Here is a 121,896-nt window from a genome sequence, read left to right as displayed (position 1 = left end):
ATAAATTTCCACTATATATAAAAATAGATTTTAGATGCCCACTATCACCACTCCTATTCAACACAGTCTTGGAAGTCCTAGCCACAGCCATCAGGCAAGAGAGGGAAATAAAAGGGATCCAAATTGGAAAAGAAGAGGTAAAAGTGTCACTATATGCTGACAACATTTTACTATATATAGAAAACCCTAAAAGGTCCACACAAAAACTACTAGAGCTGATTGAAGAATTCAGCAAGATAGCAGGTTACAAGACTAACGTTCAAAAATCAGTTGCATTTCTTTACACTAACAATGAATCAACAGAAAAAGAAAATAAAGAAACAATCCCCTTCAAAATATCACCCAAAGTAATAAAATACCTAGGAATAAATCTAACCAAGGTGGTGAAAGAATTATACACAGAAAATTATAAACCACTGATGAAGGAAATTAAAGAAGACTTTAAAAAATGGAAAGATATCCCATGCTCTTGGATTGGAAGAATCAATATTGTTAAAATGGTCACACTGCCCAAGGCAATCTACAGATTTAATGCAATCCCTATCAAATTACCCAGGACATATTTCAGAGAACTAAAACAAATCATAATGAAATTTATATGGAACCATCAAAGACCTAGAATTGCCAAAGCATTACTGAAGAAAAAGAAAGAGGCTGGAGGACTAACTCTCCCAGACTTCAGACAATACTATAGAGCTACAGTCATCAAGACAGCATGGTATTGATACAAAAACAGACGTATAGACCAATGGAACAGAATACAGAACCCAGAAATGAACCCACAAACTTTTGGTCAACTCATTTTCGACAAAGGAGGCAAGAATATACAATGGAATAAAGACAGTCTCTTCAGCAAACGGTGTTGGGAAAACTGGACAGCAGCATGTAAAATAATGAAGCTAGAACACTCCCTTACACCATACACAAAAATCAACTCAAAATGGATCAAAGACTTAAACATAAGACAAGATACAATAAACCTCCTAGAAGAAAATATAGGCAAAACATTATCTGACATACATCTCAAAAATGTTCTCTTAGAACAGTCTACTCAAGCAATAGAAATAAAAGCAAGAATAAACAAATTGGACCTATTGAAACTTACAAGTTTCTGCACAGCAAAGGAAACCATAAGTAAAACAAAAAGACAACCTATGGAATGGGAGAAAATTTTTGCAAATAAAACTGACAAAGGCTTGATCTCCACAATATATAAGCAACTCATACGACTTAATAAGAAAAAAACAAACAACCCAATCCAAAAATGGGCAGAAGACCTAAACAAGCAATTCTCCAAGGAAAACATACAAATGATCAATAGGCATATGAAAAAATGCTCAGTATCACTAATTATCAGAGGAATGCAAATCAAAACTACAATGAGGTATCACCTCACACCAGTCAGAATGGCCATCATTCAAAAATCCACAAATGACAAATGCTGGAAAGGCTGTGGAGAAAAGGGAACCCTCCCACACTGCTGGTGGGAATGCAGTTTGGTGCAGCCACTGTGGAAAACAGTACGGAGATTCCTCAAAAGACTATGAATAGACTTACCATATGACCTAGGAATCCCACTCCTGGGCATATATCCAGAAGGAACCCTACTCCAAAATGACATCTGCATCCCAATGTTTATAGCAGCACTATTTAGAATAGCCAAGACATGGAAGCAGCCTAAATGTCCATCAACAGATGACTGGATAAAGAAGAAGTGGTATATTTATACAATGGAATACTATTCAGCCATAAAAACTGACAGTGCCATTTGCAGCAACATGGATGCTCCTGGAGAATGTCATTCTAAGTGAAGTAAGCCAGAAAGAGAAAGAAAAATACCATATGAGATCGCTCATATGAGGAATCTAAAAACAAAACATAACATAAATACAAAACAGAAACAGACTCATAGACATAGAATACAAACTTGTGGTGCCAAGGGAGCAGGGGTGGGAAGGGACAGATTGGGATTTTAAAATGCAGAATAGATAAACATGATTATACTGTATAGCACAGGGAAATATGTCCAATATCTTGTAATAACCTTTAATGAAAAAAAAAAGAAAACAAATATATGTATGTATATGCATGACTGGGACATTGTGCTGTACACCAGAAACTGACACATTGCAATTGACTGTACTTCAAAAAAATACAAAAAAAATTTCCTATTATTCAACATTTACATTTTTTCCAAAATATCTCCTTTTATTGACATCTTATGGGTCATTGCATTACATGCAATTGTATATGTATACTTTTACAGATTTTGGTACAAATTGTCCTCCATAAAATGTGTTCATTTTTGAATTTCCCAAAATGCCTAAAGAGAGCCTTGCACATGGTGGACATAATCCATGTGGGATGAATGAATGAAGAGAATCCAGAAAAATCTTTGCCCCTCCCTCTAGTCTTTCTTCTTTTCTTTTGAGCCCTCAGTGGAAGACCTGCTGATTCTTCAGTCCCCACGGGAAGGGCCTGTGCAAACTAACCACCTCGAATCTCTCACCACTTTGGAGGCTGGGGAAACAGGTCCTGAGAGAGAGCATCTGATTCTGAACCTGCCTGTGGGTGATGGTAAGGCTGGGGCCAGAGGGGCCTCCCTGAGGCTTCGACTCCCCTCCCAGCCCAAGCCTCCCCCACGTCACACCCACAGGACAGCCCTTCCTCACCTCTTTCCAAACCTTCACGTTCTTCATAAATCACATTGATATTCAAGTGGCTTGTGCTACATCAGATGGAAAAAATAAAGAGAAACCCTGTACATACAAGTTCCTAAAATACATCCAGCATGGAGGAGATCTTGAACATTTTTTTCTCTGAAACCCATTTGGGTAATTTTGTTTGTTTTTCAGTTGTATTTCTTAATTTTTTATTAATACCTGACATGAAGTGGAGAAGAAGGATGATGAAATTTGGAATCCAAAGGTTTAGATTTGAGTCTGGCATTGACTCAGACACACAATCTCTCTGGGCCTCCATTCTCTCCCCTCTAACGTGGCAGTTGTCCTAAAATCTGCTTCCTGGGAGCCAGGTAAGGATCAGGGGAGACGGTGGCTATAAAAGCGAGCCCTGTGATAATTGTATAACTGTTTAACTACATTGATAATATTTGCTGCTGTTGATAAGACTGAAAAACATTTCCCTAACCTGGCATGCCCGGCCCCTGAGGCCTTTCAAAGATGGGTTTCTCAATGGGGAGAAAAGAAGAAACTAAACCGTCAGGGCGGAAAGAGCATGTGTGGAGGGCAGGGAAGCCTGCGGTCCAGTTCCAGGTGCTTGGGGCCTCGGTGCCCTCATCGGCAGAAGGAAGAAGTTGGACAACTGACCCTTCCGCTCTCTTCTGGCTCTGAGACCAGGGCACTTACTCAGTGACCCGGAGGAAATCATTTCTCCGAAGGCCTTAGTTCTCCCATCTGGAAAAGGAAGGGATTGGGCTGGATGACCTCCCTGGTCCATTTACGTTCTGAGAATTTGCACAACCCCCGGGACCCAACCACTTCTGTTCTCCAAGGCGGCCTTGGTGCCGGGGCTCTTATGCAAACCGCAAGCCTTCCGGGCCGTGGCCTCAAAGCCCACAGGTGGTGGGCTGTGGTTTCCTCTCTCCTGGGCTTGGTTTTCCGGTCGCATGCTCACAGGTGGCTGAGTGACAACTTGGTGGCGTGAACCAACCTTCCATCCCTAGGCCATCACACGTGCTGAGCGGGCTGCCCGCAGATGTCCCTTCCTCCCACATCCTCCTTCTGTTTCAGGGTGGAACCGGCCTCTCCGGCCCGCCCCACTCCCCACCCCCGACCCCGGCCTGGCACTGTGTGCTCCCCATAAACTCATTTGCAGTCTCCTCCTGGGACGGGGCTGCCTGCTCTCTGCGCATCTTCTTCCTGCCGGCTCTGCCTCCAAGTGATCTTTTCCCTCCTCCTTAGTAACTCACTCTTCCTTACCTCCGTAATCGGTGTCCACCACTCCTTCCACACCTCTTTTTTGGCTCTTAACACTTTCTGTCTTTTAAGAAAATTTCAAGTTGCTCCCTGTCTTCTGGGGGCTGGGTGTCTCTAGTCCTGACCGCCCACCTCCCACAGGCACTCCATGAAATGAGCGCTGTTGGGTGTTGTAAGGGACTTTTACACGTCTACTCTTTCTTCAAGGTTTTGCTTGATTGAGTGGTTTGGGTGAGAGTGGAAAATTTGGGCATAGACACAGTCAAGTGAAGGCTTTGTTATTAGTCCCAGGGGGTCCTGTCTTCCTGTTCAGCCCTGAGTTTAATAACACCATCACCACCAGTATCATTAACAACAGTCCCCTGAATGAACGACCCAGAGAGGCCCAGGTGTCACTGAGCTGGAGGACCTGTCAGCAACAGGGCGGCATAGACAGGTCTCCACTGTCCGCCGGACCCGTGTTCAGAGCCTGCTTCACTCCTTGTTAGCTGTACCCTTGCCAAGTACTTAGCTTCTCTATTTCTTATTTAGACAATGGAATTCTGGTTTCTTATTTAGACAATGGAATCGTAATACCTCCCTCATAGGGTTGTCGTGAAGCTTAAAAACCAACTGATGTGGAATTCTTAGCATGGAGCCTGGTGTTGGGAAATAGTGGCCAAGCATGCAGACTCACACACTCCCCTCCTGAAGTCACTAACAGATTGAGACTGTGTATTGTTAGATGCCAGATGAGTGACCCACGGCAGGTTCCAGAGGCTCAGACAAAGGGAGGCAGTGCCCTGTGTCATTTACAAAGGGCTTTTATGGACGTCACCGCACGATTCCTCAGCGTGCTCAGGAGGGTGAGCCGTGCTGGTATCATCATATCCAGTTTTCAGAGGAGAAACTTTAGGCTCAGAGGGGTGATGTGATTTGCCCAAGGTCCACCTGATTATAGAAATATGTGCTTATGGTAAGTTAGAATATGTGTCTGACACCTAAACCTAGGTTTGCTTGTTTCACCCCAAACTCTCTTTCCTCAACACACTGGCATGATCAGGAGGAGGGGAGATACTTTCTTGGGGTCTTGGTACAGAAGGAATACGGAAGGTGTTCCAGGCAGGGGCATTTTATAAACAGGTCTAGAGGCAGGGACAAGTATGTTGGGGTCCAGGAAAAATGACTAGGTATGTTTTGCCAAAGAGGAGAGTTCATGTAAAAGCAGTAGGGAAAAACAAAATTAAGTTGAACATACACTGGAGGGCCTTGAACGTCAGACTAAGGAACTTGAGCTGTGGTAGGCCATGGGGAGTCACTGAAGGTTTCAGAGGAGGGGAGTAACATGATCTCATCAAGATGATGAGAGGCCTCCAAACATGACTCATCAGGAAAGCCGGAGAAACGGATGTTTAACCTAGAGGAGAAGGGACATGTTGGAAGAGAAGGGGGTGTTTGCCAGCCAGGGGGAGAACATGATGATTGTCGGGTGAAGAGAGGGGTACAGGGGCTCGTGTGGGATCAGTGAGGGATAATGGGGGATAGGGGAGAAGCAGTGAGGACCAATGGGTAGAAGTTCTGAAATTCTCAGTTCAAATGGGGAAGAACTTTCTGGTCCTTTCAGTGCACTTGAACGCCAGATACTGAGAGCCCACCGGGTGCTCTAGGCACAGTGATGCAGTGGGGATGGAGTGGTGATGGAAACAGACAAAGATCCCACCCTCATGGAGCAGGAAAGATGTGTCTTAAACAGAATCGGCCCAGAAATAGATGTTACAGCCAGAGCTGTCTGGTGCCCGCTTGGGCTGCTTGAAGAGTGTGAGTTTCCTGTCTCCGGAGTTTTCATGAGAAAAGTGTCAGGAAAGGGACACTTGCACTGGGAGAAAGGCTGGGTCCATGGTTTCTCATAAAATTCTGTGCCTTTACATGTGTTGCAAAATCTTCAGCAACCGTAAATCCCTTCATGAGAGGGAGAGAAAAGGCAAATGATCAATTAGCATCTCTTTTTTTTCCTTTTTTTTTTAAAGCCCTTGTTCGCATGTTCCATCCGAACTGGAATCTGAGGGGCAGAGAGGGCAGCCAAGCAGGAATTTCATCTGCGTGTAGTCGGGTGACTCCACCTGTGAATTGAAAATCATTTAGCTGAAATTGTGACACGGCTTGCCACGACAGCCCGCCTGCAGGCTGGGGCTGGGGCTGGGGCTGGGGCTGGGGCTGTGGCCGTGGTGCAATCTTCCCGCAGTGAATACCAAGTCGACTCAGAGCAAGGAGATGAGGTCCTGCTGCTGGGCAGTTAGCAGACCACAAAGAGCCCAGCCAGCGCATAGGCGGGGGAGGAGGGAAGCCGGCACCTCCCTGTCTACAGGAAGTGTCGTATCTACGATTTCAGGGTTTTGAACTTCCCTACCATGCTGGCACCTCTGAGGGAAGGCTAATGAGGAAACTGAGGCTCAGAGGAGTAACAGATTCTACCAAAGTCACACAGCAGGCCAACCCCAGAGCCCCACGTTCAGTCAGGGTCTTCTGAATCCACCTTGGGCATCATTCTACCACACCCCCGGGGGTCAAGATGGATCAACTACAGATCCTTCCAAGGAGAGACCAAGGGGCCAGTGAGCAGGCACCACCGTCCACAACTGTGGATCCCACTGCAAAATCTACAATACTCGGAGTACAGAGTGCTTTAAGGATGACAAGAGAACTAAGAACATCGACACTAAGCTGTGACCCTGGGCCAGGCAGCGGCAGCGCTGAGTACTTACTCTCGTGCTCTCCCTCAATTCTCACAGCAAGTCCACCTCAGTTTTACAGATGAGGACACAGGGGCCTTGAAAGGCGAGGTGACAGCAGAGCCCGAGTTTGGACCCAGGTCTGAGTGAGCTCAGCGTTCTTCTTCAAGGGCAGCATGGCCTCGCCGTCACCCCTGCAGGTTGTCCTGCTGGGAAGGAGCGCTCAGGGTCCGAGTCGTGGCTCCCAGGCCAGAGCAGTAACAATAATAAGAAACCTCGCTCCATCCATTTCCTTGTCCCCCACCTGAGGGTACACACAGCACCTCGCCCCACTCATCCCTCCCATTTGCACGGTTCTCGTGGTTTCTGGCAGGACTGACTCAGCATAACGAGGACTCTGCCCAGAGTCGCAGCCGTTGCGCTGGCAGAAACAGGACCCACGCTGCACACCACTTGACCTGCATATGCCTCTCTGTGCTCTGCTCTCCTCTGAGTCACCTGCCAGAGAACCAGGGGCCACATTCTGCAGGGCATGGGTGCAGAGCCACCAGAGCCTTGGGAAAGGCCAAGGTCCCACCTCACTTAGGCAGCCCACCTCCAGGTTAAGCTAACAGACTCTGCAGTCACTCACCCATGGGCGTGAATCTCCTGGTTGCACAGACTCGAGCTAATTCGTTCCCTCTCCTGTAAGGCAGCAAAAATAACGGTGCCCGTGTCGTAGGATTGACCTGAAGACAGGAAAAGGTAATAACTGTGATGTGTTTGACTAGTGCCTGCCCGAGGTGAGCGCCAAATTGACGGTAATTATTATTTCCAACTTTACATTGATTGATTGATTCATTTATTCAAAAATAAGTGTTCTCCTGCAGTGTGACAAACCCATGCTCGGTTCAGAGAAGATGTGAATAATGCTCAGCCTGGACTGTCAGAGAGCTAGGTCTAGGGATGGGGACAGATGTAAACAGATCATCTCAGTGCAGGGAGATGCGTATGGTGAGAGAGGTCCTGAAGTGTGCAAAGTGCTCTTTTCCAATCTGCCTTTCTATTCAGACTCACTTTTCTCAAGATCCAGTGTTACCAACTTTTCCCGGAAGACGTAATCTTGTCATCGTGGTTCCAGGTCTTCCTTCCCACTCTAACTCTGGGGGAGGCCTCGGAAATTTCTGCTCTGTCATGAACACTTGAAGCATTACCATTTTTTGAAACTCACCTTGTCTATCACAGGAACCCTTGTAAATGTCCACCATACTATCCACAGGTCTTGTAAATATCCATAGTAGGACCTTTTGAAAAATAGATCCCCTTAAAGCAACAAATAAGCAAACAAAACATGTAGAATGTCAGAGTCTCCCCCTACCCAGCTTTTTTCAATAGACTTGGAAGCTGGATTCAGAGAGGGTCTAAGACTTTCCCTCCAGTGTTACTGAGAGCATGGCAGAACCGGAACGAAACCATGTCACAGGGACAGCTTCAGTGGCTATTACCATTGCCTCATTTAAAAGAACAGTTTCCCCCCCATCTGAAGTCAAATTGACGTTTGATTCCAGATGACACCTCAATTTAATCCATTATGGTATACATCCATGCACTTCCCACTTTCTTCATCCCACCTGGTTATTCCCCCATTTAAGTGGGTCCAGAAATGGGGGCATGCCTCCCCCCAATCACAGGCGAGGCTTCCGAGGCTTCCAAGGCTTCAAGGTTTAGTGATGGCCCATGGCCCAGCCCGCATTGGAGCTCAGTGCTTCTAACACCAAATCAAGTGCCCTTTCTGCCACACTGTAACCTGAACAAGTGGGCCGTGATGAGCATCTCTTACTCACAAAGTGGAGACCGCCGAGGAGTGCGGATGCTGAGAAAGGACCAGGCAATCTTCTGTTTTGTCTTCTGCGGAGACATTTCTTTGACCCCCAGGGGACTTCTTGGCATCAGCTCCAGACGATATACTTCAAGAAAAGCATGACATCATTTCCTGAACCCTACGATCCAGGAAGTTCATCTCTGGGGGAAAAAAATCATAAAAACAAACTCCTTGTGTGTCTTTCTTACCTCCCCTTTTCTCCCCAAGCTGGTCTTGCACAAGCAGGATGACCTTCCATTGGGTGACAAATATGTCGTAAGTGAAACGTTTACAGGCACTACAGGAATGACCTGGTGCCTCACCCACCTCATTAGAATTCTAATTGGGGTGTGTAGGAGAGGCTTCTATAAATGGTAAGGCGATCCCAGCAGCCTGTCTCCCCACATCGTCCGTGCCATTCCCAGACGAGCCCAGAGAGGAGGCAGAGGAAGGAGAAACATGTCTGGTGAGTGCACATGGTGTTTTCTCTGCCGGTCCCCACTGGACGTCCATGCTTCTCCTGGGCTGTCTGAGAGGACAGAGTGTTCAGCTCGGGACAGCTGCCTTGGGGCCTTAGAGATTAGATCTCAGTATTTCGGTGTTCTATTCAGAGGCACCTCGTTCTCAGTGGCTGCCTAGTCTCTCTAGTGTGGTCCCGGGGTAGAGCATGTTCGGGGCGGATTTCTGCTTAATGGGCAAGGTATTCAATGCAGCTGGAGGTCACATCCCCTTAGACAGATGGACCAGCTCTGCCCTTTGAAGTCAGCCGGTACCTGCTTCTCAAGTTTCTCAATGCAGTTCTACCAGCTGCCAGTAATGTAGTCAAGGAAAAGCACGTCTCAGAGCTACAAGGGAGAGTGGGTGAGTGACAGCATGTCAGTTGCTTTCAAAGAAACCACCAGTGGCACTGGAATGCTCCTAAGTAAACGACACATCCGGAAGCACCGGCAGGCTCTTTGGAAGTGACTTGATGAGCTGAAATAGCCAGGAGCAGAAGGAGCAGGTTTGCCGAAGACAGTTCCTAGGAGTGCACCAAGGGCAGGGGTGAGAAAGCACAGCTGGGAAGAACACAGGTTCTCTGGCTCTGTGGTCACGTGGAGGACTGGGTTCTGGTCAGATGGCACCCCTGTTAAGCTGCGTGCTAATTATTGCCTGTTGTGGGTGCTCAGCCTAGTGGGTTGGCAGCGACGCCAAACCCAAACAAGGCATGAGTCAAACCAGTAAAATATTGTCAATGGTGGTTAGGGTCGCGGGAAGCTTTGCCCAAGAAATCGCTTAGCACAATGCAAAAGGCAAATGCTGGTTGCTTCAGCGATCACAAAGACCAAGACAGGGAGGCTGCAAAAATGGACCCTTCCCCTGTCCCCCACTTCCTCCTTTGAGGCTGCAGCCGCGCTAGCTGCTGAAAACAGGAGTTGTGGATCCTGTTTACTTTAACAAGAAGGGATGTCAGCTGTCACACCCAGGCCACTTCACTGCCTCTGGAGGAGGTGGCCCAGGAAGGGGCAGAGACTTACGGGGTCCCACAGAAACTGGATAGCAGAGCCCAGACTAGGTTCCAGAAGGGCCCTTCCCACTGAGTCCTGTTTCCAGAGCTGAGCTCCCACATCAGTGCGTGTGACATCTGCAACACAGAAAAGTAATTCTGAACCTGGTTTCTCATTTGAACTCTTACCAACAGCCACCACTGAGCCTCAGGCTCCCAGGTTAAGACCAAGGTCCAGGCCGGTCCTGGTCACTCACCACACAGTGCTGTGTACGTGGTTCCTGGATGAATGAGTTAGCTTACTGGACAGCACAAGGGTGGCGGGAGCACCCAGATCAGTGCAATGGGGTGTCTGCCCTCCGTGGGCTTGCAGCCTGCCTGTGTTGTTGACACCAGTCACAGCCAAGTGACATGCGAGGTGGATTGTGGTCAGGCAGCTTTATAAATCCAGGCTGGTGCTGTGGGGCCAGAAGGAGGAGGAGAATCCTGGCCACAGTTTCAGATGGAAGGACCCTGGGAACCAGGGGCACTTGGTCATGGACAATGAGCTGGACTTGGTCTGAGGTAGTTTTGTGGGGTGAGGAGTGTTCTGGGCAGAGGGAATGGAAAAGAAATGTGAGGGAAGGTGGGCGAGAGTGACCTGGGGAACCCACGTGTGCTGGTCTGAGAGCACTGTGTCCAGCTCTCCGTCTAAGGTTCTTGTTGGGATCAGCGGGGTTCTCCCAGTGGAGAGGGTCACCTGGGCAGTGGAGAGGGTGGAGGGGATGACGGGGGTGGAGGGAGGCCTGGCGGTGTTCTGCACAAAGTAGTCCGGCACCCTCTGCCTGCTGCCCACTGAGGCCAGAGCCTCACTGCGAACAGGAACGAGGTTGTGGACACAGACGCTGGGCCCAATGTGGCAGGGAAGCATTGCTCCCCATCCTCAAAGCCACTCAGAGGCCCTGGGTCAGAGGCAGAGTCCTCAGGGTTCAAACCTGGACACAGAGCTCTGCCTGCAGGAGGCCAGAACCCCTGTGCTGGGGACTAGGGCTCTGTCCCACAGGGCCGGTGAGCTTTGCTGGCTGACTAATTATGGTCCCCAGCCTCAGTCCCCAGTCTCCAGGTACCTGTGCCTCTCTGGGCTTGGGGTCAGCACAGAACATCTTTCCTTGGAGCTGCGACGCTGGTGGCTCTTTCTCCACTTCGCAGCCCCCGTGCTGGGGTCTGGCTGCTCTGTTCACCTCGTGTAACTTTTCTTGCTCGGCCTCTACCTGCTGGGCTGCGCTCCACGGGTGGGGCAGCCCTCCTCCTCCCCGGGGCCCAGATGCCGGCCCAGGGCGTGAACAGGAGTTAGGAAATGCTTTCCGCGGGAACCAAGGGCCAGGTCTTCCACTGAGAGGGGTTCAGAGGGAGCCTGCCTTCCTCTCTCTCAGCCTGTATTCCTCCTTTTAAAATAAGAGACAGTGGTTTCTGCCCTGCCTCCCTTCCAGAGCGGCTGGATGGCTCCAGTAAAAGAGCTCTGATGAGTGTAAACGCTGTGCAGACCTAAAGTACTGATTCTCAGTCCTGGCTCCATGTTAGAATCATCAGGAGAGTTCAAGGGGGGAAAATGCAATGCTGTGCCTAGCACAGAGATTCTAACTTCACGGATCAGTGGTGGTGTTCAGGCTAACATGACCCTTTCCAGGTGATTCTCCCGTGCAGGGCAGTGAGGGTCTGAGAGATCCTAAACTCTCTCTGGAAGTGAAGAAGGCCAGGAGTCCTTCTTTTCTCTCCTCTTGCTATGACCGTGTGATGTCAAGGCAGGGATGAGGCCGCGGGAGGACCTTTCTGAACTGTGGCATCTTCCTGGAACCGTGCCTGTCACTGCTGCCACCACCTTGGCTGGCTGCAGGGTGGCTGCTTGGAGTCGCATGTGGTCAGGCCACACAGGGCTTGGGACCAGGCCCTGCTTGAGTGGGTGATATCTGGCAAGTGACGTCACCTGACTGGACTTCCAAATCCCTCATCTGTGAAATGGGAATAATCACATCACGTTGGAGGGGGAGTAACCATGAAAAGACATATGCTGGCAAAATGCTTAGCATTGTGTCTGCACATCTGAGGTTCTCCATGGCAGCCCACAGAAAAGCTCAAACCCCCCTCTATCCTGGGTTGCTGATGCCATTACGTGTGGGATCCCAAGGCATTGGTACCTGTCCCACCTCTGAAGGCCCCAGTGCTAGTGATGGGCACCTGTGGGATCCCAACAATAACCCTACGAAGGGGGATGTTCAGTTTCACCATCCCCGTCTGCAGAGATGCTGAGACCATGGCCAAGGCCGCTCAGCCACCCGTTCAGGGGTCATTCCCCTTCACCCTGGAGAACCTCGCCAGCCCCTCGCTCGGCCACCCAGGGAGCCCCAGTCTTCCCCACTGTCTGGGCGCCGAGAAATCACATCACCTATGCTGCACAGGGACTGACAATGTCCAAATGTGGGGGAAAGATGAAGGGAGGCGGCACAGGCTAAAGAGAGAGAGAAGAGACTGGTGAAGGCTAAGAGGAAACCACTGGTGCTCCTGGGGTGAGTGGGGCCCCGGCCAGGAGCTGGAGACGTCCTGGGCCTGGAGAGGAGGGGCAGGGGGCTGCTGGGAATGACTCATCCCCCCCCCACTGACCAGGACCTAAGACCTGGTTTCTGGGCCAAGCTCTGCTTCTGAACTACCCTGTGACCTCAGCAGATGGCTTCCTCTTCCAGGGCCTCAGTTTTCTTACCTGTAACATGGGAATATTGGACTACATCCCTATTTTTCAAGCTGCCGGTTGTCATCCATTAGCAAGTTGGGAAACCAGTTTAGTGGATTGTGACCTGCAAATTTTTTTAAATGAATTAAAAAACAGCAGTGCATTGTACGTAGTGAGGGTTAGCATTGTTCTGTGAAACTTTACCTCAATTATGGACCCATGAGTGTAAACAATGTATAAAATGAATTTCTCAATGTGGTCTCTTCTAAGAAGTTGAAGGCCAGATGATATTGAACACATCTATCAGCCCTAAATAACTGTAGAAATTGTAAGATTTCAAAAAACCCCAAAACTTTTGTCTAGAAGAGAGACCTAGGGAATAGGGTCTGAGCAGGCGGGGGAGATGCAGCCCCCAGAGTATCGGCATGTCGTGACAGGCACCTGCCAGCAGCTCTCTGGTCCTCTCAGGAGGAGTAGGTGAAAATCCCGGCCCCACACTTGCAACCAAGTCCCCCTCCCTGTCTGCTGAGGGGACCTGCTTACAGCATCAGCCGATAAGGATGGAGACGAGTGAGCCCCTCTCGCAGTCTGGAGCCTGTTCCGAGCTCCTTGTGTGACCCCTGCCAAAGGTGGACCACAGACCAAGTGGAGGGTTACGTTATCATGTATATATGTAATTAGGCTTGGCTGTGAATGACAGTGAGCCCCAACTAACATGGCTTAGAGAGCTAAACAAGACAAAGTCTACTTGTTCCTCACACAATAGGTCTGGATGTGGGCAGTTCCGGGGGGTAAGGCAGCTGCAAAATCCCTGGGGCCCAGGCTCTGTGCAGGCGCACACCCTGACATCCTGAGGTCATGCTTGGTCTAAGATGACCTCTAGAGTCGTATCCACATCACACTCACACTCAGGGCAGTGGATGAAAGAAGACAGAGGTGAGCAGGCTAAGAGCATTTGCCAACCTGTTTTGAAAAAGACATTTCCTCAAAGGGATTGAAAACAGATATTCAGATAAATACTTGCAAGTGAGCATTCATAGCAGCACGAGTCACAAGAGCCAAAAGTTAGACACTACCTAAATGTCCCTCAAGGGATGAATGGAGGAACAAAATACAGTATATCAATATGGTGGAATATTATTCAGCCATAAAAAAGGAATGAACCAGTACTGATAAATGCTACCACATGGGTGAATTTTGAAAACATTATGCTAAGTGAAAGAAACCAGACCCAAAGACTACATCTATGTGTGATTCCATTGACATGAAATGACCAGAAGAGGCAAATCCATGGGAACAGAAAGTAGATCAGTGGTCGCCAGGGGGATAGAGTTATTTTGGGGGGTGGGGAGTGACTGCTAATGAGCAGGGGGTTTCTTTTGGGGGAAAAGTTCTGAAACTGGATAGTGGTGATGGTTGCACAACACTGTGAATGTACTAAATGTCACTGAATTGTATGCTTTAAAATGGTTAAAATTGTGAATTTTACCTCAATTAAAAAAAAGAAGGTTTTCTGGAAATTAATCCATATAGCTGATACCTAAGAGTCATTGGCCAGAACTCATTCACGTGGCCCCCCAGCTACAAGGGAACCTGGGAAAATGTGCCCATTAACATGGGAGATTTCATTACCAGGAAAGAAGGAGCAAGTAAACATTGGGATAGAGCCTCAGCAGTCACTACCAGGTTAGGACTGCCTGTGGCACTGACGTTCTCAGGAAAAAACAATTAGGGAAATGGCCCCACGCCTGACACTGGAGTTCACCCATGACTCAAGGAGGTGGGCCGGAATTTTGAGAAGAGCCCTGGGACGAGAGTTCAGAAATGCCCCATTGTGGGCAAACCACCTCCCGGGCCTCCAAGGCCTCACCTCCAGAAGCAGCGTGGGGAGGGTGTGCGCTGTCTCCAAGGTTGCCTTTCCTCTAATGTTTTTGAAGAGCATATGCTGATGAGTCAATTGTGAGAGCTGATGCCCTTTCATCCCTGCCCTTCACCCAGGCAGGGGCAGAAAACAGCCCTGAGGCTCATAAACTTGAGAAGAAACTTGGATGGTTGTGTATCTCCCCCCCAACCCTGCCCCGCCCCTGCCCTTTTCTTTCTAGAACACACTCTGGCTATGATTTGTGCTACATCAAGGGATGGTGGGAGGGGTCAGCAGAGGCCCCTGCATAATCCACAGACAGGATCATCAGATCCTTGGTTTGGGGCTGGCCAAGCCGATCCTAGAGTTCAGAAGTGGGGCAATGACTGAGGGAGGCAGCTAGTTGAAGGAAAGGGTTTCAGGAACCTCCCTGGGGGCTTTGTGAGCATACACTCAACCTGCCCGTCCCCCTGGGGATGTGGGGACCCTCCCCTTCTGCTTACCTCCCACGTAGAATGCCCTTTGGAACACAGTGTCCCCTTCTGGGTGCTCACTCTCCTGTGTCAGGATGCACATGCCAGCAAGGGGAGACCTGCCTAGCGAGGGCCCCTCCTCACCTGGGGAACTTCCGGACTGAAGGTCCTGCCTGGTCCCCTCCCAGGCAGGGAACAGGGGACCATGGCAGCAGGGGAAGGTCATCAGACCTGGGCTCAGAATCCTGGCTCTACCAATTCACTAGGTATATGACCTCGAAGATATTTCTCTCTCTGAGCATCAGATTCCAGTTTCCGTAAAGATTTCATGGATGACACGTGTAAGGTGCTCTGTATACTCTTAATAGCAGTTGACATACAGCAGACTGGTGACATGCTGAGTGAGCCCTGCTTTTCCTCATCTTCCAGCTCAGAGAAGACTTGTGTATCCCACAAGCACCCCAGTGGGGAGCAAGACTCCTTCTCACTAGGGTTCACCCTTGGAGAGGCTGAGATGGCCATCACAGTCGCCCCACAAGGGCTCTTGTCTCCTTTCGGTGTCCCTGCAGCCAAAGCACCCCAGAGCTCAGTCTTTTCTTCATCGTTTTCCCTACAGACAAGTCATTGGGTTCCAGGATGAAAGGGAGACACCTCTACTTTTTTTTTTTTTGGTAGTTAGAATTGTTTCATTTTTCAGTACTTAAAAAGCAAACCTATATACTCTTTCAAAAACCCAGCTCTTGGTTTGATTGCTTTTTTTCTGTTTTTTTTTAATTTCTTATTTTATTTATTTCCTCCCTGATCTTTATTATTTAAGCAAACCTATATAAACTAGCTGTGTATACTTTTGTGTGTTGATTCTTTTTTCGTGCATATCCCCTTTTTAACTGAAGTATAGTTGATTTACAATATTGTATTAATTTCAGGTGTATAACATCGTGATTCAATATTTCATAGATTATACTCCATTTAAAGTTATTACAAAATATCAGCTATATTCCCTGTACTGTATAATCTTTCCTTCTAACATTCATTTATACATAGTTTGTACCTCTTAATCCTCTACCTCTATCTAGCCCCTCCCTTTTCCCCTCCCCACTGGTAACCACTTACTTTGTTCTCTGTATCTGTAAGTCTATTTCTGTTCTGTTATATTCATTCATTTGTTTCTTTTTTTTTCCAGATTCCACATATGTGATAACACACAGTATTTGTCTTCTGTCTGACTTATTTCACTAAACATAATTCTCTCCAGATTCATCCATGTTGTTGCAAGTGGCAAAACTTCATTCTTTGTTATGGCTGAGTAGTATTCCAGTGTATGTATATGCACCACATCTTGTTTATCCATTCATCTGTTGGTGGACTTGTTGCTATCTTGGCTATTGTAAATAATGCTGCTGTGAACATTGGGTTGCATGTACCTGTTTGAATCAGTATTTTTGTGTCCCTTGGAATAGATACCCAGGAGTGGAATTGCTGCATCATATGGTAATTCTGTTTTTAGTTTTTGAGGAACCTCCATACTGTTTTCTATAGTGGTTGTACCAATTTACATTCCCTCCAGCAGTGTAGGAGGGTTCCCTTTTCTCCACATCCTTACCAACATTTGTTGTTTGTGGAGACACCCCTGGTATTGACACCGCCACCACAAACAGTGCGTAAACCTTGGCAGAGCAAAGAAGGATGTGGGCCTGTTGGAGGGAAGGCAGAAGTGGCTCTAGATGGGAATCTCTGCCACCCCTCTTTCCTTACCCTTGTGCTTCACAGAGTGCTGTCTGGGGACATGCTTTCTGCTCTCAAAGAGCTCATGGTCAAGAAGAGTGAGCTTCTCCTGGGGAGAAGGCACACATCCTTTTGGGTTGGAGAGGGAAAGAATCTCGGGGGAGACTCATGTGACCTGAAGTCACATGTTCCTTAGAGCTCTTCTTTTTACTAAAACAAAACTGAGAGCAAAGCTCCACCAAATCCCAGAGATGGGGATGCCCAGAAGGCAGGGAGCACAGTTGGTAGGAGGCGGGGGTTTAAAATGTGGGGGCATTGCCCTAGAGAGACCTAGCGGTGAGCAAGTTAGCTCTCTGCAAGCCAAATAGAGCTCAGTGTTTGCCAGAGAGTGCCTTAGAGCTAAGCTGTCTCTGCTCGATACTGACGTACAGGAATGTTCATCTTCTTTCCTCCCTTTTTGTGTCCCGCCTTCCCTCCCTTTGCCCTGCATTTCATTCAATAGATTGATTACATGAATATTTGTTGATTGCATTAATGTTTTAGCTTCCCTGAGTTTGTGGAAAAACTTATTAATCTATTCTCTCAATAACTATTTGTTGAATGAATGAATGAGTTGGATATGTGAATGAACAGATCTTTGGTACCTTGAGCTGGTGGCAAGATCACCTCCCGAGCCCTGCCTCCAGCTGCAGCCTTTGTCTCCTGACCCACAGAATCTGCATCCCACTCAAGAGGGTGTCTAGGACGAGCCTCTCTTTTCTCCGGAGCTGCTTGGGTGGGAGCTCCAGTGGGAGCCACATTCTCTCCTCCTCCTCTTTCTCTTCTGTGCAAAATCTGCTGGGCCTTGGGTCCCTCTGCCTCTGATCTGGAATGCAGGCTGCTCCATGGACACCTGACAAAACTCTCTCTTCCTTCCAGGTCCGGCATTTCCAGTGGAGCTTTTTTTTGATCCCTATACCTGAAAATAATTCTTTCCTGTCTGCATCTCCTAGACATCTTTTGGGCAGGGGTTGGATTTCCCTCATCCCATCATTCATTCTCATTTATTTGTGCTTGTCTTAAGCGCTGCTGACGCTACTTGAGGGTTAAAACTTCTTTTCATACATTTTCACACCCCCAACATAGCGCCTTACATAGTGTCCTACAATTAATAGGTACTCTCTGTGTGTATATTGAATGACTACGCCATACTCACCTTTCTGGATGGACTAAATTTTGAGCTGTAGTCATCATAATCATTACATGACAGGAGTTTTACGCTTGTCTGTTCACTCATTCCCCATTTGTTTATCTAATTGTCCTAATAGAGTCAGGCAATGTGTTAGGCATCAGGCTATAAAGGTCAAGACGGTCCATTCTGATGAAGAGAGACAGACACCTATGAAAAAAAAAAGTCGTGCCTGGTGCTGGGATGGGCCGCCCCGCTCCCATCTCAGGCGTGGCCACATCATAAAGACAGAGACCAGTTTCATTTGCAGAGGACTGAGCCGTGGAATGTTTCAAACAGAACTCAAAGGAATGAAAGATCTCAAAAGGTTTAAATAGGCTAAACTCCTCCTATTTCATAAACCCTTCTCAGCTTGGCTCCCTCACCTCCACAACCATGTGAGAAGTTGGGGTGTAGATGTTAAGGTGTCTGTCCTCAGAGTTTTATCTAGGGATCTCATGGCCTTAGACCATTCTCACCCAGGAGCATTTGAAAGACCCTCCAGGCCCATGATTGCCTGATCTCCAGGCCTAGAAATGCTGCTCAAAGTCACGCTGCCTTCCCCAGCGTCAGAGGCCAACACATATAAAGAATTGGTTACATGGAGAAACATTCGCCAGGTGTTGGAGTGAATAGACGGCACCTGGTATCTGGGAAAACACAAAGAGAAAAGCAAGAAAGCCAAACCAGGGAGGTGGATTCAAGAGACGTCGCCTCCTCCTAGTTCTATGTGAGCCCCCAGCCACGGAGGGAGGAGAACAACATGCACCGAACATGGGTGATCTGGATACTCTGTTCTCCGGCCTGGCTGGGTGAAGCTAGCTCCCGGAAGGCTGAGTGACAGTTGGCCAGATGGAGGGGCAAGTGGGATGCGTGTGTGCAGAGGTTTGTTGCCTGAAAAGGCGGACTGGGAAGAGGCTGTGAAGGGCTTGCTGGGCTTGGTCAAGGTCTTTGCATTTTAATGTGGTTCTTCCTGGACCATCCTTCCTGGGCAAGCCTGGCCCGAAAGCTATCTCTTTGGTAATTTACACCTTTTCCCCCACACCACCGTTCCCGGCCTCCCAAGACCTCAAGTCTTCTGTTCTGTCTCATGGCTTTAGAACTCCAGAATATCAACTGGCAGACAGCCTCCAACCGGCAGGCACATCACACAAACAAGTTCTACAGCCGGGATCTTATCGTGCGGAGAGGCCAACCCTTCTATATCTCATTGAAATTCAACCAAAATCTCGGCTCTGGAGCAAGTCTGACGTTCATAGCCTCCACAGGTACCTTCTCACTGCTCCCCACACGTGCACATTTGAGCAGACCTTGGGGCTGGGCAGCCAAGGTGGGGGGGTGGAGGGTGGCCTTGGGTTTACTGGGCTCTAGCCCAGCTCTACCATTGACTTGGTGTGATCTCGGGTAAGTTCTTGCCATTCTCTGAGACTAAGAGTCATAATCTTCACATCAAGAGGGATTTGGCCTACATGGTCTTTCCAGTTGCTTCCAGCACCGTAACAAAATGCTTCATTGTGTGATGTCTCCCAGGGGGCCCTTGCAGTTATACTGAGCTCCCCACAGTCTGACCAACACTATTTGGTTTCCACTGTCCTCTGTCTTCTTTGACAGGGCCTTACCCCTCAGAGTCGGCCAAGACAAAGGCTGTGTTTCCACTCTCCAGTGGGACAAGAAGCAGTGGCTGGGGTGCACAACTTGTATCCAACGAGAACAAGGTTCTGAACATCTCCATCCTCAGTCCTGCCAATGCACCCATTGGAAGGTACACGCTGGGCATTCAGATCTCCGCCCAGGGCAGTGCCTCTACTCAGAACCTTGGGACATTCATACTGCTCTTCAATCCTTGGTTGCAAGGTAAGCACCCAATCACCCCACTCCCAGCCGTCAGCTAAGTGACTCTTATGGACAGGAGATGGGGGGAATGAGTTCCATGGGCTCAGGTTTGATTGGGGCAAGCTTGTGGGCTATGGAAAGAGCACAGAAGCTGGAAGTCAGAAGCCAGGAGTTTGAGTCCCAGCTCTGCCACTTAACCAGCTATGTGAGCCTGGGCAGTCACTCTACCCTTCTGAGCCTCAAATTCCTCACCATCAAATCAACATCCTGCTATTTCTGGGGCTGCTGCAGGGATCTCATGAGCTTTTGCAAGCTGTATAGTATAGTGTAATGAACACAGTACAGTCTTGCAGCGTGGAGATAGCTTCTACCTGAAGAAGCGAGTGTTTCATTTCTGGTAGGGGGCCTCATTTTTCAGATTCTCAAGTCATCCCAACTTCTCTTTCAAGCCCAGAGTTCACACAATATGAATTAGAAGCATTACCGCCCAAGGCTTCCCTCCTCGGTGGAGGTTGGGGGAAGGGTTGCAGGTGTGGCTTGCTCTAGCCCCCAGGCCGGTACTCAGGAGTGAGAGGAGGTCTTTAGACTCTTCCAAAGGATTCTAATCCCTGATATCTGCTTTTTGTGTCAAACAGCCGATGCTGTCTTTATGAATAACCAGGCTGAGAGAGAGGAGTATGTCCAGGAAGACTCCGGGATCATCTTTGTGGGAAGCGCAAACCGAATTGGCATGATTGGCTGGAACTTTGGACAGGTAAAAGGATCATAAAGGCTGGAGGTCATGTCCCTGTGACCCAAGAAGTTCAGCAATAGGCCCCACAGAGAGGGGGAAGTTCCCAGACCTGTCCATTTATCTGCGTGTCTATTCATTCATCCATTCAGAAGACATTTATTGACAGCCTACTATGTGCCAGTTCCCAAGCTGCACACTGTGGATACAGGAGATGGATGCAATGGAATTCCTGTCTTTGAGGCGGTCACTACCTAGTGGGCAAAACAGACACATAAGTAAATTGATTCAATGCAGCGTTATTGGTGCCATGATACCCAAATGAGGACTAGGCCCAGGAGAGACACGTGGAAGAGTAATGTAGTTTCTGTTATTCATTCCCTGAAAGAATGTGATGAAACTTCCTTGGTGTGTGCATTCAGCCTTTCAAAGGTCCTTCACTCCTCTGACCTGCCATCTGAGTCCACAGAGTTCCCAGGTTTACACAGCCTAAAAAACATTCAGGGATCCCCTCTACCTTTTCCTTTTTCCAGCAGACAAATGAAGACATTACAAGGAGGCACTTTCGCGGGGGCTGCCTTGGGTATTCAGGAGCAGGTGGACACGTGCACACTCTGCCCATCTCCAGACCCCATTCCATAGTCAACCAGAACACATCTGCCATAAATTTTATATGTTGGGTTTTTTACATTGGGGTCTGTGTCAAATTTCTTTGGAAGGAAGAAAAAGGAAAAGGGGGGATGGGGCAGGTAAGAGCAAAGGGTACACCCAGGGGTGGAAGGGAGGCTACTTTTGATGGCACGATCTGGGCAAGCCTCTCTTAGGAAGGAACTTTTGATCAGAAACTTTAAGGAGGCAAGGGAGCCAGAGAGTTATTTATCTTGGGGAAAAGCATCAGAGGCAGGAGGAACAGTGCATGCAAAGACCCTACGGCAAGAAAGAGCTTGACTTTCTCCACTGGAGAAGCAATGACTAAAAATAAGTCTAATGTTGTGAAAATGGCTTCAAATTCCAATTTTAGTGAGTTATTTTATCTTTATACTTAGTTCCCCTAAAGTCTAAATAATATGCTCGCGGTCAATGTCAGAGCTAGATGGAGACTTTGAGATGCACTCAGCCTGATCCCTGGTTATAAAGATGAACAAACTGAGGCCCAGACGGGCTCAGGGATTTGCTCTCGAGTTCATAACAGTGAGGGAGTCCCATTAACTTCTGAGGCCTCAGCACAGAGCCCTGGGTATAGTGAGAGCCTTGGAGGAGTTTTCGGGGTTGAAGGCCAGGTAGGTGGCTGTTCCCCAGAATTTCCTGGTTCTGGAAGGACCTGGGCAGTTCTTACCAGCGTAGCTCCCGTGCTCTTAATTAGCCGACACTGCTTGCCATTTCTTTCTTCGTAACATATGGTCTTATTCTGAACAGTTTGAAGAAGGCATCCTGAACATTTGCCTCGCAGTCCTGGATAATAGTCTGAATTTCCGCCGTGACCCTGCTACTGACGTGGCCCACAGAAGCGACCCCAAATATGTCGGCCGGGTGCTGAGTGCAATGGTAAGTGATGAGAAAACCATCACAACTGGTTGTCACCATATATCAAACCCAGCTACAGGTTAGGCACAACCACTCGGCCCATTGGTTGACAGTCGGTGGGTATCACCACCCTGATTGTGCACACGTGAAGCATGACACTCCTCTAAGTTGAAGAACTTGCCTGAGACACACGGTGAGTGAATGACAGAGGCAGAACCGGTCCCAGGGCAGACTTTCGACTGTACGGCCCTTCCTCAGATGGCAAAGGACTTGATCTCGGGTGTCCTCCAGGGCAGAGAGGAAGCAAAGCTGACTTGGCTCCAGTCCTGGGGCTCCTAGGAAAAGGGGTAAGATCCCAAAGGAGCCTGATGTGTTGACCTCCTTGGCTTCGATTTATCCTGCACAGCACAGAATGTTTTAGTGTCAGCGGGGAGGGCAGCAGCCACCCTGCTCGTGGTCTAGACAGGAAAACTTCACTCATCCACTCCCACACATGAGAAACTTGTCCGCATCTCCCCAAACACACACGCATACGTGGACACACGCACACACACAGATGCGCATGTAAGCCAAATGCTGGAGGAAGCTACTACCCTGTACTCAGTGTATAAAGAATGCCTCCAAGTATCCAAGCAAGGGATACTCTGCTCAAAAGTTATGAATTAAAAAACAGAAAGTCAAAAAGTTATGAATTAAAAAGCAGAAAGTCAAAGAGTTCTTGAACTTTAACCCTCTGAAACGAAATAACTACCCAAAAGCATCTTTAACTTTTTGGGGGGGAGTGGGGGGAGGTTAATGGATTAGGTATTTCCAGTCTCTTCACTTTTGAGCTGGAGAATATCCAAGCTAACAAGCCAGTTACGTGGTTAGACATTTGAGCCACCTTCTGACTGCATGATGGATATCGGGGGGTAATCAGGGAGGGCTTCTTGCTTGACAGAGAGGAGTCTTAGAGCAAACCTAGCAGGACAGGGGTGGGGAGGCCCCGGGAATGCGAAGTCCCTGAAAAGTTGGTGGGATCGGGGGCAGCTGGGAAGAGTGCAGAGAGGGAGCGGCCTGGGTTGGGTGGGATTAAAGCCAAGGCCAAGGTGAAGGGAAGCTGGCGTTCGGGCGACTCATGGAGGTGAGCCTCCTCGGCTCAGGAGAGGGCGGGTGAGGCCAGCCGGCTCCAGCAGCCGCTGACTCATTCTCACCCTCCGGACAAACCACTTGATCTCAGAGCCGGGTTCCAGGCTGCACCTCCCTGCTGCTCTCTCCAGCCCTCCTGGTTGGGCTGGGCCATGAGCTAATTATGGCCTGTGTTGGGCTTTGAAACGCTCAGCTTTCGGTCGGAGATGACCGTGCTGATTACCACTTTGGTGGCTCAGGAGATGGAGAATCTTCCATCTCGATGGAGCCCCATCTTGCCTGATTCTGCAGTTACAGCCTGGGCCCTCCTGGAGGGGGTGCAGAGCTCAGCCCGCACGCCGAGGGGCCATGGAAGGCTGGTCAGCCTGTCCTGGGCACGGAGCCTTCCGTTTCCAGACTGTTCATTCACAGAGAGAGGGAGTGGTATCTCACACTATGGTTGGGAGGCACACTGGTCGAAGTTTCATAAACAGAAAGTTTGGCTGCTGGAAGACAGCTGAGGGCTCCCTGGTTTCCAGCTTTCCCTGTATTGGAAGGTTAAGGACCGAGGCCCACGGAGGTGAATCAACCTGCCTGCAATCACCCAGCTGCCAAGAGGCGAGGCTGGGCTTGTGACTCGAATTTCTCCTTCTTTCTTTCGCTTTGAATGCTTTATTACGGAAAAGTTCAGACCCAAAACTAGAGGGAAAGGCAAAACGAACTTCTCTGTACCGATCGCCAGCTTCAGCAAGGCCAGGTCTGTTTCGTCTCTGTCCCCGCTTCCACGAAGCATTTGATAAACCCCAGAGAGGACATCATTCCATCCACAAATATGTCAAGATGAATCTCTAAAAGACAAGGGAGCTCAGGTCTCTTGGTTCCTAGTCCAGTGCTCTTTTCACACTGCATCGTGGTTGCGTTACTTACACAAGACTCCTGCCTTAGGTTGAGTGAATGAATCAGTGAATGAACCAGAAGCAGTAGTTCATCTTTGTTCTTTTCAAGAAGTAAGTTGCTACAGTTCTAAAGTGATCTTTTTAGAAAACCAGCACACCCAAAGAGAGCTTCAAACCATGGACCTCCAAGTCAGGCAGCAGCAGCAGCGCATGAGTTCTGGCCAGAAAAAGTTGTCTGCCACTGACAAGCCACGGAGCCTCAGTTTTCCCAGTGAGCCCGCTGTGCGGGAGTGACACGTGACTTAGCACAGCCAAACTTGGCCTGTTAGGGAAAGCTATTTTAAATTCCTAAACTGCTTGATACCTCTAGGACATCATTATAATTATCATCGAAATCTCCCAGAAAGACCCAGAAAATCCCTTGACTTTGACTCCCTAGCTTGCTTCCTTATGTCCCTACCTTGTCCCCTGAACTCTGCCTGTCACCCTCTGTGCTGATTCCTTTGGGGGTTTTTCCTGCCCAGATCAATGGCAATGATGACAATGGTGTGATTTCTGGGAACTGGAGCGGTAGCTACCCGGGCGGCCGGGACCCGAGGAACTGGAACGGCAGCGTGGAGATCCTCAAGGAGTGGCAAAGGTCTGGCTTCAGGCCAGTCCGCTATGGCCAGTGCTGGGTCTTTGCTGGGACCCTCAACACAGGTGCTCTGGGTGTGACATGACTTTGCTGGGTGGTGGTAGGGCAATGGTGGGGCACCCTAAGATCCTGTCTCCTCCCCACCCCAAGTCCTCAGACTGCCCTTGACTTGCAGTGCTGCGGTCTTTCGGAATTCCCTCCCGAGTGATCACCAATTTCAACTCAGCTCACGACACAGACCGGAACCTCAGTGTGGATGTGTACTACGACCCCATGGGAAGGCCCATGGACAAAGGCAGTGACAGCGTATGGTGAGTATCCAGCCCTTTCTGAGCATCAGAACCAAGCAGCTTCTCCCCACCTCTCCCCAGACCCTGGGATCCAGATCAGGAGTTGGCAGGCAAGTGACATATCAATAGCATGGTTTGGAATGGAGAAGCTATCACTTCTCAGCCTTTTGGCTAAGATCAAGTTTAGAACGGAAAGGCTGAATCTAGCAGGAATCCGGCAAGACCTGGAACAACTCTTTTCTCAGAGTTATGCAGACCGTGATGGGCTATTGTATCTTGCTGCGGAATGACGGGTCTGATACCAGGGAAAGACATGGCCCCTGGGCTCTGCGAAATGGCCCTGAACTTAGCCAGCCCATCAGACCCTATGCTACTTTAAAAGACAAAGATTGAAACTGTTGATTTTCTAGTAAAAAATATAAATTTACATCATTTCAGGCAAGCATGTGACCTATGGGCTTTCTTAAAGAAAAGTGAAATTTTTCTCTTGATACATACGTACTTTCTTGGTTGAAACAATGTTAGCTTATTCTGGATTCCACGTGAAATAAGAAGCTTTATATGTAATCGGGCATATGTACTTCTGACCATAAATATGCCACGTGCACATGTATCTATCCACATGTATGTGTATATAATGTGTAATAAATGCCAACTGGAAGTAGGTTGTATAAAACTTAAAGGCATGTATCTATAACTTCATATAGCTGGATATATACATAAAACTGATATTGTTACACCTATTTAAGGTTAAACATATGCCGAGTTATTACCAGATGGCAACTGAAAATAATTATGCCTCTATCTGTATGTACACAGGTATCTAGGTGTCTATATATATATATAAAAGACTGCACGCATTTGTCAATAAATCCATTATTTTAATCCATTTCAGAGGATGTACACACACATAATCACCCAATGCATATGGCATCTTATTTCTAGATGTTCAACTTTTTGAGACAATCTGTATAAAAAATTGTTTATTACTTATTATTCCCAGAATAAGTCAGCTTTACTGAAATGTGCTTAGGGTAGCTAATAAAGTCAAAGGAAATTTTAAATTAACAGAAAAAGCTGTTAAAACAAATAAACAGCAACCCTGTGCTGTCAACAGCCTTAATGTAATTATCCCCCTCCCCCTTTGAAGGGAGGGAGGTATATGTACTTCGCTTAAGATCTCACGGATTCTAGGGTTTAACGGGGGGCAAGAAATTTTATCTTAGGATGTTCTTTCTTACTTTGCATACACACAACGTTCTCTCTAGTGATGCTGCAACTCAAAGCGAGGTTTTGTTTTCCAGCTTCTCATAAAGGAGTGTCTTTTCTTCTCCCTGTTCTTTTCTTTTGTTGTTGCATCCACAGCCTGTTCTGATCACTGGGGCAAGACCCTTCCTGACCTTGCTTTCCTTCACAAAAGGAGATGCTTGATCCAGCAAGATGACTGACTTGGGGAAGGGGTGGTCCATTTTGGTGTCACCCTTCTGTGATTCTTCTGCACACTCGGGACAGCAGAGACCAGAAAGCTTAAGACTCAGCCCCTCCACTAAGAGCATTTCTGGTGCTGTTAGGGCACAGGGAGTGGGGAGGCCATTAATAGAGGCTATTTAGTGACAAGAGATGGTGAGCAGTGTGCCAGGTGCTTAATTCAGACAGTAAGCCCTATGGGAACCCAGGGAAGGGGAAGTCGAGGAAGATTTCCTAGGAGCAGGAAGGTGGGGCCTTTAAGCTGAACTTGGAATTAGAACCGAGAGCTCTTGGATGCTGATTCATGCTACCACCCTGCATTAGCTTCATAATCCAATCCAATATAATCATGTTGGGGCAAGTATGGGCCCATAGTGACATTCCAGGGTGTCTCTGCTGTCATTTCTCTTGGCCTCATTGGAAGGTGCCAGGCCCTAAAGCTCTGATTTTTGCTGGGAGTCTCATTACCCCTCAATCTCCCACCCACCCCCACCCCACTAGCCTTTTCTGAACCATCCTCAGAAAGCAGTGGGAGTCGGGAGCCCCTCCACTCCCCACTCCCTGCTAGCTCTGGGTAGAGAACTAGCACTGGATGGTGTGAGGACAGAGGGTCCTGAGCCCTAGTTCCAGCCCCACGACCATCTGCCTCTAAAACTTTTGTAAGCCACCTTACCTTTCTGGTCCCCAGTTTCTCCATCAGTGACAAATAAAGGTTGACCTGGAACTAAATGATCACATTAAGCCTCACCCCACTTTTTGCATGAGAACTGCACCTGCCCAGGGAGCTATCCCATCCCTTCCATGCAGTTCCCACCTGGCAGGGAGCTAAACCACGAGCCACTTTCTGTCTGGAGTGAAATCATTAACTCATTATTAAAAGGACAGTTTGGGTTTGGACAGAAATCCTTTGCTCTGTGTCTTTGTGTGTTGCCAATATTAAAAGCTTTTGGAGCCTGGTCCAGATTTGCCTAAAGTAACACAATGTAAACATCAACTGAGGTTAAGCAACTTCAAGTGCTTAGTGATAACAATGGTAGCAACTGATGGTTTGCTGCACAGTTGTTTGTGCCAGGTGCGATTCTGAGTGCTCGCGTCTACTCTTCAGAAACGATGCAGTAGGTGCTGTTATGATCACCCCATTTGACAGTTGAGGAAACTGAGGCACAGAGTCATTCACCAGAAGGCAGATGACTAGAAATGATGGAGCTGGGATTTGAACCCAGGTGGCTTTGTAACCTATGAAGCACCAGACAGATGCCAGAGTATTGTCATTATCTCTGACTGATGTTTGAGAAATCTAACAACTTACCGTGAGATTTTCTGGGGAAGGGAGCGTGGGGTGGCAGAATGGCTGGACGCCAACGGGGGAAAGAAGCTGGGTTCTTAGGCTCACACTTAAGCAGCAGGTGACACTTCTCTAGAAGGCTAGACCCTGGCACAGGGACTCAGGGAAGAGAAATGACTTGCCCAAAGTCACATTGAATTAGCATCCAAGCTGGGGGTGGACACAGGTCTCTGTCCACAGGTCTCTCCCGAATCAAAGAACATTGGGACTGGAAGTGATCTTAGAGGGGACCTGCTCTTTTCGTAACTGAGAAAACAGAAGCCCAGAGAGAAGTAAGGGTAAGCAGTTGGAGGCATTTGGGCACTCTAAATAGTATGTAACTTTACATCAGTTCCTTAACTTTTCGTTACCTCAGTTTTCCGTCTGTAAAATGAAGGGCTAGGTCAGGGGACCTCAGCAATTTCTTCCAGATCTTTCTTTTAATGACATTACAGCATCCATTGGTGTACATTTTCTTCCAAGCCATTCTGGTCATGCTTATGGTTTGACTTAAAAGGCACAAGTCTCCTGAATTTTCACTTCAGAGTCGGACACTCTGGGGAAAGCCTCTTTAATATGATTCTCTTCACCAGAAAGGAGGTCTCTGAGACCTGCAACCAAATGATTTGGAACAGTTTGGCCAAGGTTATCTTTATCTTGACATTTCTGGCTTGTTTTCTTGTTTCATTTAACTTGATTCCCCAATTCATAGAGTCACATACCTGACTCTACCTGTAGCTTTTAGAGAGCTCCAAGGTGGAAGGCAGACGGTGATTGCTCAGCCCTGGCGTCAGAGAGGTGGAGTCAGTCAGTTCTGAAGAACTGTCGGCACCCACACCTGCTCCTACTGTGATGTCTCTGAGGCCACCAGCCTCCGCTATTACTTAGCCAGTCCCCAGCATACCTAGAGCACCTCTCTCAGACCCACAGCAAGGAAACCAAGGCTGCCAGGGTGGCTCAGGCCCCAGAACAATTCAATTCAGTGAGCATGATGTTATGTACTGTGTGCCAGACCCTGTGCTGGGCACTGGGGACCCAGAGCAGTGAGCTGCAGGGGTTCCCAGCCACACGAGAAGCTGGGTGACTATGGGGCAGAAGAAGTCAAACAACTGAGTCACGTGCAAGATTTAGGGATCACACAGAGGTAAGGTTGGCACTCTCTAAGCATGTTAGAAAAATATTTTTTTTTAATTGAAGTATAGTCAGTTACAATGTGTTGATTTCTGGTGTAGAGCATAATGTCCCAGTCATGAATATATATACATATATTCGTTTTCATATTCTTTTTCATTAAAGGTTATTACAAGAGATTGAATATAGTTCCCTGTGCTTTACAAAAGAAATTTGGTTTTTTTTATTTTTATATACAGTGGTTAACCTTTGCAAATCTCAAAATTTCAAGATTTTTTGAAGGAGGTACTATCTGAACTGCATTTGGTGGGACAAATAGGCTTTTACCAGTAGAGAGGGTAAAGATTTAGGGTCTTTTTTAAGAAAGGGTGTCCTGACCCTGTGAATTCAAAGGTAAGCGTAACTCATTTGCTATCTCTAGGGGCAGTGGTCTGGTGCAGAAAGGTTGCATTAGAATTGATTTGGCTAGAGGGACATAGGAGGGTCAGGAATCTGCATCTTTTAATAAATGTCTCAGTCTGTCCTTTTCCTGAGCTCCTGCTCCTGAAACCCTCAAGACAGGAGAAGAGCCCAAGGTTGGGAAGTGGGAGAGTCTGGCACCCAACCAGAAACAAACCAGAATGCCCACAATAGTGCCCTGGGGCAACTGAAAGGCACACACACGCCAAGTAAGTGTGAGTAAAGTGCTGGCTCCCTAAAGAGGGAGGAACTAGGACATCCTTGTTACCTGCTTTGTCATAAATTTCTGCCTTGAAAATAAGTATTATAAGTATTACCAATTTTTTTTTAACTAACCCAACCTTCTCCTAGGGGCCTCTGCCAGGAACAGAATAAACATGAAACTCGGTGTTCCCTCTGCTTTCTTATCCTCTCTTGCCCCTTTCACCCTTCTAAGACCATCTTCCCACCCTCCTCCTGCTTTCTTCTGGGTGAATTCTAACCGATCTGAAGGGCCCATTCAAAACAACATTTTGTGGGGCGGCCTGGAGATCATTTTTATGTTGACTTTTTTTTCACAATTATAGGAAATCTTAGAAATATATAAAGAAGTAAAGATCATCTGTACTCCTATTGTTCACATACTTTAAATACTTTTTAATAGTTGTATATGGTTCTTTTTTATTTATTTAACATTTTTATTGAGTTATAGTCAGTTTACAATGTTGTGTCAATTTCCAGTGTAGAGCACAATTTTTCAGTTATGCATAAACATACGTATATTCATTGTCGCATTCTTTCTCGCTGTGAGCTACGACAAGGTCTTGTATACATTGGGAGTTCGAAATTTGTAGATACTGACAGGCATATGCAGAATAGATAAGCAAGATTATACTGTGTAGCACAGGGAAATACGTACGCATACTTTAAATCCTTGACAGCTTTCTAACCAGTCTTTTCTCTGTTAGTTGTTGTTTTTATAGAATGGGGGTCACACATTTTATAAGGCATCTGTACAAGACAGCATGACAGACACATTCAGCTTTTTCCCACACCTGGAAACCAACCACTTCATAGTATTAAATCATGTGTTTTTGACTAAACATGATGCTATGAACATTTTCTCTATGTCATTAAATGATTTTCAAAAATAAGATTTTAAATGTATCGTTCCATTGACCGGTTAAGCCATGATCCCTTTCCCAGCTGTAAATGATTCCCTATTTCCTACTTCACTATCTACTCCCTTTTATTCCCTACCATAAATAACACAGTAATGCGCATTCATACGTAGATCTTGAGCACGTCTGAGATTAGCCCCATAAGAAAGATTCCTAGAAACTGTATATCCTGGTTTAAAAGGAATGAACATTTTAAAAGCTTATGACATCTATCGCTGTTGCCTTCCAGAAATATTGTCATGACCTGTGTTTCATTACAGCAGTGAATAAGAGAATTCTTTCTTCCCACTCATATCATTGGCTGGTATTATTTTTAATTATCTGTTTGTTCACCTCTTATGAACTTATCCCTTTCTCTCTTGTTTTGGAGCTGACTTTTTTGATCTTTCCTTGTTCCCTGAAGGATGTAGCGGGGCCACAGTGCACCTGATAACTACTTAAGGAGCACCTCTAACTTCTTCTGACGTAGAACTCCCAATCTGGTCCCGACAGGAAGACTTGCAAGTTTCATTTTACAATATGCAAAATGAAAACAACTCTTTCCTGATTTTAAAACAAAGAAAAATAAACTAGGAAGAAGAATCATAGTAACATAACTACCCAAAGAAAAACACTAATAACATTTTGAGATAGATCCTTCCAGACATTTCATTCTGTTTATACTCACACACATTAGATGTATGCACATTCAGTGTTAATTACCCAAATGGGACCAATTTAAACAGTCTATTTTATAATTTTTTTTATATTTTGCTGGGTCAATAAATTAAAATTTAGAGAGACAGCATAGTTTGGTAGTTCAAAGCTACTGCAGCTCTTCTGCCTGGGTTAAAATCCCACTCTATTTACTCTCTTTGAGACCTTGGACAAGTCGCTTAACATCTCTGTGCTTCAGTTTCCAAAATTGTCAAATGGGGCTAATAATGATTCCTATCTTATAAGAGCATTGTGAAGATTAAATGAGTTAATATAGAAGATAGAGCACAGTAATTTTCTGTGTTGACACAACTGTCATCTGTTTATGATTATATAAGACATATTTTGCAACATTCACTCATTTTATGATAGAAATAGTAAGTAATTTTCATTATAGAAAATAAAAACATTATAGATATAAACAATGTAAAACTTCATTCGTGTACACCAAAATCTGTCCGTTTGCACAGTATAGACACCAGACCATTATTTAAACTGTGGTCATCCGAAATAGTAGAATTATGGGGGACTAACTTTCATTGTTTTTTTTAATGTATAATTTTCTAAACCCAAATGGGTACATCACATTAGTATATATATTTTGTAAGCTTATACACATACACACACACTATTTTGTAATTTGTTTTGCTTCCTTGGTGGTAATAATTTAGAGATCTTTCCACGTATGCGCTAGATTGATTTTGTTCATTCTTTTGGACAGCTGCGTGATGTTCTGTTGCATGGCTGTGCCACAATTTATCCAACCAATTCCTTATCAATGAACTTTTCCTCCATTATTTTCGCTATTACAAACAATGCTTCAGTGAGCATCTTTGCCATGTACCTTTATGTGCCCTCAAGTGAGGTTTTTTTATAGGCAAAATTCCTAGATGTGGAACTACTGACTCAGCAGGGATTTTTAAAGCTTCTTTTGGGTCTTATTGATTTGTAAGTACTTTAGAATATTCTTTATAGTAAATCTCTGTCTAGTATATGTGGCATATATTTTCCCTAATTTACTGATTTTTGCAGTCTTTTTTTCTCTCTCTTTTTCAGATTGGATAATTCTGACTGATCTGTCTTCAAGTTTACTCTTTGCTCTGTTATCTCTGTTCTGTTAGTAAGCCATCTGTTGGATTGTTTAATGTCACATATTGGTCTTTTTTTCTAGTTAAAATTTTTCATTTAGTTCTTTTTTCCTCTTTTCTATTTTGCTGCTAAGAGTTTCCCTCTTTTCATTTGTTACGAGCACAGTTTTCTTTATCTCATTGCGCATAGTTATAAAAGCTGCTTTAAAGTCCTTATCCAGTCATTCCAACATCTGGATTATCTAAGGGTTAGTCCCTGTTGGCTGTCTTTTACCTTGAGGGTAAGCCACATTTTTCTGGTTTTTGGGGTTTTTTTTGTTTTTTGTTGTTGTTGTTGTTGCTTTTTTTTTTTTTTTTTTTTGTATGTTGAGTGCTTTGAAATTGTATCCTGGACGTTGCTAAGACAAAAGGCAGAATCAAGATGTAGCCAGTCTACCTGGGGTGGACTCAGACTGCAAACTCTGTCTCACCTGTGGTGAGCAACAGCTCAAGTTTCAGTTTATTTTTCTTGTTTTTAGCTGACTTGCAGTCTGCCTCATAGGTGTCTAGTTCAGAGGTCACCCAGAAGCTTGAGCAGAGTTTAGATACAAATCCAGGTTCTCCTTCCTGATTCTTTCATTTCCAGAATTTCCCCCTCACTCTCTAGCAACCCTGTCTGACCCAGGCTCTGCTTCTTAACTCTTCAGGTCAGAAAGATGTGGGGCTGTTGGAGATTTTACTGCCCTGCACTTTGTCCCAGCTGCAGACTGTCCTTAGGGGCAAAGTCATCGAAAGGGCAGCTCACCCCATGATGGCCCCTCCCTCAAAGTTTTGACTCCCTTCCAAAATCCTCCTCTTTGTTCACTCTCAGATAGTTGGCTTTGGTAATTTTTTCTTTTTTTTTTTTTTTTAACAGTTTCTTGTTACCTGCAGAAGGGACTCTCTGTTATGAGCTTATTCCTTCATATTGGAAACAGAGCTACTTTGTTTGTTTGATATATGCAAGTTTAATGTTTTTAACCTAGTCAAGTTTATCATTCTGAAGTTGGTTCTCTGCTTAAAACTGTCTTCTCCATCTCATGAGTATAAAAAAATTTTTTTCAAGTCAGATAGAATGTGAATTTATGTCAGACTTATATTTTCTCCTAAGTTGGGCCCAGAACTTCTAAAGCCACTGTTAATGTAGTTGCTGTGGGAGTGGAGATGAGGAGAGGAGAGGGTAGAATCAAGAACAAATAAAGGTTTGGTTAATTGGCTCTACCTGGTCTGGTGAGGGAGGGGACCAGGGACTGAGACATACAGATTGAGAGACGAGAGGATGCCACTGATGGAGAGCATTTTGGGACTGGTGTATGTCATTCCTCAATCTGAATCTCAGCCCAAGGGCTTGGAGGCTCTTAGCCAGTCCTGTCACTCTTACTGCAGCCCCATTCATTTTCATCCCACACGAAGTACAGTACCCCAAAAGGATGCATGAGAGAAAGCTGAGTGGCTTTGCTTGCTGGATCACTGACCCTAACCTATATCCATTCTGCTCCTCAGAAATGCAGTAGAACATGGTGGCCAAGGACTTGAGTTTTGGAGTGAGGTAAACCTGGATCCAAACTTTGACCCTGCCATTGTTAGCTGCTTAACTTCTCAGAGCCTGTTTCCCCTTTTATGAGACGAGTATAAAAATAGTAGCCACTTAACAGTGCTGAGGATTTAAATGAGACGATACTCACAAGGTCCAGCACAATAGCTAAAGTGCTATTGGCGCAGAGTAAACTCTCTTGATGAGTATCAGAGTGCTACGTTGTCAGATCAGAGATGCGGTGTCTTGCCACTCCTCTGCTGTGTGGCCTTGGGCAAGCTCTGCAGTCTCTGGTTCTGTCTGCAGGAATTTCCACGTCTGGAATGAAGCTTGGTTTGTGCGGACTGACCTGGGACCTTCATACAATGGATGGCAGGTTCTGGACGCCACCCCCCAGGAGAGGAGCCAAGGTAATCCTCTGTCAGCCCGCTGATAGCCCCCTTCTCTGGGATTGGCTCTAAGTTATGACCTCTCAGTTCTTTACAGTGCTGGATGGTGACACAGCAAAGTCACCACATCCTCTCTGTCTCTGAAGGGCACAGTGGGATTAAAACAAAAATATTTTCAAAGTGGATTTCCCCTCCTAATTTTGGTTGGTTGTTTCAGGTTGCTATTTAAATGAATGCCATCCCTGCACCCACATGGCTGCTACAGAAGCCGTGGCACGTGCCCAGCTAACCGCTGGCTCTGCTCCCCAGCCGCCTCCAGTAGCCTATCCCTCCCAGCACTGAAACCTTCCGGTTCCCCATCGCCTTGGGACTTAGTCCAAACTTCCTAGCTCAGCTCAAGGCTTCAGTGATCATGGCCCCAGTGTCTCTCTCACCCTCACGTGTGTCCCCTGCCTGGCCGAGCTCTCCTTCACACAGGCTGGCCCAACCCCATCCCTGTTCCTCTGGTCGTGGTTTCTGCTCCCATCTCTGGCTTCAGGCTCCAGGAACCTCCCCTCTTCCCTCCCCTGACCTCCAGAGCATTCTCGTACCTTCATTTTCAGTTGTCTTTCAAACTTTAAAAAAAAAACAAAACTGTAAAAGTAATACATGCACATGGTTAAAATTCTTTTTCAAACTGTTCTAAAAGGACTTACAACGAAAATGAAGTCTTACCCTCTCCCCCAACTGCAGCCTCTGTACCAGAAATAATGTGCATGATTAGATCTGGGGGACCTGAGTGTGAGGAGGGTAACCTTCCGGATAGCTTCTAGGCCACTGTTCTTCAGACTTTCCACCGCAACCCACTCGTGGCTATAAAATCAAGTTAATGGGTTGTGATCATTTTCAGAAGTGAAATAGAGTAGCATGGAGAGAGGTAAGGAAAAGGAGAGGAAAAGCAGAAGTATCATCACACGTGGTGAGAACAAGGATGGTCCCGCGAAACTTTTGTTTCAGGATCACATATGTTACCTTCATGTACGATCTACTTATTTCTAGAGGTCATGGTGCAAAAAAAAAAAAAAGGTTGAAAGTCACCATTTCAGGTATATAAAAGTGTGTGTGTTGTTTATTTGTTCTATAAACATGAATGGAATATTCTTCTTTCTATTCTGCTGCACCCCGCTTTTTTCACGTGGGCCCTCCATGAATGAAACAGTATCCATATATCTGCATGTACATCTATACTCACCTTTGTATCTATCTGTCCATCCATCTATCTACCTACCTACCTATCCGTCAGAGCTGCCTATCTGAGTGCTAGAGAAGGAAGGAGATGGTCGGGGCTGGGGAGCCCTAGGAAGCAGGAGGTCCCTGTGGGCCGGGTATTCAGAGAAGTCTTCCAGGAGTAGGGGAGGAATGATTTGCAGAGTAGAAGAAAGGCAGCCCTGAGCACAAGGCAGCAAGACTTTCCTGTTTAAGAAACAGACCGAGGGCAGGGGTCAGCACAACTTATGCGCCCACAGAATGCAGGACTGGGCCGTTTTCTGTAGAGATGGAGTCTGATCAGGATGCTACTGCGAAAAATAGCAACAGCCCGGGGTGGTCTGTGCTGAGTGCCAAGTGAGGGGGCAGACCGTCGGAGTTGAAGGAGTTTGGTGGGAGAGAGGCAGGGGAGCTGGGTGGCTGTGAAAGGCCCCCAGGGGAGCAGGCCCTGGGGTGGGCTGTTTTTGGCCTGCATCCAATCTCTGCACCCTGGCCCCCAGGGGTGTTCCAGTGTGGTCCAGCTTCGGTTATTGCTCTCCGAGAGGGTAACGTGGACTGGGACTTCGACATGCCCTTCATCTTTGCGGAGGTCAACGCCGACCGCATCACTTGGATCTACAATGCCTCGAACGGCACCATGAAGAAGAATTCCTCGGACTCTCACACCGTTGGCAGGTACATCAGCACCAAGGCAGTGGGCAGCAACTCTCGCATGGATGTCACCGAAAAGTACAAGTATCCAGAAGGTAGGCAGGTCGCTGATGGGCTTGGTGGCGGGAAGACAGGGTGGAGAAGGGGAAATTGCTCATACTCCTCTCGCGTTCTCAGCCAGTTCTGCCTGAATGGTAGGACTGCTCCCTGGCATCTGATGCCCAGCTCCCCAGACTGCCTCCAGTGGGGACAGAGCCGTCATGGGCAGACGTGATGCCAGCAGAAGTTTGCCACAGGGCACAGGCAACTGCCTGTTCAGCTAATCTCCACCTGTGACCCTTTGCCAATTGCACAGCTGGGGTGACAGCACAGAGAGAAACATGGTCCCCACAGGAGACTCCCAAGGACTTAAGGAGAAATTTCTCAGTCAGCCCACTCCCCCAGCCTCCAAGAAACACAGGCAGAATGATGAAAGAAATGGACAAAGACCCCAAAGACAAGGGCCTGTGCCTTGTATGCTTCAGAGGGCTCCCCAAAACCAGATGAAGTGAAGATGCTTGAGTCTCCAAAATCTTAAGCATCCACATCAGTGCTAGTCCCCCTAACATCACCTGGAAAGCTGGTTGCTACAAGGCCACTTTTAACACACGTGGCATTTGTTGCTCTATTTCGGATATGGCTTTCAGAGTCAGCGACTTAACTCTTTGTGGATTTTCAATAGTGACAAAAGTTCTACATTTGAAGGCCACATTCATTTTTAGAAATAGCCAAAAGCAAGTTAACGCTTGCTCTAGCAGACCCATCCCTCCTTAATAGGGTCAACATGTCACCGTTTCCAAAAATGTTTTAGAAAAAAAAATTTTTTTAATTGGACAATTTTTAAAAAATAAAAGGAAATTCTTTGCAATAGTTACTTTAGTTGATGGTCACCACTGGTTCTGAGGGGGGGGGGTCAAGAAAAGTGCTGTGGTGAAGGTGTCCACATGCACACCCTACAGTCAGCCCCTCCGCTCGCACCGCTGCTAGCTAATGCTGTTGGCTGCCGTTTACCAAAGAGGAAAGCTGAGCCCAGGAGATGGGGTCTGGCTCCAAGTCCAGATGGGTGACCTGCCAGCTGGTGGTATTTGTGGGCACTTTGAGGTAATCCCTCGATTTGGCCCCAGTCTACCTCTGCAGTCCATTCCCTGGTTGGGCTCAGATAGCCCTTCTCTCATTCACTAAACACGTACCGAGACCTCCCCTAGTGCCCGCCTGCATTCAGCTCCCGGGGGGCCGGGAAGCATCCTGCAGATGGGCCCCTGGCCTCACAGAGCTCACAGGTCAGGGGGAAAAGCTGGTGTCTGACCCAGTATTCTCAACAATGTCAAGTGGTAGAAGCAAGTGTAGGGGACAAGGAATGAAGAACCCCCAGCAGGAAGCCATCTCCAGCCCTCTTACTTTAGCTGTGTGACCTCAAGCAAGATTCTTAGGGTCTCTGGTCCCTCATTTCCTCACCTGTACAATGAGAAGAGTCAGGCCTGTCTTCAGTGGGATTTAAATGAGCTAGTGTACAAAAGTGCCAAGGTCAGGGCCAGGCACGTAGTAAGGACTTAATAAACAGTGGTGATTTTTATCAACTTGAACATCTGCAGACTCTCTGGAATGACCTTCCAAGGGGACTTCTGCAGTGTGCTGCTTAAACGGATGTGTGAGTCTGTGGGGTTCCTCACCTGGTCTTCGCACCTTGATTCTGTCCCAGCCAAGCCTCCTAAGTGATGGATAGGGACCACGGCCAGGTTGGGGGGGGTCCCTGCAGGACCCCGGCCAGGCCCCAGTCCTTGCGTGCCAGCAGGGCTGTTCACCCAGCCTGTTGTTGCCCAGTTCTCTTTACCTAATGATGCCAGCTTGCGTCTGAGGGCCCCAGCGGGGAAAAGCTCATAAAATGGGTTGCTAAGCATTTGCGCAACTGCAACACCAGGGGAGAAGACAGTACCAGGAAGCTTAGTCTTGAGTAAGCAGGGCAGGTGATCTATATAGGTATCTAGGTTCTGAGCCTCATTGTGCAAACACACCTGCTTTGCGGTGCTGGGCACAGAGGCTCAGCTCCCTGCACAGACATCAGTCCTGGGTGTGGACTTACAGCTCGGCTGGAGAATGGGAAGGCACCAAAAGGAACCCAGCCCCCCAGCAGCTACCAGCTTGGGTAATTTGGCTGCCTGCCTCCTTTTCAGTGGGGTGTGTGGGAGGAACCTTAAAAGACAGGTCTGGGCTCCTGGCGAAGGGCCCCCTTTTTGCCCCTAATCCCCAGACCAGACCAGCCGCTTAGACCAGCTGCTTCTCTTGGAGCCTTAACTCAGACGTGATGGGCTCGGATAAGTTGGCCTCTGGGGTCCCTGCCAATTGTTCCATGTTAGGCCCCACTAAACTGTAAAGTGCTTCTCATAAGTCATCTTGTGCCTTCAGATTTCACAAGTTGGGTGGGGAAGGTGTGGGGGCAGAAGTACAGTCTGCGGATAGAAGTTGATCATTCTTCTTGGTGGATCTCTGTCTGTGTTCCTAGAAGGTCAACGCCTTCTCTTTGATGGTGGATTTATCCTCAGGTCAAAGCAGGGAGCCTTATGTGAACCATGGGCTCTACCCCGGCTCAGACACTTGGACTTGGTTACTCAGCTCTCAGTTCCCCAAGAGCCATGATTTTGAAGCCATGATCATGGCCATTCTCCCGGAGCTGTTTATACCATCACGTTTAGCAGCACCTGAGTCAGAATCCAAAAACCCATCTTGCGGTTCAGGCTTTGTGTCTTTGAAACCTAAACTCTCTTGATAATTTCAACTAGTCATAACCTGGAACCATATCAACCATGGGAAGTTCTTGTCAGCTGACACGAACAAAAGTTCCCCTCGTCAACTCTCAGAGCACCTTTAGAAGTAAAGCAAAATAACATGGTAAAGTGGCTTGAAAAAATATAATGAAGTCAATTTTAAATCGCAACCTGTTTTTCACTTATGAACTCATTCTAACCTTGTTGTTGTTGTTTTCAAGTGATCAGTTCTTTAAATCTTACAAAGGACCTTTTATCAGAAAGAAAGAAAAAGAAAGAAGGAAGGAAAGAAGGAAGGAAGGAAGGAAGGAAGGAAGGAAGGAAGGGAGGGAGGGAGGGAGGGAGGGAGGGAGGGGGAAGGGAAGGAAGAAAAAAGAGAACTAAGCTAATTAACCTAAGCAAAATATCGAGCCATACGGTAGTTTTATGCAGGTGGTGACACAGAGTTCCCTGCAGCTCTGTGGAGATGTGGCGCTGATAGGAATTGCTGGGCTGTAAGCCTCATGTTAAGGAGGACAAAACAGAGACCAAGAGAGATCAGACATGTGCTTGGATCAGAATCATGCAAGCAGCAGAACCAGTGCTAGTCCCAGGTCACCTTTCCAGGCAGGGTGCTGTCCTCTGTCCAGGTTGCCACCACATCCCTGAGATGCTTCTGTCTTTTCCTGCCACATAGGTTCCAGCCAGGAAAGACAAGTATTTGAAAAGGCTCTGGGGAAAATGAAACCTAGTGCATCATTTGGTCCAACATCTGCTCCAATGTCTGCACGAAGCGAGAGAAGAGAGGACCGGGAGCCCAGCATCTCTGGGAAGTTCAAGGTCACTGGCATACTGGAGGTGGGCAACGAAGTCAACCTGGCCCTGATACTCAAAAACCTAACAAGTGAGATGAAGACGGTGATGGTGAACATGACAGCCTGGACCATCGTCTACAATGGCACACTGGTGCACGAGGTGTGGAAGGATTCCATCACTATATCCCTGGATCCCGAGGAAGGTAACTTCCCCTGAAGGATGCTGGGGTGCTACCCAACTGATATTCTCTTGGGGTTGGAGAGTTCCTGTTGGAATCGACTCAGCTGATTAAGGAAAGGATAGCACGTGGCCTATGTGGGTAAGCCTTGGGTTTTGAAATTTTGAACGCTGCAAGACAAGGTGGTGCCAAGAAAGATCCTTTTAAGCCCTGGGGGAGGAAGGAGGGAGGCTTTAGCAGTTAACAGACACTCCGCAATATCCCTTACAGATACATACCCGGAGTGCAGACTGCTTCCTTATACACTCTTCTGTATATTGCATGTGACTTTCTAAAAGGACAGATTTCAGGATTCCCTTTAACAGGCGGAAACTGAGGCTTGGAGAGATTGTGACTCACTTTGTAGACTGTGTCATAGCTAGTAAGTGACAATGCCAGGGTCTTGGTCCTAGGTTTCCTGATGCTAAATCCAGTGCCCCCCACCATTTGCTAGATTAGACTGCTGCCACCCCTTCCCGATTCCAGCTCCCACCCTACCTCACCCCGACCCTGCAATGAATCACTTCCCAGATTTGACTCTGGGAGGGTTGCAGTATACCACAGGGTCTTGAACCCTCATCCAATGTTCCCCGATGGCTGCCAGTGGGTGTGTGGAGTTTCTTGATTCCCAGCCACTGTGTTGAATTTTCTCGGAGATCTGAGCCTCTGGGAGGAACAGTGACTCGGTGCTCCTGGGAGGGAACGAGGTGGAGCTGAGAGAGGCTGGGGCTGTGGAAGGATTAGAATGCAGGTGTGCCCACATTGGCAAAATCCTTCAAGCTGTTATGAAAAGGTTGGCCTCACAAAGCAGATTAACAAGGGTGGGGTGACTATTTGCTTCCCATTAGACACTAATAAAAACTGATGAATGATACAGCCCCTCTTGAAAGAATTCTGGCTGCAGAGAAACCGAGAGGTGTTACACCTGTCAGTGTTCCCCAGCAGCCTGTCTTCTGGCAGAATTTAGCAGAAATTTCCCCAACACCAAAAGGAACTGCTTGGCTGTTACTGACCTTCAAAGCTCAAGGGCAGCGCTATTTTTGAAGGCCAAAAATAATTCACGGGAGAGAAATGGTTAAAAAAAAAAGTCATACTTCTGCAGGAGGCAGCAGAGTAAAATGAGAAGGGGTGGGGATGGGTGAAGTGGTCCTAGAGGCCTGACATTGTCACCTACTTTCTGGATGACCCTGTTAAGTCCCCCTCCCTTTCTGAGCCTCAGGGTTCACTGTCTGAGAGGGCTGGACCAGCTGATGCAAGGGCCTGTCATCTCCATGTTTAGGGGCAGGCTGGGTAAATCCCTCCAGTGCTAAAATCAGAGCACCCACCACCTTGAAGCCTTAACCTCAAAGAGCGTATGACCCCTGTGGATGGCAGGACGCCTCCCAGACCACCCAGCCCTACGGCATGAGGGAGTGGGGAGTGCCCTGCCCCAGAGGAGGGAGAGGTCCCTGCCCCCTGCTCTGTGAGTCAGAGGGGGCCTTGAGGCTTGGGGAGGACCTAGATAGAGGGAGAAAAGCTGAGGAAGGCATTTCCATCCAAAGGAACCATGAGTCAAAGCGTGAAGGGCTAAGGTACCTGTTTTGTCAAAAGGACAACGAGAGGGTCCTTTGAAGGTAGAGGTGATTCCAGCCCAGTGATGCAGGGCCAGATGGAGGGGTCTGAACTTTATTCCTGAGGCAGTGGGGCCTGGGGAAATTTTTGAAGTGCCATGGAAGAAAAGTGACATGATTTAGGGGGGAATAGGTGCTTCTAAAGCCAATGCGACTGGTGGAAGGGGTTGTCTTGGAAGCAAGAGAGACGAGAGGTGGGGAGGTGGTTCGGATGCTGTTGCAATAGAATCCCAGGCTATTAGCTGACCTGGGAGGATCATCTAAGCACTTATTTAGCCAACCCTGGCTTCCCTAGCTAGTTATTACTATGTTGTCATCGATACAGTTTTCATCATTGGGCAATGAGTTAACACTTGTATTCTTCCCCTGCCCCTTAGAAGGCAACTTGCCCTCTGATATTTTCCGGGATGGGAAGGAAGCTTCAGCCTCCTGGAATGTGCCCAGCCAGCCAGGGTTCTGGTCCCTCCCCAGCCCCTGCTCTGCAGTCTGCGCAGGACAAGCCAGGCCTGGCCAGGGAGGGCACAGGCAAGCCCGAGTCCCCAGATATTCCTGGTCAGCTCACACTGACTTGGCTGGGCATCGGCTCTTAAGGTTTCAGAAGCCAAGCCACTCGCTCTCACTCTGCTCCCTGACTTCTCCTTCCAGAAATACAACATCCCGTGAAGATCTCCTATGCTCAGTACGAGAAGTACCTAAAAGCTGACAACATGATCCGGACCACAGCCGTGTGCCAGGTCACCAACGAGGCCGAGGTGGTAGTGGAGAGAGTTGTCATTCTGGACAACCCCACTTTGACCCTGGAGGTAAAGGGGCAGTGAAGGGGTGCCTCCCCAGCCAGCCCAGCCCTCCCAGACCACAAGGAAGGCCCTCCCCCCTAGACGGTGGCAGAGGACCAGGCCCAGCTTGGGTCCATCCTCGGCCTGATGGATCAGCCAAGAGTTCCACTCAGACCAGCTCCCTGGCTCCCTGTCTGGCAAGATACACAGGCATGTCGCCCTGTGGCTTCTTTGGTTGCAGTACCAGGCCCCTGGGGATGCCACAGAGAAGTGGCTAGAAGAGTTCTTCGGCTCACTCCCTCTGAGCGTCTGCTGGGTCCCGGGCTGGGCCAGGCTCGGGGCAGGGTCCCGCCTGCAGGGAGCCCACTGCCCACCCCCAGACACATTTGTTGAGCAGATCAGAAATGGACACAACTCACACGCATCTCTCGATTCTCTAGACCCCAGAGTTAGAGAATTGTGGGCCCTCAGGAGCCTCGTCTCCAGCTCCTATACCTTGCCATTTCCCACGTGAGTAAACTGAGGCCTAGAGAGAAGAGACTCGCCCGTGACTGGGGCTAGAGCTCGGGCCCTTTCCAGGACCTCCTGGGACATCCAGGGCCAGCAAAAGTAGCTCCACAGTGCTTGAGAGTGAAAATGCCTCGTCTCTGCTTTTGGCTGCAGGCTCTGCTGCCGGGCTCCTTCCCCTGAGCCCAGGCGTGTGGAGACTCGCAGGTCTGCAGGAGGCATCTGGGGCCACTTTGTTCCTTCCTCGGCACGGGAGCTGGACGTATTTGTGCTACTCCCAAGCCTATCCCTACTCCAACATCAGCCCAGCCCAGGGTGGTGGCTGTCAGAGCCAGAGAGCACAGATCTGAGGGATGAGAGGCTGGCAGGCAAGGACAGGCAGATGAACGAGTGAGGAAGATGGGGTCCTCCCGTGGGGGCCCAAGGAGAGCATCACGGGTCAGGCTTCTCCCACATCTGCTGTGTCTACCACCTGCCCCAGCTGTCTAGACAGTGATTGCCTTTTTATTCTTCTATCGCAACACCAGCAGCCTCCCTAGCCCCAGATTTCTAGAGGACCTCGTGGCTGCCCTGGTCCTACCCTCTCTAAGCTGCGCCGTGTCTGCAGGGGTTCCTGACCTCGGACAGAGGGCGCCCACTTCCACGCAGCAAGCCTGCAATAGAGCCCTGTCCTGGTTAGTCTGGACTGTGTGCAGAATGGGGGTGGTTTGCCACCTCCGGGGCACGGGAGCCAGTGACCTGCTAACCAGTCTGGAGGACAGTAGAGCAAGGGACAGTGCTTCAGACCTTGTATGCAGGCCCTGCCATTTATCAGCAGTGACAAATTCCTTAATTTCTGTGTCTCAGTTGCTCCACCTCTATTACGGGGATAATGAAATGCTTCCCCTGCAGATGTCCTTCCCTCAGAGAAGCTCTTGCTGACGCCCCCCCCCATTAAGTCCCCAGGGGTACACCCTCGGGGCCTCGGTCCTTCCCCAGCCTGTGTCCTCATTGGAGGGACACCTGCACGGTCAGTAGTTGGGCTGCAGTCTCCTACCAGACTGTAAACTCCACGAGGGGAGGCGCTGCCCTGTTCCGGGCCTGTCTCAGGGTTGGTCTAACAGAAACAGCCCCTCCCTGGGGCAGGACTGGAACAGAGCATCGGGGCTCCAGGCTCACCTTCTTTCCCGCCCACTGGAGTTTTCATTGTCAATCCATGCTTGGCCCTGAGTGGAGAAGCCTCGCCTGCTTCCCAGGGCGTTTCCAGGAAATGCACCGCATCCCCGGAGAATGATGGGTAGCGAGTGCCATTTCCGTCCTGAGGCTGCAAAACAAAACGTTCTGCATTAAAATGATCAGTGTTCAAGTGAAGTTATTTTTTCCCTCGTAGTAGTCCCTTCTCCAATATCCTCAGACCTTCTTTGAGCTTTATCTTTTGTGCAACATTTTTGCTCTATGTCTTAGATTTCTGTATCAAGTCAGCTTTGTCTTTCAAGAGAGTGTAACATCTTGAGAAAAGAAATCAGAATACACACAGGCTGGAGATGTTCCATCAAAACCTTTCCTATTTCATCTTTTTAAAGGGCATCTGCTCTTTCTTCTTCGGGGCATCTTTGTGTGAGTTTCCTCCTAATCTCTCCTTTACTTCAGCCTTTAGAGAATCAAGACTTTCTCGTCTTGATTGATTGAATCAAGGATCACCCAGAGCAGGGCACAGATTTTTAAACTCCTGTGGCTGATCTGTATGAAAAGACAGTAATTTGGATAAAATCCCATTCTCTTATTTGGTGCTGACTTGGAGTAAGCACTGAGAACTTTAGAACCAGACCTACGATCTGAACTTTGTTCCAAAGGGTGGTGTCTTCACGTTGGTCCATGACCTACTGACAATCAGACACAGGTTTCTGGTGGCTCTTATCTCTCCTTTGGGTCACGCCTGGATCTAAGTCAATAGGACAAGCTGGTAAGCAGCAACGAAGAAAGGAAAACAAGTACATGAAACTCTCAGACTGAATGTCAACGTGAAAAAATACGGCACCATTTATGTACCCTGGTGTCCTGATGGCATCAAATGATGCTTCAGCCTTCAAATTATGTCATTCACTTCAGTGACTCTCATGGGAGAGACTTTGGCATAGATCATGGTCTCAACTGAAAAAAAAATGTTTCAATTATGCACATATTATTGGCAGGCATCGCGCGGTCGAGAGAGAAGAGAAAAAAAGTCTCTGGAACCGGAAAAGCCTCGGTTGTTGAATCAGTCTGAACCGTAACTTTATTCCTGTAAAATGGTTTCAGCGCGAATTGGAGGCAAGAAAAAGAAACACCAAACGAACAAAAAGCAGCCGCCTCTAGCGATCCTCCAAAGAAGAGAAGAATTCCGCCGGCTACCCGGTTTTAGTTTTCTTCCACATCCATGATCTCATTCGGTTCCTTCTAGCCCAGGGAGGCGAGCAGGGAGGGACTACCCTCTTTATCAGGTGAGGGAGTTGAGGCCCAGAAAGCTGATGCATCTGCCCAGTCACAGCTGCTTCTCTGCAGAAACACGAGTTTCATCTTTGGGAACAAATCTTCCAGGTTGCTTCTCTGACCAGAAACCTAGGCCTCTCCAGCCTCTGATCAAGGACCCTGTCCAGACACCGTGAGGCACGCAGGGAACTGTTGGGCTCCAGAAGTTCAGAAGGACATTGATAGACCAGGTGTCATCAGAGGAGAGTGGCCGGAGTTGAGGCGGGGGCCCAACGCAGAGCCCCGTGGGGAGGAGCAGGAGGCTGGTGAGCCTCTGAGCCAGGGTCTGAGCAGGGAGGGGGCTTCCAGGCTTGAAGGGAAGACAGAGGATCAGTGAGTGGGGCATTCAAGGAACGTACTGTGATTAAGGTCAGAATGAAACATTTCCCGACCTTCACAGTAGCCCCCAGTGGAACTGGGCCATCCTGGGAAGTGGCGGCTACTAACCCCAAGATGAACTGAGAACGAGCCCGTGCACCTGTCAGGGCCAGGGAGGTGACATGCTTGCTCTCAGCCACTGTGATGTGCAGCCTCTCGCTCTGCGCCTGGGGGTCCTGTCTGCAGCATAGGGATGACAGCCATTTCCTAGGAGCCCCCTGTGTGGATGTCACTAGCACTTAGGAGGACGAAACCAAAGGTCCTCCCTTCCTGTGTCCTCAGCAACATCTTCCCCGTCACCAAGTTGCCTGCTCAGCCCCGTCGGCTCTCACCGAGGGCGGGTGAAACAGGCCGCCCAGCCCTGACTCCATCAACTCCTCCCCCCGCAGGTGCTGGACCAGGCCCAGGTGCAGAAGCCCGTGAACGTGCAGATGCTCTTCTCCAACCCTCTGGACGAGCCAGTGAAGGACTGCGTGCTGATGGTGGAGGGGAGCGGCCTGCTGCTGGGCAGCCTCAAGATCGAGTGAGTCCCAGGCTGAGGGCCCCGTGTGGGAAGGCGGGATAGAGGGCAGACGGGCCTCCCAGGAACCCCGAGCAAGGCAGGCAGAACTCTAGCCTCGGACCTCGAGACCCGCACATAGGGATACACATTTGCTTTTGGTTTGGGAATTCATCAAACTTGAACTCGGGAAAACCAAGTCACCAGGGTTTGGAGCTGGTCTTCATATTTGGGAGATCATTGGACCCCCTGCCTTTCCCTTCAGCGGGGTCCCGGGGCTAGAGGGGACTGGTGACCCAAGGTGTCAGCAAGAGAGAGCTGAAGGAACAGTAAGCTTGTCCAGCCCCAACCAGATCAGGACTCGAGACCTCACGAGGCCCATCCAGCCTGAGGTCCATGAATCTTACTCTTGACACTGACTCCCACCCCTCCCCATCAGCGTGCCAGCCCTGCGCCCCAAGGAGCGGTCCCGCGTGCGTTTTGAGATCCTGCCCACCCGGAGTGGCACCAAGCAGCTCCTCGCGGACTTCTCCTGCAACAAGTTCCCTGCGATCAAGGCCATGCTGTCCATCGATGTGGCCGAGTGAAGGGCCCAGGTGGCCCCCATACAAACTTGGGAACACGGAGCGGGCAGGGCTTGCCTGTGGAGTGAGCCCCTGCTCATGCTGTCCAGCCTAGAAACCCACTCCATCCCCCAAGGCAACCTGGACTCCGACCTCCAGCCTCCAGCACACCCCCTCCCTCGCTCCCAGGCTGGGCTGGCTCCACCCTGGCCCCTGACTTGATCACTTTTGCACATTCCCCAAGCTTCTCCCCAAGGCTGCCTGCTCTGTGAGCCTCACATTCCCGCGCAGCCCTCACAGCCTCAGTGCTGCGGCATGGCGTGACACCTGCCCCAGCAACTCCCCAAATGGATACGGCGTGGGGGATGGGGGGAGAGAAGATGGTCTGGACTAATTGCTGATTCCCCAGCCTGCTCTGCCCCCGGGGCCGGTTAACCATCCGTGACACTCACATCCACACCCTCAAAATAAATGTTAAAAAGAGCACGATCACATAGCACCAACTGTACGAGACTGCTGCTTCACCGAAGGTGGTGGAGAAGGAGAGAGGGGGGTGGGGCCGTGTCCTTCTGAAGGAAGGATGGCCTGGGGGAGGCTTGCCTTCCCCGTTCCAATGTCCAAAAGGAGTGGACTTGTTCTGTGTGGCTCCAGGTGCCAAAGTAGGAAGATGTTTCAAGTCAGTTTAGCAAAACACACAAGTTATCAGTTTGGAATGTGCCCTGCCCAATTTCTGGGCCCTTCAGGGAGGAGAGTTGGGTGCCTCCTACTGTTCCATGGTGAGAATTACAGGCTTTTATAAAATCATCTGATGGTCAGTTCTTCAGACTGAATGAAGGTCCAGCCTTCTGTTTAAAATTGATATACCTGTGGAGACTGGGGGTATAACTCTGCAGAAACATTTTGGTATTTTCGTACATGACACTGGCAATCCACCTCAACTGATCCTGAAAGATGTGCCTTCCCAGGGTCACCCAGCCATTAAATTCCATGATGAAGATTTCATTGATTCACAGATGATCAATAAGCCCCTGCTGTGACTAGGTGAGGGATTCAGCACAGGTGATCTGCGCTTTCTGGAAGTTTGTTGTCATGGGGAGACAGGGGTATGGGCGTGGATGTGGGAAGATAGATAATAAAATGAGTAATCAAATAAATGCAAAATATATCTTCAAGTAATGATTAGTATATTGATGAATAAAAGTCAGGATGTGGATACGTGTTGGGGAGGCACTGGGCAGGGCAGCCCTCTGACAGTTGATATTTGAGTGGAAACCTGAAATGAACCATGAGAGAGAGCCATGTGAAGGTCTAAAGGAGCGATTTCCAGGAACACCAAGGCACATCCCTAAGGTGGGAGTATCCCTGGTGTGTAATCAGAATATAAAGGAAGCAGTGCTCTTGTGGAGAAGGGAGGGTGAGAGTAATCAGAATGAAGGCAGAGAGGCAGGAGTTGGGGAAACACAGATCCCATAGGGTCTTGTAGACCCCTGTAAGGACTTTGGTTTCTATCCTGAATGAGACTGGAAGTCCAGGAGAGTTTTGAACACAGAAGTGACAGCATGTGTCTTGTGTTTTAAAAGAAATCATTTGGCTGTTGCAGGGAGTCCCATGAGAAGGCTACTGTAACCATCCAGGTAAGAGGTGATGCTAGCTCAGACCAGGGTGGCAGCAATGAGTGGGCTGAGAAGTGATGGAGAAGGCAGAACCCACTAGACATCCCAAGGGACTAGATGAGGGACTTGAAGAAAGGAGGCACGTGAGTCACACTAACATCTATTAGCCTGAGCAGTTCGGTGATTCCAGGTCTCCAGGGGCACAGCTCTTACTCTTCCTCTACCAGGTGAGCCCCAGGGGACTCTAGGATACGAAGCTCTTCCCCCTCCAGGCTCACTCTGGCCCCTCACTGGCCACCTCTCTGTGTCTAGCCCCCTAACCATGCACTGGGACCCTGGAAGCATCTTCTTTGGTTGATGTCCCAGGCATTCAGAGTTCCACACCAGTCCTGGAAGAAGGAGCAAGTTTCAGAGCAAAGAGAAGACTTGAGGTCCAGCTGAGAGGCTGGGGCAATTAAGGGGGTCTTCTCAGATGAGCTGGCCTTGAACGATGTTAGGACTTCCTAATGATGTTCAGGCAGGAGGCCTTGGACCCTGGTGGGGAGAGACATGAAAAGGGACGATGTGTTGCTAAACATGAGGAACATGACGCTGGAGAGGCAAGTGGATGAGGACTAGGAAAAGGCTGACCTCCAACTGGCCAGAGTTCATTTCAATTTGTCAGGGGCTGTGTAGCAGACTACATCTTCCAGACATGGCCACCATACTAGTTCTAATTCCATGTGCTGTTTCAGACTCAACCAAAAAGTGGGATCTAATTTCCCCTCTTCTCAAAGGGTTGTTCTTGGAGACTGCCTTGATGAACAGAAAGCAGCAGAAGTGAGGCTATGTGACTTCTGATAAATCATAAAAGACAACATGGCTTCTGCCTGGATCTCTCTCTCTCTCTCAACACTTACCTTTGGAATCCAGCCTCTATGTTGTAAGTCAGTCCAAGCCACCTGGAGAGACCTCGTGCAGGTGTGCCAACTGAAAACCCAGCTAAGGTTCCCACCACCAGCCAGAATCAACTGCCAACCACGTGAGTAAGGGAGCCTCCAGTAACTTCAGCTTTAGACACTGAGTTACCCTCAGCCCTTGAGTCTTCAAGCCATCCCTGGACATCATGGAACACAGGCAAGCCATCCCTGACCATGCCCTGTCTGAAATCCTCACTCATGGGAGCAACATATAGATGGTTTACACCACAAAGTTTGGGGTTAGTCTGTTATGCGTGTAACCGGAACAAGTTTCAATACATGTCAGCCTGGTGAATAACCTCCCAGTGTCATTAATCTGTCCCTATTATTTCCAGGGTTATCAATGTCTACATAGGCATTGTACACAGGCATTAAGGCCAGTTATAGCCTATTCTCTGAATATTACCTTCTTATTGCTCCCCATTGTGCTTGGCAAGTGCCTGTTTGTTGGGAAGGCAGGCACATCCCTCACTTAGGGCAGGAGGAACCCCTGTGATCCTGTTTAAGAATAGGGTTTTCTCTTCACAATGCTGTCTTGTAGTCAGTGATGTCCCGCTCGTCACAGAGGAAGAGTACTGGGAAACTCAAGGTGGCGCTGGAGGAAAGAATGTGACCTGAGACAAAGGGCTTGTTAGTCCCATCCCAGAACAAGCCTCTTGAATCATTCATGCATCCATCAGTCATCTATGTATGAATTCAGTCAATCACAATCATCTCCATCTTAAATACCTGCCACGTGTCAGGCACTGTGCTGCATATGTGAGAACCCATGGCCCATGGCTTTGTGAAGTTTACATCCTAACAGGGAGCCAGACAGAAGCAGGTAAACAAACAAATAAAATACTGACAGTTTGTGATAAGTATAATGAAATAAAAACACATGTATTGTCCTGGCTACTTGCCCTGTAGCTGGAGGAGGTCCCTCTGAGGAGTTATTTCAGCTGAGACTTGAAGAAACCAAGCATGTTAAATCGTCTGCAAGCAATGGAGACTGACTTTGGCTGGGTCAAGGAGAGGAGAAAATATTGAAAGAGCACAGGGAACTCAGACTAAGTGGAGAAGATGGAGGACCAGGCTTAGAAAATGAGCAGGAGAAAAGGGTGGCCACACAGTCAAAACTGCATCACAAGGACAGGGTTCAAGATGGTGGCGTTAGGAAGATCCTGAGCCCAATCCTCCCATGGACACCACAAAGCTGCAACTACACGTAAAAGACCTGGAGACTAGCAAGAAAGCTCTTCCACAGCAAAAGCCAAAAAACGGGGCAGGGGGGGCCACATCAAGATGGGTAAGAGAGGCAGAGATAGTCTTTCCAGGACCCCACCCCCAACCCCGGTGTGGTGACCCACAAGCGGGTCGCAAACACAGAGCTCCTCCCTGAGCAGCGAGGCATTCAGCCCCACATTGGTTCCCCCTGCCGTGGGACCTGCATCAGAAGGGTGAGCCCCCGAAATGACTGGCTTTGAAGTCCAGTGGGGCTTACATCTGGGAGAGCCAGAGGGCTGTAGAAAACTGAGACTCTACTCTTGACACAGAGTCACTTGCTCTGAGTCCCAACACAGAGGTAGCAGCTTGAGAAGCCCCTGGGTCATGCATGAGGGAGAATCACTGACTAGTCTTAGGATGTACACCGGAGGCCAAGGGTCTGCTGGAGATCTCGCCAGGGGCAGGTGAGCTGGCAGGTGCCATCTTTCTTACTCCTTCTGCCTCGTTGGCCTCCTGCTAGCAGACCTTATTTTTGGCACTCTCAGTCTACCCCACCAGCACTGCTCACCCAGCCTGGTGCTCACCCACGGCAGTCCACACCCATCAGACCCAGAGTGGGGCCTCACTCTGGTCCAGCACTCACCCACCACAGACCCTGCCCCACCAGATCCAGCAGATGGGCTTTTCCATCCTGGTGCTCATCCACAAGTGCCCCATCCCACCGAATCTAGAAGGTGCGTGCACCCCACACAGAGGGTGCCACCTGACCAACTGGTAATAGTGGCCAGGGGGGCTTGTGTTTCTGGGCCCTAGGGACTGAAACAAGCAGAGAAACAGATCTTGGCAGGCTAAACCCCCAGGGCACTACACAGGCAACAGAACAAAACATACCCTCTGTCTTCCAGTGACCACTGCTTCAAGACTGGGAGAGACAGCTGTTTTGCTGAAACAAACACAGAGAGTCAGGCAAAATGAGGAGATAAAGGAATGCATTCCAAACAAAGAATAAGACAAAATCTCAGGAAAAAAAAGATTAATGAAGCAGAGATAAGCAATCTACCTAAAAAAGAGTTCAAAGTAATGGTGATAAAGTTGCTCACTAAACTCAGGAGAATAGTTGAATGCAGTGAGATATTCAACCAAGAGTCAGAAAATATAAAAAAGTTCCAAACAGAAGTTACAGAGCTGAAGAATTCAATAATGAAACTGAAAAATATACTAGTTAACTGAACTAAAAAATATAAAGCATACTGGATGAAGCAGAAGAATGAATCAGTGAGCTGGAAGACAAACCAATGGAACTCACCCAGACAGAGCAGCAAAAAGAAATTAAGAAAAATTTTAAGTGAAGATTTTTTAAGGAACCTCCGGGACAACACCAAGCAGAATAACATTCACATTATAGAGGTCTCAGAAGGAGAAGAGAGAAGGAAACAGAAAATGTATTTAAAGAAATAATAGCTGAAAACTTCCCTAATCTGGGGAAGGAAAGAGAATTCAAAATAAAATGAACCTAGAGACCCACACCAAGACACACTATATTAAAATGGTAAAAAATTAACAATAAAGAGAGGATCTTAAAAGCAGCAAAAGGAAAACAACTTCTTATATAAAAGGGAAGCCCCATAAGGCTATCAATAGATAGCCTTATATATAAACCACATTAACGTGATATAACACATTAACAAAATTAAGAGGAAAATTATGTGATCATCTCAACAGATACAGAAAAAGCATTTGGCGAAATTCAACATCCATTTATAATAAAAACTCTCAACAAAGTGGTTATTGATGGAATATACTTCAACATAACAAAGGCCATATATGACAAACCCACAGCTAACATGATACTTAATAGTGAAAAGCTGAAACATTTTCCTCCAAGATCAGTAACAAGACAGGAATGCCCATTCTCACCACTTTTATTTGACATTGTATTGGAAGTTCTTACCACAACAATTAGGCAAGAAAAAGAAATAAAAGACAACCAAATTGGAAAGGAAGGAGTAAAATTGTCACTATTTGCAGATGGCATAACACTTTATATAGAAAACCCTAAAGATTCCACCAAAAAGAAAAACTATTAGAAGCAATAAATGAGGGGGGGAGGGTATAGCTCAAGAGGTAGAGCGCATGCTTAGCATACAAGGTCCTGGATTCAATACCTAGTACTTCCTCTAAAAATAAATAAGTAAGCTTAATTACCTCCCCTCAAAATAAAAAACAATAAAATAAAATAAAACAAATCTTTAAGAAAAGAATGAAGACTTAGAAAAAGGAGTAATAAATGAATTTTGTAAAGTTATAGGCTAGAATATCAATCTACAGAGATTAGTGGTGTTTCTATACACTAATAATGAACTATCAGAAAAAGAAGCTAAGGAAACAATTCCATTCACAAACTGCATCAAAAATAAATAAATAAATGCCTAGGAATAAATTTAACCAAGGAGTTTAAAGACCTACACATTGAAAACTATAGGACACTGATGAAGGAAACTGAAAAAGTCACAAATAAATGGAAAGATTTATGATGATGAAATGAAAGATGCTCATAAGCGGGAAGAATTAATATTGTTAAAATGTCCATACTACTTGAAGCAACCTACTACCAAATTCATTTCAGTGCAATCCCTATCAAAATTCCAAAGGCACTTTTCACAAAACTAGAAAAAATAATTCTGAACTTTGTATGAATCCACAAAAGATCCCCAATAGCCAAAGCAGCCTTGAGAAGGAAGAACAAAGTTGGGGGTACCATGTTCCCTGATTTCAAACTATGCTACAAAACTATATTAAATCGAAACAATATGGTATTTACATTATAACAGACACACATATCAACAGGACAGAGTTGAGAACCCAGAAATAAAACCACACATACACAGACAACTAATTTACAACAAAAAAAGTCAAAAATACACAATCAAAAAAGGACAGTCTCTTCAATAAACAGTGTTGAAAAAACTGAACTGCCACATGCAAAAGAATGAAACTTACACCATAGACAAAAATTAACTCAAAATAGATTAAAGACTTGAACACAAGTCCTGAAAACATGAAATTCCTAGAAGGAAAAACATAGGTAACTTCCTCAATCTTAGCTATATTTTTGTAGATCTGACCCCAAAGGCAAAAGAAACAAAAGCAAAAATAAACATAAGGGACTACATCAAGCTAAAAAGCTTTTGCACACTGAAGAAAACCATCGTCAAAACAAAAAGCCAACCTACTGGATGAGAGTGGATATTTACAAATCACGTATCTGACAAGCAGTTAATATCCAAAACATGTAAAGAATTCACGCAATTTAACAACGGCAGCAAAACCCCACCAGATTTTTAAATGGGCAGAGGATCTAAATAGACATTTTTCCAAAGAAGACATACAGATGGCCAGCTGGTATACCAAAATTACTAATTATTAAGGAAATTCAAATCACAACCACAATGAGATATCACTTCACACCTGTCAGAAAGGCTATCATCAAAAAGACAAGAAATGACAAGTGTTGGAGAGGACGCGGAGAAAGGGGAACTTTCGTACACTGTTGATGGAAATGTAAATTGGTGCAACCACTATGGAAAACAGTGTGAAGATTCCTCAAAAAGTAAAGACTAGAACTCATGCAATTCAGCCATTCCAAAGTATTTATCCAAAGAACAAAAACAATAATTTGAAGATATATGCACCTTTATGTTTATAGCAGCATTATTTACAATAGCCAAGATATGGAAGCAACCTAAGTGTCCACTGAGGGATTAATGAATTAAGAATTAAGATGTGGTGTATGTATACACAGTGGAATACTAATCAGCCATAAAAAAGAATGAAATCTTGCCATTTGCAACAACACTGGAATTATATTCAGTGAAGTAGGTCAGAACGTGAAAGACGAAAACCATATGATTTCACTCCTATGTGGAATCTAAAAAAAATGAACAAACAAAACAAAAACAAACTCATAGACACAGAGAACAGGTTGGTGGTTACAGAGGGGAAAGGGGTTGGGGTGGGCAAAGTGGGTGAAGGGGGTCAAGTGTATGGCGATGAATGGCAGCTGGATTTTTGGTGACGATCAGTTTGCAGTGATGTTGTACACCTGCAAGTTATATAATGTTATACACCAATTTTACCTGAATAAAAAAAATTGCACCGCAAACCCACTGAGTGAGGACATTATTGGTTGTCCTAAAATAACGTGGCACTAGAATCCATTCTGGTCACCAGAACCATCACTATTGCCCACAGAATGGAGTCCCCATTGTCCCTGCTTCTTCTTGCCACCAGCTCCCAGTTTAAAATTCCAGGCGAGAACATGCGCTTAGCTAAGCCTAAGTCATGTGACTTTGCCCTTGGTACAACACAGTCTAGGAATTTTGGACAAGATGTCTGGTCTGCAGCAGCCATCTTGCAGCTATGAAGCAACAAGCATGAAGAAGAAAAGCCAACATTCAAGGGTAGCCTAACAGAAAGCTTAAAAGGACTAGGTCCTGAAGGCACTGCTGAGCTGCTATACCAGTCTTGAGACTGTTGACTCCAGACATTTTATTAAATAAACAATAACTTTCCTTAGATTTAAAGCCACTGTTGTCAGAGATTTTATTACTTGCAGTAAAAGCGTTTTCAACCTTTACAGAAGGGGATACATGCTCAAGTAATTTTTATCTAAGGTGACAGGTAGGATGTGCTCTAGCAGGTGGAGGGGGCAGAAGAGTAAGGTTTTTCAAACTTTTGTGTAAATTAGGATCAACTGGAATGATCACTAAAATGCAGATTCTCACAGCCCATCCTTCAAAATTGCTGGCTCAGAATCATGAGGCATATGCATTTTTATGGCATCCAGGTGCATATGATGGAGGCAGATAATCCTGCCAACAGAGGCACCTTGGTTTAGAGGAGCATCGGGAAAGGCAAACCTACGTCCGTCTTCTTACTCCTCCTCTCTGAGTCCCAACTTTTCATCTGTAAAACTAAATGCGACAATGAATTTCAAGTAGCTAACAGTACCTGGACTATAGAAACAATATAAATAAAATTATTTATTGTGCCAGACTGCCTGGGGATCCCGGCTCTGTCTCTCAACTGACTGTATGACTTTGGGCAAATTACTTAACCCCTCTGTGCCTCGGTGTCTTCATTTGTACAATGCAGATAGTTATGGTACCCACCTCATAGAGTTCTGATGATCAGCGACTCAAATATGTTGAGCACTTAGAACAGTGGTTGGTGGGGAGTTAAGTGTTCAGTACAGGTCAGCTTCAATTATTACTGCCAGGGTGAGGCATTTGTCTCAGTCAAAGAGGTTACTCACCCTTACTCCTGCCCCACAGCACCAGAGTTTGGGAGCTCCAGGGAGGACACAGTCATTCTGCCTGGAGGTCACTGGAAGAACTTTTGAAGGAAGCAAGATCTGATTTCCCGTTTGGTCAGAAGTGGGTCTAATTAGGGCAAAGTCAGTGGCACCAAGGAAGGACCTAGCCTGAGGCTCAATTCAGAGCTCTGAGGGTTTGCCAGAGTAGAGCAGAGACCCCCTTCTCTCGGGAATCACAGGGATGGACCCTGAGAGCTGCAGCCTGGATATTAAAGAAATGGATGCTGAGAGCTAAGAACTGATGGCAATCTTAAAAATAACCAACAGAGGGAGACCTAGACCGGAATCAGCTTCCAGAATTCAGCAGTGAGCCGACTCCAGACTCCAGGTGATCTCAATGTGCGGTCAAGACGGAGAACCAACACCCTCAAGAGAGGGGAGCTTGATGTGACTGTATGTATTAACCCAGTATGAGAGGGGCAGGGAGAGGGGTAGAACATAGACGTGTATCAGACACTCCAAATTCTCTTGGCCTCACCTGTCACTTGTCCCAGTCGCTACTGCAGGAACTGACTCTGACATCTGACAAGACTTCCCCCTGTACCTCCACTTAAGATGTTCCCCTGCCCATGACTTTCCTTCTGATGCTAAGGACTCAGCTCAGCATCCACTGAACTGTACACTTAAAAATAGTTTAAATGGTAAATTTTGTGTATATTTTACCACAATTATTAAAAACAGATCATTATTAAAAACAGTATCATAAAACAATAATTTTAAAACTGTTGATCTGTTTATAACGTATAAAGATGTAATTTGTAAAATAATAATTACACAAAAGATTATGGAGAAAATGGAACAATACTGGAGTAAAGTTTCTATATGCAATGCACACAGAGTTAAAATTAATTCAAATTAGATTGTTTTAAGTTAAGATGCTAATTGTAACCCCAGGGCAATCACTAAGAAAATAACTTTAAAATTATAGTGAAATAAACAAGAAGGAAATTAAAATGGTAGACTAGAAAATGTCTACTTAACACAAAAGAAGTCAGCAACAGAGGAACAAAGACATAAGACAGAAACCAAATAGCAAAATGGCAGATGTAAATCCTGTCTTAATGGTAATTACATCCAATGTAAATGGGTTAAACTCTCCAATTATAAGGCAGAAGTTGACAGAATGGATTTTTTTTTTAATGACCAATCAATATGCTGTCTATTTGAAGACACAAATATGTTGAAAGTAAAAAGATGAGAAAACACACACCATGCAGACAGGAACCAAAAGAGAATGGAGACAAAACAGACTTTTAAGAAAAAATTTAGGGACAAATAATGCATATTCCTGGTATAAGATCTTTGTAGACAAAGCCAAGAAATACACATACTTACCTTCACTCCAGAAAGTTCTCCTGAGCGTATAAGAATCATTGGTGAATATACCCGTGGAGGATTTAATTTGGCCTATACTTTGTTTTAAAAGTGTTTAAATTTATTGCTGACATTTAACCATCAGGAGACTGACATTTCATTCAAACTTGCTGCTTCTCTTGGAAAGCCTGGCTGTACTGGTCTGCATTTCGGCTTAATAAACATTGGCTTCCACTGACATAAGTTTCCTTTTTCAAAAGGTCTGTTGTCCAGTTCCCCATGGTTCCCACCTGGAAGAGACGGGGAGCTTGGTCAGGCCAACATTCCCCTCCGCCCTCACTGTCCACTCTGATTTCATAGATGAGGAAACAGCCCTAGCGAGGCGAGAGACTGGCCAAGGGTCACACAGGGAGGCTCAGGCAGCAACAGCTCTACTCCTGCCTAGCACCACCCCGCATAGAACTAGCCACACCACAGAGAGGCAGAAGCCCTGCCTTTGGACTCTTACCCTCCAGGGTGAGCTGATGTGGGCGCCTCCTTCACCCTTCCCTGCTACCCAGGGTCTGCAGGTTCTTTCTTCCCTGTAAAAACCATTTTAGGAGACCCCAGCAATGACAGGAACAGAGTGAGTTGTATGGCCAACAGCAAGTCAAGAAGGGTACTGTCAGGGGTATTTGCATCTTAACAGAGACCCAGTGTGAGTCAAATGAGTGACTGCGATTTTAATGCTGGAGATTCAGGCGCCTGATAGGGAATTGGAGCTGTACATTCATACATATGTTCATGTGTTGAGGAGGGGGACACCCAGCGAATCTTCCCACTAATGCTGAAATTGAGATCAAACCATAAAGAGAAGTGTCTTTTAAGTGATTTCAACTGCAAAACCCTTTCTTCAAATCAAAGAACTAATGGGACGTAAGTCAGGGAAGTTCCATGATTTGGTGGGAGTTGGGGCCCGGGCTGGGTTCAGTCCACTCCCTCTTGGAGTAGACACTCGTGGTGGTGATGGAGCGGGCCTTCATCTCAGCAGAGCCGGGGCAGAATCCCGTCACCATTGCCAGAGTCTCACAGCCTGGCCTCGGCATGTCTCTGCTCTGCTTTGAGATAGACCTCAGAAGGCTGCTCAGCCGTGTGCAGGCACGTTCCAGAAGTGTGGCAGCTAACACCTCTGGAGGTGACCCACTACCAGTGGAGACTGGACTCAGCCCTGTCATCTTTTTGGAGGGACGGGCCTAAGGTGTATTCCATACAGTTCTTCAGAGAGCGCCCTGCAGGACTGAGCCCCAGTTTCTCATAGTAATTGCCTTGATCATAGACTGGATCGCTCATAAACAACAGAAATTTATTTCTCCCAGTTCTGAAAGGAGGCTGGAAGTCTGAGAACAGGACGAGGTTCTAGCAAGGGCCCTCTTCCGGTTGCAGATTACTGGACTTCTCACTGTGTCCTCATCGCTGTATCCTCACACGGCAGAGTGAGGGAGCTCTCTTGGGCCTCTTTTATAATCCCATCCATGAGGGCAGAGCCCTCCCAGAGGCCAGAAACCCCACCTGCTAATAGCATCACATCAGGGACTTGGATTTCAACATACGAATTTGGGGTGGGACACAAACTGTCAGTTCATAACAGTAACCCACTTATTAACACACTCTTCATTGGCATTCCTCCCTTCTGTGTCACTCTTAATGCTCCTCCACTTCTGCCTCCTTGGATCACCACGTAAGTCAACTATAGGCACCCAAGCCCTTGCCTTAGGTTCTGCTTTTGGGGGAATCCAAACTAAGACACCCCTCACCACTGCTCCCACATGCCTCCCCAGATATTTGCCAGCCCCTCCAAGTGGGTGACGACCACTGCCCTCAGCATGTCTAGGCCCCGAGCTTCTTGACCCCTGGGCCTTGCCCCCTTCACCTTGCCCCCTTCACCTCTAAGAAGTCATCTGGACGCAGGAAAAAGTAGCCAAAAGGCAAAGATTGATGTTATTGACTTTATATGTTTAAAATTCTTTGTGTAACATGACAACACCATTAAAAGGCCTTGGTGAGTTGAAGTGGGAGTTGAGGGACCGAAGTCAAGGAGGGAGAGCTTCTGGACGGGGTTAGAGGACAGAAAATGAGGCCATTGGAGCAGACGGGGGGGAGATAAAAATGATGGGTTTGGACATGTGGTTTTGGTGCTTGGGGGATACCCTGGTGGAGTTTCCAGGAGACACTGATGAATTCTCAGTGGAACTGAATTCATCAATGTTTCTGGAACTCAAGAGATAGAGATTTGAAAGACATCAAAATGAATAAGTGATATTCAAAGTCATGGGCATGGATGAGATCACTCAAGGTGAATGTTTAGGACAGAAAAGAAGCTAAATAAACACAGTGATTTCTGAAGGGTGGGGTTTTAGTGGCATTGGAAAAAAGGAACTACCATTTTAACTCTATACATATGTCAGCTTTATTATTGCAAACATTACTTGTATTTATTTTTTGTGTTTGTATTTATTTGTACTACATTATTATAAATAATTCAGTGTATTATTACAGATAATATTGTAAGATATTACAAAAGTGTAAGATATTGTGTTATCAACTATAGCCACCGTGTTTTCATGTTGTTCTTTTTTAAATGGAGGTACTGGGAATCAAACGAAGTACCTCATGCATGATCAGCACGCACTCTAGCCACTGAGCCATACCCCAGCCATGTTTTATGTTACAGCCTCCAACCTTATTCATCTTACAGCTGAAAATTTGTATCCTTTTACCAGTCTCTACCTGTTTCCCCCACCCCCCAGCCCCTGGCAACCACTTTTCTACTTCCTATGAGAGTGATTTTTTTAAAATATACTTTTATTTGTTGTTTTATACATATCTATCTGCAGGAGTTGAGAGTGAAAGAAGAGAACCAACGACAGGGTCGTGGAGACGCCCACGTTGTACCTGCTGGATGCTCCGGACATCCCCGCGGCCCCAGCTCAACAAGCAGGTGTGTTCCATCCTCCTGACATTAACTGTGCCAGGACTGCCCAGCACCCAGACATTGCCTGCCTGCCACAGGGTTTACTCAAGGGAGGCAAAGAGGGCTTATTTGTTCTATGTAGTCACATCCTGAGAGCTGCAGGAGAGGTTGGTGTGGTTATAAACGAGCCACTCTTTTGTAATAGGATCTTTACAGTGATGGAATTGTTCTGTGTCTTGGCTTTGGTGGTGGACACACAAACCTACATGTGATAAAAATTTGCATAAAAATAGATATGCACACAGACTCAGTATATGATTATATTCAACAGGGGTTTTTTAATTGACATGAAATTCACATAGCATAAAATGAATCACTTTAAAGTGAACAATTCAGTGGCATTTAGCACGTTCACAATATTGTGCAACCACCACCTTCGCATTGTGCTAAGACATTTTCATCACCCAAAATGAGAACCCCATACCCATTAAGCAGTCACTCCCCAATTCCCCTCCCCTCCACCCTTGGCAATCCTCAACCAGCTGTCTGTCTGGCTTTACCTATTCTGGACATCTCACATAAAAGGAGTCATACATTATATGACCTTTTGTGTCTGGCTTCTCTCCCTTGGCATAATGTTTTCAAAGTTCACCCATACTGTATAGCATGTATTGGTGCTCCATTCCTTTTTATGACTGAATAATATTCCATTGTGTGCACAGCCCACCATTTGATTATCCCTTCATCCACTGATGAACATTTAGGTTATTTCTTCTTTTGTCATTGTGAATCATGCTGCCATTAATGCAGCGTGCAATGTACCTGTCTGAGCACCTGTTCTCAATTCTTTTGAATATATACCTAAGGGTAAAATTGTGGGGTCAGATGGTAATTTGATGAACTTTTTCAGGAGCTGCCAAACTGTTTTCTGTGGGTGTTGTTTTAAGCCACTAAATTTGTGGCAATTTACCATGAAAATCACAAAACAAATACACCTCTCTTTCACTTGCAGTTTTAAAAAATGGCATTCGTGTCTCCAAATAACGTCCCTTGAATAATTTAATTGCTGCTTCTTTGCTTCTCAGAAATATAGTGACAATTGTTCAGTGACTTCCCACCATGGAAAATGAGGGTTAAGTCCTTTTAATTCCCACCACCGTCACCTGAGGGCTGCCTTCCGTCCTCATCCTCCCAATAGACAATGTTATAATTTTGGTTAGATTACCATGTGGTGCTTACACTATTATAACGTCCATGTTTACTTTTCTTCTCCTGCACAAGATTTTGTTTCCCCTAGAGTTAATGATTTAAAGTCTAAGCTTTATCTTTGCTTCATTTTTTTATGGACATATTACTATTTCAAAAACCAAACACTCTGCCAATTGTTGAAATAGCTGCTCAGGATTTCTAGACACGGCAGCTGTTCCATCCACTTGAACACACTGAGGAAGTTTCTTTCCCAGCCTACTGACCTCTGTATCCTGGTTTCATGTCCGACATTAATTGAGGGAAATTCTCATTAATTATTACTTCAAATATTTCTTCTGCTCCTTTTCCTCTGTCTTGTACCCTGATGTTTCCATTATGCATATGTTACACATTTTGTAGGTGTTCCATAATTCTTGGATATTTTGGGGCATTTTCACTCTTTTTTCTCTTTGCTTTTGCATTTTTGAAGTGTCTTTTGACATAACCTCAACCTCACAGATTCTTTCCTGAGCCATGTCTGATCTATTAATGAGCCCTCAAAGACGTTCTTCATTTCTGTCATAGTGTTTCTAACATTTCTTTTTTAATTCTTTCTTAGGATTTCCACCTCTCTGCTTACATTACCCATCTGTTCTTGATATTGTCTACACTTTCCATTATGGACCTTAGCATATTAATCATAGTTATTTTAAATTCCCAGTCTGATAACTCCAACATCTTTGTCATAGCTGAGTCTGGTTATGATGTTTGCTCTCTCTTCAAACTGCGTTTTTGCCTTTTAGTATGCCTTGTAATTTTTTGTTGAAAGCTGGACTGGGTAGAAGAAACTCTGGTTAGACCTTTAGTGATATGGTGGTAAGGTGTAGGGGAGGGGAAACATTCAATAGTCCTTTGATTAGATCTCAGTCTTTTAGTGAGCCTGCATCTCTAGGCTGTGACCTTCAAAAGCATGTTTCAGTCTGTCCCCCGCCCCTTTGTGGGGTCAGAATGGCTAGGGTGGGCTAGAGGTGGGTATTTCCCTTGCCCTAGAGCAGTTAGGTTCTTTTTAAACCTTGGTAGTTTATGATTTGGTAAAAGAGTTTCTCTTAAGGGCAAATCTTGTTAAGAACAAAATGCTGAGGTGTGTTTCCAAATGGTCCCTTGTCCTCTCCCCCTGTCTGAAGTGTGAGGGGAATTTCCTCCAATATTCACCGTGAGAACCTGGCGGGGCTTCTGGGTGGAACTCACAGAATTGCATGGTCCCCTCTATGACAGAGCCCCAGGAGCTGTTATCTCTCTGTCTCATCCACACTGAGCCTCCGGCAATTCATCAATCACGGTTTAGGTTTGCCCATCCCCAGTAAGTTGTGATTCTCTGTGTCTGTTTGTTCTGTCTCTCAAACTTTGTTGGGGGTGGCAGAGGGTGATGGTAGCGGTTTGCCCTGTAACCTCACTTCTCTAATTGATCTAAGAAGAGTTGTTAATTTTCAGTTGTTTACTTTTTGTGAGGACATCATGAGTGCTTTCAAACTCCTTACATGCTGGACCGGGAACCAGAAGTCATCCTCCACTGGCCCTTTCAGCATCTCCACTTCCCCGGGACATGTGGGAACATCTGGATCCCTGCCTGATACATAAAATAGGGCTGCTTCAGGCCCACCTCTCAGGCCTCCTCTTTCCGCAGCTGCTGTTTTTCAGCAGAAAAGGAGTTTACTAAAAGGATAAGGAGGACCCACAGAAACATCTGAAGCACTCAGCTTCCAGGAATAATATCTGGAACCTCATAACCAGCCTCACAAGAAGAAACAGTAACTGCAAGTGATGATCCTGCCCCTGCCCTGCCAATAGCACCTCTGGGGCAGGAACTCATCCTTGTAGTGTCTGGAAAAGCATAATCACCATAGAAGCTGGTCCCTGCCACCACCTACACCAGCAAACCATAGAAGCTGGTCCCTGCCACCACCTACGCCAGCAAACACAGGTTGTGCAAGGAGTTAGTGTCATCAGATTGCACACTTCTGAGCTAGAGTCTGGGTGTGATTTAATGAGTGTAGGTCTCAAGCCTGTATCCTAGCTGCAAAGGAGTCTGGGCTTTGAATTTTCTGTGCTCTACCTTTGGATATTGGGACTCTTAGGGCTGACAATTCACAAAATTAGCAAGGGCATCTGGCAGCTAGACCAGATGCCACTACATGAAGCAAAAACCCTTTTTCATTTTTTATGGAAATTTTCAAACATACAGTAAAGTTAAAAGAATTATATATATAGTGAGTGCCATATACCCACCCACTAGATTCTACCATTAACATTTTACTATACTTGTTTTAGCACACATCCATCCATCTCATTTTTTTGACTCATTTCAAAGTAAATTGTACACTTCTCTCCAAATACTTCAGTACATCTGTCATTAACTAGAGTTTGAAATTTGCTTATAGCTTTTATTTCTTGGTTATTAAACTCACATACAACAAAATATACAAATCTTAAGTGCGTATCTATTGAAGTTTACCAAATGCCTATGCAACCAACACCCCAATCAACTGTCCCAATCAGACTATCATTCCAGAAAGTTCCTTCATGACCTTCCAAGTCAATCCCTATGCCCAACTCACCCCTAAAGGCAACCACTGCTCTCATCTTTTCCCACCATATGTTAATTGGCAAAATCTTTTTAATTTTGGCCCCTCAAAGTAGGACTTGCCAACCAAAACTTCCCCACCTACCCTCCTGCCTCTCTGGGAATTTGGTCCAGAGAAGTATGGTCAGGTGGAGAAATTTGCTTGCTTCTCCTCCTTTGATCTTCCTTCTCTCTCCAGCAGAGACGGCTTCCTTCACTTCCCAGATGGAAAGGACTGTTCTTAAATGGTATATCTAGAGATCTCTGGCCTTGGCTTATAGTAGTCTCGAGAGTCAAATCCAACAGGGCCAGCTCCTGACTGTTAATGGAACTTTAGGGTTTACTAAGCCCTTTTTTGGCAAAGCCTTGCTTTGAAGATCATTGCCTTGTGAAGGACAAAACAAGTAGTAACCAAGACAAGCAATCAGGCAGCCAAGGCTGGATGATAGCCCTTTGTTCTTGTCCCCCTCCATCCTTGGCTTTGGAGGGAGGAGAGTCCCAGGACAACCTAATTTACAAGAAATACAGTTGACAATACTTCAAAACGCCATCTCCATTACCGAATGAGTGAACCAATGTGACCCAAGAGGAAGCTCTAGCATCAGTTGCTATCTGGACACTGATGTCTCTGCAGATTCCACAGGGATTTGCCCTTTGGTGGGAACAAAGAAGTATTTATTGAATGAATTTGGAAGGAAGGAAAAAATGAATGTAGAAGTGGATGAGTAGATCGTGAGCACACAAAGCAAGAACACAGTAAGCTCTGAACGCTTCATACCGTCATAGCAGCCTCTAGGTCCCAATGATGTTAGACAGATGGGCTGATGGATGAAGAGGGCAACACCTGGACACTGAGGGCCAGATGTGTCCACCTCTAACCTCCTGGCTTGCCCTGCAGCTCTGGCCCACATGCAGTGGGCAAAAACCAGGTCAGCTGATGATGGTCAAAGAGCAACTTGCCTCTTGGCTGGGCAAGCACCTCCCTCCCAGAGTTTGAACTCTGGCTGTCTATGTCACCATGGTTATTACTCTCAGGACGAGGTGATGCAGCGATGAGTTAGAGCTTCACCATCTTTTATTAGGTGCTTGATGACTTCGCCCAGTGATGGGAGGGGAACAGAATCAGCTTCCATTTTACAGCCCGAGTCAGCAGAGCCCCAGAAAGGGGAAGGGATGAACTGCCACCAGACCAGTCCAGGGCAAGCTCTGATGGGTCCCTCCGATTCATTGTCCTATGAGGATAAATTCCCAAGACAGTGTAGGCAATTCCTGTCCTAAGTACCCAGGGGATCATAGGTCCAGCTGGCGGCTCAGACCTTGGGATTTACTCCTGGGCAGCACCAGGTCTGCATTTGCTGGAGCTGCCAGACTCTGGAAATGAGGGTTCCAAGCACCCGAGGACCCTGTGGGCCCCACTCTGCGGAGCACAGCTGCCCCTGGATTCTTCTGGCCTACGGTGTCAACTTTACTTGAGGCCCCTCTTCTGTGATTTAGGTCAGCTTGTGGTTTTCTCTTGAGGGGCAGAACTGAAATCCTAGAGCGGAAGCATATTCTAGATCAACAGCTCTCAAACATTATGGTCTCCAGACCTTTTTACACTCTTAAAAATTATTGAGAATCCCAGAGAAGTCTTGTTTTGTGTGGGTTATATTTCTTGATAGTTACCAATTTAGAAATCAACACTGAGAAACTTACAAAATGTTGATTCATTAACTCATGTAAAAACAAATAAACCCATTGCATCTTAACACAAATAACAAAACAAACAAACAAAATCCCATATTTTCCAAAACAAAAAATAATATTAGTAGGAGTAGCATTATTTTACTCTTTTTTTTTTCTGGCAAATCTCTTTAACTAAATAGAAGGCTGTATTCTCATACTGTATTTACATTCATTTTTTTCCAACTTTTTGCAATATCATGTAGCCTCTGGAAAATTCCACTATACACTCATGACGGAGAGTGAAATAAGCCAAAAAAAAAACCTGTAATAATATTATGAAAATAGCTTTAACTTCACAGAGCCCCCAGAAGCGTCTTGGGGACCCTGGACTTCCCTTTAAGAACAGCTGCTCTGAATAGAGCATCTTCGATTTTAATGTGCATGCAAATCACCCCAGGAACTGGTACAGTGCAGATTCTGGTTCAGGGAGTCTGGGGTATGGCCCAGGAGTCTGCATTTCTAACCAGCTACCAGGTGATACCAGTGCTGCTGGACCCCAGACCACACTCATGGACTCACAGCTCTGCCTCTGACACTATCCGAGGCAGGACCAGATAGACTCCTGAAAAAGTCATGGTGCTCTCCCAATCCCTACACTTACAACACAAGAAAACTTGAATTCAACAAACCCAACAAAACCCTTATTTTTCTTAAAGTGATTACTTTGACTTTTTGTTTAAATTTTTAAAAATTTTTTAAATTGTGTTTGATGCCCACACTTTGCTGGTCTTAAGCATGTGAATAATCCATTACTGCTCCAAGGGGAGGAGACTTGCCCAGGCCTCTGCAGCTTTGCCTCCTGGAGAAAGCCCCTCCCCATCATCCACCGCCCACTGAGATGCCCCTGTTTTCTGTATCCCCCCACCAAAAGAACGGGGCACTTAAGCAGATCTAGGGCTTGGTGCTGGGGAGCAGATGGGAGGTCTGTAGCCCTCAAGATGTCCTCAGTAAAGAGACTGAAATGAGAGGCACACAAAAATACCAGCCAAAATAGCATTACATTCCTCTATGAGAACAAAAAAAAAAAAAAATCAGGAAACAACCTTAATTCCCATCAATTTGGGAAGGGTTAGCTAGATCACGTAAACTCATGCAAGAAATGCCACTGCTGATGACGGTACATGTCCACAGTCTGTGATCAGAAAAAAACACAGAGGTAAGTATGGTATGTGGTTAAGCAGAAACGGCAGGTTACAAATCAGCTTCTCTGTACAATGGGATTTACAGAAATGTATTTACATATGTTTGCAGCTATACGTATGCTTTCTTCTTTCTGTGTTGCTTCGATTTTCTACATGGGTATAGTTTACAGCCAGAAAAACAATTAAACTATTTTTAAAGCATCTGTTTATTCCACAGGCACAGATTTTTAACTTGTGAAGCCCCCACTGTAGGCTGGGCATAGGTCCAGGTGACACTGGGGTATCCTGACTTGCCTGAGTCTTTGGCTCCTGTCTGCCGTCTGTAGTCTGATCATTTAGAATCAGAGAATGTTGGAATCAGTAAGACTCAGTCCACGCCCTTATTTCATGGATGAGGGTGCAGAGGCTCAGAGAAGGTGAGTGACTTGCCAAGAGTCACACAGCCAGCTTGGCCCAGAGATAACAGAGCCCAGTCTCCTGGCTCTCATCCCAGGGCTCTACTGCCAGGCTTAGGTGCTCTCCCCTAAATCTGAGTAGGAATTGTTTGGGGTTGTTGAGGCGGGGGTGGTTTTGAATGGCCCATCTTCTAGGAGCCCCAGTCCAGGCAAATCCAAGATGAAAGATAAAAAGGCCCTGGATGAGACTGTCATTAGTGGGGAGGAGTCTGACCCTGCACAGGCAGAAAAGCAGCTTTGGTAGAATAGGGCCCGGGTCTGCCTGGCCACTGGGGCAGAAGGCTGCAGGGCACCAGGGAAGGAGCCAGGTGCCAGGTGTCAGTAATTAAAGGCAATGCAGGCCTGCAAATAGCCCATTAAAGATGTTTGCCCTACATCAAACCAGCAAGCAGAACTCAACTCCTTTGCCACTTTCTGTAAAAAAACCAACCACATCAAACAATTCAGGGTTTTTATACACTTTCCCAAATGCTTGGGTGAACACAGGGAGTGAGGGCACACAGCGTACAGACCACCGCCTCCCCTCCGTGCCTGTCTCAGGGAGTCTATCCCCTCCCACTCCCCACTCCCTCCCACTCCCCACTCTCTCCCTGGCCGGTCCTACCCAACCTCTGATGACCCCAAGTCATCCTCTCGAGGCACTCCCCAACAAAGAGAATCTTCCTCCCAACTCCCAGGGGAACAAAATTCCCTCCGTTTCATCCCACACAAGGCTTTAGAAGCTCTGGAGTCCCGAGCCCTGGACTTTGAGCTAGAATCTTTGAGCCCAGGAATCTTAGACTTTTGAGCTAGAATGGCCCCCGAGAGTAACGTAGCCCAGTCTTTCTTAGTTCACAGTGGGTGAAGCCAGGGTTCTGAGATGGAGAGGTCTTGCCCAAGGTCATGGGGCACTGGTAGCTGCCAGGTCTCTAAGCTCCAGGCTGTAGTCAGCTCACAACGTTGCATTGGATTAGCCTTGACTTTGAACCAGAGAGCCTCCCCTCTCTATTCCCCACCTCCTCCTGAGAGACTAGGTTGACACCACTCTGGGCGGTTGGATTGTCCCAGGGAGGTCCTGCAAGGAGTTCAAAGGACAGAAGACCCTGCAAGAAGTCAGGTTGGGGATCTCTTTTCAATTTCTGGGGTAGATTGAACCCAGGCAGAGGCAAGACAGTATGCCATCCTCATCTCTTTAGCTCGGAAGCCCCAAACATTGAGGGGGCGGACAAGCTCAGAGGTGGTCCAACTCTCAAAAGTGCGGGTGATTGAGGAGGGGGTACAGGGGAGCCAGGATCCCCCAGCACCCAGGCCCTGGCCAGAGTTTTCCTTATCACCCTCTTAGTCACCAAAGAAAGAGAAGTCAGTCTTCATTTTACTAAAATTCAGGGAGGATCACAGACCTTGCTGGGGCAGCGTGACCAGGGCAGGAGCCAGGCTGCAAACCCAAGCCTGCGTGGGTCAAAAGTTTATTCCCCAGAAACTAAGGGCTCCTCCATCAAAGCTGAGCCTGTGGGTGGGTGTGTGCAGGTGTGCGGGAGGGTGTGGCATGGTGGGGCCTTGTCCCTAGAAGAGGATGGTGGGTCACTTCCCCTGCCGATGCCTCTGGAGCCCACACAGAAGAGAGAAAAACTTTCTCTTCTCACCCAGGAGAGGAGATGACAGCCCCAGACCAGATGCCATGAGGCCTGGTCCCACCCGCCTCTGCCACTTGTCACCACGTATCCTTAGAGTCCCCTCTCCTAACCTCCATCTTCTCATCTGAGTTGTTACGAAGGGTGAGGACGGCTGACCATAAAACCAGTTCCCTGGCTCCTTGCCAGGCTCGTGGCCCTCCTGGACCTCAGTTTCTCCCACAATCCAGCTCGAAGCATTGGAAGGCCTCTTGGCTGGAGCCCCTCCCACACTGGACAGCTTCGAGGTGAAAAGCAAGGCAATTACTGGGTGTTTAGTGTCTTGGAGGTGTCACTGCTAGAGTGAGGAGGGCCACGCCTCCCCTTGAATTCTGACTGTCCTGCCTAGGAGTGTCCCAAGGCTCGCCTTATTAAGTGGGTCTGGCTGGCTGCTCAGAAACAGAGTCCTGACAGTCCACACTCCACCGTGCAGAGGAAGCAAGGCGTCGGGCAGCCCTGGCATGGCAGGTGAGTGGGCTGGGCCTGGGGGCCTTGGGGCACCAGGGCCCCTGCGAGAAGCTTCGGGAAGCGGTTGTCTGTGGAATGAAACTTTGGTCACTGATTCTCAGGATCATGAAGCTGCACGGTCCATGAGCTGTTCCTGCCTGTTCAAGAGAACCCGGGGGCCCAGAGATGGAAAGAGCCTTCTCTTGACCACCCAGCAAGCAAGTCCGAGACAGAGTCCTTCCCAGACTGGGGCCAGGCCTTCCCCGCATGCCTTGCTGGGCTGGAGGAGGGGGGATCAGAAAGGGAAGTGGAAAGATCTGAAGTCCTCTCACACCCCATGTAGATTACATGGATCCAGAAACATGTCTGGGCAGAGCTGGGGATGTGGGCTCAGGGAGGAGAAAGGAGACGCCCCACGGGCTGCATCCTCTTCAAATTCCCACCTCAAAGATTCAAATGCAAGAGCAGCTCTGTCCAAGGAGAAAAGAGCTATGTGACCTTGAACAAGAGAATTTGCCCTTGGTGCCTCCATTTTCCCATCTGTACGATGGGAATTATAATTCAAATCACCTCACAGGCCTGCAGTGAGGAACTGTTGAGACCGAGTCTGCCTTTCCCCCCACGATATCTCACATGGGGCCTTGTGAGATACTCTCAGAAAATGTGCCTCCCCCTCCAGTCTCAATACAGTGAGGGACAAATTCCCCTCCCACCCTGGGAACTTGTCTGCTAGTCAACAGTTACATATTTTATACCTATTCTGTGCTGGGAATGGGGTCCAGTGGTGAGCAAGCCAAGTCAACAGAAGCAGGGGTCCTATTCTCATAAGTCTTTAAAGGATATTTCTAATTCTATGTTCCTATTTTCAGTTGTTCAGTATCATGTGACAATTTTAGGAGTCTTGTTTATTTTTTGACTTTCAAAGGCAGGTATTTTAATTCCCTTATCGTATTTGAACTTTCTCTTCTTACTTTCCCCTGGCAATTGGGAACATTACTGGCATCCTGGGCCCTTCCTCTCTTGGGAGGGTCAGCTCCCCATGGACTAGGCCTTGCCACCCCAGCTCACCCCCTTGGCTTTTGTTTCCAGAGCTGGAGTGGCTTCTCCCTTTAGTCCTGGGTTAGAGGGCGCTGGCTTTGCTTCCTTCAGGATCTGCTTTTCAGGACTCACCTAGAGGTCCCTCTTCCCTAAGTATTTACTATACCATCAGCCTTAAACTTGACCAAGTTTAATTGCTGAAAAAGGATCCTTCTAGGATCAAAGTCAGCAACGGGGGTTCCAATGTCAGGTCTAACTTACTGGGTGATCATTCGTCTCTTTGAACCTCAATTTCTCCATCTGTAAAATATCAGGGTTGGATTCATCATGCCTAGTATATAAACTGACTATTAAGTTGAATTCAATCCCCAGTCTTCTGGGTTTTCCTGGCTTCTTGGAGACCTGCTCCTCAGAGCAGTCGACCAAGCCTACTACACAATCTGTGCATGAATGACAAGACATCAGATCCTGGGTGGAAAGTATGTGGCCTGCCTGTGGCCCCTTCTCACCCCCTCCCTCACACTGTTTGTGGCAGACATCACTAGTTGATGCCACAGAGCCTGAATGTGGCCCCAGGAGTCTCCTCAATGTAGTTCTTCAGGTCGTCCCTACCGGTTGATCAGCGTTAGAAAATGAAAGAAGATCCTTTTCCCATTGTTGAATTATAATAATCTTTTGGCTCAGAAATTCTAAGAATCAAGAATACTCTGTGTGGGGTTGGCTCCAGCTGGGACATTGGGTTGGAGCTGATGGGCCACTGCTTACTGGTGAGAGAGGCCAGCAGCTTCCGACAGGACCAGGAAGGAAAGGGAGACTGGGAAGTGGCCCCAGGCAACTCCTCAATGAATCATTTAGTTGGGGAGATCAGGTGCCCATGATGCACACTAAGGATAAGGTCATAATGGGTCCCATTAAAAACCAATTACATTGAGTCCAGAATCTGGGAGATGATACTGGTTTCATCAGAGCCTCCTGGGTTCAGCCCCATGGGGTGCCATCCCCAAGCTGGGACAGAGATCTAGGGAGCAGAGCATCATCAGCTGTTTGGTATCACCCAAGGGCAGGAGGAGAAACAGCTGGGTTGAGCTAGGGCTGTGGGTGGGAGGCGATCCTCTGCACATGGACCCTTCTTTCCAAGTAGGACTCTTTCTTAGGCTGATCTCAGGCCAGCTGGTGAGCAAGTGAGCTGGAGAGGAGACGGTGAGGTTGGCAGGGGAGGGAGAGGCAGGTGATAGGCAGGCCAGATGGTGGGGATGGGGGAGCTTGAATGCCAGCATAATGGTCAGGGATTTGATGGCTCTTCAGCGGGGGAAATGACATGTTGACCCTTGTGCAGTCAGGAAATCCCTTCTCCTCACTGACTCTCAGTTTCTCCATGATAACAGGATGGGTTGAAGAGGATGAACTGAAAATGTTCTGAGGCTCTTGGGGCCTTCAATGATTTAAACAAGAGGTGAAGATGGGGAGTAAAAAGAAAATCAATGCATGTAGGAATTGGGAGGGGAAGACCAAAGTGGTGGGGGAGAAAGGAGGCGGTGATGATATAAAACCCCCACTATTTTTTTAAATTTTAATTGAAGTATAGTTGATTCACAATGTTGTGTTAGCTTTTGGTGTACAGCAAAATGATATGGAAATATATATTCTTTTTCATAATCTTTACCATCATGCTTTATTACAGGATAGTAAATACAGTTCCCTGTGTTATACAGTAGGACTTTATTGTTTATCTATTTTCTACATAGTCGTTTGTATCTGCTAATGCCAAACTCCTAGTTTATCCCTCCTCTCCTTTCTCCTTTGGTACCCATAAGTTTATTTTCTGTGTCTGTGAGTCTGTTTCCATTTTGTAAACAGGTTCATTTGTATCATATGTGAGATTCCACATGTAAGTGATGTCATATGGTATTTGTCTTTCTCTGTCTGATTGCTTCACTTAGAATGATAATCTCTAGGTCCATCCATGTTGTTGCAAATGGCATTATTTCATTCTTTTTTATGGCTGAGTAGTATTCCTTTGTATATATATACCATATCTTCTTTATCCATTCACCTGTCAATGGACACTTAAAAATCCCAGTCTAGTAGTCTCATAACCATGGTACTCTGCTAAGTACCTTATAAGTAAGAAGACCACTCATATCAGCTGAAATTTGTTGTCCTAGAGTTTATTAATGGCTTCTCCTTTCACTCTCAGAATTTACAGATTTAGGTGACAAATTTACTCATTACCCTATTTAATCATTACCTCATCCACCCCAAAACTCTATGAGGAAAGTATTATTATGCCACTTCAGAGAGGTCCACTAATTTATCCAGGGCCACACAGCCAATAAATGAAAGATCAGGATTGCATTAATTGTCAGAACACTGGAATGGCAGCCGGGAGTTCTTGTGCAAATACTGAAGATAATTATCTGAGTAATAACACTCACCTTTATTGAGTGCCTAATATGTGCCAGTACTGTTCTAATTACTCTATGTGAATTATTGTATTTAATTCTCACAACTCAAGGAGGGGGCTACTATCATCACCTCCATTTTCACCAGGAGACTGAGGATCAGAAAGGTTCAGTCACTTGCCTCGGGACACACAGCCAACAAGCGGCAAAGTCTGCACTTGAATTCAAGTGTGTGCCTCTGAAATCAGCCTTCTAATTGCTGTGTGAGGTGGAAAGAAAGTCCACCTTTCCTAAGACAGGAAGATGGGGTGGAGAAGGGAAGGAGACCTGCAGAGGAAGGAAGTCAGGAAGGAAGGGCAGGTTTTGGAAAGTGACTGCTTCAGAGAGAGGGATTATGGATGGGTGGGGAGCAGATGTTGGAGCATAGGTGCTGATCCTCTAAGGTGTGCCAGGAAGCTGTAAGCATTGGCTGTCCTTTTCACAGCCTCGTCCCTGTCAAGGGACGGGGAGTGACATCCATTCATTCATTCAGCCATGAACACTGTGCCCTGGGCCCTAAGCCAGGCTCTCCCAGCCCAGAGAGCATGAAACCCAGGCCTTTCCTTCATGGGGCTTAGTCCAGTGGAGGAGAGAGAGAGAGATGTGAGCAAACAGCTAAAACCCAGCTCCCTTGATGATTCACCAGGGATGGAAACCTTAGTCTCAGACAGAAAAACTCGAGCTGAGCACATGGAGGAAATGATACTGGGTTTATTTTGATGGGGCGTCTGGAAACCAGAGCAGTGACTTCAGGGGTTAGGGCAGGTGTACACTGGTAGCAATGGCAGGTCAGGATTTCTCGGTAACAGCTCTGAAAAACCATCAAGGGGCAACAGGTAGGGGTAAAAGGGTAAGGGTAGGGACAAGTGGGGAGACGTTGCAAGAAAAAAGACCTCAGTTCAGCAGAAGGAAGGACTCCTTAACGTCTGGGCGGCCAATGAGCCGCCTCTCAGAGATATGACGCGAGAGCTATGATCAAGTATCCACTGGGAGCTGGGCTGAGCGAACTTGACCTGGAAAGGAAGTTGTGAGACAGATGGACTCTGAGATTTGGGGATAATGATAATGGCTGCTCTGACTCATCCCACCCCTCCTGCCCTCCTTTGAGGAGCCTATGGAGGCCCCGAGGCTGGTGGGAGCTGGTTTGGTCTGCGACTGGGAAAAGGGAAGCCGAGCTGGCATCCTCGGGGCTGGAACCCCTGACCCAGGTCCTGGAACCCTCATCACACCCCCAACCCCCCTTGTCAGCAGCCCTAGGGCAGGCCCGAGCTGAGGTCATTACCACCTAATAACCTCACCCCCTGCTCCTGACTCATCCTTTAAAAAAAAAAAAAAAGTTGGGGCCTGGCCTGGCCTGGCCTGTCCCCACAGAGGTTGTGGCTTGGCTTTGATCCAGCATGCCCTCAGGCAGGAGTCCCTTTCTTCCATCTCCAGGTCTCAGTTTCTGTCAGTCAGATGGAGACCTGGGCTTCTCATGGCCTTTCCAGCTCTGCTGATATTAAATTAGACAATTCTGTGTGCAAGGGAAATGGGGTGCCTTTCTGTGTTTGGGGGCTAAACAGAGACCACCTGAGCTCAGTTTTCTGGGTGGCCAACGAGCCGCCTCTCAGAGATATAATGCGGGAACTATGATCAAGTATCCACTGGGAGCTGGGCTGAGGGAACTTAATCCGGACAGGAAGTTGTGAGAGAGATGGTCTTGAGACTTGAGACTTGAACTACTGGGCTCACTCTGTGTGAAGGCTTCAGTCCTACTTTTAGATGGGAGAACAGGCCAGCCACGGGCACTAACGTTGGGCTCCTGCCTCACCAGGTCGCTGTTGGACCTGGATCCTGCACAGACCTCACTCACCCACCACAGTGGTGCCTGCAGGAGTTGCAGGAGTGCCTGGGACGCATGCGTCAGCCAAGTCAAGTTCCTTCCCACGTTCAGTCTTTATCCCCATTATCTAGGCCAAGCTAGAACTAGCCTTTCCCCTGAGTCTCAGGCCTGGGTTTGAGACAGTAGCACCATCTCAGCACAAGTGGAGACCAGTTAGAAGACTGTGGCCATCTAAATGAGAGAGGCATCGGCTGCTTGGCGCAGCATAGCGGTGGAGACAGAGACGTGGGGTGAACTTGGGGCGGGTTTTGGAGGTGGTGCTGTCTGGACTTGATGATGGATTGTATGAGAGATGTGAGAGCAAAAGGGAGTCAAAGCAGATTCCTCGGTTTGGGCCTGAGCTCCAGGGCAGATGGGATGCCACCTACCAAGATGGGCGAGAGCAGGGATTTGGGGATGGGATGGGCATGCTAGGTTGCATTTGCCTAGAAGACCACCAAATGGAGATTGCAAGTAGATGGTTGAATATATTGTTTGGATTTCAAAGAAGTTAGAGTGGAAATATAAACTTGGGTGATAGCAGCAACAGACCTCAATCCAGACAACTTCATTTCATCAAAAAACTTCCAGTAATGGTGAACCTCAAAAGGCAAGAGTTTGAGGGCCCCATTTGTTTCCTCCTGAGGTGCTCCTTGTATAAATGTTCCCACCTCTCCCTCAGTTTCATATCCCAAGCAGGACTTAGAGGAGCCGTCTTTGCTAGGCCACGAAGGTCCTGTGATGCCTCACCCCAGAGAGTGGGCACCTGGTCCCCACAGACGTGTGGAAGTCAAGGAGGCCACTCCAGGGATATTTTTCCAAATAAAATCTGCTCTAAACTGAGTTGCTCGCTCCACCTCTTGATATAGAAAAAAACTAGTAGAATTTCTGAAATTCTTCCTCACTGTGGCTGCATAAAAAATCACCCCATGACACTGGCTTTAAACAGTAACAGTCACTGATTACTGTTCTTACTCACAGAACTGGGGTCAGGGTCCAGGTTTGTCTGGCTCCAAAGCCTGTGTTTTCTCCATCCCACACCCTGGCTATTCAAGATTTGACCATTTCTGATCTCAGCCCATGGTTGTCAGAGAGGCAGGATAGCATAGAATTCTGATACCACCATGATGAAGCTGTGTGAATTTCATCAAGTTACTTAACCTTCTGTGCCTCAGTTTCCTCATCTGTAAAATGAGGGGTGATAATAGTACTTACCTCACAAGGTTGTTGCCAAGCTTAAATGAGTTTATAAATGTAAAGCACAGAGGACAATGTCTAATTATATATAAATTTTATATATTAACTATTCATCTTAGTCTTATTATTCTTACCATCATAGTTAGGGGCAGGGTGGCTTTCTCATCCTGGGACAGCTTTACCCAGCATCTGAGTTAGGGTTCACATGTTGGAAAGAAGAGCTGAATGTTATTATTGAAGAAGGGTCCTAAAAATCTGTCCAGACACCAGAGTTTCATGTTGAGTTTAGCAGATATGAATCAACAACCCAAACTGAAATGGGAAAGATGTGTCGTATTTGCTGACACTACTTAAATCAAATTAAATCTAAGTCCTGGTCCCACTAGGCTTGTCAGAAAATTCCATCCCAGTTGTTGCTGGGGCCCCCTCCGTGTTTCAGTTATCTGTCACTGCGTAAGAAATCACCCCAACACTTAGAGGCTTAAAGCAACAGCAGTCATTCTCTCACTCATGAACCTGCGATTTGGACAGAGCGCAGCGGGGACAGCTTGTCTCCACTCCATCTGATACGGGTTGGCGCAGCATGACTGGGGGCGGGAAGATTTGCTTGCAAGATGGCTCACTCCTGTGGCTGCCAAGATGGTGCTGGCTGCCAGCTGGGAGCTCGTGGGTTGGGTTGGTTCCTTTCCACATGGGCTTCTCCAAGGGCCATTTGACCTTCTTCATGGGACTTTTGGGTCCCAAGGTCAAGAACTCAAAGGAACCAGGCAGGCGCTGGCTGTCGGCTAGGAGCTCATTGGGCTGTGGTTGGGGAGTCTTGGTTCCTCTCCATCTGGGCTTCTCCAAGAGCCATTTGGCCTTCTTTATGGTGTGGCCATTGGATTTCAAGACCAAGAGCTCTAGGGAATCAGATGGAAGCTGTATTAATTTTTATGATCTAGTGTTGGAAGTCACAGAGTGTTACTCTGCTTTAACCACAAGTCCTCCCAGATTCAGGGGGAGGAGATATATATCCCACTTCTTGATGAGAGAAGTATCAACGTCACATTTATAAAAAGAGTATTTGGGATGGGAGATATTATTGCAACCACCTTTGGAAAGCACAGTCTACTGCTCCCGTAACCAAAAGGTTAAACAGAAGTTCTAGAGTCTAAAATACCAGGCATTTTGGTCGCCTCTCTCCAGACCTTGGCCCAGACGAACCACTGCTCTGATACGCATGGTCCAAGCCCATGTTGTATTTTAGGGTCTGGGACTTCTGGGTTTGTGCACTCCTGTGAGGTCAAAGGTAAGGGCAGCCTAGCCCAGGGGTTCCTCGCACACACAGACTCAGGAGCCAGATTCCCAGCTCCTTCACTAATAGGCTGTGTGCCTCTGAGCCTCAGCTTCTTCAGCCATGAAGTTGGGATAATAACGCTAATGCCTCCCTCATATGTTTTATGAAGATTAAATGAGCTAATGTTTATAAAATATTTAGAAAAGTGCTTGGTTCATAGAAAGTTTTATTAAATAAAACCTATCCCCTATACTTCAATAATATATATACATATATTTTTTTTAAAAAAAAAAAGAAAAAACCTATCCAATAGTCCAGTCAGCAATTCCTGGGCACTTACTGTGTGCTGGGCACCAAATAAAGTAGAGCCAAGAGCCGCATGGCAGGTGCCCTTGGGCAGAGAGTACTTGATGATATTACTTCAATGGTCCTCAACCATGGCAGACTATATTTCACAGGATGGCCAGATCAGTATACATCTCATCTCGTGTGTTCTTATGATGTGACATTGACCCATTTTCATCAAGGAGTGGGGTGTGCTCCATCCCCTTGAACCTGGGTGGACCTCACAAGATTGTTAGGAAGCATAAATATTTGCAAAGCTTTTATTATGCTTATTTTTAATTATTCCAAACCTAACATTTGATTAAACTCAGGTGGGATGAACTCTGGCGGAAGGACAACGATGCCTTCTCAGAGGTGGAGCCAGGCATCCAGTCCGAAGGGACCTAGGGGAGACAGGGAAGTGATGATCAGGCAGGACTGTGGGCAGATGGCTGGAGAGGCAGCTCCAGCAAAGGGGAAAGGAGCCATGAGAGGGGAGATGAGCTGGAGGGGAGGGAAGCAGAGGGATCCTGCAGGATCCTTTGTCTGAGATGAAGTTTGGATGGGTTGGAAGGGGCAACGGGGCATCCAGGAGACAGTGGGGAGCAGGTATGCGATGAGATGAAAACGTGTGTGAGGAAGAGCATCCCACAGCATCCCATCAGGCATCATGATTAATCTTCCACTCTGTGCCACAGGAATCTTACCAAGGTGTAAATCTGACCATCATGCCCCTGCTGAAAACACTTGCGGACTACCCCCGCCCTCAGGAAAAATGTTACACTCATCCCCATCCGAGCTTGGCGATCTGGCCCTGCAGACTCCTCTCACCTCACTGCCTTCCCCACACATCGATGGGCTTTCCCTTAACAGTGTAGAAGTCACCGGGCTCCCTCCTGCCTCCATGCTTAGGGGCCAGGACTGCACAAGCCCTGTATTCTGTGCCCCTGGGGCTCCCTACACCTCTCCTTGGGGGAACTTTCCAAAGCTTGCTCTCCCATGTTTGAGATATATCTGCTCAGTGCTGACCGCTGGACTGTCAGCTGCTGGTGTCAGGGCAGGTGTATATTTCATGAACTATTGGGTCTGCAGCACCCAGCACACCTGACACCTGGATGAATGAACCTTGAGTAGGTGGAGGCAGACGGAGCCTGGGTTGAGGCTGGGCATGCCACCTACCTGTCCTCTGACAGAGCCCCATCCAGTTCAAGACTCAGCCTCAGCACCGCCTTCTCAAGCAAGCCTCGCACATTACCCATCTGTTACATGTTCTTTCAGCTCCATGTACTTTTCCTTGACAGTGTGTATCCAAATAATAATTAGCTATTTGTGGACTCACCGATACTTGTCTGGAACAGAGGAACCCACATTTATTGGGTGAGATGTTCTATGGGCTGTGAATGGCAGGCAGGTATCCTCACAATCACTCCACAAGGTACTGTTATTCCCACTCTACAGAAGGGGAAACTGAGGCACAGAGAGGTGAAGCAGAAGGTAGTTTAGCAAGTTGATGACCAAGTCAGGATTTGAACCCACACCAGCTGACCCCAGAGGCTGTGCTCATAACCACAGAGCCACACGGCCTCACTGCGTCTCCCTCCATCTGTCTTGTTCACCAGTATGTCCCAGTACCAGACACCAGCCTGACACAGAGAATACAGCCTATCCCAATATTCACAGAACCGCGTTTGCAAACTGGCCTGCTCACTAAAATGTATTTTTAACTCCACATCGGTCTTCTCGGAGCTTTCATGGTCATTGGCAGACACGCCCAGGGTGGTGACAAACAGGATCACCTAACATGCCCGTTCCCAGCAGAGGTCAAACAAGGTGACACTCTGCCTTCTCGCTTCAGTACTCAGACTTAGATTCATGTCCTTTCACGCGTATTTAATGCCATCTTTTTTTGCTTTTTTGTCCTTTTTTTGGTGATCTTGCCATGTCAAATGGCTCCGAGCATAGCTCTGCAGTGCTGTCCTGTGTTCTTGAGCACAGGAAGGCTATGACTCACGTGCCTTATGGAGAAAACATGTGTGCTGGACAAGCTTCATTCAGGCGTTAATCACAGTGCTATTATCCATGAGTTCCGTGAATCTGCAATGTATTGAATGAGGTGTCTTTAAACAGAAACACATAAAACGGGTTATGTTTTGTTCAGCTGATGAAAAAGTTGTGACCAGAGGCTCCCAGGAACCAAGCCCTGTGTTTTCCCCCAGGAGCAATGGTTCAGCACTGCTCATTCAGTGTTCACGGAGACTCCAGCATAGGGACCGAGAATAACCAGAAACTACTATACATGCTAAATAGCGCTTCCGTGAGCAAGTGGCAGGCAGGTTGAAGCAGATGGGAGGGCAAGCCAAGCATGGATGAGAAATGTCCAAGGACCCGGCCCATCTCCCTGTCCTCCCCCCACCCAGGGATCAGAGTCACCGAGGTGGACTGGCAGCAGCCGAGGAATGGCACTGCCCATCACACCGAGGAGTACCCGGGCCCTGTGCTGGTCGTCCGCAGGGGCCAGAGGTTCACCTTCACGCTGAAGATGAACAAACCCCTGGAGAGCAAGGAGACCCTCGTCTTCACCGTGGAGACAGGTACCTGGCTGGCCAGCACCCCCTGATAGTCTGCCATCGGAAGGATGGGTCTTGTGACTTGAGACCTGAGACGCTGGGGTCATCAGCCCGGATTTCAGGGGGAGCAAATCCCTGTAGGCAAGCTGAGCCCCAAACCCTGGAGGCTTTGGGTAACAGCCTTCTGGGGATGGCTGGAAGGGACAGGTGGGGTGACAACCTTGGAATCCTGTGCCCACCAAGGAGGCCAGGGCTCCGAGAGGGGCTGGAAGTTTATCAGGCATTTTGGAGCTCAAGCTTTACTTTCCTGACCAGACGTAAGGCAGACTAGGGTTTCAGGGAGTCCTGTTACTTTCTTTCTGATCCGGGAAGTGGGCACGAGTCAGGACAGCTGAGGCGGACGCTGCTCTGCCACGGGCCCTCTGGCGTCTCGGTCAGGTTCTTCTCCACATCAGTGTCCCAACAGCTCAGGGGGCAAGAGTTGGCTCCACAGGTCTGTAGCGTTTCTGCTTCTCCAGAGCTTTTCTTCCTGGTGGCCACTGGGTCTCCTGATTCCCTCTCCTCTCTGCCAGGACCCCAGGCCTCTGAGGCCCTTCACACCAAGGCTGTGTTCCAGACAACAGAGCTGGAGGTGCACGATGCCTGGACGGCTGTGAAGGAGACTCAGGCGGAGAACACCATGACCGTCAGTCTCATCAGCCCTCCCAACGCCGTCATTGGCCGCTACCAGCTGAGCACCAGGGTGTCCTCTAGCCGCAGAAACAGTGACCGGAAGCTGGGCGAGTTTATTCTCCTTTTCAACCCATGGTGCCCAGGTAGGAGCTCCCAAATCCAAGGATAAGGTTCTCCTGGAAGCTGTCCTTCAGGAGGGACTAGGAGGCAGGTTAAGGGACAGGGAGGCAAATGCCAAGGGCTTGGCAAGAGCCAGGCCTAGGTGGAGGCCAGCACTGGGCAGAGGAAGCTGATAGCCGGTAGCAGGTGCTGCAAAGCAGTCTGTGCCAGAGGCGCAGGAATTGCTGGGTGTATGGAGGCCAGTGGGCCAGGATGGGGCCTAATGGCAGGAGAGGCCAAGGAGTGGGTAAGAGCCAGGTTTTAGCCATCAGACAGCTTTGGTTTAGTCCCAGCTCTGCTACGTTGCTTCCCTCTATGAGTCTCAGTTTCCTCATCTGTCATATGGGAATAATAACAGTGCCTACCTGTTAGTGTTGAGGTGAGAATTCATAGAGCTAATGCTTGTAAAATATGACACACACCACAAGGAGTACTGGGGTCGGTGTTCATATTAAGGGGTGAGTCAGTAAGCAGTAGCCTAGATCAGTATTCTTACAAATATCTAAGAACTATGATGCTTCGGGTAACATCCAGGTGGGTCCTAAAATCCCTCCATCTTGGGCTGGGTTGGGGACCCCCGGCCTGGGGAAAGGCCGGCCAGGTGGAATGGGGCTTGGCCAGGAGGCAGCCTGGGAGCCTACAAGCCCTTCTTGCCCTCTCCTGCCTGGGTCAGCCTCTAGGCGCAGCCCCTTCCTCAGGCCAGCAAGGCCAGAGCCCTTGCTCACACCGAGCCTGACACTGCCTTTCAGAGGATGCCGTGTTTCTGGCCTCAGAGGAGGAGAGACAGGAGTACGTGCTCAGTGACAGCGGGGTCATCTTCCGAGGCGTGGAGAAGCACATCCGAGCCCAAGGCTGGAACTTCGGGCAGGTCTCCTGGGGCACAGGCCAGAACGGGGGCAGAGGCACGAGAGGCAGAAGAGGGGCTGGGGACACGAGAAAAGCCAGCTGCGAGCTCTGCTGTCTGCTCACTTCTTCCCAGCAGGGACAAGCTGGGCTGACTCTTAGAGCAAATCCATTCATCTGCTGTTAGCGGTGCTGGGGCCTTGGGAAGAGGGGTGGGTGTCAGATATAGTTTGGAAACAGAACAGGTCAGTTCTGTCCTGATAAAACAAACAGCTTAGATTAGGGGCTTGCCATCTTGAGTGTGCCCTGAAATCCCACTGAGGGCTCGTTAAAACACACAGGTGGCTGGGCCCCACCTCTAGAGCTGCTGATTCAGTAGGTCTAAAATGGGGCCTAAGAGTTTATCATGTTTTAAACAAGCCCCCAGGTGATGCTGGCCTGGGCCCACACTTAGTTACAATATAAGGTGTGGTGTCAAGGGTCAGAGGGGAGGGGTCAGACTAAGTGCAGAAGCAGAGGGAGTTCAGAAGAGGCTAAAAGAAAACCCTACCTCTGGGATTGCAGAAGGCTTCGTGACATTGGGGTTGAGTCCCCAAAGTTGGGCAGGATCTGGACTGGCAGAGGGCAGTGCAGAGAGCACAGTGGAGGCGGGCCGTTGGGGGTTAGTGGAGGTTCTGCTAGAGGGGTTCCGTCTGCCTGGGCTCTGGGTGCCTGACCGGAAGAAGGTTGGCCAGGCAAGTCAAGAACCTTGACTGTCAGGCTGAGGAGCCAAGGGTTGAAAGCATCCGGGGCTCAGTGGCCACGCAGGGATGAGATGCTGGAGAGTTTAGGGTCCATCTAAGGGGTAACCCCATCTCAGCACCCACTTCTTACTGCCACACAGGGAAGTGAGCCCAGGGGTCCCAGGCCTTCCACATTTTCAGAGATCAGACACCTTAATTTGTATCTGAAAATACCCCAGTTTTGAAATGTTGTCAATTAATTCAAATGCATTTGAAAAAAAATCACAGAAACCAGTCGAGCATACCAGTGGCCCCACAGTCACCAGTTTACCCCGAACTTCACTGTGGTTCGTGGGGAGACATGGAGGCTACTGAACAGGAGAGGGAGGTGATTAAGGCTGAGCTTCTGGCTCCCGGTGACTCTCTGAGGGAGGGTTTTGGAGACTTGGGGGTGCTCTGTGGTGGGGGCTTGGGAGGTAGACAAACTCCCCTGCGTGACACAAGTGACTGACTGGGGGAGGGTCGCGGTGAAAGGGTCAAGAATGTGGGTGAGGCTCTGGCTTCTAAGAGCAGCGTCTCTGGGGACAGTTTGAGGAGGACATCCTGAACATCTGCCTCTCCATCCTGGACCGAAGCCTGAGTCACCAGGCTGACCCAGCCACCGACGTGTCCCGCCGCCATGACCCCATCTACGTCACCAGAGCCATCAGCGCCATGGTGAGGAGCCCTGCCGTCCCTGCATGCACACCCCGTCGTGGACCCCTGGGCCAACCCCAGGGCCACACCCTGTAGTTTTTCCCTGGTCACTTTTTGTTTTAATTCTCTATTGCTGTATAAAAAGCTACCACAAAACTCAGTGGTGTAAAACAGCCATTGATTATGCTGACAGTTCTGCAATTGGGCAGGACCCTGTGGGAAGGGCTCATCTCTGCTCTAAGATGCTTCAGCTGGGGGTGTCTGAATGGCTGCTGATGTCTGCAATGGTTTGACGGGACCATATTTCTAAGGCATTGGTTCCGACAGTCAGTGTTTCCTTGGTTCCCTTCCATGCCATGCCTGCTGGAGCTGGAACATCCAGGTGGCTTGCTCACTCTCATGTCTGGCCCCTGGAATGGGACGGTTGGAAGAGCTAGGGTTGGCCAGTCATCATTCTGTCTTCCCTGCAGCCTTCCCACATGGCTAGGTTGGGCTTCCTCACAGAATGACAGCCTCAGGGTAATAGACAAGGCAGCTGGCTTCTCCCCAAGAGATTATTCTGGTAAGAAGAAGGAGAAGCTGCCAGTCTCATAAAGCCTGGGCCTGGAAACAGGCCCAGCATCACTTCCACCATGGTCACTGGTCAAAGCAGTCACAGGCCAGCCCAGACTCAGGGAGAGGATACACAGAACCACCTCTCTGTGAGAGAAGTGCCATCTTCAATCTGTTACATGCCAGTGCTTCCTCCTCAGAAGGTAGCCAGAGGGCCTACTAGCTCTCTCTATTGCAAGTAGGTGTTCAGATCAGTGGGTGGGAATCTGTGATTCCCAAAATGGACAAAGATGGGGTTCTTTTCATATTTGATACTCTAAATTCCTCAAGACCTCAGAAAGACGTTACAGCACAACGAATCAAAAGCAGTGACCAGTCCCAGACAGTAGGGAGTTACAGGCTGCCAAGGCAAGGTTCTAAACTTGTGGGTCACCCCTTTTGCTAACTTGCTGTGTGGTTTGGGCAAGTTCCTTAACCTCTCTGAATCTGTTTCCTCATCTATAAATAAATAAATAAATAAATAAATAAATAAATAAATAAATACCAACATCATAGACTTAAAAGATTAATATAGTGTTTACTAAGCCCCTAGAATAGTGCCAGGCACACAGTAAACATTTAATGAATGTTAACTATCTCTGTGATTATTATTACTACCAACAGTCCCAAAAAAACAGACCACTTAAAACAGGAAATGTTCTAAAACCATAGATGATTTTCAACAATACAGCAGCCGAATGGAAGGTAATTGAAAATGCTAATTGGTACCAAAAAGAAGATATTTTAAGATAGCAGATGGCCCCAATTTTCAGACAATTTAAAAGCAAGGGATAGCCCTGGATGATTGGGTGGCCCAAAGCTGGAGATGATTTTACGATGGTGAGGTTCCTGAAGAGGAGACCCCTGCCTGGTGGTGAACCCGTGGCCTCCTCTGCCCAGGTGAACAGCAACAATGACCGGGGTGTGGTCCAAGGCCAGTGGCAGGGCAAGTATGGCGGCGGCACCAGCCCACTGCACTGGAGCGGCAGCGTGGCCATTCTGCACAAGTGGTTCAAGGGCAGGTTCAAGCCAGTCAAATACGGCCAGTGCTGGGTCTTCGCTGGAGTCATGTGCACAGGTACCTGGGGAAAGAAGGTCCCCACTCTCGGGCCCACTCAGTGTGCATTCATTTGCATATATTTGCATAGACATCCCACCCCTTCAAAAAATCTTTCTTTATTAGTGATGGGGAAATAGAAATCTAGTTATGAAGAGAGAAACCAGATCGCTCATTTACATGGCTTTTGATCTTTTATTCTGCAGGAATCCTACCACCTCCAGCTCATTCTTGGGAGAGTCATTCTTGGGCCCCCAGTCCCCTAGGGCTATTATGGCTACTGTAGGGCCATTCTGTGGCTTCTAAGGCCCTGCTAGTCCCAGAGCTGGTCTATCTGAATGACGGTGGAGGTGGTGTCTCCAGAAGTCAGTCCCCTGAGAGAACGTACAGGAGATGGAGGTGTTTCTGAAAGTGGAGACAGGAGTCTTGGTGCTGGCAAAGTGAACAGACCCAGACAGGGAGGGGGCTGTGGCCAGAAAAGAGGCAGGAAGCCTGTGGGGGAGTGGCCAGACCCACCGTTCCTGAGTCAGGGGTCCCGACCTGTCCCAGAGCCTCATGAGCCTCCTGCTCTTCAGTCCTTAGGTGCTTGGGGATCGCGACACGAGTTGTGTCCAACTTTAACTCGGCCCATGACACGGACAGGAACCTGACTGTGGACAAGTACGTGGACTCCTTCGGGCGGACGCTGGAGGACCTGACGGAAGACAGCATGTGGTGGGTCCTTGGCCACTGGGTCCCAGGGGCTCCCTGAGGCTGACCCACATGTGGAGTCCAGCTCTACTGAGTCTGAGCCTGTTCTGGAAGGAGGGAGAGGCACCCCGTGGAGGGGGTGGTCCCGGGTAGGGTGACTCCTCTTCTGAGATACAAGGGGTCTTTGGACACATGACACTCAGAGGCCAAGAAGAGGGCTCAAGATTTGACAGCCTTGTACCCTCAGTTCTCCCCTGAGGGCCTCTGAGCCCTCCCCAAGACTCCTGCGACTTGGATGTGGGGGTGGGGTTCCCTCCACAGAGCTGCCTCTGTATCTGGCTCCTGCTCTCTGCCAGCTGCCTGTGCAATGTGCTGCGTCTCAGGTGGGAAACAAGCTCTTTTCTCAGCTCAAACAAAACTCTTCACACAAAGCTTTACAAGATTAATTCTATTTTTTATTTTTGATTGATTGATTGATTGATGGAAGTGTAGTCAATTTACAACGTTGTGTCAATTTCTGGTGTATAGCACATTGCTTCCGTCATACATGAATATGTATTCATTTTCATATTATTTTTCACTGTAAGCTACTACAAGATATCGAATATAGTTCTCTGTGCTATACAGTATAAACTTGTCTATCTAGCAAAATTAATTTTAATTTAATTTTTTAAGTAGGAGACACAGTCATATGCTTTAATATTCAAAAGGTATGAAATGGGTTACCGCGGTAAGTCTCCCTCCCGCCCATTTCCAGCTTCCCCGTCCTCCTCCCAGACGCAACACTATGACTAGTTTCTGACACCTCTTTTCAGAGAGAGGCCCTGCGGATACAGAAGCATACATACTTACATCCGATTTTGCCCCACTTAATACTGGCTGCATAATGTAATACTGTTCATCTTGCTCTACATGTAACAATTCCCTATCAGTACATACAAGGTTTCCACATTTTTATAGTGTTTAAAATAGTAATAACATCACACTAGATGAGCACCTAGTCTACACCAGGTCCAGTTCTGGGTGCTGTGCAAGCAGGCTTCCCTCATTTTATTTCTCTTTGTTTTATTGTGCTTCACAGATGCTGACTTTTTTCACAAATTACACGTTTGTGGCAGCCCTATGTTGAGCAAGTCTCTCAGCACCATTTTTCCAACAGCTTCATTTTTTAGTTAAGGATGTACATTCTTCTTTAAAGACATAATGCTATTGTGTGCTTAACAGACTACAGTATAGCACAAATACATCTTCTGCAAGTACTTGGAAACTAGAAAATCCATATGACTCACTTTATAGCGCTATTTGCTTTATTGTGGTGGTCTGGAACCAAGCCTGCAAGATCTCCAAGGTCTGCCTGTATACTAACTCATGGATCCTCCAAACAACCTTGTGAGTTAGCTAGGATTATTGTCTCCATTTTGCAGATGAGAAAACTGAGGCACAGAGAGGTTAAGTAACTTTTCAAAGGCCAGACACCGAGTGAGCAGAAGAGCAGTTATGAACCAGACCTGCTTTTCAATCATATAGCAAAACCACCTTTTATCTAGCCACCTCACATGGAGGGACCAAATATCTGCCTTTACAAACAAGGCTTCAGTGAATAACCTTGTCCGAATGTCTGTTCATGCATGTGCAAGCTGTCATGAAAAGCCACCTTCTAAAGAGCAGGGGGAAAGGTTGCATGCAACACAGAAACACAGCTGGCCTGGCATCCCTGTTTCCAGACTGCCCTTTGGCACCCCACCCAGGGAAGCATGCTCAGGAGTCCTTCCCAACAGTTGATCTCCAGCCTTGGACCAACTCTCTGCCCCTCTTCTTCCCTTTCTTTCTCCTCTTTTTGATTCTCTTCACTCCCTCTCCCTGCAAGAGCACCAAAAAAAAAAAAAAATCACATTCTTCTCCTTTCTTCATGCAGAATGAACAGACACTTCTTTTTGCTACAGGGACCTCTGTCACCATGCAGGTTATCCATGATCTCCCTTTTACCCATAAATGCTTTTCACAATATTTTCCCAAATAAAAAGCACTATTATCTCCAAAAGAGGAGTTCGGAGGCCAGCTATAGAGATGCCAACCCAGGCAAACAAGGGTTTCTCTCTGCTGCTTCCTTACTGTGTGACCTTGTGCAAATGAAGTCACTTTTCCTAGTCCCATATTTTCATCTTTAGCATAGGAAACTTAAAATAAAGCCTAAACTCCCTACCAAGGCCTCCAGAACTCTGCATGATCTGAACCCTACCTACCTCCATGTTTGCTGTAGCCCAGAGATACATACTTTCTGTTCCTCAAACACACTTTTTCTTTTCTCAAGAGCCTTTGCACATGCTGTTCCTTCTGCCTGGAACACTGTTCCCTTCACTATTCCTAAGGCTAATTTCTTCCCTTTAAAATCTCATCTTAGACGTCATTTACCTAGAGTAGGTCTCCAGCAGTTATTCTCTATCCCCAGCCCCTGTCTTCACTTCATTTATTGTTACTTGCATTTTAAAAATGTATCTGGTTACTTAATTTTTTCCTGTTTCCCTATCTGTCTCCTTGGTTAGAACGTAAGCTGCATGAGGACAAAGATCTTCTGTCTTATTTGCAGTTTATTTCTGGACCATGAACATGGTCCATATACATTTATGCACACACAGACACACACATACATATACATACAGGGAGACCTCGGAGATATCACAGATTCAGTTCCAGACCACATCAATAAAGTAAATATTGCAATAAAGTGAGTCCCACGAAATTTTTGGATTCCAAGTGCATATAAAAGTAATGTTTACACTATACTGTAGTTCTAGTGAGTGTGAAATAGCATTATGTCTAAAAAACAATGCATAAAATTACAGCACAATACAGTTGCTTAAAAAAATAAAAAATTAAATTAAATTTAAAACAATGTATATACCTTAATTTAAAAATCCTTTATTGCTAAAAAATGCTAACCATCATCTGAGTCTTCAGTGTCATAGTAGTAACACCAAAGATCACTGATCGTGGATCACCATAACAAATATAATAATAATGCAAAAGTTTGAAATATTGCAAGAATTATCAAAAGGTGACACAGACATGAAATGAGCAAATGCTGTTGGAAAAATGGCACTGATAGCCTTGCTCAAGAAGGGGTTGTCACAAACAAAAACACAGTATCTACAAAGGACAATAAAACAAGATATGCCTGTACATATATGAATGATATGTGCCCAACAATACAGTTGAATGAATGGTTCACAAGATTCAGCCACAGTGCTCTTGCAGAGCCAGGGGAACGTCCCCTCTCCCGCGAGCCTCTCTGCTCACCGTAGGCCACCCTGGCCCATCCTCTCTCTGCGGCAGGAATTTCCATGTCTGGAATGAGAGCTGGTTTGCCCGGCAGGACCTGGGCCCCTCTTACAATGGCTGGCAGGTCCTGGATGCCACCCCGCAGGAGGAGAGCGAAGGTACGGGCTCAGCTGGGCGGGTCCCAGACCCCCGCCATCCCTGCCCGGAGCTGCTGACGCCCACCCCTCCTGCGCAGGCGTGTTCCGGTGCGGCCCCGCATCAGTCACCGCCATTCGCGAGGGCGACGTGCACCTGGCCCACGATGGTCCCTTCGTGTTTGCGGAGGTCAACGCGGACTACGTCACCTGGCTCTGGAATGAGGATGAGAGCCGCGAGCGTGTGTACTCAGACACTAAGAAGATCGGGAGGTGCATCAGCACCAAGGCGGTGGGCAGCGACTCCCGCGTGGACATCACCAGCCTCTACAAGTATCCGGAAGGTAAGGGCCATGAGGCGGCCTCGGTCAGCCTCCCCAGCGACCCGGCTGCCGCAGAGGGACAACAGCCGGCCGCTGGGGCCAGACCTTTCCCAGATGATACGGTGATGATAGCCTTACGCAGCACTGCCTCTGTGCTTTGAGCCCAATGCCTTTATTTTATATGCATAGTTTCCTCCGTTTGCTAAGTAGATTTCCCACGTCTAATAAGAATAATAGCTACATTTCCTTTAACACATGTGTTCCAGGTGCTGTATCATGTATGCACACATATGATAACAATGACTGATCATAGTGATGATAGAAGCAGGTTATTATTTATTGAACACCATGGATACTTAGCACTAGGCCTCCTTCAAAATAATAATGATGGTAGCAGCTCCTGTATGTCATCTGCCAAGGCCTATGCCCTGCTCACTCATTTATGGCCACTGGTTTACTGAAAAGCCTCCACTTGTCAGTATGCAAAAACAAAACTCATGTTCTTCTTCTAGGAGCTGCTTCTGGCTCTAGACTTACAAAAGCAGGTCCCTTAGCGGTGCTGTGATCTGGTCCATACAGGGTCTTTGGGGTCTTTTGTCCTAAGCTTTAAGAGAAATCACCATCCCGTGACGTGATGACGATGCTAGCCGTTGCCTTTGCTGAGCCCCGACTGTGGGCTGGCCATGCTCACGTGTTATTTAATTATATTGTGTAACAAATGCTTACCAAGCACCTCCCACGAGCTTGTCAGGTAGATGCCCGTATAACATTTATTTTACGGAGGAGAAAGCAGAGGTGTGGCGAGGGAAGTGGGCTCAGCCGAGGAACGCGGCCAGTGAGTGGCAAGTCCGCCCCCAGAGCCCATATGCTCTTCTGCTGCTATTTAATTATAATATTTTGCTGCCACTATTCAATTATAATATCATCTACTGTTGATTGACAGCCTACTCTGGGGCAAGTGATTTTACATCTAGGTTAATCATAATACTAGCATCTAAATTTTGTTAAGCGTGGCAGTAAGCCATGTCCATGCATTATTTCATTTAGTATTCATCAAAATTCCATCTTACAGATAATCAAGCGGAGACATAGGGAGGTAAAGTAACTTCCCCAAGTTTCCAAAGCCTAGGAGAGCTGGGATTCTAACCAGACGTCTCCTTTCAGACATCACCTCTGCCCCTCCCCTCTGCTAGACCACCCCTCTCTTCCCTGAGGGCTCACAATGTGCCTGGTACCATGCCAGGCTCTTCTGTGTGCTCCGGAAATAAAGTGCCTCCTACATGTCAGGCAGGATTCAGAGGCAGGGGAGAAAGAGAACTCACCATCTCGAGAGCTGACTGTGTAAGGATAGGACAGGTGATCAGCACGGTGTTGGGGAGGCCAGAAGGCTGGAGAAGCACAGATGAGGGGTCCGTAGCCCAGCCAGAGAGAGGTCAACAAGAGCATCCCATGGAAGGGAATCCTGACGGGAGTAAGATTTAGCCAGGAGATGAAGGGTTGGGAAGGCATTCCAGAAGACAGACCCCTATGCATCCTGATTCCAGATTCAGTCTAAGCTGTGCTGTTCATCCAAGCCATGGGCATCCCATTCTGTGGATGAGATGACAGGACCTGTCTGCTTGCTCTGTCCACTGAAGCAGGAGACATGACAGAGCACAAATATTCAGAGCCCCTGGGCACGATATGCTTTGCTCTCACCCCTGAGTCAGCCTGGATGCTGAGCAACGAGGGAACCAGCCTTCCGAGCAAAAGAAACTGTACATGCAAAAAGCACACCAGCCGTCCTCAGATTCTGGTGGCCTTTCTGCAACAAGCTTCAGGGTAGAGGGGAGGAAGGCAGCCTCCCTGCTGATCTTCAGGCAGAGGAACTAAACACGGAGGCAGGATCTTAGTCAGAAGCTGATGCCAGGGGCTCGCAGGGGAGCCAGGCTGGCGGTTCAGCCATCTGCCTCTGGGCCTGCATGGTACTGCCTTGGAGCTGCCATAACAAGTGACCATAAATGCAGCAGCTTAAAACATCAGAAATTGATTCTCTCACAGTTCTGGAGACCAGAAGTCCAAAATAAAGGTGTTAGCAGGTCTGCACACCCTCCAAAGGCTCTAGGGGAGGATCCTTCCTGATTCTTCCAGCCCCTGGAGGTCCCTGGCATTCTTCTGCTTGCAGCTGCCTCACTCTAACCTCTGCCTCCATCTCAATGCCACATTTTCCCTCCATCACCATCTCCTTTCTCTTACAATGACACCAAGCACTGGCTTTAGGGCCCACCCTAAATCCAGGATGATCATATCCCCAGATTCTTAACTGCATCTACAAAGACCCTATTTCCACAGAATGTTGTGTTCACAGGTACCAGCGGTTAGGACTTAGACACATCATTTAGGGGGACACTATTCTGCCCACTGCAGCCTGTGAGGGGAGAAGACTGAGCACCTGCTGATCAGGGCCTTGCCATCTAGGCAGGCAGAGGCCAGCATGTACAATGGCTGTTGGGTGGGAGCTGAGAGGCTGATCCACAGAGACCTGGTGACCAGCCCCCAGGGATCTCCCCTTCCACCTTCTCTGTCTCCTCCCCTCCCCCCGTTACTCTGCTGTCTATCTCTTCCTCCACCTCTCTGCTGTCCCTTCTCCCTCCCTTCCGTCTTGCATTTAGTGGGTACCTCCAAGTGCCAGGTAGGAGAGTGGACAAGATGAACAGGAAAGCAGACAGTCCCAGTACAGCGTGATGACGTCAGCCTGCCAAGGTGCAGAATGGCCGAGGGGACAGCATGGGGGAAGGCACTGCGTGTTCAGGGTACAGCAAGAGTGAAAGGGTCATTAGAGGCTCTTTTGTACCTAAAGGACTTCGCACAGATGCTTTCTCTGCCTGGGAGGTCCTGCTGACTTCACCCCAAGCCTTTGTCTGACCCAGGGTCTCAGGACTCTATTGATTTTCTTCTAAGAACATATCGCAATTTGATATTTGCTTGAATCTTTGTCTCCCCAGCAACTAGACTGTGAGTTCTAGGATGGCTAGAAACCTGACTGTTTTGTCTCCAGCTCCTATTGCAGCATCTACTGCACAGTAGGTGCTCAATACAGATTCGTGGAATGAATGAATGCAGGCTGAGAGCATATAAAGGGCTTTGAACGCATAAGGACTTGAATTTGTACATTGGAGAGCCTTACTTTATTGATTGTAGGATTGCCTTATGTTACAAATACATGAGGCACATTTTCACGTTTCTCTGTGTTTATATGTATTTAATGAACATCTACTGTGTGCTAGGCACCCAGAGAGCAAAATATATATGACCCTTGTCTTAAAGGGGCTAACATTCTAGTGGAGCAGATAAAAATAAAGAAAAAATAAAATCAATAGCATTTCAGATGGTGATAAGTATTCTGGGGGAAAATAAAGCAGAGAAGGAGTTGAGTAACAGATTGGGAGGAGGTGAGCATTTGGCATTTAAAATCAGGTGATCACTAACAGATATGTATAGAAGACCCACCGAAGAGCAGCAGAATAACTATCTTGGCAAGTACAAATAGAACATAATCCAGGATCTGACCATATGCCCATCCATAAAACAGGCTTCAGTAAATTTTTAAAGGATTGAAATCATACAAAGCGTATTCTCTGATCACAGTGGAATAAAATTAGAAATCAAAATCAAAAGAGAATTTGGGGAATTCACAAAAATATGGAAATTAAGCAATACATACACCTAAATAATCAATGGGCCAAATAAAAAATCACAAATGAAATTAGAAAATACTTTGAGAGGAAAGAAAATGAGAACGCAACATGCCAAAATGTGTAGGATGAGATAAAGCAGTACTTAAAGGGAATTTTATAGCTATAAACACCTCTATTAAGGAAGAGGGATCCCAAGTGCAGTAATCTATCCTTCCATTTTAAGACACTAGAAAAAGAAGAGCAAATGAAACCCAAAGAAAGCAGAAAGAGGAAACACAAAAGATTAGAGTGGAAATAAATGAACAACAATGGAGAAAATCAACAAAACCAAAAGTTAATTTTTTAAGAAGATCAACAACATTGACAAATCTTTAGCTAGACTGAGAGAAGACTCAAATTACTAAGATCAGAGAGGACATCACTACTAACCTTACCAAAAAAATTATAAAGGGTGTGAAAAATAATAAATATTAGGTGTTTGTCCCCAGTTGTTGGACACAGCTCCTAAAACCCTTGGAATCTCCAAGGGTGATAAGAATGTCTTTTGCATGGCAATGGGATGACTAGTGCCTGGGGGACCCCAGATAACGCAGGATGGGGGCTGGTTACCAGAAAGACCAAAACATGATTAGAACATTAGAACTTTCCACCTCACCTCCAATCTCTGGGGATGGGAGAGGGACAGGAGATTGAGTTAAATACCAATGGCCAATAATCAGCCTGATTAAAGTCATCTATATAAAAATGAAGTTAACATCATATTTAATACTAAAAGATTGAATGCTTTCCCCGCTAAGAACGGGAAAAGACAAGGATGTCCACCCTTGCTGTTTTGATTCAGCATAGTGATAGAAGTATTAGCCTAGGAAATAAGGCAAGAAAAGAAAAATAGAGATCTTTCCACAAATGGTGTTGGGAAAACGGGATATCCACATCTAAAAGAATGAAGTTGGACCCTTACTGTACACCACTCATAAAAAATTAACTCAAAATGGATCAAAGGCCTAAATGTAAGACCTAAAACAATGAAACTCTTAAAAATAAGCAAGAGAAAAGCTCCATGACATTGGATATAGCAGTGATTTCTTGGATATGATGCCAAAGGCAGAGGTAACAAAAGAAAAACAAGTTAGACTTCATAAAAATTTTAAACTTTTGTGACATTATCAACAGAGTTAAAAAGCAACCCATAGAATAGGAGGAAATATTTTCAAATTACATATCTGAAAAGACGTTAATATCCAGAATATATAGAGAGCTCCAAACACTCAACAGCAAAATACAAACAAAAAAAGGGCAAAGGACTTGAACAGACATTTCTCCAAAGAAGGTGTACAACTGGCCAAAAAGCACATGAAAAAAATGCTCACATCACTGAGCATTATGGAAACAAAAATGAAAATCACAATGAGATAACACTTCACACCCATTAGGATGGCTACTATCAAAAAAAGAAAGGAAGGAAGGAAGGGAAGGCAGAGAGGGAGGGAGAGAGGGAGGAAGAAAGTACAAAAAGAAAAGAACAAGTGTTGGTGAGAATGTGGAGAAATTAGAACACTTGTGCACTGTTGCTGGGAATTTTTAATGGTGCAGCTGCTGTGGAAAACAGTATGGAAGTTCTTCACAATATTAAAAATATAATTATCAGATGATTCAACAATTTCACTTGTGGATATTTACCCAAAAGAACCGAAAGGAGGGACTTGAAGAGATATTATACCCATTTCCTTAGCAGCATTATTCACAGTAGCTAAAAAACATGAAAGCAACAGATGAACAGATAAACAAAATGTTGTCTATACATACAACGGAGTATTGTTTAGCTTTAAAAAGGAAGGAAATTCTGACACATGCTACAACATGGATGAAACTTGAAGACACGCTAAACAAAATAAGCCAGTCCCACATGGACAAATACCATATAACTCCACTTATATGAGGTACCTAAATAGTCAAGTTCACAAAGACAAGAAGTAGAAATGGTGTATGCCCGTGGTGGGGGAAGACGGAATGGGGAATGTACTGTTCAATGGATACAGAATTTCAGTTTTGCAAGGTGAAGAGTTCTGGAAATGGATGGTGGTGAAGATAACACAATAGAAGGAATGCACCTAATACCAGTGAAGTGTACACTTAAAAAGGTTAAGATGGTAAATTTTATGTGATGTGTATGTTACCATGATTTTTAAAAATAAAAATAAAGAAGGAAGAAAAGAAATTTAAAAAGGAAGGGAGGGAGGGAAAAAAGAAAAATAAATAGAAGAATTTCCAGATTGGAAAGGAAGAAGTCTAACTATCTCTAGGTGCACATGACATGGACATGATCTTGTATATATAAAATCCTAAGGAATTCACTAAAAGCTATTAGTGCCAATAAATGAGTTAGGCCAAATTTGAGAACACAAGACCAATTTTTAAAAATTAATTGTATTTCAGGACACTAGCAATGTATAATCTGAAAATGAAATTCAGAAAACAAATCCATTTACAATAACATCAAAAGAATAAAATACTCAGGAATAAATTTAAGGAAAGAAGAGCAAGACTAATACACTGAAAACTACAAAACAGGTTGAAAGAAATTAAAGATCTAAATAAATGGAAAGACATCCCATTTTCATGGATTGGAAACGTTATATTTTTAAGAAGGCAATGAGTCAAAACTGATTTATAGATGCCACGGAATCCCTATCAAAGTTCCAACTGAGTTTTTTCCCCAAAATTGACAAGCTTTTCTGGAAATTGACTTGGAAATGCGAGACACCTCAAATAACCAAAACAATCTTGGAAAAGAAGAACCAAGTCAGAGGGCTCATACTTCCCAAATTTAGAACCTTCTATAAATATACCTTAACCTAGATAGTGTGGTTCTGGCATAAGAATAGACATGTAGATCAATGGAATAGAATCAGGAGTCCAGAAATATACCCTTAAAATTATGCACGATTGATTTTAACAAGAGTGCCCAGACAATTCAAGGGGGAAAGAATAAGAATAGTCTTTTCAACAGATGGTGCTGGGATCACTGATGAGCCACATACACAAGAATAAAACTGGCCTCCGACATCACACCATACACAAAAATTAACTCAGATGGATCATTGACCTATATCAAAGAGCTAAAATTACAAGATTTTTAGAAGAAAACAGGAGTTAATCTTCAGAGCTTGGGTTAAGCAGAGCCTTTTTAGATATGACACCAAGAGCACAAGTGACAGAAGAAAAAAATGATAAATTCAGTTTCTTTAAAATGAAAAACTTGTGCTTTAAATAATGCACAACTGTGAATATACAAAAAAATTGGCTTGTATTCTTTAAACAGGTGAATTGTATGTTATAGAATTAACATATATCTGAATAAAGGTGTTTTAAAAAATCAGGTTTTCAGAGAGGGCCTCCCTGAGAAAAGGACATTAGATTTTTTTGGCAGGGAAATGGAACATTTTCTTAGTAAAATTATATTATGACTACATTATGGAGTAGAGCGAAAAATTCACATACATTTTAATATACATAAATATAACATAATAAATAATAAAACATGACATGTTAAAGAACCTTTAGGTCCACATGGATCCCTTGAAGCCCAGGTCACCCAGCAGTGAGTACTTGGGGAAGGAGCAGTGGGGAGACGGCACAGCACAGGCTTCAAGAAGGAAAGTGGAACCATCAGAGTTGGATTTTGGAATGATCGTGGTGGAAAATGGACTGAGGGTGGAGGGTAGGGTGGAGCCCACATTTCCAGGAAGGGAGGGGACATTCTCAAGCATTGTGCTCAGTGCCTTGCCTGTGTGCCTCTTGTCCCCACTTCACAGATGGGAAACTGAGACTTGGAGGGATGAGGTAATGATAATAGTAATAAAAGTTCACAGTCATCCGGGGGCAAACTGGCCTGATGGTGAGACAATTTAGATGGTGGTCTGAGGGGAAAAGAATGATGGGAGAAGGGGGCAGATTCCAGAGATCAATAAGGATGCTTGGCAGAACTTGCTGACTGATCAGCTGTGGGCGGTAAGGGTGCGGGAAGAGTCAAAGTCACTTCCAGTGTCCGGCTGGTGCACTGGGTGAGTGGTGGAGCTGTGTGCTGAGACGGGGTTGCTGTTGGGCAGAAGCAGCATGTTCAGTTGGATTCGAGACACCTGTGGGACATCCTGGGGGTGGGGGCTGTCCAGCTGTGAATTAGTCTGGAGATCGAAAGAGAGAGAGAGGGGTGTGTGTGCTGGCAACAGGGAAAGTGGGAGATCAGGGGTCCTAAACTCAACATGTCTCCAGGAGCCTTGCAGATGGTACCCATCAGTGCAGCAAGCTGGTGGGAATTACAGGGTGGAGACCATGGAGAGCCAGCAAGTACATGCCCGTCCAGAAAGAGCACCCCTTACTCAATATTGTAAATGAGTGGGAGGGGAAGATGATTAAGAACATGGCAACTGGAGCCAAACTGCCTGGGTTCAAACTCCAGCTCCCTTACAAGTTGCTTTACTTCTCTGTGGTTCCTTATCTGTAAAATGGGGGTAATAATTGTACCATCGTCCTGGGGGGAAATATATATATACATACAACCTAAAACTCTAGCGCCTGGTGCATAATAAGTCTGCAGAAGTGTCAGCTATCATTATCATGTGAGGCTTCAGACCCAGCTGTCAGAGAAGCTGCAAATCTATATTGTCATGTGAAATTTTCTGTTTGGAAATTGTTCACAACTGATTTCAAAAATATTTAAATTGTCCCAGAACCAAACACAATGCATATGGCTGGGGTCTGCGTGTGGTTCTTGGGCTGCCGATTTGAGACCTCCAACGTGGAAAATTGAAGTGCGGGTGGAGTGGTAGCTTTGCCTAGAGAAGAGGGGAAAGGAGAAAAGATGGCCCTGGGACGAGCGGTGGAGGAAGAGGGTGCCTGCCTCAGGATGCCTGATGCCCTGCAGGGTCCAGAAAGGAGAGGCAGGTGTACAGCAAGGCGGTGAAGAAGCTGTTCAGCATGGAAGTGTCTGGAAGGAGGACCCGGGTCCACAGAGCCGGCGGCCGCGGTCTCTGGCGTGATGACCTCCTGGAGCCTGCCACCAAGCCCTGCATCACCGGCAAGTTCAAGGTGCTGGAGCCGCTCGTGCTGGGCCATGACCTGAAGCTGGCCCTGTGCTTGGGCAACCTCACCTACCAGGCCCAGCAGGTCCAAGTCAACCTGAGCGGTGCCACCATACTTTACACCCGCAGGCCGGTGGCAGAGATCCTGCACGAATCCCACGCTGTGAAGCTGGAGCCTCAAGAAGGTAAGAACGCCACCACTGGGTGGGACCTGGTGAGCCCAACCCCTTTCCCAGGAGGATGGTGGGGAGGGGGAAGATGGACTTCCCAGCATCCTACATTCATTACCAGCAAAGAAGGGAATATTTCTAAGCTTTGCTCAGTGCCTTGCCTCTTGTCCCCACTTTACAGATGAGAAAACTGAGGCTCAGAGGAACTGAATAATGAGGAAAGTAATCCACAATCATCTAGTGGCAAACGCATAATGGTGAGGTGGTCCCAGTTAGTATGAATATTTACACACCAAATAAATACCTGCTGGGAGCATTTCATAATATGTAGAGCACACCTTGTGTTACCTTTATAAAATCCAACAAATTCTGGAGTCCATGTGGCTCCAGGTGTTCCATATGAGAGGAATGGGCCAGTAAGAGATGTTTAAGTGCCTGCTTGTGCCAGGCCCTGTCCTGAGAGTTCTGCAGGCATCAGCCACAACCCCCATGACTGTTTTCAGTCCTCTCCCCTCCCGTCCCCTCTCTGTCCCCTCCCCTCGCCTTCTCTCTCTCTTTCTCTCCACATATATTCTGAACTCTAAGAATTCAATTAAAACAAGAAATTATTCCTCTGAACCAGTTTCTGGTAGGTGAGGTTTGTATGTTTTGACAGGGTGTGAAAATATGTGAAGGAGGTATCACACATTTTTTGCTTGTTTGTCACTTATTTTTCAAAAAATCTAAATCATAAAATAACACTTCACAAAGAAATATTAATTACCATGCACTTCTCCTGGCTTCCTTTCGTATTAAAAGTAATATAAATTCATTAGATTTAGAGAGCACAAGAGAAAGTTCACCTGACTCTGCCACCCACCTACAAATTGTTAACATGTTTTCCTTCCAAGTTTTTAAAGCCTGTTGCTTTTTGAAAAATAGTTCTAATTATATCGTGCACACTCATTAGTGCCCTGCTCTTTTCACACTACATTGTAATTTAAATATTTTTATAAGCTCTTCATTCACACCATTTTGCAATTAAAAAAAAACACCAAAGTAAGCATCTTGGTGAAAAAAAAAATCCCTTTTTTGGTCTAGATTTTTGGACTGTTTTGTTAGAATAGATTCACAAAAATGGAATTACTGAGCCAAATGGTATAGCTATTAAGTATATATAATTTATTAAAATTTATCATTGTTTAAGTTAATAGACTTTTTAGCAGTTTGGATTCGGAAAAATTGAGCAGAAAGTCCAGAGAGTTCCCATACACCCCCTCACCAACTTCTGTCTTCCCCTATTATTAATGTCATGCATTAGTGGGGTACATTTGCTACAACTGACAAGCTAATACTGGTGCATTATTATTATTAACTGAAGTCCATAGTCTGCATTAGGGTTCACTCTGTATTGTACATTCTGGGTTTTGACCAACGTATAGTGACATGTATCCACTATTAGAGTATCGTATAGAATCGTTTCACTGCCCTGAAATTCCCTGTTCTTTACCTATTTATTTCTCCCTCTCTCTCCTCAAACCCCTGGCAACCACTGATCTTTTTACTGTCGCCGTAGTTTTGCCTTTCCCAAAATGTCATATAGTTGAAATCATACAGTAGGTAGACTTTTCAGATTGACTTCTTTCACTTAGAAATACGTACTTAAGATTCCTCCTTTTTTTATTTTTTGTTTTTTTGTAGCTTAGTAGCTCATTTCTTGTTATCACTGAATATTATTCCTTTATATGGATGTACCAGAGTTGATTGATCCATTCACCTACTGAAGAATATCTTGGTTGCTTCCAAGTTTTGGCAGTGATGAATAAGGCTGCTATAAACATCCATGTGCAGGTTTTGTGTGAACATAAATTTTCAACTTACATGGGTAAATACCGAGAAGCATGAGTGCTAATGGTACAAGAGTATGTTTAGGTTTCTAAGAAACTGCCAAAGGACCTTCCAAAGTGGCTGTAACATTTTACATTCCCACCATCAGTGAATGAGGGTTCCTGTTGCTCCACATCCTCTCCAACATTTGGTCCTGTCAGTAGTTTGGATTTTTGCCACTGTTGTTTTAATTTGAAATTCCTTAATGACGTATGATGCAAGCACCTTTTAACAGGCATCTGTACATCTTTGGTGAGTTGTCTGTGTAGCTCCTTTGCCCATTTTTTAATTGTGTTGTTCATTTTCTGATTGTTGTTGTTGAATTTTTAGAGTTCTTTGTATATTTTGTGAAATAGTCCTTTGTCAGATGTGTCTTCTGCAAATAGTTTCTCCCAGTCTATGGCTTGTCTTCTCATTCTCTTGACAGTCCTTTCACAGAGCAGAAGTTTTTAATTTTAATAAAGTGCAATTTATCCATTTTTTCTTTCATGGATCATGCCTTTGGTGTTGTATCTAAAAAGTCAGTCATCACCATATGCAAGATTATCTAGGTTATTGCCTAGGAGTTTTACAGTTTCACATTCTACATTTAAGCTTATGATCCATTTCGAGTTCACTTTTATAAAAAGTATATAAAGTATGTGTCTAGATTCTTTTTACTTATGTGGATGTCGAGTTGTTCTAGCACCATTTATTGAAAAGACTGTATTTTCTCCATCTTATTTCTTTGTCACAGATCAGTAGACTGAATTTGTGTGGGTGGGTCTATTTCTGGGCTCTGTTTTGTTCTACTGATTTATTTGTCCCTTCTTTCACCAATACCACACTGTTTTGATTACTGTCATTTTATTGTAAGTCTTGAAGTTGGGTAGTGTTAATCCTCTGATGTTGTTCTTTTTCTTCGATATTTTATTGGCTGTTTCGGGCCTTTTGCCTCTCCACATAAACTTTAGAATCAGTTTGTCAATATTCATTAAATAACTTGCTGGGATTTTGATAGGAGTGCCTTGAATCTGTAGGTCAATTTGGGAAAAACTGACATCTTGACAATATTGAGTCTTCCTAGCTATGAACATGGAATATCTCTCCATTAATTTATTTATTCTTTGATTTCTTTCATCAGAGTTTTTTAAGTTTTCCTCATATACGTACATATCTTGTACATATTATGTTAGATTAATCCCTGAGTATTTCATTTTGGTGGTGCTAATATAAATGGTGTTTTTAAATTCAGATTCCACATATTTATTGCTGGTATATTAAAAAAAAAGTGATGGAATTTTGTATGTTAATCTTATATCCTGTGACCTTGCTATTGGTAATAATTGTTATAATTCGCTCCAGGAGGTTTTTTTGTTATTGATTCTTTAAGATTTTCTATATAGACAATCATGTCATCTGTGAACAAAGACCGTTTTATTTCTTCATGGTAGCTGACTGACCCGAATTTGAATCCTGCCTTATCTTGGCTCCTTGATTTACTTGCTGTGTGACACTGGACAAGAAACTACCCTCTCTGAGCCTTGAGTTTCTTAATCTGTGAACCGATGATAATAATGACTGTCTCGGATTGGTTGCAAGGACCACAGAGAGTGTTAACTATGAATTGAGCCTTCCCTTCCTCCTTCTGGGTTCCTTTGAAAAGGAACATCAGACTCCCAATCCTCACCTCTGCTCTCCTTTCCAGAGAAAAACATCCCAATTGCAATATCTTACTCTCAATATAAGAAAGACCTGACAGAGGACAAGAAGATCCTGTTGGCTGCCATGTGCCTTGTCACCAGAGGAGAGAAGCTCCTGGTGGAGAAGGACATTACTCTGGAGGACTTCATCACCATCAAGGTGACTTCTGTCCTGCGTCTGCACTTGTTCCTGACAGGCCCCCTTTGAGCTGCAGGAGGGCATTGGAGGCTGGGGGTTTGTGCTTGTAACTCTGGCTTCAGCTCTCAAGGGTGGGGATAAGTGGTGTGGATGCAGGGGGATGGATATAATGATAGATCCCAGTGAGGGGGTGGGTGGACACAGAGAGTAGACAAGGTTAACGCCCCATCCTCTGACCGAGCCAGGATCATGGGTTTCCTTGGAGAATGGGGAGGAGGGGGGATGACTTACGGGTATTGCCCCTCCAGGTGCTTGGCCCGGCCGTGGTAGGGGTGGCAGTTACGGTGGAAGTGATGGTGGTCAACCCCCTCTCTGAGAGAGTGGAGAACTGTATGCTGACGGTGGAGGGCAGTGGCCTTCTCCAGGGACAGCTCAGCATCAAGTAAGTGTCAGCCTGAGGGTGGGAAGGCTGCCTTCGTTATAAAATGGGACATAAAGAAGCTGCCAGCAGGGGGAGGAGGGAGAGATTCTGGATCCCCAGGAACCAGCCCACTGCGCAGACACATCAGCGTTTCTTCATTTATTCATGTCTTTCCTTATTTAATCATTAACTTATCCCATCGATCATATAACTCATCCACCCGCTCATTCACATTCATTCATATTTTTTCTCATTTATCCATTTACTTATTCATCCACTACTCTTATTCATTCACTCTCTCCTTCACTCATTCATTCCCTCACTTTTTTATTCACTTTTTTCACTCACTGATTCACTTTTTCATTTATTTACTCAACTCAGTTTTTTTTTTTTTTGGCAGGGGGCAGATAATTAGGTTTGTTTATGATGAAGTCACTGGGGATTGAACCCAGGACCTCCTGCGTGCTATGCATGCTATTTACCGCTGAGCTATATCCTCCCCCCTCAACTCAGTTTTGACTGGTTCATTCATCCACTCATTCTTTAATTTGTTCACTCATTCACCTATTCATTCACTCATTCATTCATTTATGCATTCATTCAACTCATTCACACATACTCCATTTGTCCGTGCACTCATTTGTTTACTTATTCATTCTTAATCATTACTCATTCATTCTTTCATTCACTCACTCACTCACACGCATGTGGTCCTTGATCATATTCACCTGTGGTCTGACCCACATTTCAACTGCTAGGAACACCAAGCTGAACAGATGGGGCTCTGCCTGGAGAAGGGCTCTCAGTGACATATGACCCTTCAAATGAAGACAGTGTGATTTGTGCAGAAGGATGGATCCCCGAGGTCCAGGGGCTCGGAGGCAGCCCTTGAGTGGGGTGGGGGGAACCAGGGAAAGTCCCAGTGGAGCTGACATTCAAGCTGAGCCTTACATGATGACTGGAGGAGCTTCTCAGGGACCAGGAAGGATGGAGAGCTTCCCAGTCTGATGTCTCCATGGCTGGTGTAGTCAGGGAAGGTCTCCTGGAAGAAAGAGAACTTAAGCTGGCTTTGGATGTGATTGGAAAGGCATCCTAGGTAGGAGGAACCATCCAGACAAAAGCCCAGAGGAGGGAAGTGTAAGTTATGTTCAGGGCACGGGGAGGAGACCAGCCTCACTGGTTGGAAAAGGTGAGAAGTGGTGGAACGGACGATTAAGCTGAAACCATATTAAAAGGCTTGAATGTCAAGCCACAAGGTATGACCTTGATTTTGAGGGCTCTGGAGAGCCACGGACTAGCAGACCAGGCTCAGGAAGCAGATGGAGCTGATGGTCTGCCTTTCTCCATCTCACTCCCCCAGTGTGCCCAGCCTGGAGCCCCAAGAGAAGGCCTCAGTCCAATTCAACATCACCCCTTCCAGGAGTGGCCCAAGGCAGCTGCAAGTAGACCTCGTCGGCCCCCACTTCCCGGACATCAAGGGCTTTGTGATCATCCACGTGGCCACAGCCAACTGATGGGCCATGAGGGGCTGAGAGGGGAGATGACCGCTGTTCCCCTCCTGTCCACCTCTCTGCCCTTCCCATGTGGGAGCCAGAAGGCTTGGGTTCCAGTCCTGCTGCAGTTTCTGCCCTCCTCCATAAATTTGGGCAGGTCCCTCCCCTCCTGCACCTCAGTTTCCCTGTCTGTAAAATGAGACTTAGTAATCCTTAAACTTTTGGACAATGATGGATGATGCCTCTAACACCTTCATCTCATCACCCTGGTATCTGGGAGACTGATGGACCGAGCATCACAGTAACCAGCCCTGCCACCTCCCTCCAGCCAGTTCACCATCACCCTGGCTGACCCCTGGGCTTCCACCTGCTTCTCTCTCAACCCTTCAATGCTCTGACCACATCCAGACCCAAGAATCTCCTCCCAGCCCTAATGGAGGACCCTGAAGTCTTCAAGCTGAACCTAAACATCCCTCACCACTCCCCTTTTACACAAAGGAGAGAGCCTGGCCTGTGGCCACGGGATGAGCTGGAGGCAAAGCTGGGGCCTGTGTGCATCCCATTTATACCATCAAAGTTTTACCCCAAAATCACATTCTTAGAAAGCACTGGGTTTGAAGTGATGGGAGAATTTCTCTCAGTAAAGACACAGGCCCAGCAACGAGGGGGCTACTGCTGCCAGAAGAAGCTGAAGACAGAGGAAGGGCCGTGAAGCCTGGTTGCACTTGGGGAGAGAGCCCCAGATCTGCTCTGGCTGTGGTCCTCAGGGATCTCACACGACCAGCCCAGCCACACCCAGTGTTTATGTACTTCTCTGGAAGCAGAACAGTGTTGGCTTTGAAAAACACCCCCAGCAGCTTACCCTACACACGATCACACTCTCAGAATCGAAACAGAACAGAGACTTATAGAACGAGGAACAGAGTGGAGGCCAACAGGCCCTGAAGGTAACTGCAGCAGACGCGGAGCCCAGCTCTGAAATGTTCTAGGCAGCGGAAGGGATTAGAGCTCATCATTTAACCTAAGTAACCCGAACAACAGCCGAACAGGCTCACCTGCGGTGAGAGGCAGAAAGCAGGTCAGGAAAATACAGACAGCCTCTGATGGACGATCCCTGTGACTAAGGCCTCAGTGAAGGCATTTCTCTGATGGTCCCACACAGCATGGGGACCGCTTGGCGAACCCAGATGAGCGGGTGCATTTAGCGAGTCAGGCGCACAGGCTGCCTGGGCTGCAGGGCTCCTCTCGAAACCAGCCGAAGATTTTGGGTGCTGATCTCACACAAGAAGAGCGGGGGGAGGTTCAGAGCTGGCAGCCATTTCCTCAAGACTGAGCAGCAGGAAGGGGCCCTGGGGGCTGAAGTCAACAGGAGGCCATCTCCTACTCTCCGTACAAAGGACACTCCTGTCAGCAGGGAGACCGAGACCCCAGACACCTCATTCTCCCGGCAAACGCCAGCTGCCTGTCTTCCTGGGGCCTGGCTGTCACAGGCTGAGCCTCCCAGGAGGGACTCCGGGATGGAACCTGGGGGGCAGGGTGTGGATTGAGGGGTTAACCCCCATGGAAGGGATGGGGAGGAAGGAGAAGGGGCTGCAGGAGGAACTGAACCATGATGCAGGCCCCGCGACAGCCTGGGCTCAGCCGGCCGGCAGCCCTGGAGCTAGAGTGCGTGTGTTTGAAGAAGGCCAAGTCGCTGAAGGTTATGAAGGCCACCTGCCAGGTGGTTCTGTCTCCAGTTCAGCGCCCCCGCCCTCCGTCCTCTCAGCTGAGCTGAAGTCGTGCTTCACTGGGACAAAACCGGCCCCACAGGGCCTTCCAGCTCCAGCTAAAAGCAGAAGCCACCCCCGCAGCCAATGAGGGCACCCGGGTTGGAGGTGGGACAGGTGGGGACACTGAGACAAGACAGCCAACAGGAAGGTGTGGATGGAAATGTTGCTTCGCAAGCTGCAGAGACAAATGTGCAGGTAGAGATTACCTGTCGGGGGTAGGGCAACACCTTCACGGAGGAAGGCGGAATACGTAGTTCAAGGCTGCAAAACCTTACAGACCTGAGGCTCAGGCCTCCCCCTGCTTCCTTTGAGTCCCCTTGGTCCCTCAGTTGCTGCCATGCCCTTCGGGGAAGTTCTCGACACTGAGTTAGGTCATAATCTGGCTTTCACATGTCCGAGAAGCCTCCAAGCCTTCAGAACAGGGGTGGGCAAGCGTTTACTGTCAAGAACCAGATACACAGTAAATATATGAAATATCGGGGGATTTGCAGGCCCCGTGGTCTCTGTTCCAACTACTCCACTCTGCCTTCCTAGCGTGGAAGTGGCCAGAAACCAGGTGTAAACAAATGAGTGTGGATGCGTTGCAGTAAAATTTTATTCATGAAAACGGGCAATAGGCCAGGTTTGGCCCTCAGGTTATGGTCTGCTGACCGTGCTGTGGAGCAACGTGCTGCCTCAGCTGCTCGCTTCAGGACTGAGTTCTGACGCCAGGCTACGCCCAGCCTGGGATCAAGCCCAAACACGGACGGAGGCCAAGCCCTGAGCAAGCTCTGCAGGGGACTCTAATGAGGTTCCAGCTTGTACCCGTGACCTTAGATCAAGCCATCACTCAGAGCCACAACTGGCCAGGCAGGGTCATGACCCTGATGCAAGCATCAGCCTTGGCCTTGCACTAAGCCCTGGCTCCTGCTACACCTAAATCACAACTTGACTCAGGCCCTAGACCAAGCGCTGACCCAGCCCCAGCCAGTCCTGGCCCCAGACTGAGCTCCAGTCCTGATCTCTGATTGAGCCCGCACCCAGGCTGAGCCCTGAGCCCATACAGAGCCCTGATCTTGGTCTGAACTCCGACCCAACACTGTGCCCTGATCCAGCCTTTTTCCAAGTCCTGACCTCAATCAGAGGTTTTATTCAAAAAACTCTCTCCTTAGAAAGTTAGAATTGAAAGATTCAAGAATAACAATGGCAAATATTTATTGACCACTGCCTCTGTGCTAAACTCATTGTGTATATTATACCTCATTTAGATGAGGTTCTGTCATCCTGTAACACTGAGATCCACTTGGTTTTTGCTGTTTGACTTCTGACGGCTTTCAAGCCCATAAGAAAGCTATGGGCGCCCCCCCGTGGCACCTGTGGGAAGTTCAAGCCCTGGTCCTTTTGTGGGACCTCACCATGGCGCCGGCCAAAGCGCAGTGAAATGGGACTATCACCCCTCCTTGCTCTCTCAAGCCATTTTCAGACCTTCTAGGACCCTGCCCTGCTCTCCCAAGAAAGCCTCATTATGTCACTAGTAAACCCTTTCCAACCCCCTTGATGCTTGTACAGGGTCATCAGTCTCAGATACACAAACCAAATCTGGTGGAGGGCTCAGTCCTGCCCACCATGAGACAATAGGACACACCCCCATTTTATAGATGAGGACAGTGAAGCTCAGAAAAGTTACTCATCATTCAGTCACTCAACATGCGTTGAGCGCACAGAGCAGTGAGAATCAACACGGATGAATTCCCTGTCCTTGGTAGAGTTGGGGAGGTAGTTCACAGAAAAATATAAATTGTTTTTAAATATATGAAAATATAACCAGTGCCCCTTAGAGCTAAATAATATACTAATTACAACAAGAAGATGGTTTTAACTTATCAGATTGAGTAAGATCTAACACTGTAACAACACACTGTGTTGGCAAGGATTTTAGAAACAGGCACGTGTGCACACTGCTATGCATGAGGTAGGACAATACAACCAGAGGGCTATTTGGTAGATCTGTCAACGTTTTATAACTACTGTATATAAAATAGATAAACAACAAGTTTCTTCTGTATAGCACAGGGAACTATATTCAATATCTCGTAGTAACCTATAGTGAAAAAGAACATGAAAATGAATATATGTATGTGTACGTATGACTGTGTACCAGAAATTGACACATTGTAAACTAACTATACTTCAGTTTAAAAAACAGCAAAAAAAAAATTTAAATGTAGTAACTCTACTTTTAGGAATTTATATACATAGACAAAGGTGTGGCCCCACAACTAAAGAGGGGCAGGACTGGAATCTTCCTTCTCTCCTTAAAGTATATATTATTCCTGTATGAGTATTTGTAGAAAATTAGAACAATACAAAAAATTAGGAAGAAAAAAACCAACCCACAGTCCCAGCATCCCTGAATGATGCTGAGCCCACACACTGGCTGCTTCCTTCTTCCTGGCAGAGCAATGCTGCCTCCTGACGGATTTTTTTTTAAGTACATTCATTATTTTACCACTTCTAATTTTTTAAGTGTATTAATTTTTTAACTAGGTAATGCACTCACACGGTTCAATATTTTGAAAATTCTAAATGATATAGAGTAGAAACTCTCCCATCTCTTTCTGTTCCCCTTGAACTAGGGTCCTTTCTCCACAGGCAACCGAACTGGCCAATTCCTTTATATAGCCTTCCAGAGATATTTTATGCCTACACCTGGATTGAGAGTTTCTTTTTTTTTTAAACTATTTTTTAATTGAAATATAGCTAATTTACAATGTTGTGTTAGTTCCGGGTATACAGCAAAGTGATTCAGTTACACATGTACATATATACATATCCTTTTTCAGATTCTTTTCCATTATAGGTTATTACAGGATATTGAATATAGTTCCCTGTGCTATACCATAGGTCCTTGCTCATCTGTTTTATTTATAATAGTGTGTATATGTTAATCCCAAACTCCTAAAGCATTTCTTTCTACTGCCTGCCTTTGAATCATGAACATTCCTCCTAAAAAGTTAGAAAATCCAAAGAAAAATATTTCTACAGAAAATATTCATTACTGCCTGCTTCATTACTGAGTCATGGGAAATCAGACATATTATGAATTCCCCAAATAGAAAGAATGGCCAAGTTGTGTTATACTAACTGGATGTGCATCCAGTAATTATTATGAAGATTTAAGTAATAACATGGAAAAGTATCTATCACAAAAGTTTATTTTTAAGAGAATACACAAAATAGGAAACAATAGAAACAAATCCCTACTTTGAAATTTAAAAAAAAACAATATATCATTTTTCAGCTGTCAAACTAAAAAAGTATGTTTCTTCTGAATGATATTTATCAATTCTGAGAAGCATGTTGTGCAAAGTGTAGTTGTATCTGTTTTGTAACAGAATAAATCGACTCATTTTAAGAAATTTAATTAAAACATTGACATCCTTTGACTCAGAAATTCCTTTTTTAATTATCTAAATATAGAATAATCTTTATGCAAAATTATGGTCATCACATTTTTTTGTTAATAGGAAAACTAATCTTAATGTCCAACTACTGAGAACTAATTCAGTAAACAGTAGTTTGTTCACTTAATGAGATACTAAAGTCATAATGTTTGCAAAGATTTGGGATATATTTTAATCTTAAAAGAAATAGAAAGTTGAGTATATTGTAATATCATAAAACCCAACAAGTAGACAAGGCTAACATTGCATGCTTGGAGTTTGGGGATTCTGAGTAATTTCTTTCTATAGTCATTCTTTATGAGCATTTACATAAAAAATAGTTTTAAAAGAAACAAGCAGAATCCATAAACTGTGGAATAGTATGCATGTGGGTCTGGCCAAGTACAATTTAGACTTAAAGCCAGCAGCAAACCTAATGCCTTTATTATTTCATTTAGTCCTCATAGCCACAGACCAATTTACTAAGTGAACTACTGTTATAGAGGCTTAATATGAAAACTGGAAAGGAATAAAGTCTGTAAGCAGGTCAAAACACATTAGGATTCTCCACCCAACCCTTTCACCTACAGGGACTTAGTTCTTTTAAAGATACAGTGGTATATTTGTACAATGGAATATTCTACTCAGCAGTTAAAAAAAAGAATAAAATAATGCCATTTGCAGCAACATGGATGGACCTGGAGATTGTCATTCTAAGTAAGCCAGAAAGAGAAAGAAAAATACCACATGATATCATTCATATGTGAATCTTTAAAAAAAAAAAAAGAAGAAGAAAAGAGGACAATAATGAATTCATCTACAAAACAGAAACAGACTCAGACATAATGAACAATCCTATGGTTAACGGTGGGGAAAGGGGGTGGGAAAGGATAAATTTGGGAGTTTGAGATTTGCAAATGTTAACCACTATATATAAAAATATATTTAAAAAACAAATTTCTTCTGTATAGCACAGGGAACTATATTCAATATCTTGTAATAGTCTTTAATTAAAAATATGAAAACGAGTATATGTATATATATGTATGACTGGGACATTATGCTGTATACCAGAAACTGACACATTGTAACTGACTATATTTCAATTAAAAAAAAAATTTTTTTAAAGATACTATGGTCAGAATGCCCTGATGTCTGATTGCAGATTTCTTTTGTTCATTCAATGGTTCTCAAAAGCAGGAGTGCCAAAGATTATTCTAGGTAGGGTTGTATACACAAGACCAAACTTCAAGAGGGTTTTAGTCAATTTTCAGGAACAGTTTTGAGCATCCAGGGTTTTTACTTTGCTGGCAACTAGGCAGTGTGTGACTCCATGTTTCTTTTTAATTGACTATGCTTGTTGTTTGTGTGATAGAATTAAGAGGCCCTGCCTTTCAGCTCAGGCTAGGAATACAAAACCCTTCCACATCACTCCTAGCAGGTAAATGGGAAGCGAGCCAGAGGGTTGTCTCAGCCCTGCTTTGCAGTTCATGGTGCTCAGGATATGAGTTCCTGTGACATGGTCCGAGCCAGCCACTGTTTCACCAAGAGCTGCTGCCTATGTCACCTCCCTGATGTCCTTACTCCTCAGTCTTCCTCCGTGGGACTATCCTTCCCACAGTAGAAAACCCTAGTGAACTCCGTGAGAAAACTTTTTTCCTTCTTCTTTTTTTTTTTTTTTTTGAGGTAAAATTCACATGAAATGTTACAACTCAGGAGTATTTAGTGCATTCACAATGTTGTGCGTTGTGCATAGAGAGCGGGTAATCTCTCTCTAGTTTCAAAAACTTTAATCCCTCTTAAAAATACCCCATACCCATTAAGTAATCACTCTCCATTTCCCCCATTCCATCCCCATCCCTTGGTAACCTCTAATCTGCTTTCTGTCCCTACAGTTTTACCTATCCTGGGTATTTCATATAAAAGGAATTATACATGCTCTTTTATGTCATCCAAGTAGCAGCATGTATCAATACTTCATTCCTTTTTCAGCTGCCTAACATTCCAATGAATGCATAGCCCACAATTGACCAAGCCACTCATCCACTGATGGACAGTTGGGTTGTTTTCACCTTTGGCCTATTATGAATAATGCTGCTACAAACACTTGCATACATGCTTCTATGTAGACATGTATCTTCATTTCTCTTGGATGCACACCTAGGAATGAAATTGTTGGGTCATATGGTAATTCTGTTTATCTCTTTGAGGAACTGCTAGATCATTTTACCTAGTAGCTGCAACATTTTACATTCTCACCAGCAATGCAGGAGGTTCCTATTTCTCCACATCCTCACCCACAGTTGTTTTATCCCATTTACACTATCCTTGAGTTGAAGTGGTATCTCACAGGGGGTTTGATTTTTTTTATAGTGACCAGTGATGTTGGAATTGCTTTTCACTACTTGTCCATCTGCATAGCTTCTTTGGAGAAACCTAAAATTCCTTTGTTGGCTTTTTAATTGGACTGTTTTATCTTTTTGTAGTTTAGTTGTAAAAGGTCTTTATATAGTCTGGATATTAAACCCAAATCAGATATAAGATTTCAAAATATTTTCTCCCAGATTTTACTTTTTCACATTCTTGATGACGCAGTTCCTAATTTTGATGAAGTCCAATTTATATTTTCCTTTGTTTCTTATGTTTTGGTGTCTAAGAAACTATCACCAAACCCAAGGTCATCAAGACTTGTTTTCTTCTTGTAATTTATAGCTTTAGTTCTTAGAGGTCATTGGTCCATTCTGAGTTACTGAGTGATATAGGAAGTGAGGTAGGTGTTCAACTTCATCCTTTTGATCGTGGCTACCCACTTGTTCTAGCATCATTCATCAGACTATCCTTTTCCTAGTGAAGGGTCTTGGCACTCGTTGCCATATATTCAAGTGTTTATCTCTGGATTCTCAATTCTATTCCACTGGTCTGTCTATCACTACGACAGTACTAGCTTCGATTACACAAGCTTTGTAGTAAGCTTTGAAATCAGAAGTGTGAGACATCGAACTTTGTTTTTTCAAGATTGTTCCTGCTATTCAGGGCCCCTTGCAGATTCACAGAATTTGAGATGAGCTTCTCCATTTCTGCAAAATAAAAGCCATTGGAATTCTGATAGGGATTGCTTTTGATCTATAGATCACTTTGGGAAGTATTGCCATTTTAACAATATTAAGTCTTCCAATCCATGAACATGAGATGTTAATCTAGGTTTTCTTTCAGGATGTTTGTAATTTTCAGAGTACAAATGGTTAAACTGATTCTTAAGTATTTTATTCTTTTGGATGCTATTGTGAATGATTTTTTTCAGATTGTTGCTGGTGTATGAAAATACAATTAATTTGTGTGTGATCTTACATCCTGCAATTTTGTTGATTTCATCTATCAGCTCTAGGAGCTTTCTTATGAATTCCTTGGGGTTTTCTATATATAGGATTATGTTAAGTTTTACTTTTTCTTTTCCAATTTGGGTATCTTTTTTAATTGCTCTGGCTAGACCTCCCAGCACAATTTTGAACAGCAGCGGTGAAAGTGAGCACTCTTAACTTGTCCCTGATCTTAAGGGTATAGTTTTCAGCGTTTCACTGTTAGCTGTTCTTTTCATAATCCCTGTGTTTATAAATTTCCCTTCTATTCCTAATTTGCTGAGTGTTTCTGAGTTGGAATTTTATCAGATGTCTTTTCTGCATCTACTGAGATGATCATGTGGCTTTTCTTGTCCTACTGACTTAGTGTATTTGTTTTCATGCTGATTGTTTTCCATGCAATGACTGTTTTCATGCATTGCTTTCACCTTCATATTCCTGAAGAAACACCCCCATACTAATAACACTAGTCTTTTTTAACTTAAAGTCTCCTTTGCATTTAGAATGGTCCTCCCCCTAGACAGTAATTTTAAAAGGTCCACTTTATTTCTGTATCCTTTAACCTTGATGTGCTAACTACTAGAGTACTGTTCAGTGACCATCTCATCAACTAATCAGACTTTGGGTGGAAGAAATTATGGATGTCCCACAATCCAAAAACTGGATTATATTATATGTATGCATGTGACCCTGGGAGAAAGTTATACAAAAACTGTTCTTCTTCCAATAGGATTAATTTTCATTTTTAGTATTTGCTTCATTCTTTATTGTAGAAAAATATAATCCAAAGTACTGCTCAAGAAATTATTTAGGTAAGTGCTTTCCAAAGAGAATATACCAATTCACAATTCTCATCAGCAGGGTATGAATGTTTATTTCAACAAAATGATCTTGGCCAGTTTGACAAGTAAAAATGTCTCCCTGTAGTTCAATTTTGTAATTGTCTTGGCATGAGGCTGTACATCTCTGCAAATAATTAGTATTTTACAAGGGAAGCAACTAATATTAGGGATGATTTTTCCAAAGCAACCCTTCTTGACTGTTATTAAGTACCCAATATGTCAAAGATTTTTCTTAAAATAAACAGACATACCAGGTGAATTCATATTATTATCTTAAGAATTTATTATAAACTAGTTTCACAGGCCACAAGGAAGTAAAGGACTATGTACAGCCTTACGGGAAACAGGCAGGGAGCAGAGGAGGGCCAAGATGAGTCTAGGGCCTTGGTGGGTGCATTCCTGGGGGAGGGGGCCCTGTAAGGGAAACCAGACAATCCGGTGAGACTCCGCGAACAACAGCATAACAAACAAACAGGTCTGTGGTAACGCAGCCCTGGGGAATTGGGCCCACGCCTCTGTGGAGCTACTTCCATAACTCTGTGGCCAAGGTCAAAGAAGGCCTGAAGTAAGAGTAAGAAGTTTAGTCAGTGCCTGATCTGCAACTCAAATTGCCACCCTACCCCAGCCCCCTACACCCTGCAGTTACCAAGTGATCAGAGGGATATACATAGCAAATGTGCTAAATGGGGACTTCTCTGAGGCCAACTAGGTTCCTATGGTTGTAAAACCCATAAATGGAAAACCCAAACTAGAAATATAGGGGTCAGCAAGCTTGGGTTAACTTAAAGACTACGATGGCTTGCTGGAAAGAACACTGGTATGGGAGTCAGGACACTGAGCTCTCTCTGGGCCTGTTTCCTTATCTATAAAATGAGAGGGCTGATCTACATCAGCATTTCTCAAACTAGAGTTAAAGAGATACATAGTAAATAGCGCAGAGCAAAGCCCACAGCCCCCTCCTTAAAATTACTAGACACTCCCAAGCCAAAAGGCCTAAGACAATTCCAAGACCTTTGTTAGTCACGCAATAGAATGCATTATTTCAGTGCCCTGAGAATACTGCCTTGGACACTGAGAAGCACCCTGTGTTGAGGGCTGCTCTCACTGTTCTAAGAGGGAGGTGAGGTCAGTTTGAGAAATGTTTGTTCCCTCTTTTCCTTCTGGACAAAGATGTCCTTTAAGAGTTCACTTTCCTAGGCTTAAGGCCTGAAAGTATGGTCAAAATCCAATCTCCCTACATTTCCCATCCCAACATGGCTCTAGGGAAAGAAGTCAACACCCCTGCTGCAGGCACTTACCTCGCATCCCTGGGGGAGGGGGCCGCATCCCCGGTGGGGGCATGCCCATTGGAGTTCCTCGTCCAGGGGGGATCCCCATTGGGGGACCCATGGGAGGCCTCATACCAGGAGGTGGGCCCATCATGCCTGCAAGAGAAAAGCCCCAAGAATATAGATCAAGTGTCTGTCTTGACAAGGTAGCAGGAAATACACAAAACTGTCCACCAGGTTCTGAGACAGATGGACCATTCCACTCTCCCAGTCCCTCCTAACAAACTCAGACTTGAGCCAAAGAAGTGAGGCTCTTGTCCAGCTAGTTCCACAGTCAGTTAGCCAGGCTGGATTTCAGAGTAATCCTGCTTAATTACACAAACTCGTCATCAGTTTCAGGCAAGGTTATGTCTCATCATGAATCCAGCTAAGGCATCTTTTAACTAGCAACAGTCTCCTGATGGGCTCCTCACCTGGAGGGGGTGCCCCTCGGCCCATAGGTGGGGGAGGACCCGCACGGCCAGGTGGGTACTGGGTTGGGGCCCCTGCGATACTGGCTGTAGCAGCCGCAGCAGCTGCTGCGACAGTGCCTCTTCCTTGTGGGGTCATCACCTGAGAGGACACAGGAAAGACGTTAGGCAAAACAGTACAGTACGATGCTGTGTTCAACTTTCCTCCACAACTCGGTAAAAGAAATAGCAGATGTCAAATCCCCTACGGTACAACTCATGGCATGAGACTTCCTATCTAAAACTATCTGCCAGACAAGATCAAGCTTGAATGCTCAATTCCCATCTTCTAGGCCTAAGTTAAGGATGCGCAATCCAAATCAGAAAGGCAAACAGGACTGGTAATAAAAGGTTGTAAGAGAGTACAGCTGACCCTCGGACATGAGTTTAAACAATCGGGGTCCACTTATATGCAGATTTTCTCAATAAATACATACTACAGTATACAATCTTGGTTGAATCCACAGATACAAAGACCAACTGTAAAGTTATATGCAGATTTTGACTGCAGAGTCGGCATCCCTAACCTCTGCACTGTTCAAGGGTCAAATGAATGCTTCAAATTGTTGTCACGGGAACACTTTGCTCAAATACAGCTGGCCAAAATACTTTGTTTTGCATCTCTTTAATAACATCAACATAATATATAAAAGCATGTTTTCCTTTTTGCTTAACTCTGGGACCACATATGAAGCAGCACAGTGAAACACCGATTGCCTGACAAAGATCAGCTGGTCATTCTGGACTCCTCCCAAACTTCTGACCCTCAATCTTTTATTTTAATCACCAGAAGCTGGTACCCTTCCCCAACTCCTCACCTGCTGGGACGGCCCACCAACCCCACGGACTGGCCCAGCAAGTCCTGCAGGAGCCTGAGGCATGGGAACACCAGCCGGAATTCCTCTGCCAGCAGCCCTGCCAATCCCTGGGCCCCCAGCAGCTCCAGCAAGTGGCACTCGGGCAATACCAGTCTGAAAAATAAAGACACATGCTAAAATGCTTATGACCTAGAGAATCAGAAGTACATTTTGAGCCAAGAGAATCCCTCAGATTTATAGGGCATCGTAACAGCTTATAAACACTACCTACCCCTTATGTGTTAACACCATTCCTCCTCCACCCAAGATTGCATGCCTAACAGGCTAGAAGAATTTAAGAGGAAATCAAGAGAAACATGCCACAATTCAACCTATATGCACGCCTGTGAAAATTAAACAAAGAGCCAGGGCTCCATTCAGAAGGGTGTGTACGGTAGACAAAAGCATCTGACCTGGCATCAAAGAGACATGTGGTTCAGTCCTCTCTGATTCTCACCCGGTGGGTGACAGTGGGCCAAGGACACCCACAATTCTAGGACTGTTTCCTCATCCGCAAATGACGCTGTTATGATAAAACTAGAAGGTTTACAATGGGCTACATTAGAGTAGCAAATTCTACTGGAATCAGACACCAAGAGTTATGAATAGGTACATATGCTGTGAGCCAAAAATATGGTAACATCCCTTGCAGATATTTACATTTGGGAAAAACTTCAATGTAAGTGTCCAAAAAGAAGAAATAGCTAAGATAAAATACTCTATACTCACTTAAGAGAGTATTTTTAAGTCATTTATATAACTTTTTAAAGTATACAGCAACTGGAAAAACTTTACAATGTTAAGTGAAAAAGCAGAACGACATATTACATACATATTACACATTAAGTAAAAAAAAAAACCCAACATATATGTGGACAAAAATAAAAACAAGAGGATTATTCCTTTAATGTCTTCAAATGAAAAACGGAAAACAAACTTGGTTCGATTCTCTAAAGCCTCTACTATTTCTAAATGTAGGCTCACATTAATGAACTAAGATTGCCTGGAATCAGATGCCAGTTTTACCACTTACTTGTTGTGACATCTTGGGCACATTACTAAACATCAGTTTGTATTATCTATAAAGTGGGAATGGTTCATCTCAAAAGATTGTTACACGGATTAAATAACATACTGAAGAGCAGATGCTCAATAAACGTTAAGTATTATTCTATAACTATACTATATATATTCTGTTTGGAGTTATAACTTTTTAAGGTCCAACTAGACTGTCATCACATTTAACAAATGACCCAGATGGCCTTAGGTGCCTCTTCTAATGACTCACTATGTATATTAACAACTTAGGAAGAAGGGAGGGCTTTAAAGTTAGAAATCCTCAAATTCTAGTTCCTCATCTCTACTTCTTACTTGCAAGGTAGACTTTTTAAGATTTCTTTTTTTCAATCTGTAAAAGGGGAACAAAAACCAGAGGATGCCTGTGAGTACAGCGATGAGAGAGCCCCGCACAGAGCCTGGCTCAGGATGGGGCCGCCTTTGCACAAGGCTCCCTGGCCCTGTGCTGGCTCTCTGCTCTGACTTACATCTTTGGGAGGTGGTCCCTCTACTGTCATCGAGACCAGGTTCTCCCCTCGAAGTAGCACCAGACCAAGGACTCGCTTTTCTTCTCTTTCTGCTTGTTTTGAGTTCTTTGGTCTAAAGACAGGTTTAGGAGAAGAAACAAAAAAGCAAGCATCAGAAAAGGGGTGAAGTCATGCTCACCTACCTAAAGGCCCTCCAAGATTTGTTTTATACTCTTATCTACCGACAAATGGTACACAGACCTTCCCTAGGACAGCTCCTCTGAAGAGTCTTCATAGGCTGACTTATAACCCCTTAGGTGGCTGTCTCCCAGGCCAAGAGGATATACAGACCAAGAGGCAGGTCAGTTGTCAAGAAAGCCTAGCTCTGGCTCACGCAACGTACCCTGTCTCTCCCTCCAGCTTAAGGCCTCGCTAGTGTCAGGCTGCAGCCTAAATAATTCTTCAAGTCAACTGAATCCCACTCACTCACTTACATGTAGTATCCTTCTAATACCAATTTAACCCCACAGACCTGTAACTCCATCGCTCACTTCATATTAAAAATAGAAACCATAAAGGAAAAAGTTAAAGAGTTAACTATGTAGAAAGTACACCTCTGTCCTCAAAGAAAAACAGAAATCTCCCAACAGCAACAACCAGAAAAGGATGAGCAAAATATAAATGAACGTAAACTGGGAAAAATAATGGCAACAAGATAGGGAAAGGACTGCCAAAGCAAATATCCTAAAAATAAAGGAAACACAAAATACCCTGATTTTTCAAAGTAACTTAAAAGTTTCATTTTAATGATATTTTATATTAATAGTGGTTTTCTGTAGATGGACTTTTCTTTTTTCAGCTTATCTATATTTTCTTATTTTTTAATAAAAGCATGTATTTCCCTTTCACAATGGGAAAAAAAGCCTGGGTATTTTAATTTTTTTCTCACATACTTTTACATACTTTAAAAAGATATTTTCCATTAGGCACTTTTTTATTATTAGAATAAAGTTAGTTTCATTTAACAAGACAGAAAGAAGAGAATCATTTGAAATAGTTCTACACTGATCTACTGGCTGACTGTGCCCCTGACACTCAGCCATCCCGACCACATGTTCTGTCCTGTACTACTTGACCTCATGCCAAAGAAAACAACAGTCCCAGAGGGAATCAAAGGGAATTCACAGCCACTGGCAACATAATATGGAAGCTGCATATGGCAAAAGAGAGCTGGATGATCATGGCAGTCACATAACCTCTTTGGGCCTCAAGATGCCCTGAATGTAAAATAGGACGAAAAGCCAGACCACATCTTTTAATAGGCTAGAAGCTTAAGATCTGAGTCCTAAGGCAAGGGAGTCATCAACTGACAAAACGGCATTGTAGGAAAGTAGAAAAGTATCTCCAATTGTTTCTCTAAATGCCAACAAAAATCACTGGCCCCAAACCCACAAGGGGAGCTGAGCACTTACCCTGAAGAGGGTCAGAGGCTTCTTAAAGCAGTTTCAGACCAGGCTGCATTGGGAGAGCCCTTTAGGCTACAGCTTTACAAATAGGCAATGAGGCCAGAAAATCAAGCTCTCCCCCCTCACACACCTGTGGGGAGAACATGAGAGCCCTTTACCCCAGTACGCAGGGGCATGCAAAGTCAGAGAAACAAAAAGCCTAGCCCTCCTTACAACTTGTACTCTGCTGAGTGTAGAGAGCAAGGCTAAGGAAGGAGAATTCTTAGCATCCAACGTCCCCATTTAAATCTGCCCTCTAAAACAGGAGAGCAAGCCGAGAGGAACCAGCTTCATCACCACTTGTCACTTGACCCACCCACCCAATCCACTCCCCACCCTCCCAATCCCTCCCCCGCCAGCCCACTCCTCACTTGATCTTCCTGAACTCATCACAGTCACAGAGGATCAAATTCATATGCTTGTCAAAAGCTTTAAAGGTGCCAATGAAGATGCGGCCATCTTGCAGGATGCACCTCATCCTGTAGTCGATGTGCTGCAGCATCTTGCTGCTCTTGCCCACAGTCTGCAAGGAGAAATTAGCAGGAATTGAGACTCAGTTCTTTTGGACCCACAAACCCTTGATCTTTCCTTAAAACTTCTGCAGAGGCCTTCTTTTCCATGCCTGTCTTTCTCAACAGACTCTCAGCTCTGTCTTCCAGCCACAGCCCTTCCCTGGGAATTCTCCCATGTCACCCTGATTTCAGCCCTGACCTATTACTCCCCCTTCCCTTAAAATCACCTTTCTCACATTACAATTGCCTTTGTCTATGTTGTGAGAGGTAAGATGTCTCCAAAATAATGAAACCCACCCATACCAGAGATTAGCCATCTGCCATCCTGTACATTACTGGTGTGATTCCAGGGCTATGGAACACCAACATCCCATTAAAAAAAACTGAATAAAAGAGCTAGAATGGGACTGGCAGTAAGAATCCAATCAACAGAGAGCTTGTTATAAGAAAAGAGCTGGTCAGTTTGGAAGTGAGAATGGAATCCCCAAATCAAGAATTAGCATTAAAAAAAAAAGTTTTTTGTTAGGGTCTCCATGACCGCCTTTAAGAGAGGAAAACCTCTGGTGACCAGAGTGCTAATCAGTTTGAACACATAATGAGAATATATAACTTGCTGTACTTCTTAATTAACCCAACAACCTTTTCTGCTTTATAGCCTGGCTTCCAGTGTAGTTTTGCTAACTTATCCAAGTGTCTTCTAGGTACTACACACTGTGCTTTCTATTCATCTCTGTGAGCTGGGACAGAAACAGGTTTTCTGAACCTACATATATGTCTTGATCAGAATGTTGACTCCACCCTGGAGACCCAGATTATATGGTTCAGTCTTGTTTAAATGACCATTTTAACCAAACTGTAATCACAGCTTCTAACCACAGAGGTCTGAACCTTTATGGCAACATTTATTGGTCCATATGCCTCATATAGCTGGCTCTTAATGGGTGCTCACTGGCCAGCACTGCCATTAAGCACTATTCATCTCACTTCATCCTTAAAATCAGATTTTACAGATGAGACCACTGAGGATGTAAGAGGTTAAACTGTGTCGGAAGTTAGTCAATTGGAATCCAGTGCCAACTCTTCTAATCAATTCTCCAAACAATATCCTACTGTTTCCTCGTTTCCAGTTCACCCAATATATAACAGATACAGAACAGTTATCTTTCTAAACACAACTAAGTTCATGCCATTTTGGAGGCTAAAATCATTCAATGGCATTCCTCATCACCAACAAGATAAATACATGTAAAGCCTTTAATAAGCGGAATCCTGCCAATTCCTCCCACCTAATCTTCCATCTCTTGCCTCCCTTTTCCCCTGCAGGAATTTCAGTATAGCACTATCCTTCACAATTTGCTCTTTGCAGTCCTTCGGATCTATAATATTCTCTCCCATTTTCGCTGAGAAAAAGGCTGACAATCTTTTAGGACTCTGCCGGGAATCATCTACTCCAGAAAGCATTCTTACCCCGCCCCTCGCCGTTACTTTTACTTAATGCTCAATTACCACTCCGAATTATATTACCCGTGTCCCCAAATAGTGAACTCGGTGAAGAAAGAAAACACTGCATTATCTAGCCCCAACGCCTGAAAAGTCAGACATACTCAACACACACACATGCTGAACAGATGAGTCGAACTTTTCCTTCAAATACTCCTTGACCCTCCCGTTCCCTCCTTCCCATCTACTAGACCCATGACTGTAGTTTCGGTCACAAGCCCTTCCATTTCCTCAACTCTTTCTCAGACCCTCACCCGCCTTCCTAAGTCTGAGCCTCTCACCGGACCTTCCCCAGCCTTCCTGTGGCTCCGCCTGCTCCGAAACCCCAGACACACATTTACGCTGCGAAAGTTTACTCAGCTCCTACGGGATCCCGAGCACTGTGCCTACGGCGGCGTGGGGAGCCGCAATTCTATCCTCGCCCCCACCGAGCGACCCCGGCCTGCGTCCCGCAGTACCAAGCTTCCCCTCCCCCACCCCGCCAGCAACCAAAGTCTGGGTCTTTTCTGCCGGGACAGAGGGGCCGAGGCTGGGGCCTTCACCGCCCTGAGCGGCCAACCCACGGCGTGCTCACCAATCAGTCGCGGTCCCCACCCCAGAACAGATTCTAGAGCTCCCGCGCCCCAAGTCTGCGCCTCCTTACCATGGTGGCGGTTTTGATGGCTCAGATTCCCGCCGGATTCGCCTCCGCGGAGGCCTAAACGCCCTCCACTACCCAGCTTCCCGCCGCCGCTACCGGAAATTAGGCCGCGGGCAAAGAGGGGCCGGGTAGAAAGCTGCTTCCGGTCCCGGCGCCCGGCCCTAGAGTTCCGGCCAAGGCGCGGAGCTGAGCGCTTCGAGCGGGGCGGGGCTTGGGACGGCGCTACGCTTAAACAGAACTCCGAGAGGCTTAGGATCCTTTGTTGGACGTCTTCCTAGTTTCTGCCGGAACATGAGCTTCTCCTCTTCACCCTCATATCCCCCACACCCCGCGCCCCAGCCCTTTAACTTTCGGTTATCTCCCACCGCTCTACCCCGGCTTTCTACTCTACAGCCATG

General features: G+C 46.3%; 3 protein-coding genes and 1 long non-coding RNA gene across 6 annotated transcripts; 2 read left to right on the top strand and 2 right to left on the bottom strand.

Moving 5' to 3' along the window:
- Positions 1-7,336: 7,336 nt before the first annotated feature.
- On the bottom strand, positions 7,337-8,594 carry LOC116279145 (uncharacterized). Its single transcript, XR_012061441.1, has 3 exons — positions 8,470-8,594; positions 7,857-7,929; positions 7,337-7,374 (listed from the first exon to the last, which is right to left on the bottom strand). It is a non-coding gene; the product is annotated as an uncharacterized lncRNA (long non-coding RNA).
- Positions 8,595-8,831: 237 nt separating this feature from the next.
- TGM3 (transglutaminase 3) lies at positions 8,832-47,248 on the top strand. Its single transcript, XM_006207312.4, has 13 exons — positions 8,832-8,952; positions 19,043-19,210; positions 19,554-19,796; positions 20,411-20,529; positions 21,922-22,050; positions 24,557-24,734; positions 24,845-24,980; positions 34,143-34,246; positions 35,971-36,216; positions 39,599-39,919; positions 42,190-42,347; positions 46,082-46,215; positions 46,631-47,248. The coding sequence occupies exons 1-13, from the start codon at positions 8,946-8,948 to the stop codon at positions 46,776-46,778; spliced, it is 2,091 nt and encodes a 696-aa protein (XP_006207374.1). The 5' UTR covers positions 8,832-8,945; the 3' UTR covers positions 46,779-47,248.
- Positions 47,249-69,248: 22,000 nt separating this feature from the next.
- Positions 69,249-109,822, top strand: TGM6 (transglutaminase 6). Of its 2 annotated transcripts, XM_006207404.3 has the most exons (13): positions 69,249-69,417; positions 79,951-80,124; positions 80,673-80,915; positions 81,681-81,799; positions 83,085-83,213; positions 84,684-84,861; positions 85,416-85,554; positions 88,864-88,967; positions 89,045-89,287; positions 97,868-98,209; positions 101,748-101,902; positions 102,190-102,323; positions 103,663-109,822. In XM_006207404.3, exons 1-13 carry the CDS (start codon positions 69,411-69,413, stop codon positions 103,814-103,816), a joined length of 2,121 nt encoding a protein of 706 aa, XP_006207466.3. In that variant the 5' UTR covers positions 69,249-69,410; the 3' UTR covers positions 103,817-109,822. The 2 variants fall into 2 exon arrangements, with proteins under 2 accessions (XP_006207466.3, XP_072800033.1); XM_072943932.1 differs by lacking the exons at positions 102,190-102,323; positions 103,663-109,822 and adding an exon at positions 98,376-98,451 and having other exon boundaries at positions 101,748-101,884.
- A 3,621-nt stretch (positions 109,823-113,443) lies between these two features.
- Positions 113,444-121,657, bottom strand: SNRPB (small nuclear ribonucleoprotein polypeptides B and B1). Of its 2 annotated transcripts, none has more exons than XM_006207314.4 (7): positions 121,502-121,657; positions 119,218-119,369; positions 117,363-117,474; positions 115,780-115,932; positions 114,926-115,064; positions 114,483-114,608; positions 113,444-113,744 (listed from the first exon to the last, which is right to left on the bottom strand). In XM_006207314.4, exons 1-7 carry the CDS (start codon positions 121,502-121,504, stop codon positions 113,734-113,736), a joined length of 696 nt encoding a protein of 231 aa, XP_006207376.1. In that variant the 5' UTR covers positions 121,505-121,657; the 3' UTR covers positions 113,444-113,733. The 2 variants fall into 2 exon arrangements, with proteins under 2 accessions (XP_006207376.1, XP_031530914.1); XM_031675054.2 differs by having other exon boundaries at positions 113,444-113,598.
- Positions 121,658-121,896: the final 239 nt, after the last annotated feature.

This window comes from Vicugna pacos, chromosome 19, assembly GCF_048564905.1.
Source record: "Vicugna pacos chromosome 19, VicPac4, whole genome shotgun sequence".
NCBI classification, from domain to species: Eukaryota; Metazoa; Chordata; class Mammalia; order Artiodactyla; family Camelidae; genus Vicugna; species Vicugna pacos.
The sequence above is the reverse complement of the archived record's forward strand: the minus strand, read 5'-3'. Positions and strand labels throughout refer to the sequence as shown.

Coding starts and splice junctions, on each gene's coding strand:
- TGM3 (XM_006207312.4), top strand. Junction 39,920..42,189: donor ATCCCTGGATCCCGAGGAAG/GTAACTTCCCCT, acceptor TTCTCCTTCCAG/AAATACAACATCCCGTGAAG. Junction 42,348..46,081: donor ACCCCACTTTGACCCTGGAG/GTAAAGGGGCAG, acceptor CTCCCCCCGCAG/GTGCTGGACCAGGCCCAGGT.
- TGM6 (XM_006207404.3), top strand. Junction 80,916..81,680: donor TTTCAACCCATGGTGCCCAG/GTAGGAGCTCCC, acceptor ACTGCCTTTCAG/AGGATGCCGTGTTTCTGGCC. Junction 89,288..97,867: donor CCTCTACAAGTATCCGGAAG/GTAAGGGCCATG, acceptor GATGCCCTGCAG/GGTCCAGAAAGGAGAGGCAG.
- SNRPB (XM_031675054.2), bottom strand. Junction 115,933..117,362: donor AGGGACCACCTCCCAAAGAT/GTAAGTCAGAGC, acceptor TTTATTTTTCAG/ACTGGTATTGCCCGAGTGCC. Junction 113,599..114,482: donor CCCTCCCCCAGGGATGCGAG/GTAAGTGCCTGC, acceptor TTTCCCTTACAG/GGCCCCCTCCCCCAGGAATG.